General features: G+C 39.6%; 2 protein-coding genes and 2 long non-coding RNA genes across 7 annotated transcripts in view; all 4 read right to left on the bottom strand.

Moving 5' to 3' along the window:
• LOC118968104 (uncharacterized) overlaps nt 1-18262 on the bottom strand; it is a 35126-nt gene extending 16864 nt beyond the window's left edge. The window contains exon 1 of one of the 2 annotated variants that reach the window (XR_005055468.2): nt 17946-18262. This is a non-coding gene — a long non-coding RNA (uncharacterized lncRNA). Of the gene's footprint in view, nt 1-9801; nt 10054-17945 lie in introns of those variants that run through there. The other variant, XR_012129895.1, reaches the window with a different exon arrangement.
• Nucleotides 18263-18963: 701 nt separating this feature from the next.
• LOC140849194 (uncharacterized) lies at nt 18964-27019 on the bottom strand. Its single transcript, XR_012130859.1, has 3 exons — nt 26805-27019; nt 24879-24970; nt 18964-22215 (listed from the first exon to the last, which is right to left on the bottom strand). It is a non-coding gene; the product is annotated as an uncharacterized lncRNA (long non-coding RNA).
• A 9117-nt stretch (nt 27020-36136) lies between these two features.
• On the bottom strand, nt 36137-44541 carry KCNJ2 (potassium inwardly rectifying channel subfamily J member 2). Its single transcript, XM_017641653.3, has 2 exons — nt 44369-44541; nt 36137-39402 (listed from the first exon to the last, which is right to left on the bottom strand). The coding sequence occupies exon 2, from the start codon at nt 39179-39181 to the stop codon at nt 37898-37900; it is 1284 nt and encodes a 427-aa protein (XP_017497142.1). The 5' UTR covers nt 39182-39402; nt 44369-44541; the 3' UTR covers nt 36137-37897.
• Nucleotides 44542-58666: 14125 nt separating this feature from the next.
• Nucleotides 58667-119185, bottom strand: KCNJ16 (potassium inwardly rectifying channel subfamily J member 16). 3 transcript variants are annotated; one of them, XM_017641604.3, is made up of 3 exons: nt 118898-119185; nt 71050-72334; nt 58667-67223 (listed from the first exon to the last, which is right to left on the bottom strand). In XM_017641604.3, exons 2-3 carry the CDS (start codon nt 72239-72241, stop codon nt 67135-67137), a joined length of 1281 nt encoding a protein of 426 aa, XP_017497093.1. In that variant the 5' UTR covers nt 72242-72334; nt 118898-119185; the 3' UTR covers nt 58667-67134. The 3 variants fall into 3 exon arrangements, with proteins under 3 accessions (XP_017497093.1, XP_017497099.1, XP_017497117.1); XM_017641610.3 differs by lacking the exon at nt 118898-119185 and adding an exon at nt 91468-93495; XM_017641628.3 differs by lacking the exon at nt 58667-67223 and having other exon boundaries at nt 69472-72334; nt 118898-119176.
• Between the last annotated feature and the right edge of the window lie 24994 nt (nt 119186-144179).

Here is a 144179-nt window from a genome sequence, read left to right as displayed (position 1 = left end):
TGATTCTAAGAAATTAGAAAAAAAAAATGTCAAGTTCATTTCGAGGCAGGTAGTTGCATACCAGCAGAACAACTGGCTTTATTAGTTATCCTTGGCTGGTTTTAAAAGGCCAGCCCTCAAAACCACTAGCAAGAGAGCATCCCATGTAATCTAATTTAGATTTAGGGAATGGCAGGAAACCAGTGGGTTTTAGAAATGTGGGAATCTTAACAATTTTACCAAGGCTGATCTTAAATTATATAAGATTGTATTGCCATTGTAGTCAATGCCCACAGAAATTCAAAAACCACTAATTTACTCCATGAGATTCTGCTATGGTCAGTTAAGTGAGACCCAATTAGCAAATGAAATTGTGTATCTTATTTACAAATACATTTTGAACTTGGTTTTATAAATTGAATTAAACACTTGAATTGCTGTTAAGTTGCTCAGGTACATGGGTTTGGAAACTGCCAGAAGAGAGAGAGCAGAGAGGGGATGAACACTATGACACCAGACGCCAAGAATATACACGGATAATTTGATAACCAAGACTATAAGGGAGTATTCACAGATCTGGCCCCCCACCCATTCCCTCTTTGGTGAACCATAGAAGAGAGCAAATAGTGACCCTGTGTTTTATCTATAAATTACAGTGGCTTCAAGAAGCAAGTCTAGACAGTTCATGGAAGGGCCCTCAGATCTGGGGTCTCCTTGAATAACTCCACGACTGGCACTCAGAGATTCAGCAGAAACACTGCTGCATGTTTTCAAGAGAGTGTTCTAGAACTATCTCCTGAGGCCAAAGATTTAGACCTACCATGAAAATACCTCACGTAGTAATTAAAGCATGATTTTTGAGTCATCAGGTGCAGGTTCAAATATCAGCTCGACATGGCTTAAGAAGAACAACTTCAGTCAAGTCACCAGAACTTTCTGATCTTTCATTTGTATATTTGTTAAATGAAGAGAATCAGAAGACCTGGCTCATGGCATTATCATGAGGATGGAATGAGATGTGTAAAGCACGGAGCTCAAATAGTGTACACGCATTTGTCACTCTTACGATTCTTGCTCCCAAGTTGCCTGGGAGAGAAGGTGGCTGGTTCAAAAAAAAAAAAAAATAGGAAGGCCTAGTTCTGTGGAGTGGAAGAAAATGAGGTTTGGGTGCGCTATGACTCATTGACCGCCAGGGAATCATTTACAACTTATCTGTATGTCGGAAATGAGAATTATGTCAGTCCTCTCAACCCAAATAATTGCAGCTGGGATAAGCTGATGCAAAAGGAAAGATTGTTTCCTCTGGATAGAGTGTCTTCACACTATTTAGGGTAAGTCTGAGTAAGCAGATCTATTTAACAGTTTATTTTACCACTTAAATGCCAAGCTGTAAAAATAAATAAGTAACCCACAATAAATGTGTTTAATGTGTGGGCATTATCCTCATCATTTTTAATGTCACTTCCAGAATGTCACAGCCACAGTTGTCTTGTCAACCCAGGGAAAATCTAACTGATTTCACTTGCATTTACTCGGTTTGGTTATCCGTCCTTCACTTATTTATTTACTTTTTAACTCTGCTTGGTTAAAAATGGAAGTGCACACAACTCAAAAATGTCTGTGGGTTTATGGGAATGGGCATCCTTGGAATTATTTCCAAAGTGTGGGTTGAGATGGCCATCTGCTTAAAAAGGAGAGTGTGTGAGCTCCCAAGCGCTGTGCTTGCATAACAAACCCAAGTTCTGTGTTTCACTGGGAGCATATTTGTGAAATCCCTTCCCTGACTCTCAACATGATAAAGTGAGGCATGTGTCATACAAATGATCATGCTTTCCTGAGATTCTTGTTCCTAAGAAAACTGACTTAGCCTAATTTCTTTGTGAGAAGTATAAGGACTGAGATCAATACACAATTTTCTGTGGTACTTAAAGATTCTCTGTGAATTGAATTTTTTTTTTCAGATGCAAAGCATTTCTCTATCACGCACATAACTCTATAGGGATAAAGAAGAGATGGAGAAGATTTTCTCAGAAAATGGCAAGGATTGTGCAAAGTAAGAGGGCCAGGAATAAACTCCGGGGAGCTCCCCTCTGAAGAAGGGGAGCTGCACATTTATAGGAGAGGTTCATTTTGAAGTAAATAGTCTGACGTGGGCCATCAGTGTGAACAGAAAGAGACCAAACCAGAGTATATTTATGTAAAGATGTGGTACATTCTATGTACAGAGCATCTCCCAAAATACAATGAAACTCTTATCTGGGATGAAGATAAGCCCACACCAGCTTGGCTGTGACCTATACGCAGTAATCTGTGCTAAATTCCATAAATCCTTCACAGAATAATTACAGCACGCATGGTCCATTTGGTTTGATCATATCAAGTTAGAACTTTGATCTATGTTCAATAACATACTGTAACAATTATCTTTTTTACTCCAGCCGAGAGGTATATTTTCTAACTTACGTTTTAAAGGCAAGTAGGAAATATTTCTGTCATGGAAACACACGAGTGGAATACCCTTAGGTTTGGGGAAGACTAGTCATCCACTGTGCCACAGACGTACTTCCAAGGACCCCATTTGTCTCTGGTCTGAATGTGCTCCTCTTGTGAAGGAGTAAGAGATTAGCTCCCCTGGGAATTATGCTACCCTTCTAGACTATATCCGCTTCTAGACTATATTTCCAAATAAACTTGGCCTGCTTCCAGGCCAGTCTTCCTGAGGCCATCACCCGTATGGGTAATACTGGGTCCAAGGAATAGAGACACAGGGAGCCATTTGGCAGGACAGAAGATGTTGAGGACTGTGGTAGGATCTCACACCGCATGGCTGAATATCGACAGATATGCCTGCAAGTCTTTTCACGGTTTGGGGTCAGACCATGAGTAGTTGGAAACATACGGTGGTGGGCCTGCTCCCAGGTGTTTCCTTGGTCTTATGTGCCAATGAAGAACTCCAAAGAGTCTGAAAATTCTAAATTCAAACTTAGCTATCAAGTCATACAGAAGCTGTATTTTTCAAAATAGTTGAATAGAAAATATATTCAATAAGTTAATGGTTTTTAGCTTGGTTTGTAATTTAAATAGTGAGACATATGGTCCATGGCTCCCTGTTTTATTAACTCTTGCCCTGTATCCCACAGATGTAAGTGAACTGCCTCCTGCTGGCTTGCATTTGTCTCTCATCTAGGGTAAGTGGTCCTTGGGGCAGAGGAATGCTAGACCAGCCCAAAGGCTGAGAGGGACTAGGACAAGCAAAACGCCTGTGTTTCCTGAGGACCATCAGCCCCTATCTATATCTCTCAAGAATAAATGCAAGAAAAAGGAGAGTTTATCCTTTATGGATGCTTCTCTAGGCACTGGGGCAGCAGTATGGTCCTGTCCTATGTTTCCAGCTCAGGATATCTATAAATGTATCGTAAGGCTGTCTATAGAGAGTTGGAATTCAAATCAATTCACATATTGCCAATGTGACATATTTTTCATCTCATTCTTGAAAACCAGACACTGATATTTTTGTTCGTATAGCCTTCATTAACTTAGCGGTGGAGTTCATGAGAGCTAGTTTATGTGGGAGGTAGCTGAACATGCCTGAAAGAGTTTAGGGGATGTTTTCCCTGATTTTGAACATTATACCTAAACATTTCAAAGTGCTACTTATATCGGAGGTTGGACATTGACATGCCTTTCTCCCACAAGAGTCTTGAAATCCACTTGCGTGATGGTAATTTTCTTGATGTCACCTTTTGAAATGAAGCAATGGTGTCAAGGGACATGTTAGAACAATACCGATTAACGGTTTTTCCTCTAAGCACTGCCTCTCGTCCACATGTTTGCTCTGGTGGAGAAAGATTTCACTGGTTAGCTTACTTCTCTGGGAGTGTTTTTAGTTTGCAAGGGAAAGGAGTAGCCCATGAACTTGCTTTTGGTATCATGTTGTGAGTACACAGCACACCCCAGGTGGATGTTATTTCTGAGACGTGTGACTTGTCCTGCTGTCGCACAGTCCCTTTGGATAGTGAGCATCAGTTTTGCAGCATGAAGAACAGAATCAATACTAGCACTGAAAATCTTCCCGTCACTGTGCTTGCATTGGATGGAACAGGTAATTTGGTTGTTTATAAAGTTACAGTCCGTGCAGATCCTGCCTTGTGCAGCTCTGAGACTGAATGACAGAAGTGCCAATGAAGGGAGTGAATGATTCTCCAGCAACTGACATAATAATACTAACCCTTCAGATTCATTTTTGCCTCAAGAAACGAAAGTCTGAATGTCGTGCTTGTCAAGTTGTGAAAAGTGGGATATTCTCTTCTCCTTTGCCAAAACGGACGGAAGCTCTTCTCTCGATTCCTCTGTTTGCCCCAGAAAGATAGGCGAGTTTTGATAAATAGAGGTTCTGCCAAAATTCAGTCCCATGTGTGAGATTAATTGGAAAATTCTTTTCTCAGAAGTCTTGTTGAGGAGAATCATTAAAATATTTCAGGATTTTTTTTAAACAAGCAGAGTATAGATTAATGTATTTTTACTCTTTCTCTCTCAAGTAGACTTATAAGGGAAGTATTTACTTGTCTTTTACGTCTGAAACCTTGTAAATGCTTACTTAATATTTGTGGAATAAATTATTTAATCCTCAGCTGATCATTTATACCAGGTGCTGGCAAACATTTTCCTTAAATTTTTTTTTTTTGAAAAGGCACCCAACCTGAAAGTGGACAAAGTCTGATGCAAAAAGGAAGGTGTGATTTATTTTATCACTGTATCTATTTAATGATAATGAAGGGAGAAAGTTACAGACTAAGTGAAATTTCCAGTGTGGAAATTCATTGTCATATACAGGATCTTTTACTCAACTGTTTATCAAGAAGACAGACAGAAGGAAGGAAGGGAGGGAGGGAGAAAAAAAAATCCTATCAACAAAATCTATTTTGTTATAAATTTGTTTCTGTTTCTTAGGGATGTTTTGGACAGGTGAGCTAGAAGACAGAGAATACAGATAAGTAGCCCTTCGTACTTAAACCATTTTTTTAAAGCTATATTACAAAAGAAAATGTATTTGATAGTAGACCAGAATTATTTGCATCCAGATGCCACTGTGGAGCAACTTTTTCATATATGATATTTCTATCATCATGTAATGTATAATGTATAATGTCATTCATGGTAATAGAATATTACACGAAGCAATATAGGTGTGATACTAATGTGAAGACCTTACTTTTATTTAAAAAAAATAAGTACTGTGTCATTCTGAAGTAAGGGCAAACTGTTCAAAAATATTGAAAATGTAACCTAATACGTGTTATTCAATGGTTTGATACATCAAAAGAACAGTACCAATTGCTCAAAGGTGAACTAAACTGACTAGGTAGAGCAGATATAAATATTTCCCTGTAAATCATCCGTGTGTTCAGAACAATTGTTGTTTGAATGGCTTATGATCCTTGAATGTAAGAGATCTATGTGTATGTGTGTCGTCCAGGTCACATCTGTTTGCTGATGAAACACAAAGAGCTTTTCATACAGAAAAGCTTACTTAACTCCTTTTTGAATTTGAAAGGAAGAACAGCAATACAAAACTCCATTTTCTTTTTTAAATAACCTGCTAATAAGTAGGCTTCTTATCTTCAGATAAAAGTAGCTTTGCTAAAGAAATTTCTGGTTTGAGCATAATTAAGGGCCCAGGAACGTTTGAGTGCCGTGTGCTTAAGAAATGAAGCAGTTCATCGGTTGAAAAGGAAGTTAGGCAATGAAGGTAAGTTAAAAGGTAACCAACTAGCAGTGGCACTGACTTTAATGCAAAACAATGCATCGGAGTTAAGTATGCTGTCTTCTCTTCTAGAGTGAAACAAATCCGCATCATTCAGAAAAAGGGTGCTTATTACAATAAAACCTTTTCTCCAGTTATTTTTATGTGTCTCCTAGGCTTTATGCACTTAATCACAGTATGTATCTTCCAAGTATGAAAGAGTGATTTATCTTTAATCAAAGGAATACATTGATCTAACTGTGTCACATCTCGATATATGCCACAAATCTGAAAGCTGGATCTCAAGTTTGGTTAGATTTTTTTTTATTAATCAGTTATTTAGGTATAATGGGGACTCTGCTATCATTCTTCATTAACTTACTGACTTCAGTAAATCCTCTAATGAAGTTTGAACCTCATACAGGTTAGCTATTTACTGATACATGATTAATCACTTACAATAATTAATTAAGGAACTTATGTAGGTCTTGCCAAGTCAACAGGAAAGGCTGGGGAGCTGAGTAAGCATTTTTACCCCTTTACAGTTTTTGAAATAATGTTGCATTGTGACTGTCTTGATCACAATGGAAAAGTTAAGATACGCCAGCAGAGAGAGAGAGAGAGAGGGTGAGGTGGCCAGGCCAAAGCTCTTTCTTATTTCTTAGTTGGACTCTAATATCCACAAATCTTCCTGTCCCTTTTCTCATCTGAACTTTCAAGGCTGACCTTCCAGAGGTGGAGAATGACAGACAGCACCAGGGATCAAGAAATAAATTGGGTGGTGCCTTGGTGATGTGCGCACACTTAAAAGGAGCAGGTCACAATAGGAAGAAAATAAAGAGCTTTCTTATAGGCATTTCTATTTTAAAATACTGCCTCACTGCACAGTATGATGAAAAGATCTTCAGAGTACATAAAATCAGTCATAATGGAAACTCCTTTATGGAACTCCAGGCATGGAAAATGGCCCGGGGCTGCCATAGAAGAGACAAGGGTAATCACATGTTATCAGAACTGCATCATTGTCAGTTTATCTAAAATCCAGGACTCAGAGCTGACTTTAACTCTCATAAATTACATTTCAAAATATATTCAAGAATTAGCACAAATCATCTTATTGAAATAAAAATGGACTGACCACAACAATAAATCAAACACAGTAGTTACAATACAAAGGGGTTTCTTGTCATGTGCCTTTTAAGCCCTCAGCTCTTTAGGGGGATACTGAAAATGAATCCACACAAAATAAGCATATATAAATGTATTTCATAGAATATATGCAAACGTCAAGTAGTTGTGCTAGAGTGATGGAGATCTCAGCATTTTGAATTAACAACTGCCTGAGATTCAGAAATTTAAATAGCTTTTACACTTTTTAATGATGAACCCTTTTTGTCATATTTCTGTAAGTTCCAAAAGCCTGTTTAGCCAGGACTCTGTCTTACCCACGGTGAGGAACTACACATGCAAGCCATGAATCCCACTCAAAAATTTTATGTTTCCATTAAAAAAAAAGAGGAAAAAATTATTTCACACACACACACAACACATGCAAAGCCACGTCCACACACAAGCTAGAGCCTAAACAAAAATAACACAGAGCATTCAAATATACAATCTGAATAGAAATATATTATGCATGTTGAGAAGCTACTACGTCTTTGGAAAACTTGACATTACATAACCTTTATTACATTTATTATTTCAATAATCAAATATTGTAATTTATTGATTCATCCTGAAAACAAACTGCCTTGAGAGGACTATATATCCATCCTGAGGACAAATGAAAGCAGAGATTTGGCCCACCACGGCTGCTATACCGTACTGGTCCTAGAACTTCCTTATTTCAAATAGAATAAAGCAGAGCATCAAAGATGAGCAGCTGCTCTTCTTTGTCACTATGACAAGGAAGACTTGTAAAGGGAGTGTTCTGAAGATAAGCAGAGATGTATCTATTGGCTGCAATGCTGTGGAGTTTTCCAAAGTCTGTTGACTGTTGTGTGTGTGAGGGGGGCTCACAATAATCACGAAGGCATTTGAAGAAGTCTTCCAAAATTGCCAGCCCAGAAATTGTGACCTTTGTGTTTGATGGTCATAAAAATACGAAGCCAATGAATTCTAACCCAATAATTCACCAGTTGTTTGAATCCCACTGCATTCTTATTATCACAATGGCTTTAGCATCTGCTAGAGAGGTCACCAAATATTTATCCAGATGATTCAGTGGGTAATTCAGTAATAGATGAGTCACTACCATTCAGGGTAGCAGAGTATTTATGAGTTTAGTCTCTGGAGTGAGATACACCCCTACAGTGTAGCCTATCCCTACATCCAAGCTTATCTAACTGTCACACGTAAGACATTAAAAAAGGTTTAATATCACAATTTCCTCTTTGTAAAATGGGGATACCAAAAATAATTTGTTCCTGAAGTTACTGTCTGGATTAAATGTGACAATGCATGTAATACACTTGACAATGATCAATATGTGTTAACCATCATATTTGTTATGTTGTTTTCAATACCACTGTCCTCACCCTCACTACCATTCAATGGAAACAGTTTCATTCAGGTACATTTCTGCAAATAAATACCCTTATATTAAAATCTGGCTCCTTGCGATTTCTTCCCATTAGTTCTAATGTAGTTTCTTGTGGCATAAAAAGATAAATAAAGAAAGCCAGTCCTTTGGTTATAATCAGTTAATAATATGTCTCCAGGACATAGTCTCTGCTTCCACTCGGCCCCCAGCCACCCTCCAAACTCCCACATACAGAGAGAGAAAGGAAAAAAGAGGAGATAAAGACACGGGAAGGAGGGAGGGAGGGAGCCAGGGGAAGGCAAAGAGACCTTCTATTCTATTATTCTGTAACACTGGCTAAAAATATGCCCATATTTTTCAAATATTCTTTAATTGGTACAATACTTCCATGATTCTGTTTACTTTTTTCTGATGGTGCTGTAATTTTTCTGCATCTCTTTAAGCAGAGTTACCCTGTGTGGAAACAATATTTCCAGATATTTTATAGTATTTAAAAAATAATTATGGAAGGTGGCAAAGAGTCTAATAAGAAAGCTATCTATTGTAAACCTGGTCATTGTTTCCTGTCCAATTGTTGTTTACCACCTATTCTTTGTGTGTGTGTAACTTAAATTATTAAAGTTACTTGTCATGAAAATTTAATGGGAACTTATACATGGGTTTTGTTTGTTTATTTATTTGGGAATGGATTATTTTTAGTGTTGGAGGTTAGAGCTTTCAAGATAGAAATGTCCTGAAAGGCATATGCGGATAAGAAAACGGATAATGCCGATGAATCTTGTGAACTCCAAGTCTGATTGGTAGATTTGTATATGTGTTTAAAATGAAGAAGAATAACAAAGTTCCCATATAATTTATTGGCTCAATTCAGTGGTCAACAACAGTGCAAGAATGATAGAGAGGAAAATTAAAGAAATATTAACTTGGTTATTAAAAATGCAAAATTTCTAATGTCTAAAGTTGTTTTAATTTATTAGAATAGAGAACATTTTAGAGATACAAAATTAGGTGATATTAAACTACCATATTCCAATTTACAGAAGAAATTATATAATGTAATATTACATTACTTTGCACTGAATAATTATTGCTCAGTTAAAAAGCAAAGTTTAAAATAGTGCTTATAATATTGTTTATAATACAATCTAATTTTGCCTAAAGCAATTATATGACAAATGTATATGTGCATAAATATATCTTGTGTACTAATAATTAGAGGAATGTACCAGACTGTTAGTTATAGTTGTCTTTGAGAAGCTGTTTGTAGAGCTTTTTATATTCTATGCTGTTTTTCTGTAATATTTGAAGAGTAAGTATATAGTGAATGTATTGCTTTTGAAATGATTACTTTTGTAATCAGAAGGGAAAAAAAGAACTAAAGCATGAAATGCACAATTAGTCTAGATTTGTGAAATAAAAAATGATTCTTTTTTTCCATCTAACTTAGCATTTATCAAGGACTAGTAACCTAAATGCCGAAATATATTATTACTTACAGACCAAAGCTATTAACCATAAAGCTATATATACTCACCCAAAGTGGTTGACTGTGAAGTGGAATCATTTCATCAGGAAAGAAGCATCCAAAAAGATCATGAGTTATGTACAACCTACACATTTTGGAGCTTGTTCAACCATCTCCAAGCCAACTTGTCCAGGAAGGAAAACATCACCCTCCCAAGCCCTGGACTTTGAACTGTTGAACTCTGCCCCAGGAAATATCCTGGGCAACTGAAAGATATAAGCACACCTAGTCTCCAAGCAACTTGAGTTCCATTTAGCACGTAGCTTCATAAAGCTTAATGAGAACTGGCTATCTCCTCCACTTTGGGAGACAGTAGGTTCAGTGGGAACAGAATGTTCTGGGTTTTGCAGTGTGTGAATGAAGAGATTGCAAAGCTGAGAAGCTGCCTGAATCAAGCATTGCAGTTCAAGGGAAACTTTTGATTAGTGCACTCTGTGGCTACATGGTTGAATGAATAATGACACTGATACCCTACTGACTACTTTGAAGCAATCTCATTAGCCTGAAATTCTACCGATACACATGCTCTGACAACTGTCATTCACGAGAGGGATGTGGCAGAGTGCTGGTGCTGGCAAGACCATATAGCCTCAGGAATTAGACTGCCTTGCTGCAAACCCTGACTGTGTGCGACACTGAGTGAGTCTCTTAAGTTCTGTGTATCTATGTTTTCTCATCTGTTAAGTGACAATAGTAATCGTACCTATCTCATGAATTGCTATGAAATTTAAATGAGTTAATATTTGTCAACATCACAGAGCCTGAAACCTAAGAAGAATGGTCTAAGTATTTGTTAAATTAAAAAAAAAATCCCATCCTAACTGATTTAAGCATTGCTCTGGACCCTGGAAATTAAGGTCCATGCCTCCTTTTTCAAATAGCGCTACCTAAAAAATTCACACAAAATGCTGTGGGGGTGCAAATGAAGATGAAATGAACCCTGCTCAAGGAATGAAAGAAAATGATTTCAGGAGAGATAGCACTGGGTTTCAGAACCTGAGTGGGAGATGATTTGGCCCAGAAAAGTAAAGGAGGGGCATAACAGAGAGAATAATGAACATCTACGAACATGTACAAACACCACACACCTGCGGGGACAGGTGAGAAACACCCACTATGCTTTTAAACTGAAAACCTTGGAGCACAGACAACATGCAGATGGTTACAGCTGCTGGCCCTTGTGATAAGTTCGGGGACAACGGTTGCAATAGATTTTGTGGTAACTGAGCAGCATTCAAGTTTGTATTAAGTAGGAGAATGGCAGAAGCACATATGTATTAAAGAAAAGTAAATCTGGCAGCCACAAAATAATAAGTGCTTGTTGGGGGCCAGGGGGCAGGGACAGGAGGCAGGAAGGGGGCATGGAGGGTGTGCTGTTCGGGCGGCATGTGAGGGCCTATGCTTCATCATGGAAGGTGGGAGGGAGTGAAGTGACAAAGCTCTTGAGATAATTTGGAGGGGAAGCTGATGATATGTGGGGACTGAGTCTGAGGTAGAAGGAAGCATCCAGTATAAAATTCAATTTTCTAGCTTGGGCAATTGGGGAATGAGCAGTTCTTTAGGGAGGAGGGTAGGGGTGGGACAGAAGGGGAGGCAAGAGTCCCCTTCACTTTGCGGGTTGGAGTCACCTAGACAGCCTTATCTAGAGGAGATATCAAACAGAAAGGTGGAAAGGTAATCTGAAACTGGAGGAAAAGGCCAAGTTAGGAAATAGACCCGGGAGTCACTGCACACATGGAGGCCATAAGAAAGAATGAAATGAATCAGGGAAAAATGGGTAGACTCAGAAGAGAGATGACAGAACATTGAGGAAAATCATTTCAGGAGTGGGCAAAAACAGCAGCTAAGAAAAACTGCAGGAAAAGCTAGAGGTTAGCAGGAGACTCAGAATAAAGAGGGTTCCCGTTTGTTTATGTTTTCATTCATTCCATAAATATTGGCTGAACAACCATTATGTTCCAAGATACAGGAATGCAGGGAGTGGAAACACTATGTAAGGGAAATGGACCCTCTTCTTCTTAGCATGGAGTTTCAAGTCTATTATAAACGACTTGAAGACTATGACACATAAGTAGTACAAATAAATATATATTTGCAAATGTAAAAAACTTCCCTGTGAAGGAAAGTACCACGGCTCTGGAAACACAGGTGGGGAACTAGAGAGGCCTCCCAAGGGTGTGGAAGCTGAATGGAGATGTGAACAGGAGTCAGCCAGCTGGCATGGCTGGCATGGTGCTATGTTCCAGATGGGGCGAGCAGTGTGTGAGGCTGTACACTCTTCTGACTGCGAAGACATGACAGGAAATGGAAAGACAAGAATGCGATGTCCCTCGTTTCTTATGCCTCCCTCCAATTTCTGGGTCGTATGTAATTACAGGTCTGTATTTTAGTTCATGACAATACGGTCTCTACTAACGGGAGGAAGAATTCCAAATCAGACGGGTCATTATAAAGGACATGAACACTGTCCTCAGATCTCTCAGAGGAAATTCTGAAGGAAGGCCCTTGACATCGGTGTTCTCCCTTAAAAGCCCAGGGCTAGAATCCCGCGTCTCTGATTATTAACAGCCAAAGAGTGAGTGGCCTTCCTTGGGAAAGAAGACAGGCAGATCAGCGTTCAGAGCCTTGCCCAGGGGGGTCGCAGGAAATCACATCCTCTGCCTGATGAGTTTATCACCCTGGGGTTAGAAAGAGGCAGCCACTGACATCGCCATCTGGGAATGCTCTGCATTCAGGCAATGGGAAAGAGCAGCTTTGCCAATAGACGTGCAATCGTGTGCCCCTTGGAATCAGAGCTGTTTTTTCACACCCCAACAATTCTTTGCTTTGCAAGGGTAAGGAATTAAACCACTTGCCCTTTCCAGTGGAGTAAATAAAATTCTGAAATACAAAATTACAAAACATAAAATCCCAGATGATAGTTGATAAAATGCCCCCCTTCACAAACTCTAATTCTAGGCGTGGCAGGTCCAATACAGATTTTATGGCTCACCTGGTCAATACCAGGCCTTGGAAAAAGTCTAAGAAGTCTCGTTTTGAAGAAGAAGTCAAAGACTGTCAGAGAGTGACCATGAAGGACCGAAACTAAAATGAGCGAATGTTATCCTGGTAAATGAAATCACAGGGAGTCAGAAGCTGGCTAAATTCATCTCCACGGAACATCTCAATCTGCTTCTAATTCAGATTTTCTGTTCAAACCACAGCCCATCCTCAAGGGCATGTTCATATTTTCAGGTACCGCTTTCAAGTGACGAATGGGAGATGAACACCCTTTTTGCCAAAAACACATTTTTGCTCAGTGGCGGCAGCTCTTTTCAAAATCCTCTGTGTCCATCAGTTGCCCCCGCTTTGCTCTGTCTTTTCTCCATGTGGTACATCATCATAACTACATGGTTCTGCTGGTTGACTAGCAATCCACACCTCTGACAAATATCTTGGGGTTCTGATGATGAAATTAAGGGCCTCAGATAAAGGGTAAACGTTACCTGTATTTCACTAATGACTCCCAAGTCTTTGTTGTGTTCTGATAATGTTTACTTGTTACCCATTATAAAATAAGGCAAATACATCCAATTTTCATGATGAGCAAAAAGTATTCATAATCTTATCATGCAGAGAGGCACTGGAAACACTTAGGTATAGTTTGGAAAGAATTTCATACACATGTACGTACATATACTGTATTTGATATTTTAATTATAGCACTAACTCAGTTCCTTCTTCTCTTTTGCTTGTATGAAGCATTGTGAGGATGTGTGGATCGTATTTATGCACCAAACTACCGGGTCTAAAACCAGTCAAATCATTCCCTAAATGCAGTTGTTGTGTAAGAGGGCTGGAGTAGGTACCTGGATTGTAGCTCTGCCCTGTAGCTCTTCCTGAAGGCTGGGTCCTATGGTTTTAAATAATAAAAGAGGCCCAGAGTACTAGATAAATAAGCAATACAGACATTATCTCAGGAAGAACCGTGACTTCCAAAATGAGGTGCTAACAAATCACACTGTCTATACCACCATGTTTTGCAAGGTGAAAAATTCCATGACCGTTGTCTTGTCTACTAAAGATGCAGCTTTTTCTTATTGTATGTGACTTATTACAAAAGTCCAATGCAGCCAAACTGGTTTTAAATGTAGAAATGCAACTAATGCCTCATTCCATTAACTATTGAAAAACTGTAAACCTTTTCAGGATTTTAGTCATTAGAGCTTGAGATTCCCAGAGGAATGAAGCATAAAAATCAAGCTATGTCCCTGCCACAAATGGCTACAATATCTAGAATGCAAACATAATGTGCTGAAATAGGACAGCATTTTATGGAAGACAAGAGGAAAGTAGCAGATTCCTATAATTAAGACTAGCAATATGTTAGTCATTTTAATTCCCAGGATCTGCATATAGTTACAGTTGAATAAGAAAGTAAAAAGTAATTACTTCTGTTTTAAATTGAAAATGCTTGACTCTTAGAAAAATGGCGGTTCCTCTTTCTTTTATGCTAGCTTTCCCAAAGGCAAAATAAGATGTTAAGTTCATTTTTTATTTCAATAAATAGACAGTTACACTCAAAGTTCAAGGAGGATCTGTTTGCTACAAAATTAGATGCAGTTGTAGCTCTTGGTTCTCTAGGTTATCAGATTTGCTAGTTAAAAAAATGGTATGTGTAGCCCCAAGGAAAGAGCTGATACTCGAATATATATGTGTTCAAATCAATAGGTATTACCCCTTATTGAGTATCTCAGATATAAGTCATGTGAGCACATGATTGTGACCGCAACAGCAGCTGCATCCCAAGGGGTGTCAGGAGGACAGGGAAGGACACCAAGCCACACTCAGTCACCCTTTTGGTGGTTATTCCAAAGTCCTTCGAATGGGTCTTCTTTCTGAACATCTCTTCCATACAAGTAAAAAGGGTGCACAGGCGTTTTCCCACAGTACATCACAGGAGACAATATGGGGAAGTCTGAACTAGAAACTGTTACATTTACGCAACTAGATGAGACATTTCACAATAAGAGTTTTACATTTTCATGAACCTTTAAGTACTTCTTGTTTCCCGTAAGGAGAGACTGGCCTTTCTTGCTACACTTTGGCACTTCCAGTGAGAAAGAAAACCAGGAAATGTAATCAAATTGAATATGAAAGCAGAATAAGCTAGAAAGAGTCTGACAAACAAACAGAACTTCTAATCATTCGTGTGACTTCTACCAGGGCCCTAGGCTGATGTTTGAAAGAGTTCTGACTTTATGTGATCCCATGAATGCAATATCTGCCTTAGAATGCAAGTATTAAAATACTATGATATCCATAGATTATGTAACACCCAGAGGACCCTAATGTCCACTAGGGACTTCACGTGATGATAATGTATCCCTGATGGTTCATCCATTCTAACAGATGTACCACTCTGGTAGACTCTGTTGATAATAGGAGAGACTGTGCATGGGTGTATGGGAGGTGAGGGGGAGCTGCTGGGTGCATGTGGGATATTTCTGTACCTACCTCTCAATTTTGCTGTGAACTTAAAACTACTCTAAAAAAATGAACTCTTTAAAAAATACTTATGTCTAATGGAGATATTGTGTCTGGTGAAGATAGGCTCATATTCCATTTAAAGAAAATTTCTCCTCTAAGAAATTAAGCACTAATAATGTAGATACTGCTAGAAATACCTACAAGCTTTTTTTTACATTTACCCTTTGCAAATACAGTAATAATATGAAGATGCATGTTAGATAAAGCACATATGACCTAAAGACTGTTTTGACTGTTGGAGCCTATCACAGAATTAGGCAGCACACAGCTATTTAATTACTACAATTGTTATTCTGATAAGCAAGAGTTTGGTCTACACTAAAATTTCTTTCTTTCCTCCTCCCAACATATAACTTACACTTTCAGCGAAATATTTCCCATACAACTCCACTTTTCTTTCTTTGATGTTGCAAATTTTGGCTGAGAAGAATCAGACCCTGACACTACTGAGGAAAAAAAACTTGTGATAACCAAACCGTCCCTTGCCCAGGAACCCAAGAAAAGCCATTAAAGAAAGGCCCAAACCTACTTTACCTGAGCAGCATAGCTCTTAAGTAAAACTCTCTTCATATGGAACTTTCACCAGTATGTTGCAATCTTCCATTTTGTTAGGATATGATTACATTCAGGTCTACATGAAGTTAGGATAGACACGTTGCCACCAAAAATAAATTTGTGTTTCTATAACATCTGTTTATGGCGGTGTATATAAATAAGATGAGTTTCCACCCCAGGGTAGGACAAAGAAAAATACATATCTTTTTATGAGTTGGCTTTCTGAAAATGCAGCTAAATGTAAGAATGTGGGGGTGGAACCCAATATAAATGCAATGTCAGAACAAAAAAGAACCACCTACTAAAATCTTTCTTTAAAAAGCATCCATTTCTAAAGAAGAAGCCTTGCACGTAGGCTCACATGTAGATTTACTACCTACCCCAAGTAGCCTTCTGACAAGTGCTTCCTCGAGGGACAATCTTTAAACCTCGAGGTTAAAAAAGTAATTAAGCAAGCTGTAGAACTGAGATATCTGTTACTATTCTAAATATTTAACAGAAGTTGAGCGTGGCAGGGACTTGCAGTTCTATTCCTGAGAGTTACACCTTTGGAAAATGATTTGAAAATCAACATTCAGAGATAGACAAGATTAAGCCCTAACCAGCTCAGCTATTAAGAAGTGCATCAGTCATTCTATGTGTTGACTTATACTAATACTTGAGAAGGATATTGGTTTTTTTCTGCATATATATATAATTTATAATTTATATGTTATATAGGTAGGCAGATGTATGTATATTTTTAAATGCCTGGGAATGCAAATCAGATGGGCTGCTTTTTCATTGGCAGGCTCCCTAGCATGTTGCAAAAGTATAATAGACCTGGCTCCCTGACCTTAAATACTAGAAATATCCCCCAGTCATTGTGAAACACAAAAACACACATATACCCAAACCCCCACTGGAGAGTGGTACTGCCCAGGTCGAGAACTACTCCATGAACACAGGCTGATAGGCAAGTCACAGAGTCTTCCCTTTGGAGGTCTAGGTGACCTGGGGCCAGTGTTACTGGATACACAACCTAACTCTGCAGGGAGCTCCTCCCACTACCAGGAATAGGCTTGGCCAGAAACCTCCTTCCAACTTTCTCAACTTAGAACGTTTGCTTCACCAGCGCCTGAGGCTGATCTAGTGTTTGCGTCTCTGACATTGACAGGGGAAGGGAAGTATGGGAAATCAGAAAAAAAAAAAACAACTTTGAATTTTGTTCAAACTGTAAAGAGCAAACATATACTCTACCTTCACCCTTAAATGGATGACCCTTTATTTTCAGGTATTAATTTTTTAACGTGAATGATCTTTCTCAAACACCTTAGAAATGTTAGATTTTATTTATTTTATGACTTTCAAGTACTTTAATATGATTTTTTTTAAATGGTTCCAAAGTATTCTGGAAAATATAGACACCAAAAATATTCCTAAATTGACACAGAAAATATTATTAAATTACGTCCTGTCTAAAATGGGGGAAATCTGATCCCAACAAGGTACCAGGCACTATGCTAGATGTTTTGTATATATATATATTTTTATATCCTCATATCAGCCCTGCTTGGTAGATATATTATTATCACTATTTTATACATGAGAAAACTCAGCCAAAGAAAATTTAAGAAATTCTAAGAAGTATTCGGAAGACATACATCACTTTTAGAATGCATGGGTTTTAAAAACGAATATGTTTCTAACTTTGACACCGATACAAGTATTTATTCTGATGCCAATTAAAATGTAAGTACATATCCTTCTATCTCACCCTCATGGAATCCAAAGATAGCCTCATTGTTGAAACTAAATTAATTTCAGTTATTTTTAATGATTGCTCCAAGAAGTGTGAAGGAACAATGGTATCTGTTGATGATCCTAGGAGTTCTCAGGGGACACAGACTGCTCCTCTGTGTCCTGAGAGTTAAAGATGGACACAGTGTACCATCCCCGCCCGGATGTAGCTATAGACTCAGAATAAAATCACATGGTCTCTGAAATGTTTGGTAGAAAAGCAAAAAGAAACCAAGACTGCATCTGCCTGTGGCAAGGATGTAAACAAGGAAATAAAGGAAGGTACATACCTGCCACTTGCTCTCCACCGGCCTTCCATCCTTCTCTCTTCTTTCCTTTCTGTCACCCAAGGAGTATTTACTAAGGGCTTAACAGGTGCCCGGCTCTATGCTCCTGTTAATTTGCCCTTCTCCCAGAGGCATCTTACTCAGGACATTTTCTCACCTACTCGATTTCCCTCTGCTCTGGGAATATGTCCTTAGGTTTTCTGTTCTCACTCTGGGGTGACTCTCATAGTCTCTGTTTCACGCAGTCGTGGTGGTGGTTTTCTTTTCCCTCCTCTGGTTTGAAGATCAACACCTGTGGAGAGGATGACTACTTTTCTTCTCCTCCCCAGTTGGCCTCCTGCAAGACATTTCTCTAAATTGGCACATTAAATCTTGGAAAACGGAAATGTCTGTGTATCCCCACCCCACCCAGCCCTTGTTTTGTGGCTGGCACAGGGGGCCCTGAAAATTGGGTGCTTGTGTGATTTTTTTTCCCTGGGCCAGCTCATGCTACTACATTTTGCTTTTCCAAGAAAATGGTCATTGGTTGACCTTTTGGGGTTACCTTCAGAAAAAAAAATCAGCCACATTGCTTAAGACCTAGAGAAAGAGTTTCTCATAATGGTCCTTTTCAGAATGATGGAACTTTGACTGTGCTTAGCAGGTATTTATCATAGTTAGTGTTGCATTTGTGGTCATTTCTTCAATCTGCTGGGCAAGATATTTCTTATTTCTTTTCCTTTTCCTGTTTATTGTGTTGTTTTGGGTGTCTTTTGTGGAGGACTGCTGAATAAAAGTACTTTTATTCACCCATCCCTTTTAGAAGAACTGACTTAGGTGGATTAAATGGATGCATAATTAGTTATTGCACTTAAATATCATGCAGGGTAACCATTGCTCAGAGCTATTACCTGTAAAATAAATTTGATGGCTTAAATAGCCAATTTATTAACAATGCTATGCCAAACTGTATACAGCTATGAGAATTATGAGTCTCAATCAAAGGATGTTAGGACTTAAGTGAATATAGTTTTACCACGTATAGTTTTAATAAGCCTAGATTAAAGAGTACAGAAAAATAAGTCACTTCAACTGAAAATTTAAAATGTGTACAGAACATTTACTAAACATTGTTAGATTTTCAGCAATCAATATGGTAATTCTTTGTAACTTTAAAAATAAATATTAACTTCATCAGAACAGATACAATATTGGAATTGTCACACATTTGACATCCACTTAACCAGTGTTTGAAAAGCTCTTTTACATGTGTCCTTTGCATGTGTGATATTGTGTAATTCATTCATTCCTGAATACTTTCAAATTGACCTCTGAGGCATCTTAGTTACATTCACCGTGCCTCTTTTGATATAAACAAATGACTGACAGTTGTTTAACTCATAATATAACTTGTTGCCAATGCATAATATAACTTGTTGCCAAATACATGCACATATGGGAAGTAAGAGTTAACGGTACACAGATGGTAATGCAGAAATTTTTTTTACAGACTTACACCTTGCTGGACAAAGGAAACAATCAGAGCAGTGATTCACGACACAATGAAAAAGAATAAATATGGATCAATATCAATCCAGATTCATCTCAAGGGAATATCCTTCCCTCATTTAATGTAGTCACTCACACAGCTGTCCATCGAGCAGAACGTAATAGGGATTAGTACTGTTGATTGGAATTAAAAAGATCTGGGTTAAAATCCTGGCTCACCCAGTAACAATGTAATTTTAGGCAAGTTTCTTAAAATCTCTGATTCAGTTTCTTTACTAATAGAGTAATAGAGGTAATACCGACTTCAAAGGTTTTATTAAGGATTAAATGAGATCATGTTTTATGTCAAGTGCTCATAAGAGTATGTGGTACATAAGAACATTGCTCTTATTATCATTGTTGCTGTTATGTCAAAAAAAAGTTATTTGACTAAATACAGCAAAAGCAGAAGAAACAAATCTCATTCCAACTACAAACCACCTCAGTAAAAATATTTTGTTTTGTTTGTTTTGCTTAAATCTACATCCACCTGAGAGGTAACCTAAACTTTAACCAAAAATCACAAACTTACTGTTGTGGAAACAGGAGAAATAAAGGTAAAGCAGTTTATTAAATATCTATGAAAGCAATGATTTCTGATTCCTTTTTCATGACCTTCTTACAAATATCAAAATCACCGAGATTCAAGCAACTGTTAGGTTTGACATAGCTCACACATAACCTCACATTTAATTTCCAAAACACAGCTGTATCTTTACTCTGACATCAGTATATATTTTGTGTTCCTGTTTTTATAAAAATGACAAAATGATTCATTTCTCAGGGATTTTACTACTTAACAAAGAGAAAATGGTCAGAGATCCCTAAAATTCAGAAACACATATTCACCACACTTTTCTAGGACTGTGGTATGAAACCTTTGCAAAAGTGATGTTTGTATGAAGATTTTCACAAGTTTCAAAGGTTGTCCAGAATTATCCTGAACAATTTAAGCTTTCCTGTAATTCTTTAAAAGGAAGACCTAAAGTTAACAAGATTGCCAAATACCAGGTTGACAGCCTTGAGGACTAATTTTCCCTGCCATTCAAAACATTTAACTTTAGTTACTTATACTAACTCATTGTCTGATGAATACAGATGAAAGATATTTAGTTAACATATATTATCCTGAGATACCATAAATTGTGACACACCAGACAGTTTAGTTTCTGTTGGTTTAATTACAAGAGGCACGGTCTTTACTCATAGGGTCTTAATGAACCAAAAGACGGGTTTTTTCCCAAAGAGTTTCTGGATTAATATAGGTAGTTTAAGATTTGATTAAGTTCTTAGGGTAAATTGTTTACTAGTTATGTATCTGAAATTATACCAAACCAAGGTTTAGTAGAAACCTTAGGTAACTTCATTATGAAGTCGGAAAATCTCTTTTCCATGCAAAGGTGAAAGAATATGAGATAAGTGAGTGGAGCTTTTTCAGCTAAGATGGTCAAAGGGAAGAATGTGACACAGGAAGCTGTCTAAGATACAGTGGTAAATAATACAGATCTACGCTGAGCTGATTTTAGTGTATGTGTCGCTATGCAAATGCATCAAGTATGCGTATGGAGTAAAAAACTGTGAAGCCTCCGTGGTAATTCCCAGGAGCAGACCTCAGCTACCAGCTCAGCTCTAGTGGTCATTTTTGACACAGAAGAAACAGGAGTATTTACGGGATCAGGAAGACCACTGGAGATGCTCGACATCAATCTAAGAAGATAGTATTCATGTCAGACTTTCAACAGCATCTCTCTAAATTATATCATTGCTGAATCTTAGAGTCTGAAAATGATATTTCCTGAAAGATGTTCCAGATTTGGGCAAAACAAACAAGAGGGGAGAGAGATGATGACTGACTAGGTCCTACGTGGAAGAAAGAAGAATTTCTGGAGGTGTCTTCTCCTCTTCAGACCCCTAAGGAACTAATCTGTTACACGTACCATTCTGGAAGTCCCTTCCCGAGTCCCAGGGAGCCGTGGGTCTGCCTGCAAATCCAGTTCTGCATTCATGCATCTTAAACCTTTTCGACAAGGGATCGCGATCCTTTCCATAGCTTTTCAAGAATCCATATTTTCCAAGCTATTTTTTTCTTTTTCTTTTTAATCATCGCACTCTTCATTCTTTATGTTCTTCCAACATGGACTTTTTCAAACAAACTTCAACTTAAAATGAGTCAGAGAAACAGGACTCATTCTAGAGAACTGTGAAGTTGATGGAGATTGTTTTTTTGTCTTACTTTGAAGCCACACACTCTGATACATTCTATTTCAAAAATATTTGCTGATGATTAAAACCTCTGGGAATATCAAGAATACAGTCTGTACAGAAGAAAAGTAGAAGAGGTAAGGAAGGGAATTATGGTTGGCCAGCTAGGTAAAAATATCCAGAAGATAGATTCTCCATTGATAAGGAACAGATGTAGCCAGTACGATACAAGTTTCTCAGAATCCTGGATCAGTAAGCGTTTGATGTGCCCACTGGAAAAAGTGTCCATGCCAAACATGGCAGATCAATGATAGTGTCCAGTTTGCCTGCCTGGAAGTTGTTTCTTCTGTGGCATGTGAAAATAGCTTTTCCTTGCCCTTTCCCACTCCTAGGCAGGGTTTGACATAAAGGCAGTCTCTTGGCAGATTTCCCAGTAGATTACCCTTCTTGGTCAATTTGACTGTTGGACACGAAGATGGGCACCTCAGGGACCTTAGGTATCAAATCCAGCCGAGTCAACAAAATCCGTGCAATATATGTCCTCCTGCCAAAGATACAGCACTTTGACAAATCCGTTAACAGAAAGTTCATGAAGTTTTGCGATGCACCAGAGTGTACTTGCCTTACATCATATTTACTCTTTGTATCACAAACCCAGATTGCATGGCAAAAAACATGGTTGGAATACACAGGATACGTGGATTCTTGTACTACATGATTCTAGGGAACTGGAAGAATGAGGGAATCCTATGTGCCTTGCATAAGTCAGCAGGAATTGAACTGGCCAAGCTTCCTTTTAATGAATGTATCAAAATGCCTACTCCTGGCTGCTGTGTGTATCAGCTGTGGACAGTGATTAATTCCTGGCCTCCTCTACTTCCACTCATGCCATAAGAGGAGGAGGGGTAGCATCTTTGCCCACTGTAAAGTAAGACATATGAAACAAGGCTAACAAAGCACCTTGGGTCAAGTTGCAGCAGGAGTGATGGCAAATACATTGGAATGAGTCAATGCAGGATTAGAACAAAGAATGTAATTCATGGAAACCTCTCAAATGTACATGTCGGGATGTGCTAAACAGTTGACTTGAGTGGATTTGTAGCAGCATGTGAAGATGATTTACATAAATGTGAACTCATGCCCAGAAAACAAATGTGACTTGCAAATGTACAACCCTGAAATCATGGAAGATGTACACAGAAGCAGATACAACCTCTAGTAAGCAAAAACCATTACTCCACTTGACTGCTGTTACACATTTAGTGAACACCAATAATACCCTGCTAGGATGAGACTAGATGAGCAGGCCTATCTCTAGCTGGACTGCTGAAGGGCCAAGTCCATGCACACCCCTGTCACTATCCCCATCACCCCCATCCCACAACTGAGAATGAAAAAAATCTCATTGTTGCAAATGAGGATGGTAACTCGATTCAACTCAACTGGAAGAGTTTAGGAATGTAGACTGGAGTGTCACTTTGAATCTCCCTGCCTTCTAGCAGGTTACTTGATGTGACCCCCTATAAATGTCCTGCGTGCCTCAAAATCAATGTGCATTGAGTCCTCTGGTTCTTGCTTCAGCCATGCTGTGATCCATCTTTGACTTTCCAGCCACCTTCTCTTCTCCCACAATTTAAGCAGTTACCAAGTCAGGTACATTCCTTTGGAATGTCTTTGGAATTGATCACTTCCTTTCCAGCCTCAAGTTCAAGCACTTACTACCTCTGACCCGAAATATTGCCATTGGCTCTTAACTACTCTACCCAGCTCCTCTAATCAACTGTATGTATTTGACACTTCATCTTTCTAAAAGGCACTGTATTATATCATTACCTCACTCAGAAAACTTCAGTGGTTGCTCACAACCTTCTGTTTCAAATAAAATCATCTAAAGGCCTTCAGCTACTTTCCAGTCTTATTCCCCATCAATGTCCCAAAGTAGCTACACCCTAGACCAGGGTTTCTCAGCTTCAGCTCTGTTGACATATGGATTGACATATTGGAATGGATAATTCTTTATTAAGGGGACCTGTCCTGTGCACTGCAGAATGTTCCAGAGCATCTCTGCTCTCTACCCACTAAATGCCAGTAACACCCCCCTCTAAATTGTGACAACCAAAAATATGTCTAGACCTTGTCAAGACTTCCTGGGAAACAAAGGCCCTGTGCTAGACAAAAATGGGTGTCTTGTGGTTATCAAGATATGCCTCAGGTCTCCCTGCCTGTGTGTGTGGGTGCAGTCCTACCTCCCATCTCTGCCTCTTCAAATCATACCCATTATTTCACATTTATCTCAAAAGCTCCCCAGGACCAGTTTTCTCTCTATTTTATCCAGTTTCCCTGAATAGAAGTAATTTCCTTCACCTTACAGAGCACCATAGCAAGTTTATGTATTTCTTACACCATTTAACTTATTTTGACTGTTTTTCCTCTAATTCAGTTGCCAAAAATAGACAAAAAAGCAAAGTTTTGACCTATTAATTGAATGTATCAATGTTAATGGCATGATTTGCATATGCTACTCTCCATTCGGTTTGAACTTTACTTCCTTCACTTGTTTTGCCTCTCACACATCTCTTGGATCTTTCTGCATGAAATTTTTACTGATATAAATACTAAAAAGAATAATTTTGTGTAATTATCGCAGTCACACATCAATGCAATAATGTGATGTTCTATCTTATCAGATGTAATAGAAAATAGTCATAGCCTCTTTACTGAGAGGAAAAACAAAAACTAGACTCAGCGGGACCTCAGAAACCACTGGGTCCTCTGCTGCTCCTCTGCTTGAGGAAAGTGGAACCCTGGAAAGTGAATGTCTTTCCCAAGGTGGTATATGTGGTCTGCCACAGTCAAGGTGAGCACCCAGGGCTCTTTTTCAGAACTGATTGCACTAGAGTAGCTGTTCCTCACGTGGGGCCCTGAGGCCAGCATCTTGTGCCCCACTTGGGAACAGGTTAGAAATGCAAATTCTGGGGCCCCACCCTAAGCCAAGTGACTTAGAAGCTCTGGGGTGTGGCCCATCCATCAATGCTTGGTGAACTGCAGGAGTTCTCAGACTGCTATGCCTCAGAATGACTCAGAGGATCTGTTTAAATACAGAGTGGTCCTCTACCGTAGGCAATGTCGGGCGGCAAGTAAGCGGCTGCAGGTTCTCAAGACCAAAGTAAAAGGCAGCTGTGCTCGGTATCAACTTAACAACCGTACCTGTTTCTGGGAATTTACAACTCAATCCAGATTCCTCTGTTGATGCAGTAAAAATGTTTATTCCAGTTGAATCACTGTAGTGTCTGTTTCACCTTAATTAAGAGAGCATAATAAAGTTACATCACATTTAAAATAAAAATCCACTGACATTCATTCAGCTTTGATTTTTAATCGTGTGCTGTAGGATGGAGAAATTCCATGTACCGGGATGTGAGGGAAGGGAGAGAAGTGAGGGCAATGTGACGTTTCTGTCTTACTGCAAATATTGTTACAGAGGCAAACAAGTTCTAGACATTTTAGGGGTGATTTGTTTAAACTGTTAAACATAGGACAACCACTAACGTAAAAGAAATAGAATATATATCTGTAAGTCCGTGGAAGAAAAAGTAAAGACAAATCCGTCAACACGGTAAAGAACAGGAAAGAGAGAGACAAGGAGCAAGAAAAGCAGAAACATGAATATTCGTAATAATCGTAAAGACCCTCAACTTTGGTGTAAAGATAAGACATATAGAAAATTACATAGAAAGACAAAGAAGTGAAGAGAGGAAAAAGAAGATGTGCTGGGTAAATACCGAAAAAAAAAACCTAACACAGCATTGCCATATTAATGAGTGACAAAACAAGGCTATAAAGGGGATTATTTTATTTGATGACGTTACAATTTGCTAATAAGATTTAAAAATCATTAACATGAACACACCTAACACTGTGTCACTGAGATACACAGGAAGGAAGGACCATTAGAAATATGGGTAGAAAGGGACTGTACTGCGACCATTGTAGAGACTTAAACACACTTATTTTCATAGTTAAGACATTAAACAGATATAAAGTATTTAAAGGTATTGAACATTTGAATTACATAATGCTATAAAGAACAGGCTTATAGATGTATAGAATGTATACCTAACAAAGGACAGATAGACTTTCATTTCAAATAGTCACGGCATATTTACAAAAATTGGCCATTATGTTTTAAAGGAAATAATATATTACATATTTTCTGACCACAGTTCAATAAAATTAGAAAATAAAAATAGAAAAGGGTCTCCTCCCACAAAAGCAAATGCTATAAAAAAATAGGATAATATCCAACGGGACATTTTAAAAGACTATTTTTATAGTTTGGGGGCTATTCCAAACTACTAAGAACATTTTCAAAACACTGAGAATGTTGCATATCCTAAACCTACAGATCTTGGCAAAAGTGGTACTCGGATGATAGTTTGTCGCCTAATATATTTATCAGAAAACACAGAAAAAAAAAAACAGAAAAATGAACCACGCCTTCAACTCAATGATCTTGCAGAAGACTTAAAAAAGTGCCATACTTTCATTGTAAAAAATGTGAAATTTATAAATAAATTATAAAGAAAAAATGGGTATCCCTCACGATCCCACTATTATTACCCTTTTGTTTCCTGTAACTGGAACGCATAGAGTAACAATGAATAATTCAGGACAAATGCCCCAAATTATGTGATGTTTGTACAGTTTCTGGGCTTCCTTGCCCCTTTGACGTTACCAGTATTGCCAAGAAGACTTCTTAAAAGTGAGGACTCCGGGATCCATCACAACAGACCTTTAGTTTGATGTGTGTGCGCCTGTGTTGGGGCGTGAGTGACGGGCAAAATGAACATCCTTATAATTCTTTGTCAGGAATACAGTTTTCCTTTGAAGAGAATTTGTCAAAGGAAAATAAATGGTTCATTTTAGCAGATTTTCCAGGAAGAGTTCAGGGATATGACAATTTGGTGATCTGGCCTACAGAAGTAAGAAAACGGAGGGGAAATTTGTCTGTAAGGAAGTAATAGGGAAAGAATGAATCCCTTAAAGTCCAGTGGGCAAATCCCTTTGGACGCAGAAGTTTTCGAGGGAGGTCTTACAAAACCAGTCCTGATAGAAAATAGAAATACTACCCACCGTCTGTGAAAGAGCAGGTCCACTCTAGTTTGGCCAGAAGATCCAGGAAGAGCCAACCTCTCGTGCAGGGGAAGCAGTTGTGTTTTGGGCCAGTGAAACCATTTTGTTCAGCAAGAGGCACTGAGGTTGCTAACACCTTCTTGTTTGGGCACCAACCCTCCCAGGAGGTGTGCCAGAAGACTGCACTCTTTCTCTGGGAAAGAACTAGAAAAAGACATGACCAGCATGTCCTAACAAGCTGTGAAATCCTATCCCGCTTGCCCCCTGAATAGAGTCCAACGCCCCAAGATAAAGGAAATACACTCTGTAATCTGATAGGTTTGTTACTGAGCGTTTTGCCCGGAACAATGCCTTCCCTTCACGTAGTGCCCAGGTCCAGGTGCATAAATTCCAACCTGATAAACTCCAGGACAAAAAGAAAGAAAGAAAAGCTTGGCATTTAATGCAGGTAATGCTATGGATTTTCCCAGCAAGGGTGGAGAAAAGTGTGCCTGTATCAGCTGCACAGGCAGGGTACTGGAGGTAGTCTGGCTTGATTGGTAAGGTCAGAGCACAAACATAGATATCTAAAATTAGATTACTGTATGTAATTGTTTTTCTTATTCTCCCTCATTCTACTGCAAGCTCTTTGAAAAGAGTGTCTATGAATCTCCAACACCCATGATAGTTCTAGATGTTTGAGGCTTGGTGAATGTTCCCACAAGGAGAAGGGCCCATTTTTCTTTTGCTTTAGCTTTTGTTGGATGGGCATAAATGTTTTAAATTGGAATAAAGACTATCTATGTTAGAAAGTGAAAAATGGCTGCAAGTATAAAACTAATACATATATGTAGCACGTTGTAAGTTATGAAGCACCTTTACAAAAACTACCTGGTTTTAAATGTTGCAATATTCTGTCTTTACTCTTATTTTTCAATGAGCAAATCAGGGCTTCAGTCTTAAGTAAATTGTGAAAGGCAACATTTTGCAGCCATTTCTTTGCAGAAGATGACTCAGTTTTCAAAAAAGATTTCACTAACTGGGTTTAAGTGCATCTTATACAGTAAAAAAAACATAAAGGAGAAAAGGAGAAATCAAATCTGCATGAAACTTATGGAAGTTCTTTTGAGACTTCCTTATAATTACAGATTTCTTTAGGGAAAATATATGTATTGTTACCTATAATAAATCACATATATATACATGTTTTCAAAAGTTCTCCAACCAAAGATTTAGCAAAAAGAGTATTAGTGGGCCAGGAGCCTGGGCTGGGAGGTAGGCAGGGGGCTGGATAGGATTAACTTGCATTGAGCTACTTGCAAATCCCCTAGATCTTGAAAATCAGAGTAATATTTTCCTCTAAGAGTGAGAGGGTAAAATTAAGACAGGATGCCTCAAAGCAAAGATATGTAGGACATTTCAAGAAAGAATGGGGTCTCTAGAAAAGGAGAACTGGCAGTCTGCAGGTAAAAAAATGTGGCTGGGTCAGCTAGTGCCATGTGCAATACCAGAATGGCGATGTTGTTTAAATGCTCCCTGAAACCAGCGACACGCTCGCAAAAAATAAAAATAAAAAGGGAACCGAAAAACTTCCTTGAGTATCTAACATTGGACATTTTCACCTTAATGAATCTAGAATTCCTGGACCTTCAAACCTAGAGGTCTAGAGCAACTGCTCAGAGGAGGTGCCCCAAACACAGCTTTCAACTTCAGTTTTAAATATCTGCTTGGCTCTGAATTCAGATGGATTGTTTCTGGGGTGTTTGTGCTCATATTTTTGTTTTTATATATTCCCCACATCAACTCAACAAGAACTCAACACCTCTTTGAGCTTTTCCAAAATAATTTTAAAATCTATCGTTGAGCAAGGATGGCTTTACAGAAGAGGTTATAAGGGAGACTGAGAAGAATTTCTGAGCGCATACTTCATAAGAAACATCTATCAGATCAGGCAGGTCATATTTCCATGGGGATTTTTCTCTTGCCTTTCCCCACAAGTAATGCCCAGCCAAATATACTCATTACCTCCTGAACCATTACGATACTAAGCAAAATAAATGATCCTGGGACTAGCGAGACCCTCCCTGTTCGAAATGGGCAGATTTCTTTCCATTTTCCATAAAAAAAAAAACTGTGCCACAAGATGAACAGAGGAATAACCTCATCTGAGTGGTTGTTCCAGACCTCTAGGTTCGGTCTGCAAATCTGAGATTCGCTAAAGTAAAAATGTCCAACCTTAGATACTTAAAGTAGCTCTTCAATTCCTTTTTTTTTTTTTTTTTTTTTTTGTCTGCAAACATGTAGCTGGTTTCAGGAAGCATTTGAACAACATGGCCAGCCAGTTTAATGTTACAAGTGGCACCAGCTGACTGGGTCACACATTTTTACCTGTGGACGGCCAGCCTCCAGCAGGAGAACATCCTTTCATATTTTATTTATAGAAAGGGCTAATTTGCCTTGCAGAAAACCTCAGCATAGAGCTTTCACACGATATAAAATGGTGAGATAGTATAGATAGTCCTCCAAATCAGGAGAACAGACAGGGCATATTCACAGATAACAAATGGAGTTGCATTCTTGCTTATCACACACACCTTGTACCTTTGCATTTGCCGCTTTGAATAAATTGCATATTGCACACAACTTTATGCAAATCCCTAGCAGGAATCACCCTAAGCACTTTTCAAATCCTGCCAGTGTTGCCGGCTCAGGATTGCCTTGTTTCACTAAAGGATACTAGAAAGAAGAGGAGACTTTTCCTGCCAGCAAAATTAATGCATCCCATCAGATGGTGTAAAGAACAGGAGAAGACTCTCAAAATTTTGAACCCTTTCGCCCAGGTGAATATGGCGATGGACAGGACCATGCTAAGGTACGTGTCTCCCTCCCTTACCTCTCCATGGTGGATGAAGCTGTCTATTGCAAGTTGTGACAGGTTTTGTAAAAAAAGAATTTTGTTATCCTTCTGCACTAATTGCTTCTTTGGCATTCTCCTGTCCACTTCTTTTTATTATCCAACAAAAAGATCATAAACCTATAGCGTGTTTTAGACTCATGAATGCCTGAAGGCAGAGCAATTTCCATAGGCCCTGGTGAGCCCAGATGGCCCAGCACGAACGCACACTGGCAACGGACCTTGGTTTAAAAGACTCCATGTTCATATGTCAAGTATGAGCCGGGGAAAGTCAGGAATTCAGATGAAAGCCTCATTCCCTTATCTTGGCAAATCTGGGCCTCACTTCAATTAAACCTTAAATGAAGACTCCCACTTAAATAGTTCAAATGTTTTGAAATAGACAGGAGATGTGAGCTGGAGACTGAGGCTAAAGTACAGACTGTATTTATAATCCAACACACGGCTCTTTATATAATTCCAGCCTGATGCACTTTTTATTTTTGGTTCTTGAATAAAGTCACTCAGATGAAATTGAACAGCGTGCAGGAGAAGGTGCTTGATGCTTCTTTCCGTTTCTATGGCAACCCTGAGGCATCTTCTTCAGCTGCCTCGTTGACTGAGTGACCCAGTGACAAGGCTGCTACTTGGAGCTGAATCCTGGAGAGGCCAGGAGTTGCTGATCTTATGGCCACCGAGGACAGAGGGAAACCTCTGACATGTTGATGTGGTTTTCCCTCGCTTCTGTATGAATGGTTGCCACCGGAGAGTATGTTTGCCAAGAGCGTGTTGCTAGGGATGTGTACACACTTGCCTTTGATATTTCTCTGTTGGTAAATAATCTGTTTTTATGGGTCTGTGTCTTAGCACCTAATGCAGCTATTTATATAATCTAAAGGAAGTTCCTGAATGCTCTTCAGATGAAACACCCTCTTTGCCTGCAGGATCGATTAAAGAGTTGCTTCACTGGGGACTTTATATGTAGAAGGATAATAGCAAAAATTTGAAAACCAAAAGCTCAAGGAAACCATACAGCCTGAGACTGGATTCATTTGCTTGTCACGTGTAATGAATAATTGCACAGAAGGGGATCTCTCCAAAGAAGTGAAGATAGTTGGTTCGCAGGAGTGAGCCCACATCCCTGCCCTTTTCCCTCTCGGTCTGGACTGGGGAGGTGTGGAGGCAAAGATGATTCCACAGATGAATCTGAGCAGAGCCTGGGGTTAGATGGTCATTTAGCAGGCGGAAATAAAAGAACAGCCTCCATGGGAGCAAAGTTTTTACAAAAGCAACTTCAATGATTCCCAGTAAGATGTTACAAAAAAGTATTTAAATCCATGGTCGCATCCCAGAAAAATACTGAATCAAGTGAAGTTTTCTAAACATGGATGCAAGACCTGATCTTTGCACAGTGCCTACCACATCATAAATACTCAATAACTGACCACTATTGTTGATACAGAGGTTTTTTTATATCTAAAATGCAACTACTTTTCTCAGTTGTAAAATGAATATACAGCTGTACCACCCATTTTGCAAACCATCATCTATTGAAGACAAAGTCCATATAGAAGATCTTGAGTAACCATATAACAATTTCTCCATAAATTTTTGGTCAAATGGAATAGAATTTTCTAGAAGTCAAACCCCTGAACAGTGTCAACCTCTCAAAATATAATCTCAAACCTAAAATAAAAAAAGTTCTCTGAAAATGCCTGAAAACAGTCACCCTAAAACCACTACATTCAAGTCAGGTCTCTTGTGTCTCACCTGTACTTTTCCTGCCTGGCATTCTGATATTAGTCATATTATCCTTATAATGAATTATTTGATTTCCTCAACACAGCAGATCAAAATCAAAACCCCAAACGGTGCAAGATTTCTGGCAGTGGACAAAACAGCAGCTGTTGGTGTTTTGAGTAACATTTTCAAAGCACATCTCACCAGAAGAGCTGCACCTATTAGCCTGTGTCACACACACAAGGAAACATTAAATGATATATATCATTTTTTGAAGAAAGCAGAGAACTGTAAAAGACCATTCCTCCAAAACAATGCATACCCTTGAGGCACCATGTTTCAGTTATTTGGAGAGATCCACTTAAGTGTAATTATTCATAATTATTCTTACTAGTTCATAACACTCCTAGGCTGAATATGGCTCACCTTTCTAAAGCCTCCCCTTCCACATTCTTCTTACCTGCTCTTCTCCCCGCTTCCCCCAACCACTCCACTTCTCTAGCTTCCAAAGCAGAAGACTGACTCATCCTAGTATGCCCAGAACTTTCCTAGCTCCAGCACTGCCAAGTCCTGCATCCGAGGACATCCCTCTGTCCCAGGCAAGCCTGGTCACCCTATTCCAGAACCAGCTTTCCTGTACTCATGCCTTACAGGGATTACCCTACAATTATGTAATTTTTTTTTTCAAAAAAGTCATTATAACAACCCTCATACAGTGGCTAGGATCAGCAGGTCTCTAGGATTCTTGATCTGAACTATTTTGAAAAAATTAAAAAGGCTCTGGGGACTTGACAATGTCCATCATGGACCTGGTTCTGTGCTTCACTTGAAATGCATAGAGTTAGCCTTCGTTCATTTATGTGCTTACTTAAACCTAGAAAAGTGCATCTGACTGATTCCATCAGTGTTGCCAGCTCTAAAATAGAAATTTCTAGAGGGAAATTTGTTGTCTTCCTTGCGAATGCAGTCTGGGGACCTGTTGCCTTGAGAAGGCCAGAGTTTGGAGGACTTAATTGGGCAGTCCCTGAAAAGAAAGCCTACACAGAAGGGCTCTGAAATGCACCCCTGCCTTTTCTTTTTGTAAATATGTTTAATAAAAATGTCTAAAAAGTTGAGGTGAGGAGGCCCAGGTAGCATTCCACCTCCTGCCTGCAGTTACCATTCTATACCTTGCATAATGGGACCAGTCACCCAGAAGATCACATTACACATCTGGCTCCCTAGGGTAGGAAGAAGGCAGATGTCTATGAGATGGTAGGGTGCCTGCAGTTTGGTCTGTAACAGAATCTTGTGGTTTGCCTGGAAACAGGAGGAAGGAATTCCTAGCTACCTGAAATAGATCTGAAGTTTGAAATGTACCTGAATCCCAAAACTGGTGCTTAAAATTTCTAATTAGTTAATATTTTGCAAGTTTTTCCCCGTGTTCAAGAACTAGACGAGGAATGGTGGAGCAGGTCGTGAATGAGTGGGAGTTCTGCACTAATATGTCTTGTGCAGAGAAAAAAAAGAACGTATTTTTATCAGCAAAGAAAATAAAACATGAGAAGCACAAAGGCCTTCAATGCAATGAACCCTTTACCAAGAATTTCTCCAAAGGGAAGGCATAGAGTAATACTAAAAAGCACAGCCCAGCACTGAATGACTTCAGTTTAAATGTCAGTTCTACTACCTATTAGCTGTGTGTGTTTGCAAAAAGTGCTCAACCTCTCTGGGCCTGTTTCTTCATTTCTTAAATGGGGATAATAATAGTGCCTAGCCCATAGAATTGCTGCTAAGAATGAATTATTACTTATAAAGAACCTAGAATCACATTTGAAACATAGTGAGTGCCATATGAGGATTTGTTAAAGAAGAAGTATGACAGCATAAACCCTACTTTAGAATGCAGATTTTTCTCAGGGTTTCCAGTCATGAAAAACAGCTAAGTTATTCCAAATCTGCTGGAGGAAGTGGCATTTTCTCTGAAACCACATATCCTTGGTAACGTTGTGCCTTGAGACAGTATATAGCTTAGTGAATTAAAGGCAGATAAAACCTGAATTTGAATATCAACTCAGTTTCATCTACACAGAGGTCAACAAATTACAGGCCATGGCCAAATCTGGCCCACCACCTGTAGTTTTAAGTAAAGTTTTATTGTAACACAACCACACCATTTGTTTCCCTCTCATCTGTAATTGCCCTGGCATTCAAGGGCAGAGTTACAGAGTTGAAACAAAGACTTTCATTCTGCAAAGCCAAAAATATATACTATCTGGTCCTTTATGAAGCCCATTTGCTAACTGTTGACCAATGCCTAATAGGAGAAGAAACTGTTTTGTTTTTTGGGGGAATGAGCTAATATACAAGTCAGGACCCTACACATAGTCTACATTCCAAAGAGAGTAATTAATATCATGAAACAGAGAATCAAAATCTAAACCTTATACATATTTTTTGTTAGTATTGTTTTTTGCTTGGTTTTGGGTCTTTTCTACCCTCTCTCTACCTAGGCCATTCTGTCCAAAAACAAAACATGAGCTTGACTTCCTCTAACTTGGATTAAACTAATCTGCCACCTGCCTCTTCAGGCAATTTCTATGGCTCTATTCATCCACTACCAGGGTTTATGTCCTATTGTTTGGGAACACTTGCTTTATATCTCAACAATTCTATGGTAATCGTACAGGAAGCCCAAAGATTCTTGCACTGATTTGTTTTCAACTTTTTATTTTTTATTTAGAAATAATAAAATAAGACATAATATATAAAAATATGTACAATCCATGATTTGTGCAGTACAATAGGAAGACTTTAAGATACAAAAAGACGGCAAACGGGAAAAATAATAACTATCACGATTGTCCAAGGCCAGGATTGTTCAACTCACCGGAACCCAGAGCTGAAATCCAACATAACTAGAAAAGAGATCCTATTGGGGGAGGAAGGTGATTGCCCAACACTTTTTTTTCACCTTAACATTACTAGACAGAGTGAAAAAGAACTCACTCTACTTCTCAGAACAAGCCTTTCGCCTTTACTCAGTGGCATATTATAAAACACAAACTGTCATTTGTTATCTGCAAGGGTAATGTGATTTGGGGGACAGAGTTCATCGAAGAAACATCAGGGTGTGAGACGCGAGTTTATAGGGCGAAAAGGAGTACAGGGAAGAAATAATTGCGTTAGTAAAATAAAGTAAAAAAAAGGGAAAACAAACTTTCTCTAGGAATTTGGAAATGACTACAGTGCTATAACGACATCCTTAAAATGTCTGATTCAAGTATACTCTTAGAGGGATAGAAAACTATTCACTTCTCAATAATCAAAATAGAATTCACTTTGTCTGCCTTTTATTTAAAAATAGGATAACCAGAACTCTATGCCTTCTCCTCAAAAATATAATGCCCTTCCAGAGATGGGCAAAAACTCTTTAAAAGGGAATCATTTCTAAATAAATTCAAAGGGGATTAGCTTGCAATAGAAAAGCAACACGTACCCCGGAACAGACCCCAGATATTCACGGTGAGTCTCTTGAATCTTCACTCCAATGACATATGGGCACTAATTAAGGAGACCCAGTCATTAAGGACAAAGGTTTTGAAGGTAAAATGCAACAAAAAAATGTTGTGCATTTACGTGTGTCTTGGCTCTTGACAAAAAAAAAGGAAAGAAAGAAAGAAAATTGCCATTTAACGCTTGTAACTGTTAAAATACTAGTAACTAGAAAAAAGCTTTCAAATGAACAGTCCATGCTGAAATAAATAACAGAGGAACATAGCAGTACGAACCTTATAAGGCTGGTAAATATTTGCTAAAACCATGCTAACCGGTAGCATCTAGGTACTAGCTCTCAGAAATGGCTGCACTGAAATTACACTTTCTATGGCGATGTGTTTTTCCTTTACAGACGTCTATTTACATTTGGCTTTAAATATGAAAATATCTGATAAACTTTATAAAATGTACACTTTAAAAACATAGCTTCTGCAAAATTTTCTTGAAAAAAAAAACACAAAACAAACCTGTGCACCAGAAATGTTAGATTTTTTTTCTCTTTTTTCACAAAGGAGTTAAAAGAATTCTCTCCCTCCTTTTACCCATTTCCCCACCCCCTGTCAAAGAGCTCAAGTCTTTTTGAGTGGCAGCACTTGTGTTCGGGGTGAGGGAGAACCTTCTTTGTGGTCACCCCCCTTCTGCACTGTATCTTCATTTAATTTATATATCACTGAATACTCTTTGGTTTGATTATTTTCCTTTGCAAAATATCGTAATAGCAGCAGCTGAAGCCCTCGATACCCTCTCCCTGTCAACGGCCAAATTGTTACCTCTTCTGTCAGTTCCCTTGTCTCCTCAATCCCAGTTCCTCCAACGCTAAGCAACTTCCCAACCCTGCCTTTAAATGTGGATTTAAAATAGCATCCATCTTGACATCTCACCTTGGTTACAGTGAAAGCAATGCCACAGTTTCAAACCCACCAACTTTGAAGGCTGAGAACAGCAGAAACTGTCATCTTATTGCAGGCACTGCATTCAGATATGGCTGCTGAAGAACCAGAGACCATCACGAACACCAGTTTACGAAATACAGGATGCTAGAACAAGCTGTTTTTTAATGGCATACAGGGAAATAATACCATACGAGAGTTGATTTTGAGATTCCAATGAGAAAGGAAAAGTCAGCAATCCCAGAATTCACAGATAAGAACCTTCAAACCAAAAAAAAAGAGTTCCATTAGTGAACTAGGACAGAAAATACAAAAAAAAAAAAAAAAAAAAGCATGTTTCTAGCAAGGCAGGCAGCCAGGCAGGAGGAGAGATTTCTAGAAAGTAATGTGTCTTGAGCGATCTGCTCTCGGGCTCCGTAGGTGACAGGATCAGCTCAGATTCAATCAGGAGCATGCACACATAAAGGAGAAAACTCTTTTGGACCATTATTCCCTTTATGTGGGACTGTGTTATGTTTTTTATGGCTTTTGCTGACCCTGAAATACTGAGACGTTTTCATTCTTTCCCTCTACCATTAAAAAAAGAACTTTCCTCTCCCTCCTGAATACTTGAGCTGATGAGCTACATCAAAGCGACTAGTCCCGGTCTCACCACCTCCCCACTTCGGCATTTGCAGCCCTCCCAGATGCTGCGGGACTCACTCCAGACAGACTGATCAGAAGAACCAGCCTAGAGGCCAGGCGTGGCATCTTTTTGAAGGCAAAGTCAGGCTGGAAATGTCCTGACAGGGCAACAATTTCAGCCGCAAGGGTTTAAACCTATTTTATCTTTCATGTTGGATGGCTTGATTTTTAGGATGCCAACTAACTTCAACCTAGTTCTTAACCTATGGAATACATTTTGGAATGTGCAGAAAGGGAAAAATCCAGAAAAATCTAAGAGCACATCACCACTTCTCACCTTATATGTTACCCTGGCCAGCACTACCTCGCAGGAAAGAAAAGATGTGTATATATTTTTTATTTTTTTCTGTGTGTGTGTGTGTGTGTGTGTGAATTTTACTTTCCATTTCTCCTTTCTCCTATAACATGAAAGTTGTATGAAAGAACCAAGTTTTAAAAACCACTACATTTACTAGATTCTGTGTGCATGATGTTCAATTTTCTGAATAAGGTGCAAAAGCAGAGGGCAGTTCAAGGTCCTGCTGAGGTTCAAAGTTACTGTCTCTTGATTCCAAGGCAGCCATGGGGCTTTCCTCCCTTTTTACTATAAGCTCCACTGTGCAAAAATGTGCATTATCTTTGGTATTTATTTTAGGTAGTCTAAGTTAAAATTTTAGATAACCCATTAACATCATGGAGGAAAAGAAAAATAAATCCCAACCCAGAGGCTACCATTTGGCTAGTGTTACATAATGCCCTTATGTAACCAGGGAGAGAGAAAGAGAGGGGGGCGGGGAGGGACGGAGAGAGAGAAATCAATTCTAGCAAACAAATTACTGGCCTCAAAAAATCAGGCTCTCATTTTGGCAGCTAATAGCCAAATACTTGCCACTTTGAAGTGCATATCATGAGCTTTCAACAAAGTTCAACACTGACTTTTAAATTACACAGAGAAAAACTACACTACAACAAAAATATCATTTGTGTTCATGTAGTTAGCAGCTTTTCAAAAATTAAGGCAGAGTCTTGCCTTTGTTATGCCATTAAAAACATTCTTGTTCCCTAAAGAGAAGCATTCTGGATAAGTCAAATACCCAACCAAGGCTTGCCTGCAAGTTCAAGTTTTGTAAAAAACACAAAACAAAACATAAAAACCCCATAACTTATTCTACAACACGTATGTGCCATCGGGTCCCGGGGAGGCATGTTTAGTGCTTTATGTTCATCTTCGAGCTTACAGTCTTTCTTGGAAGCCATTGTGCTAGCCTCAGTCCCTTGTGGCCACTTGCCTTGACCGACCTCTTCACCAGTACCGTCGTCTGAATAACTGTTTTGGGCCTTTGACCAACAGACTGTTTTAAAGTAAATATTCCAGAGAAGGAATGAGTCAGTCATATCTCCGATTCTCGCCGTAAGGGCCTGGGCTCTAGAGGTACACTTGCCTGGTTGTGAAGATCCAGGCCAGGGGGTGTGTCCGTACTAGTGCTTTCTGGCACTCCATTTTCACTGTCATCTTCCTCTCTGCTGGTGAGGGCAACTTCATTTTCATAGCAAAATGAGTTTGCATTCGAGAGGATGTATTTCTTTTCTGCTAAGTCTCTGGCACTACAAATGGGTGTGTTGGGGACTTCGTAAGTCTTGTGGAACCTTGAATAGTCCACCTTATAGTAGTGCTTCTCTTCAAAGAGTACAGGCTCATAGCGGTGGCCCCAGAGAATTTCGTTTGCCAGATAGGAGCTGCGGCACTGCGTTGTCATGGCAGTAGCTTCCACCATGCCTTCCAGTATCACCACGATTTCAAAGTCTGCATTGTCAATGTCTTGTTTACTCAGATCGTATAAAGGACTGTCTTCATCTATCTCGTGGACGATCGTGATCGGGGACACCAGAAATATACGGTCGATTCCACTGTCAAAGCCGACATTGATGTCTATTTGATCCAGGGGGATGTATTCCCCTTCGGATGTGATTCTGGATTTGAGGAGCTGTGCTCGGACGTGAGCCTCCACCAAGTGGCTTTTCCGCAGGTTGCCCACGCGCCACATCAGACACAGCTTGCCATCTCTCATGGCGATCACAGCGTTGTGACTGAAGACAAGCGTCTCGTTCCTCTTCTTCGGCTTTGCCATCTTGGCCATGACCGCCCCGATGATGAAGGCGTCGATGATGCAGCCCACGATCGACTGGAACACCACCATGAAGACGGCGACGGGGCATTCGTCCGTGACGCACCTGAAGCCGTAGCCTATGGTGGTCTGGGTCTCAATGGAGAAGAGGAAGGCGGCCGTGAAACTGCTGACCTCAGACACACAAGCTTTGCTCTCTTTCGAGGCATCCAGATCCCCGTGGAGCAGAGCTATCAACCAAAACACGCAGCCAAAAAACAGCCACGAGAGCACGAAGGCCAGGCAGAAGATGACCAGCATCCACCTCCAACGGATGTCCACACACGTGGTGAAGATGTCTGCGAGGTACCGTTGTCCCTTCTCACCCACGTTGATGAACTGAACATTACAGTGGCCGTCTTTCTTCACGAAGCGGCTCCTGCACTGCTGTCGAGTGTGGACTTTACTCTTACCGTTCCCAAAGCCATTGGCAACCGCCATGGTGGCTAACTTCATGCCGTCCTCTTCCGAAGAGACGATGCTATAGCGGTTGGTCCGCACACTGCCCATCGCTTCTGCTGTGGACTCCAGTGCTTCTGCTTTGGAAAACAGTCTGAGTTTTTGCAAAACCCTTTGGAGAAACAGTTTTGAATGTTCAGTGAGGACACACACACAAAAAAATAATAATAACGAGAGATGTGGTCTCCGGGAGCCTTAAGGTTCTATCACAGTCCGTCTACTGACATGCAGAGTCACCTTAGTAACTCAGCTTGCCATCCAGAGAACACGTCCTGCAGAAAAAGAGACATCCTTCATTATGAAAGAAGTCATTATTAAAGGGTTCTACTTTCTAAGGCAACATTTCCTTGCAAGACACTGAGTCAGATATACATAAATATACTCTGCATTTAATTATAGGGTTTTTAATTTCTTTGTACCCTAAAAACATTTTTTATTTTATTTAAATGCATATAGTCATTAAACATAGACGAGTTAATTGTGACAGTCTTGGAACCAAAATTTTAGGCCCTTCCCACCCCCCCTTTTTTTTTTGCCAGCAATCTAGGAACTTCTACATCACAGACCTAGTCTCTCTTCTACTGTTTACTTTTACCTTCTCTACCTGCTAGGGTCCCAAGTTAATAAGCAAAAGAAAGATTTTCAAAATCCAAGACTTGTCACAAAGCTTCAAGAACTCAAGAATGTTCTAGAGAACATTTCATATGAATGCAGAGCATTAACATTGAGCTGCAGGTGCATTATGGGACAATAACAGAGCCCTTGATGACTAGGTTGAAATCAGAAGGCACAGACTACTTTGTCTAAATGCTAAAACTGAGTAGGACAGCCTTTCTAATCATCAGAAATGAATCCCAGTTTCTGGAGACTGGGCTTGCTCTATCACTTCACACACTTTAAGCAGCCACTGTGTAGAAATACCTAATAACATCTCTGTACGTGCAAGTGATTCTGACACGAAGGCACAGGTTTGCTCTGGGGATAGAGAGCGACTCTGTTGCTTAGCAATCGGAGTTCTGAAATTCTCTGGAGATGGGACTGCCATGTGTAATGACAGCCGAGGAAGTAAGAACCTTTGTGCCAAAGGACGAGGTCTTTAGCGGATTAAGATAAGGCAGGAACTCATTTCATGTGGGTCCAATTCTGTGTTTTCCCAAACAGAGACAACTTTGTCAGAGTAAATCATAAACGTCCGTCAGCTTAGTTTCATTTCCAGTGCTGTTGTTTGCTATGTTCCTATGGAGAAGGCGCTCACCTGTACTTAAGTTGAACAAATAGGAGTTTCCCATTTTCGCTTCTTGCCTCATCCTTCCCCAGGTAAAGGCTACCTATTTAACTTTCAATCTTTGCTCCAAATAAACCTTTTTTGTTTTGTTACTTGACTAACTAGCAAAAGCCTAAGGTAAGTCTCCGGTGTATCCTTTACTGTATATAAATTAACAAAAACTAACACAGCATAGAACTAAAAAGTAACAGTGATTCTCCACTTTGCAAACAACTGCCATCTATCTCCTGTAGTAAAGGGGGACAACAAAAAACAGATGGAGAGGATCAGAAATCTGTTGAAGCCCTGAGAAAATGACTCTACTTTTTTCTTTCTCCCCCCAAATTACATTAAGACTAAGCAGTGAACAGAACCAATTCCAGCCAAGCCAACTGCAAACAAATAAAGCAAATCATTTATCTTACTGTTGTGCACCCCTTTAAAGAGGCACGGTGCATTGTCTTTGAAAATGCCTTGTTACAGTCTTCTCACTTATCCCTCTTTATCCAAGTTATTATGCAAGAATGTGCCCCAACACATTTTTCCTGAGATTAGTCATCTGTGAAAATTGCAATGTGTGTTACATTTTGGCAGCGTTTGACACCTAAATGATGCCCGATTTAAAAGTGCCTTTGAATTACTTTATAAAAAGAAGTTACTGTGCCTTCCCAGCCTTCCACCTGCTTCAATGTTTTGTCTGCTTCCCTGTGAAGTTTGTACTTGGACAAAAGAAACAAGACTCATATTCCTCAGAGTTCTAGATCCTGGACACGGAAATAATTTTTTCTAACAGTGATTTCAGCTTATTGGGCTCATATGAAATTGCCAGGCATTTTCTACACAAAAACAGAAAGAGGTAGTAACAGAATACCAAATGCAGGTGTACTTTGCGAAAAAGGGTGGGGGGGCCTCATTTAAATTGTGCTTGTATCCTTGAGCTCTGATTGACTTCAGAATCTTTTATTATAAACTGACACCAAGAAGTTCCCTTTTCATGATTCAAAACAATCCCTTCATCTGTGTTACCATTAGGAACCATGGACAGTCTCAAATTTCTTCTGACTTATTTCTACACTCTTTCCAGATTAAAGCATAATAACCATATGAAATCTAAAGACTGAATTATGACTTTCCAAAAATCCTAACCCCAGGATGCTAGTTTGAATTCCACATAACATACAATACCAGCTTCCTACAAATAGCTTTCTGCATTTAGAACCTTGAAAATAGCCTGTTTTGAGTGACTATTATTGTCTTATTTCCATAGTTAATGAGAGAATTTGGTCCACGTGCAGAGCATCATTTAGAATTTTACAATTTCTACCTGGAAAGGGGGAAAAAAGATGATTTTGGCTAATGGAAACTTTTGTCACTTCAAATAGATATTTTTTCAAGAGATGTAGGTGTGTGTATGTGTATATACACATTATGTGCATTCAGACTACTGGGGAGCTGATTACATAGCAAAAATCTAGAACCTGACAGTTTGATAGGATAATTGTCTTAACATTTCACTGTGAAGAATGCCATTCCTGTTGACCTGCCCAGACGTCTGAATGGCTTTAGGCAAGCAGAATACTACTTGTCTACTCTTCTCTCACTGGAAATCACTAATTCATGAGCATCTGGGAAAAAGTTTCACTGGGAACAGGGCTTTCATGCAACTTTATTTTAGGCATAGATTCAAAATAATTCTTTGAGGAACATGAGATGAAGAGTACATGAGAATACTAAAGTGATTGGACTCCTTAAAGGGTACAATTCAGGAGATCTGATATTTGATTGATGAACAATGTGTAAATTCCCCTTTCAGCCAAAATATTTAAGGGACTGATGTAAATTTAAGAGACAAAATAATCATTTTACCCAGGCTAAAACCAATGAGGTAGAAAGTATTTCTGGGAAATTGAGAGGCTACATGTGGTGCTGTTCATGTTAAGACTATTTATAGGCTGAGCCAAAATTAAGCATAAGCAATGGAAAAAAATAGTTCAGTGTTTCAGTCTTAGGTAGATGTTAAAGGAGAGAGAGCTATGGATTATTACAAGGTCAAGGAGATAACATGGCAAAAAAAAATCAGTGAACCTAACTCATTTTTACCATATAGGAAACATTTCCAATAGAGATTATAAAAACACCAGAAAAATGTCATTATGAAGAATCCAGGAGAGTAAATGTGTCCCATAATATGGTCATGGTGTGCAGTGAATATTTCTACCTAAGGATTGGAAATAAGGATAGTGAAAGTGTGCTGGGCTGACAGAGCAGTCTGCTAATGAGTGTTTGGAGCAGCTATTCCCCAGCTGACGCCATATAGACCAGCCTGAGTGTGCTCTGGGCACATGTTGCTATGTGAGCACAAATGCTAGCAAAGCCATCTCTCAGAAGCTCAGTAAACAGAAGGGAGGGGGAAGGGAAGGAGAGCTGGGGTGGGATGCCCATTTAGCTCTGTGAGCACTGTAACATTTATACTCAACAGTGCTTGCAATGTCACTCAGCATTTGCAAATGCTGCAGAATATACACATTTGGTAAACAAAGATGCACATACACACAAGCTTTGAACAGTCAATCTGTTTAGGTAAAGATGCGGTCAATCTTCCGCGCTACTCAAAAGTCATCCAAGGACTCTACAGTTAACCAGATCTTCTACAGCTGGAGGGTCTCAGGGAAGTAGAAATACGGTGTATTCTTTTTTTAAAAAGGCCAAATTCACAAGAGGTTAGAATAAATATTCCCATGGATACCACTAACATAAAAGCGCCACTAAAACATGAAGGGGAGGGGCTGAAAGCAAGTGAAATGACCTTGACTTCAACTCTCACCCCTCCCGCCATACTTGAAGTGACCTCTCTTTCTCCTGAGCAAGAAGATTTTTCTGGATAATGGCAAAATATAAACAAAGTATCTGGCGTGAGGGTTTAAGTGAGCAGGAAAAAACTAGGCAGTGTACAGGTACTATAAAGCAGACAGAACAGTGGTGAGAAGAAATCTGACAGCCTAGCTACTACTAATGCAAAAAGAAAATAAGCAATAAAAGGCAATATGCAGTTTTGCATACCCAAAACACGTTTTCAAATAATGCCTTATTTCCTAGAAGGTAAATTCTGAGTTTATGAAAATCGCCGGGATTCACAGCAGTATCCTAGTTACCACGCTACTGAAAGGCTTACCCAGACAGACATTCAACTGTCCGTTTCCTATCTTTACTTTTTTTTTTGTCATGACGAGTCCATCTTATGATGCAATCTTTTTGCAGAATCAAGTCATTTTGACCGCTGTGCTTCCCTGAAACCATGCTGTCTTGAGCTTAGGTATTAATACAACTATTACTGAGAATAACAAGTTGCTAAGGGTAGAGTGACATAGGATGTGAAAGTTTTGCGGTCTTCCGCTTAAATCCGACTCGGGCTCGCGCTCTGTTCCCCAGCAAAGCAACTTTGAGACGCTCGCTCTGTTTGGAATTTGACCCTACTCTCGAAGCAATGACAAAGGGAAAAGAGAGAGAGAGAGACGCCAAGGATCAAGACTAGTGCTGAGTCCCAAGGTCTGCCAAGGCTGAGACCAGCGCTCTGGACACCCACTTCTGCCCACCCCACCCCACCCCGGTCTTTTCCCTTGGAGCCAGAATGGAACACAAGCTCCCTCGCCCTTGTCTCTAAACTCAGTATCTCGCTACAGCTGGTGCATTGGAAGTTATGAGCACAAACAGATGCTGCAGAAAAATCTGTTCCTATTGCTCAACTGTTCCAAGCATGTCTCAGTATTTTTAGCTCTGGGGATGTTCTGGTGCTCACACAAACTCTATAGGCATGATCTGGGACTCCGGAGCGTGGGTGAGTGCTCCAGCACCGTGACAGCTGGGCACCGCTGGAAGAGCGGGGCAGGGCAGAGTCGGGGATGGCAGCCCGAGTCCACTCCCCAGGACACACAGGCAGCGAGAGAGGAGGCAAGAAAACACACAGCAGCCCTTACCTGTTGCTGGCGCAGCAGCATGGGGACATGGAGTGGAAGTGGGGGCTACAGAGGCATGTAAAATCCAGCAGTTTGTGAAAGCCAGTGAGCCAAAACAAACCAGAATTCCCAAGACCCAGCTTGCCGGCGCCGGGGAAAGCTGCGCGCTGGCCAAGGCTCCAGTGCGCTCTGCAATATCCTGGGCTCTTTTTAGATCCTGGGCTCGAGATTACCGGCCCGCCTGGCTCCGCCCCGGGCCACCCCCGGCCAATCGCAGTGCGCCTGGCCGTGCGGCCAGCCCCGAGCCCCGCGGCGGGGAGGGGAGGATGCTACACCCGCCGCCCAGCGCGTTGCGCCGCCGGCGGGGAGAACCTGCCGCCGCCGCCGCCTCCCCCCTCCGCCCTGCGAGCGGGCGGCGGAGCCAGGCCGGGGCTGGGGAGGAGGAATTTGCGCCCCAGCTGGGACGGCAGCAGGTGGGAAGCTCCGCGGCCGGCCGCGCTTTTGCGGCTGCCTAATTGCAGCCTGGCCTTGGGCAGAGCTTCCTACACCTCTCCGAGCCCCACACTTTCCCTTTCCTGTCCTCGGCGCGGGCCGTGCTGCGTGCTCCTCCAGGGCCCCGCGAGGTGCCAGTGCCCGGGCGAAACGTTTGCAGCCGGGGAGGATTGCTTTTCAGCCCGGGCGCCTCTCCCTGTCTCCTCTCTCCTACCAGAGCCCCACGCCCCCCGAGTCCCCCGCAGCACTTTCGGTGAGCGGAGAAGCAGCGAAGTAAATGGGAGAAGGAACCGGGACCGACGCACGGAACCCAGCTGGACTCAGACGCTCCCAAATGTTGCAACTGCATAGCCGCTTGGCTCTTGCTTTTCCCGACTGTTGATGAACTACTTACAAAGAGCCTAGACTTCTCTGCAGAGTGAACGACTCGTTCCCTCTAGCATTGTCCGCCCTCAATCTCTTTCTCCACCACCGCCGGGCACGCTCTGCTGATCTAAAATCAGAGCAATTTATAGAGGGTAATGAATTCTCGGGAACAGCAACTCCTACAGACACCCAGCTCTGCCTTTCACGTCAGCGCCTCCCAGTCCTCATTCCCAGCAACCAGGCAAGAGCGTGTAGGACCCTTTAAAAACCTACATTAACTTCAGTGTTAACCGGGTCTGGATCCTGGAACTTTGCAGATGATCCCATGAGTGTGTGCGTGAGAGTGTGTGCAAATTAAGAGTAAATGCATGTATCTCGGAGTATTCTGGTGTCATAACGAAGCTTTGCTCTTAAAGGAAGCAATGTATTTCGGAGTCTTTGCACGGCGTTTGCAATCCGTGTGTGTGTGTGTGTGTGTGTGTGTGTGTGTGTGTGTGTGTGTGTGTGTGTGTGTGTGTTGGCTGTTTATTTCCTCAGGCGATCCAATGCGCCTCTCCTGCAGTTTATTTACATCTCTAAAAGGCCTCCTAGAGTCGCCAAACGACTTCAAAAATCTAGCTCGTATTCCGGGCGGCACAGCCCGGGTGGATTTGTGTGTGCGGGAGAGGCGGAATTGACCATCAAGGAAAGGGTCTGCGCCGGGTATCCACCTCCTAGCCTCATATCCGCACATGGCCCCTAGGAGGTGCTGGTGAAGTGTGCTTAGGTTTTAGATGCGCACTTAATCCAGCGTTAGCCAAGTGTGCCTTGTTTCCCAACGCTGAGCAAGATAACTGAAATTAAAAGGGTGTGGAATAGGTCGTGCATGCGGTGTGACTGCTCTGATAGCCAAACGCATTGCCGTCCCGTTGCTTTTACACAGCACTCCAAGCCCTGCTACCAAGTGTCTCCCCTTTGAAAGCCTTGTACGCGAGGATAATGCCTCACACAGGGGATCTCCTATAACATTGATTAGATCATGTGTTATTTATAAACAGCCTGACTTAACTCGGCAAAATGGATGGATGTACAGGAACCTAGGCTGTAGCCTGAAGCGAAGCGAACCTGTCGATAGCAAGCTGACTCTAGATATCGAAAGGATAGAGAATGAGTACCCGCTGGCTGCCCTGCAAAGGGCTTCCTCCGAAATGTGTTTCCTCAAGGATTATTCCTAAGAAACAGACCAGTGAAGTCGAATTAATCCCTTCAAACATATGAAGCCTAGATGGAAAGAGGAAAAGAATCACTTCTATGTGATCTTTTTATTATCATGATTCAATCTGTGCAGCTGTACATGGCAAAGCATTTTCCAAACCACGTGAATTCAGAGGCAACACTTTTATTTCCCAGTAAAAGCTCCTTTTAAAAATCGGCCGCCCAGAAAGAGGTGCCGTTTCTCTGGAACGGGAACTGAAATTGTTTTGCTTTAATATTACACTCTAAATAAACTGAATGCACACAGGCCACGAGAACTTCATATCATGGGAAAATCTTTAAAGAAATGGACACAGTGTTATAAGATTACAGTTTGTTGCCTATGCTTAGTTGTGGGGAGGGGCAAACAAATTGATGTATCCTCGTCTTTCTCCTCAAATCGCTCTCAACCCCATGGACTGATATGCCGTTAAGACATTTCTTGAAGTGAAAGCTATAGAAAAGTGCATTATTTTAATAAACATCTTCCCAGTCTGAATAGATTTGTTTAGCTAAATATGTACCTAATATCTAGCTAAATACTTATTTAATTATCTAGTGAAATAAGGAAACGAAGGGTTAAATTTTGTAACAAAACTTTGAAAATGCATGATAGCATTGATTAACTCCATTGCTTCATCTAATAAAGGAAAAAATGTAAATATGTATTTTAATCAATGAGTGACTTTTCACCGTGTCCCTATTAGGAAAATTTTAGTATTCTAAGGCATTCAGTGCTTGAGTAAATACATTTTTTGAAGCAATGCGTGATTTCTCTAGTCAGAATATCTTTTTTGGCTAAATCAGTCCTTATTTAGAAAAAACTCCCCATTAGTTTTGGACACCAGTGCTGTTGGGTGTTGGGATCCATCTGTGTATTAAATTTTTCCAAGGAAATGACAATCACCTCTTACTGAGTCCCTCCACAGTAACCACCTATAATATCAGAGCCAAATATTAGTCACAATCTAGATCTGCAGTCAGATTATGAATGGATGTGTCACACAGAGGGTGATTGTTCCATTAGGAACACAAATCTTTCCTTTGCATTTATATAAAGATCTCCAGAAACTAGATATATTTTCAGACTTCCTTTCACCATATATGCAGTCCAATTTTACAGTGATAAGCAATGAAAAACTCATTTGCATCTATTAGGTGTTAAGAACCACTTGCTAATCTGCACAGTAACAATTTATAGTAATACATAATAATTAAATGCCAGATTGACTTGAAATGTAAACAGGACAACTAGCAACCGCTGCAATAGGACAAGCCATCTACTGCAGTATTTTAAGGCATTGGGTGTAATCTAATCTATTGGAAAACAGTTTTGCCAATTTCACCTGCTGCACTGGTAAGATTTAACCTTCATATTAAATTCAATAAATGTTTTTGTTGAGTAGCTACTTTGTACTTTAGCTTTATGGTAGATGATATGGGAGACATAAGAGCCCCAGGTGAAACAGATCCTTTAGTCTAAGAATTCACAATCTCTAATGAAGAAGACAAATGATAAACAAGTAAAATCAAATGACTAAGTGACACTAAAAGCAGCCTATGATTAAGGGTTTAAATGGGTTGTCACCCCCCCCACCCCAAATCTGGAGAGTTTCTGAGGAGTGGTATGATATGGAGCAGAATTTATGGGGAAGTCTTTAGAATGGAATTTAATGTGTATGACATATTACCATGCACGGTTGTGTTAATGCTGAGAACATCCTAGAAGACAGAATTGCTTCCTCATTCAGTTCATGTCCAAAATTGTCTGCTATGCCCCCAGGTCTGTCTATATACATGTAATCACATATAAATGACAAGCCACTCCTAAGAACGGCATGGTCTTGCTGCATGCCGCTCCCCGCATAAACCCTATTTACTGTTCCCTCTAAAGCAATGAGATTTATTCCACAATATTTGCCATTTGTCACCACTTTAACAACAGTGATGATACCTTACGTATCTGGCCTACTTGGAATGCAGCATATTATGTAAAGGCTTTTCTAAATGATTGTAGTTTGCTTGGGTGGGAAGGATTTTCTCTGCTATATTATATGGATCCTCAAACTCTCCGACTGTCCCTGTAACACTCTGTACATATTTCTAATATAGCATATTTTGTGCCTCTCCTGCTATGACAAATATTTTCCCCCATACCTGTTTCCACCTACCAGTGGTGAGCTTTACAAAACCCACTGCCATTTCTTGTAGATTTTCCTACCCTCATAGCCTTGCATATGGCTGAGTAAATCAGTCTCAACAAATGTCAGTTGAAGGGTGAAATCAATGCAAGTAACAATATTTTTTAGTATCATATGACTTTTGAATGATGACTCAATACTATTGTAATAAACATAAAGCTATCAGGGCCTACTGGGGTACAGTAAGAGCAATGTCCTCTACATTAAATGACCCTAGATGAAGCTTATTTAAGTTTTCTGCTTGTTTTTCCTTCTCCATCCATGACAGCCTTCACTTCTCATTTTTGCTTCTGCGAATGTGCCTTGAAATTATCAGGCTGTCACCATGCTTTGTCTAATTTGTTGATTCTAATCTGCACTGGGCTGAGAAATTATGTAACATAGGATGTTTAAAAGTGTATGCAAAGTGAAAGCAAATAGGGCCTAAAGGGCTTAAAATGGATGTATGTTTTTGAAATAGTATGAGTGAATGCTAAATTTGGAGTTAACCCTGTTTTGGTAAGTTTCCTTTTGGAGTAAAAAGGTTTAAGATATGGATTTCTGACATCTGTTTTAGCTTCTCAGAGCACTTACATACTTTAGTCCTGTGTTTGCTATACTACAAATAGTTGAGGAAGACCTCTGGATAAGTGAGGTACCTGTGCATTTGTATAAGTGGATGAATGACAAAATCACACACTCATGGACTGAAAAATAATTTGAGTGCTTTCTGTGTTCATTAATACGATCTGTATTTTCCAACAAATATGTGAAAACCAGCAACAATAAGTGGAACTGTCCTTTAAGAAGCTCACACTTCCAGAAAAGCCAGGTTACTATTTAGTAAATGACTCTTCTGTCATGCTCTGCAAGACTTCATTTATCTCACTGGGTGAAACAATTACACTGTAAAATAACCGTATTCCCCTAGGGCCAGACCCTGCATTACTATGGTTCTTAACACAGTGATTACCGTGATCATTTATGTGTGTTGTCTGGGACTCCCGTAAAGGTAATGAGCCTAGACACTCATTTTTGTTGTTGACACAGGATGGCAGCTCCTTAGGCCAAGTAACCCTGCCATAAAATGCATGCAACTTGGCTTTTTTCAGAACTAACAAGAATGAAAAAACCCACCAACTTCAGACAAAGTTAGTCACTATTGTAGACATTTAAGGAATATACCACAAGCTACAGAGAAAATGCACAACATATTTTGAGTAATGGCAACAATACAGGAATGATACTTTTGAAAGAAAAGGTACATACCTGAATGTCTAGGTTTTAGGTGATGGGCTTTAACAGTTTGTGTGTGTGGTTTTTTAAGTGTATGAATGTATTTAGGTCTTTTTTAAAAAATGTCCATTGTGGAAAATGTGCAAGATAAACATTAAAAATATAGAAGAATGTAGGGAAATGTAGAAAATAAAATATATCTATATTCCCACCATTATAAATACTTTAGTATATCTTTTCTTCATTTTCCTGTATTTTGGTTTCTTATTTTATATCTTTATATGTGTATTTATAATTTTAAGATCGATTATGTCATATTTTTTGATATACAAATATCATACTTATGCCTGTTAAGCATTTGCCATGCAATAGTTATATGAAAGTATATATTTTAATGGCTGCATATGTTTTATCTCCATAATATGTATGAACCATAGTATAATTAATCATTACTTACCTCTATACCTTTATGTTCATTTTCATTTTATACTCTTACAAAGATGCATGAATGTCCTTGTAGATTAATGTTTATCTTCATCTCTTACTGTTTTCTTAGACTTGGTTTCCAAATGTGGAATTACCAGGTAAAAGGGTATGATCTCTTAAAACTCTTTTTTTTATTGCATTTCTTTCAAATCAAATACCGATGCTTTGCATTGCAAGGATGTTCCAAATTATGGGACCTTGACAATGGTGATAGCTTTGCATAACGGAGAGCACTTAGGCTTCGGGGTCAGCCTGATGTGGGGTCAACGTGTGTGCAACATTGACCTGGGCAGCTGTGAAGGATGGTTCCAGGGATTAGAAATAATGTGTATAAAGTGCCTGACACACAGTGACCACTTAGGAATGTAATTATTTATATCACCACCACAGCTACTGCTATACTAATGATGATGTAAATTATAAGATTAATAAATAAAGTAGTTTAGCTGGGGGAATAGAATATTTTAAAGAGCCATTTTTATATGATAAGCCATTAATAACATAACAATCCATTATAGTGCCTGATTAAGTGGTAAAATCATAAATGAAGAGGGGAGGATCTGGGATGTTTGGGAAGTACCATAGTTCTATCTGAAAGTATAGGTTGGAGTTAGACAAAAGAAGGGAAGTAAAATGGACTTGCTAACTGACGGTCAGCCTTTGAATAAAAATTCATGAATAGAGGGATATTAGGATTGAGCATTAAATTGGGGCTGGATTTTAGCCCCTTAAGGCACGCATGAGAGTTGACGCAGTATGCTCTCCACAGGGAGGCACCTACAGATTGAGTGAGCAGAAAAGAGACGTGAGCAGGACTGCTGGCATGTGAACCTGGCTGCCCTTTCTTAATCTGTTGTCTCTGGCTCCAGCCCTGCTGGGTGATCTTTTATTTTCTGCTGCCTGTGATTTCCCTCATCCCAGTTTTAATTAGTAAGGAAATAGAGATCAAGAAGTTATGCTCCAGGGAAGCTCCATGTGAGTGGAAGACATGGATGCTAAGCCTGCTGCTTTCAAATCCACTGTTTCTTCCTCTGCTTTCTGCAGAATATAACTTTTTATAGCATCATACAATAGGACTTAATGTTTCTCCAAGCCACTTCCTAATTCCCTCAAAATGACTTCTACCCTGACTATAATATATAAAGTTTAGCCTCTTATTCCTTACCCAGGACCTAATTCTAAACTTTTAGCTCAATTTTCATGCTTTTCTGTGGGAGAGTTTCTACATTTTAAAAATAAATATAATCAGTTCCCTGAAGATTTGATTGAATCTTTTCCTCTTTCACTGACCCGTTTGGGTTCTGCATGCACATATCCTGAACTGATATTTAATTCCAGACTTTTGATAAATTTGTTTTACTATTCCAACCCCTTATAAATGTCACAAGTAAAATAATTTGTATTATAACTCCACAAAAATAAAATGCTATACCCTACTGTCAGAAATAATATTAGTGACTAATGATAACAGAATAAATAACATTAATAACATTACATGATTATTAAGAGCAAACCCAAATTATATCACTGCTCATTTGATAGACGCTTACATAAATGTCTTCATGTACTAATTAGGATCAAATGCAAATATTTTTTCTCCTATGACTGGATTTGAGCTGTATGTAGCCCTTTTCAAATGTTAAAGAAATTCATATAAATTTTCACTGTAAACAAGTGTTTCAGGAAATTGTTTCTATGGTTAGAGAAATTCTGAATTTATAACACAGACTTTAATTCTGTCAGCAGTGTTTCAGCTTCTGATTTTCTTATCAACAAAGAAACATTTCAAAACTTGTTCTTATACCAAAATCTGTTCTTTTGTATGGTTTTCCTAATTGAGTCACCAAGTTTTGACACAATAAATAATGCTTTTTGGTAATCTAATCGTCATTTCCCTGCATGTATCCTGAAATACGTGAAAACTCATACTGTACCTGTTAAGTCAACTTGAGGGGGAAAAAATCAATTAGTAAAGTTAGCTTTCCCGTCTACTGAGATTAATTCTCTTCTATGTGTTAATACATGCACTAGGGCTTTCAAAAATATCTTGAAAAATAACTATGTATTTCCCACTTGGGCGAAGATCAAACACCAGAGCTATTTTTAATGTCTATTATTTTTATATAAAAATTGAGTGTCTCCTTAGTACAGGATTCAGTGAAAGAAGGAATGTACTTAATAAATTAGTTGGCAGAAAGCAAATTCAAAGTGTATATAAACATGCACAAACACACCAACGCACACACACACAGAGTTTTATCTATTGACCTAATTATGACACATCTGAAAACCTCAAAGAGGCTGAAGACGGCTAAGTTTTGATTTACAGTTACTTAGTTCTGACAGCAGAGCTGTCGTCAGCACTGAGACTCCATTTCTCAGTAACTTGCTTTCGTGATTCTGATTTTATGCTATTTAGAGTTCAGTTATATTTCACAACTTGCATTTTTTTAAAAATCACCTCCTCACCTATCACACACATATTTCTTATGCATTAAAATATGAAAAATTCAAGGTAGACAGTGGCAACTCTCAAAAAATAATTTCTAAAAGAATTATCTATAAGGCTCTGAAGCTAAACTGCGTATTTCTGTAGAACACTTGCCAAGCACGCGTAACATAAGCAGTTCCCTTAGAGTAGAAGACAAAGAAAATATTACTTGTACTTCCTTGGTGAGCTGATCTGGACATCTACCTGGTCAAAGCATGACTTAGCACAGAAGAGGTGGTCACTAATGCCACATCCATGGCTTCAGAATCCAGGCAGTGTCATGGAAATTTGTGCCAATCTCCTTAATGCTGGACTCAGAATGAATCGATGCTCTTCCTTAAGTGAATTAAACAGAGACCAGTTTACTCTTCTCTACATTCTGTCTTCTTGCCTCCTGTATTCCTTGCCTTGGGTCATTTTTCCTCCCCGGGGTCCATGTTTTTTCAAATCCTACAGAAAGGGGATTGGGACTCAGACATAACCTGCAATTCAGGCAGAACACTCAGAATTATTCCTGGCATAATTAATTAGTGCCGATCTAACTTTTGCTCCAGCTCTCCATCCAGAACATCATGTATCAAAGCAACACGCGGGAGAAGCACCCAGCACACTTGGAAATATAAAAGCAGCCTGTACCCTGCAGGTGCCACGGCCCAGTCAGCAAACAATCAAGCAAAAGGACACACCAAAAAGTCAATTTTGAAATGACTTCTCCATGAGGGAAAGCAAAATTCTCTGCGAACCGACTCACAGGCCATGACATAAACCCAAAAAAGAAAGACCCGCCCCCCAGGCACTGACGGATGTTCTGTTCTTTCTCCTGACTCCTGCACCCCCTTCGGAGTCTCCTTCAGCAGGCAGCCTGACCTGCAGCCCCTTTCAAGCGCCATAGGACCTGGAGCTCTCTCCTGCAAAAGGTTCCAGCCCTGACTCCACGCAAGACCCCCTCAGACCGAGAAGAATTTTTCTCACAGGAGAGTTTGAGAGAGTCTATGAGTTCATTCTAAAAGTGAATTTCATAATTTCCTTTCTGTGCAAATACCAGGGTATTTATTTCTCTTACGTAATTTCCAGCGAGTCCGTTACTTGACCCAACTTCTATTCTGTCGGTCTACTGCAGAGCCTTACCCATTGGTCACCCCTGGTGAGAATGTACCCGAGGACTGATACATGACTGCAAAGGAACTTAACAATTCCTGGAAGGAAAAGGGTTAAGAGCCAGTAAAAACAGCATAAATTTACACATGACCTAGTAAGATTACACTTCTATTCTCTTCCTTGCAAGGAACAACAGTCACAACCCCCACAACTAATGCTTCTGGTCAAAAAAAACCTCCTCCCTAAAGGAGATGTTTTCACCCACTGCAAATGATACCAACAACCTTCTGCTGGGACAGGATCTCTAGACAGAGAGATGTTCTTGCTGGTGAGTTTTCTTTTAAAAGGATCGAAAAGGTTCATGACATCACGGAAAAATAATCTCAACTACCGGGCTGATGGGAGCAGCCTTTGACTGGTTTGTGATGGTTTGATTCTGGCTGTCAAGTTCTAGAAATATTACTGCTGTGTCCCAATCTTGCTTGGAAAGGGGATGGCTTGAATAGCCAGAGGACATGGCTTCTGCGAGAATCACGAGCAGATAAAAGCCATGGCACTGGCTTAAAAAAGAAAAAGAAAAAAGAACTGGTCCCCACACCATTGCCTTTCATCAAGCTTTGGGCTCTGACTTCTTTCCACAAAATACAGGAAGAGGATTGTCTAAGCAAGGGAAAAGGAGTTGGGGAAAACAGAGGATGTGCATTTGTTATCCTGTATATTTGAAATCAAATGCTCCAAAGCATGAATGAGGCTATATTCAGTCCTCTCTGTCCTAACCCAGCAATGGAAGTCCCCAGATGGGCAAGCTAGCAGCAAACTGAGCTCTCAGTACGGGCCACTTGGGCCAGTAGAAAGTGTGCAGAGCTAGACTGCATCCCTGCTCCCATCCTCACTCAGACCCCTCAGCTGCCCTAGAGGCCCCTTTCCTCTTCCTCTTTTCTCTGTCTCTAGGAATTTTCCATCACTTGCAGAGCATGGACATCAGCTGTCACACTGACGGGAGAAACTTCTCTTTTGACCGCGGCTATGGATGCATGTAGGTGGCTGGGCTCTGCCTGTAGAGCCCATGATGCTCAAGGGGCCCGCCCCAGCTGCTCCGGCAATGGCCCGCTGCTGTTGCTCTGTTCTCCTCCCCCCTCCTGGCTCTCCACACACAAATCCCTCTGAGATGCTTCCTGGCAATGGAGTTCAAATATCTAGATCTGCAAATATCTAGAGGAGCTGGTCTTGGGGACTTTGAAATACTGCTGATGATTAGCAGTACAGATCAAGAATGACATTAAAATGAAAAAAGTAGCAATCCAAGAAAAAAAATGAACATTTACAGCAAGCATCATTGTGAGATTGTTTTTTTCTTTAAAAATCAATTTCCTAAAAACTCAGTTCTTTTGCGTGAAATAACTTCCCAGGCACCAGAGAGGACCAAGTCTGAAATGAGTGCTCCCAAACACATCCTCTTTCTTCTGTTCATGAAAAAACAATACTCATGAAAAAATTCAGCAATTTTTATAGGAAAGTGTCTGCATCAAGAAAATGACCCAGAGCAGAGACCTGTGCTTTCTAGGTCAATATCCTTAGATTATCAGACCCATAGAAAATAAAGCCTTTTTCTCAAACCTGGGCCTTTCTAATATTTTAGATCAAGGGCACCACACTTTCCATGGTTCTAGAACAGTGGTCTTTCTATAGTCTATGAGCTAAGAATGTTTTCATATTTTTTAATTATAGGGAAAAAATCAAAGAAGATTAATATTGTGTGACCCTTGAATATTTTATAAAATTCAAATTTCTCTGTTCATGAACAATGTTTTATTGGAACACAGCCCTGTTCCTTTGCTTACAGATTGTCTCTGATTGCTCTTGTGCTACAAGGGAAGAATTGAGTGGTGGTGACAGAGATCCTATGTGGCCCACAAAACCTAAAATATCTACTGTCTGGCCCTTCACAGAAAAAGCTGGCTGACTCCTGGCCCAGAATCATCCTATCGAGTACAAGGCCATGTCGATTAAGAAGAGTGCCGAAGCTAGCCCTCATCTATGATTCTGGTAGACTGAAAAATTGTAATTGTAGGATTTAACTGTGGATGCCTCTTTGTTAACATGGAGATAATATGCTCATAGATTAGTATTAGGATTAACTACATAATGTCTGTAAAACAAGTATGCAAACCATAATTCTTTTCTATTCAAACTGTAGTTGACATACTTTGATGAAATTCACCTACATGTTAAAATTCAGTGGCTTCCAAGTGAGTTCATAAGATAGAATTAAGGTTACTATGAACATCAATCCTTAAAAAATCATTGAATGTCAAAACTGATTCCATAGAAACTGATTTTTGAAAGTCTATAGCTAGACTGTTCAGTTTGATGAACCATAGAGAAATCTGAGAGTCTATGAAACTGTCAGCCAAGTAGTTTACATTGGGTATCTTCACTCAACAAATCTTGAATTAGATCTCATTAGCGATCATTAAGTGTCGCATTTAAGAGTGTTTAGTGACAGAAAAAGAACATCAAAAACAACAAATAATTGAACAAATAGGATTATTTTGCAGCAGAAGAATTATGTCCTGCAAAAATGTTTAAGAATTTCTTTAAACTTTGAATGCAGATTATATCATATGATTCCATTTCTTTGAGGAAAAAAAAATCTTAATCTGTTTATATCGATTTCTAGATCTGCACTTCTTTCTACATTTGTCTTCAGGGCTAGGGTTGTGATGTAAGGCGCCACACACCTCAAGTGTGAACTTTAAGAGGCAATGAAAACACCCCAGTAATCAAGATAAGTGGTAGTTTAATGCACTATTTTTTAAAATAAGAAAAATGCAAAGCAATCTGTGATAATTGTAACTGGTTGTACACACACATACATATATATGTATAAACTAGGATTCATTGGGGTTCCTATAATAGAAAAATTCAGAATGTCAATATATCAACTGACATACACCTGTTTCTCTCTCCTAGAAAAACATCTGGAGATAGGTACGTTACAGAGTAGAGTGGTGGCCCCATGGCATTTTTTGATGGGTTGGGCTCCGATATCTCAACTCTGACATCATGTCTATGTTATATAACATCATATGATATGATATGACATGATATAATGATTTATATTTTTTATATATACTATAGAATAATTTAACAATGACCTAATGTGATTTATTTTTATTTTCTTACATTTGTTTATTGGCATTTTCTTCTTTTTCTCTAAATATTTATTTCATAGTAAAGAACAAAACCTAATATACTATATAACTTTAAGACTACAAAGAAGATACCATTCTGTTTTGATGAACAATTTGTCTTCTTTATTAGGGCTGAGGTGGAATTCTGATCTTTCATTTGCTGAGGGCTACAGAGACTGGGTAAATGCCTTTCCAGTGCAGGCAGACTTTGCAATCCCATTTCTCTACTCATTAGGGGAACAATCACTTACTTGTCTAGAAACACCAACTAAATCATTCGGGTAATACTTTGTATTTTAGTGGTTAAATGAGTGAATACAGAATAGTTTTAAACCATTATACATTCACTGGTGGAAGAGGCTGAGGGAAATTCTCTCACTGCGTGTAACAACAACAAAGAAATAGAAAGTAGAATGCACATTTGCACCATCTTTCACTGAGCAGCTTTTACCGCTACGCCTCATAGAGCGCAAATCATGGTAAATTTCCTCTAGAAAGTGTAGTGCAAAATTATGTGTATTCATGTGCAAAATTAAAGTGCATTAATGACTTGTTCCTTCTAGGAATTTCTTAGATTTAATAAGAATGTGGTCTTTTCTCCCAGAGCCCATTAAATGTACCTAAAAACCTAATTTAATCCTACTCTGCAAGAGTTAAGTTCCCAGTTTATTTTAATATCAAAAGCTTGGTATTAACTAAATAAGGCTTTTGGACCTCTTCTTATTTGAATTCTTTCTTTAAAAGGAAGGGAACTGAGAGGCCACCCAACATGAACTCCTCTGCTTCTAGTTGGTCTTTATTAATAATATAAAATCCTGAACACACAGGCAGACCCTGAAAACCAGATTGTAACTTATGAAAATTATCCTGCAAGTACTCATTTTCAGCAAGCTTGTTTCTGATAGGTTTGTTACCCAACATTAATTTTTTTTCTAAACAGAATTAGTAGCCTAATGGCTGTGCCTCCATAGAGAATAATTGGCCATTCAAATCGTGTGGCATATATAGGTAAACATTTCAGAACTGCCTCTAGGAGTCTTTTAAAGAGGAACACAACCCAGGGGAGAGGGTAGGGATCAAATATGAAGATGGATGGGATTTTAAAAACAATAAATTATTGCATTTTACCAGAAATTGTAAGAAAAAATTCATCAAACATTTAAAAGAAATAAAGCTAGTCAACTCATTTCAATGGAATTTTGAGTTCCAGAATCTGATGAAAGGGAATGTCTTACAGGAATATGGATTTCTTTCCCAGGCTCCTGGGAAAACTAAATAGAGGGGAGCTATCCTGGCAAATAATCAAAAAATAAGATGGTGCATTTGATATTTTCAAGAATGTTTCCTTTGTAAATATTTGTAAACAAGCATACCAACAAGTTTTTGTGAGCTTCCCATTTGTTAGTCAAAAAAATCAAAGATTTACTGCAGCAACCTGATAAACAGCAACTTTGCTATAAACTAATTATGAACACAGCCTCATTCAAATTCACAACTGAACTTTTAATGACAACCACAAAATATACATTACAGTTTTGTTTACATCATAAATGCCTATTTTTTAATATTTCTAAGTATACATATATTTGACCATGTCTCATGAGTCAATACAGTAATGCATGCCTAATCCACAGCCAAACACAGCTTGACAAATACTTACTTTATTCACTTAAAAACCCATTATCAGACTTGAATCCACCACTCTCTTTACAACATTTTCAATGACAAGCAAACTTCTCAAGTTTCGATGTTCTCTTGACTGATTGAAAATAGCCCTGTTAAATTTTAGCATTACTTAGCTATCTGCTCCATAATAGTGGTTTTAAAAGCATGAAGAAGTAGTTTTAAAAAACTTTGTGCTTCTATTTACAATAGCCAAGAATTGGAAACAACCTAAATGTCCATCAGTAGATGAATGTATAAAGAAGATGTGGTACATATACACGCACAATGGAATACTATTCAGCCATAAGAAGAAAACAAATCCTACCATTTGCAACAACATGGGTGGGGCTAGAGGGTATTATGCTCAGTGAAATAAGCCAGGTGGAGAAAGACAAATACCAAATGATTTCACTTATATGTGGAGTTTAAGAACAAAGAAAAACTGAAGGAACAAAACAGCAGCAGAATCACAGAACCCAAGAAGGGACTAACAGTTACCAAAGGGAAAGGGACTGGGGAGGATGGGTGGAAAGGGAGGGATAAGCGGGGGGCGGGAAGAAAGGGGGCATTAGGATTAGCATGTCTAATGTTGAGGGGGGAGCATGGGGAGGGCTGTGCAACACTGGAGAGGAAGTCAAGAGCAATAGAGGGTACATGCATGAGCATGGGGTTGGCTTTAATGAAAGGACCAGTTTTGATTCAGACAAATGTGCAAGAAAAAAATCAAATCCCATGATGGAAAAAAATTATTACTTAAACTCTCACAAGAACAAACGTTTGGCTGAAAATTGATTGCCACTGAGGTTCAGCATCAACTCACAGTGGCCAGGTGGCCACTGTTCTACAACCATTTCCGTGTAAAACAGACTCCTGGTTCTTTAGCTCCTGTAGTCAGCACTTGGCCCTGTTTACTATGCTTTAATATGATATACTGAAAAGCTTGTGAAATAGAATACAGACCCATGGGCTAGGATAGAGTCCCAACACACTTTACACATTTCCTTTCAACAGTTGGTTGTAATATGTGAACAAATGGGGGGGAGAAACAGAGAGCCAGCCCACTGCAGACTCAGAAGTTTTTCCTCTCTGGTATACTTAAGTGATTAAGATGTTCCTCCTGAGCAATGGTGACCTAGCCACTTATTTCTGGATCTTCACAATGTGTCAGTGGCAGATAAAATCAGTTACCTCTTTGATTGTGTGAGTGTGTGCACCACTCACACAAATGAAACATGGTAATTTGGAAAGCTGGATTTTCTTTTAACTGGCCAATTCTAGAGAACTAAGTTTATGATAAATGTCAAAGATAAAGAAAAAGACGTGGCTGTGGTGGTGGCTGTTACTTTTAATGTCTGATCACAAAGCTTAAAGGGGACATGGGACCGCCTGGTAATCCTATTTGTTTTCCTAGTCCATTCACTCCCCTAGCCTCTGAGGTGAGTATTTTAACCTTTTCTATCTCTTCTCAGATCTCTGATACCTTCACGCTCAGCTGATTGCCTTGCTTCTCATTTACACTGAAAGAGGAGAAGCTGGGAGGAAAGAGTGTCTTCAAACTCTGGTCCTTACATGAACTCCACCTGCGTGTGCTCTTTGTCCTTCTGTATCTGAGGCTAAGATGTCACCCCCTCCCCTGGTAGACTAGATGCCTTCCCTTCTCATCTATTCAAGGACTCCACTTCTTCTTTTACCCCCTCTCTCCTACATTGTCTATTATTTCCTTTCTATGGGATCATTCCCATCTGTTCATAAGCATGCTGAATTCCCTCCCACTAACAAAAGAAAGAAAAACATGAGAGCTTCCCTTGACCCGATATCTCCCTCCAGCTATTACTTCATTTATCTTCTTGCCTTCATAACAAAATGTTCCCCAGATCACCCCTACTTTCTCCCTGCTCATTGTCCCTTGAATCTCCTTGAGTCTGGCCATGACCCCAGGCATTCTTTCCAAAGTCTTTGGTGGTCTCACACATGGTCGCTCAGCAGCCTTTGATAGTCAATCACTTGATCACGTTTTTGATTCAAGCACTTGATCACGTTTTTTACTTGGCTGTTAAATGACCACACCTTCCAGAGCGTTCCTTCTCACCTTCCTTTAAATGAGTTTCTCATTTGTCTTACCTGCACCATGTTCCATGTCTCTGGCTCTAGTATCATGTCGTCCCGTGTCCATTCAATTCCTGGAAGATCTAGTGCGAGCCTACCCCTTTCAGCCCACATCTATGGAGAGGGCTTCCAAATTTACATCCTCAGGTCAAGCCTGCTCCCAGCACTCCAGACTCATAAATTCAGCCCCCTCCTTGGGTGTCAAATAGGCACCTGAAACTTATCATGGACAAAACTGAACTCAGGGTTTGCTGCTCCCCAAGACTCACAAACTTGTTTCTATTTCAAGGTCTTTGTGCTGGTTTAGAACTCTACTTCCCCGAGTATCCACATAGTTTACTCTCACTATTCTAGGTTTCTGAGCAAATGTTGCCTCCACTAAGAGGCCTTCCCTGACTACCTAAAACACCCAAAATGGCACCCATCATGCTGTGCATGGGTACACTTGTTTCTTTCTTTCCATGGCATTTAACTGTGCCTGGTATTAAGTTACGTATTTGTTCCTTTAATTTCTGACTCTCCTACTAGATTGTAAGTTCCAAGATGGCAATATCACTTTTCTGTTTAGTACATTATTGCCTTCACAACGCCTGTGAATGACCAGACACAAGGTAGGTGCTCAATATATAAATGCATGACTTAATGCACTTTAGAAAAATCAGGTACTGCAACAGAAAATTCTTATCTCGCTGACAGCATTCATTCTAGTCCTGGCAAATAGACAGATAGAGTGATGATAGATAAGAGAGGGAGGAAGAAGGAAGGAAAACTAGTTAAAAAATAAAGTCATGGTTCAAGTAATGACTCTATATCATCTTACTACGCTGATACCGACTGCAATGCGGGGGGAGGTGAGGACTTGATAATATGGGTGAATGTTGAGACCACAATGTTGTTCATAAGATTGTATATCAATAACGCTTTAATAAAAAAATAAATAAAGTCGTGGTTTAGAATGAGAATTATTCTTCATTACAAGAACTCTGGGTAAGGATGTACAAGCAGAAGATACGAATTCATGTATGGGTTCTGCTACTTGATGGTAGGCAAGATGTTTTATGATTCTTAATGTTTCATTAATAAAGTTATTAGAAGAGGTACATGAGAGACTTTTCTGTTTTAAAAATTCTATGAGAAACATCTCTAATTTATACTTCAAAATGAGTTAGTGTTGGGACATCTTTTCATGACAGGGGTTTGAGTATTACGAATGGGTACATTCTTCAGACAATAAGAATAGAGATGCGCACCACCTATTGGCCATTAACTCTGTGCTAAGTATTGTCTTAAGTGCTTTTACATGCAATGTGGCATTTAATACTCAAACCAAGTTTGAGTATGAGTCGTTTGCCCAAGGGGCACCCTGCTTGTAATCCACAGAGCTAGCTAGGATTCACACCTACAGCAGTTGACCAACTAGATTTCAGTCTTAATTAAATGAGAGTGTTAACAGAAACACAGAGGAAGAGTGAGACAGAGAGTCTAAGATACGGAGAATGAAATAAGAGATAAAAACAGGCAGAGAAATGGATAGACTTAAAGACAAAAAGAGACAAGAGGCAGAAACAGAGACCTAAGCCAAAGGCAGCACGGCAAAACATGTGAGACTTGATTGAACTCTTTCTCTCTCTCACTCTCTACACACACACACACGCACACACACACACACACACACACACTACTAATAATGCAAGAATTGTTGAAGCCTCATGTATTTCTAATACTTTCATCCTTGATAAAACTATAGCCTTGATCAAACAAGCACCAATAATATAAAACAGTGGCCATTCAATTTCTGAATTTGTTACAAAATATACTATTTAGTCCCTAGCAGACTGTACTCAGTGGGAAGGTGGCCAATCTTAACTTTCTCTGTGCTTCACATCTGGATGCTGACATAAGTAGAATTTAGAAAAAAAAAATCCTTCCAACAAATACCATAACTGTTTGAAAGGCATAAAAAGTATGAGATTGTAACACATATATTTACAAAGCAACTCTTTACTCATTATTAAACCTGTTTATGAAGCTGTTTCTATATATGCATTAATGTGATTATTCTTGTACAGTATTATAATTTATACCTAAATTCTGGCTGCTTGCTCTTACTAAAAATAGATTGTTGAATTATGCATTAGATTCTCAATGGACATGGCCCAGACTTTGATATCTGTATTGGCAACCTAAATGAGCTCCAATTTCATCTTCCGATTTATATATGATCCATGTTGAGGGAGCCGAGGAAAAATCTAGTCCATGGGATCCATAGGCAGACCAGTGCCCTGTATTGCTTTTCAGAGTGGGCTGTTCTCTGACTTGAGTGGTGCTTGATGTATTTTGTTTAGAGGCCTTATTGGCAACGCGCTTCCTAACTTATTCTTCCAAATATGATCCCGTGGAATCAGCGGGGTGGAAAATAAAACTGAATGATTTATTTCATGGAAAAAAAAAATGTGTTCTCTTGTAACCACAAGGTGGCACAATGGTGACCAAGAATATTCAGCAGCCTCCTAATAGAATCGCACTTACCAGAGGCTTTTACATAATTGCTATTATTAATAACCTGTCGCTATTATTATCATTAGGATATTTCAGAAGACCAACATATCACCCTAGCCTTTGCTGAATACATGTTTTATTTTTTTTATGTTTTTCCTTCTGCCCTCAAAATCATTCATATTTTGCTCTCCCCCAACCCCTAGTCCCAGAAAGGACAATCAGGTGTGCAGCTCTTTCATCTTATTTATTGTCCAAAGCTCTTTAAAACAAAGAGCAATTAAGTTGCCTAACTGGAGAAGGATAAATGAAACTTTACATTGCTCTGCAAATAGGATGTTCTCAATTCAGTTTTCGTTACTCCATGACTACCTAAATATTCATTCATAGTATACAAGAATACAAAAGCCATTCTGGAAGCTTTGGTTTGCAGTAAAAGATCAGATTTGATATTTTCAAATTGCTATTTCTGTGGGTCCCACACCAGACATGAGATTGGGAAGGGCAGCCAGGATATTCCAATGTGCTGTCCATTTATTTTATGGATGTTTGGTATTGGGATTAGACCATCTGTCCCCATGCTCAAGGGACTAGGAGACCAATGGTGTCTGGGAATCTAGGTGCTGCCATCACAGACTTACACTTATTGGAAGGGGATAAAAAAAGCAGCCACTTCCTCTTAAATGGAGATCAAACACAGGCTGGCAAGGTACAGTTGTTCAGCCAGTCGTTCGTTGCCTCAGTCAGCAATCTGAAGAAGCGCCTCTTGACCTTAACACAACGTATAGCGTACATTAGAGAAAAAGAGGGCGGCTCTCCCCATCCCAGATGGGTTCTACGCTTTCTATTCTGGCACGTGAATGTGGCTCTCAGCCATCTGGGTGCTTTGCGCATTCATGGGGCCGGCCAGCACGTAGTGGGGCAGCAAGTCTTCCCATGTTCAATCAGCAGCAGCTTATTTGGGCTGTGAGTGCTCATTTTTTGGATAATAAGCCTGCTCTTCCCAGGACCCTGTTAATTTGCTAGAACATGTTGAGAAGTATGAATATAATACATAGTATTACGACATAAAGTAGTTTAATGCTTATTCAAACAGTTTAAATGTAATGCCCATGAGATAGTTTACATAGGGGGATATCCTGCAGTCTAATTTCTTCCTGGTTGGGTACCATTCACTAAGCCATGTATCTGAGAAGAGTATTTTCATTCTCAAAGCACCGTTTTAGTGAATCCCGATGCCTCATGCAACAGAGAGGAAGTGTGGTTTACCTAATCCAAAGTGGTTTTGGTAAGACAGAACACAAATCCTTTACATTCGGGTGGAAATAATTTATATTCCATCCACCAGATAATCACTCGTTTTAATTTTTTTTTTTTGTTTTGGCTTAAGCCAATGTTAAAAGTTAAGGAATGTAAGCTAACTGATAATACTGACATGGACAGAGTTTGCTGCTGCTGATAAATAATAGCTCCCACTTTATTAGCACCTATTATGTACCCAGCCTGCTCTAACACCTTACAAATATTATCTTGCTTCATCCTTACAATTGTGAGGTGGGTACTGTTATTTTCCTCACTTCGCAGTTGAGAAAACTGGGGCACAAAAAAAGTAACTAAATTGCCCCAAGTCACACAGCAAAAACTAAGATCCAGAAGTAGGCAGTCCAGCTCTAAGTCTGCCTTCTCAGTACATCAAAAAGAACTATAGGGAGGGGAATTAAGAATCACAAATGTCAATTAAGTTGCTCCAAGTTGCATGATTAATCAGATGAGCAGCTGTTGTCAGCCCAGATCTACGCACCTGTCCCTGGTGGGCTCCTTTCCTTGTAGGGGTCCTGCCTCAAAAATGACCCCATCAGTTTCCTGGAAGAAAAACCCCACTACTCATTGTGTTTGTTTATTCCCTACGGCCGGCCCTGCCAGAGGGCTAAATGTTCCTGCTTCCAAGGGGAAAGGTTTGGTGATGGTAACCAGTACACAGAGGCGAACCCCACAATGCGTTAGCATTGCCCCAGTGAGCCATTTTTTAAAAATGGCATCATTTTTGTTACACTTGGAAAAAATTTACCAACATTCATCATTGCACTCACCAGCCATCTCTTGCATTTCTTTCCTTGCCCACACTCCAGCTTCTCTAAATAATCACTGATGAACAAACAGTTCAGTTCAGAAGCACTTCTAGAAAAAAAACGTGCTTCTATTTAAGCCTTGAAGTGGTCACTTCTCCCATTTAATGGTTACAGAAGAAAAATATCTCCACCTGCAGCAGCGTCGGGACTGCTAATGTATTGCCTGTGGGGATTCCTAAGAAGCCTGGTCACTGGTAGCTGTGTTTTCTTCCTCTGCCATCCCTCCGGGGCAGATCACTTCTCTAAGTTGGGGGTTTCCTCATAGGTAAAATGGAATCTGATTCAATGAGCTGATATCCCTCTGACGTCCTCAAAATCTTTGGTTCTGGAATTGGCAGCTGGCAGAGGTTAGCTCTGTCCATAGCTCAGCCCCTGTGGCTCGCCGCCCTTCCCCAGGCAAGCCAGTATCAGAAACAACAGGCAGCCTAATAAATAATTGATCTCCAGCATGTGCTTCTAATTCAAATACAGAGCCTTTACCCACACTATGCAGCGCATGTGACTGAAGTATTTTATGTGGAAATCTGAAAGTTTCTGACAAGTTTCTGTAAAGAAGTTTTCACAGGGTCTAAACCTCTTGGGGCTCTTTCTGTCTCAAGTTCAAGTTCCTTAGACAGTGATTAAGGATGTTTTATAGGCCCCCGTGGTAAATGATAGCATAGAGAAAGAGCATTCTTTGCCTATGTAATTTAGCAAGACTTGATCTGTTTGGGTTTTCATCTGCTGGGCCTGCTGAAAACTCTCTGTGATGAACCTGTTTCTCTGCAGCCCGTGGAGGCTCCAAAGTTTGCATCGAAGGCCCGAGTTCAGTGATTGCCCAGCTCAGGTTGCCTTGTTTATTGAGAAGACTCTCCATCTCAGGCCAGCTACTTTTTCTTGAGATGACAGACTGACTCAAGACCCAGGATTCTTTTACTCTGCAGTATTTATACAATAGCAGACATCAATCAGCCCAAACAGCAAAAGGCAACGGTTTATTTAATTCAATTCATTTACAGATTTTCCCCACTAGGTATTCAGCAACCAAGAGTCTATTGAACTTCAAAACATTTAGCCATGTCGATTTAAGTCTCCAAACTGCACAAAAGATCGGCAACCCCAGGCATGGACATTCCCTAAAGAAGAGAGCTCTGGGGCACAGGAGAAGGAAAGATGCCACTTGACCCCCGCCACATCTCATGACCCAGGCACACACTCTTAAGAGGCTGTGTTAAGTTGCTTTCATAAACTCTGAGCCATGAAGGAGGAACTAGGGGATTCACTTGGATGTCAGGTTTTCCTCCCTGAGGAAAAGCTCCAAAACAATGCAGATCCGGGGCTGGTTCGCCAGCAACACTAAGATTTGGCCTCTTTGGTAAAATGACCCACAGGAGCCCTTCCTTCTCTCTGCCCACACATTTATCTGAACTGAGTCCCAGCTACTAGCTTTCATTTTCAAAGACCTCCTAGCCAGGAGAACTGCGGCAGAGAATTTGCCAAACGCCTCTCCTGCTGTGTATGCTGTCCCTTGTGTCTCTGCTATCGGACTTGGATTCTGTGCGTGAAGCCCAGAGCTGCCGTCTCTGGAGAACGGGTCCTTTAAAAGCGAAAGGGAGAGAGAGAGGCCACACCAGATTTAGAACTGAGGCTGGGCTCTGGGATGGATGGAGTCCCAAGGGTATAAGTAGTAGGACTGGTTTCTTGAGGTCCACAGGCCAGGCGTACCTAAAAAAAAAAAAAAACACGGGGGCTTTCTGCAAGCCCTTTATATGCCATGAATGCTTGTAATGGATGGAACTAATAAAACATTGTAAACCGAGTAGAATTTGGTGCCCAATTATTTCAATAGGAGTGGTCTAGAGAATCCACTTTGCACATAGCCTGGCCAGCTCAGAAGTAATGAAATACAAATAAAGTAAGATCTAGGTGCCTTGGAATACCCTGGGGGGTCTGAAACACATGAGTAGCAGTTTTACTTTTTTGCCAAGCTGTACAGTACTTGGTGGCTTGCCTGAGCCCTGGTGAAAGTCCCATGCATGTAATTCTTTGGGAGGAAAGGAAAGGAAGAAGATAAAGGGCCTGGTCAATCCTCTTATTAAGGTCACTCAGCCATCAATGTCTCAGAGGGATTTCCAAGCCAATAGTAATTCTCTGTGTTTGTTTTACAATAATAGTGGCATTTCCTCAACTCCCCAGAAGATATGTGCTTTCCGCAGAGAGCAGCCCCATCAAATGTCCTGCACAAGTGGGACCTAACCTCTACATCCTTTTCTCCTTTCCAGCCTTCGTTTCCTGGATAATTCCCTTCAGAAATATTGCTCATTGGGTCAGGTAGAAATCACATTTCTTTCCACTTATGCAGGAGAAGTGTGGAGATATGTAATCAAAGGCTGCATTCTTTTCTACTTAGCCAATTTCCCTTGTAAGTGGTGTTCTTGATAACTCATGCTCACGAAATGGCTGCAGGGGCTACAGCCACCTCATCTGAGGTTCAGGGGAGGAGAAGGTGAATGCAGAGAATACAAGGGTATATGCCAGCGAAGCCCACCCCAGTAAAAGAGCTTTCTTAAAGGTCATATCCAAAGAGTTCTGCTGATATCTCATGGACCAGATCATGCCACACAAGGGCACTCCACACCCCACCCTCAGTGGCAAGGAAGACTGGAAAGCATAGCTGTTAATTTTTTTTAACTTGGATACACTGTTGTCCTAAATGGGAATATGTTAGTCAGGAAGAATTAAAGAATAAGATACTCAATGACATGGCAATTAAAAATATCCACCCCATTGTTCTGCTGCTGGGACTAAGCATATCTGTGCAAAACCCCTAAGAGAGCTTGATGGACAGATGGCACATGAATATAGCACTCCCTTATCTCTCCCTGTGCTCATTGATACTTCAAGGGCTGTACGCACCACACAGTGGAGCAAGACCTTGATGCCACAACTTGTTTTCCATCTAATTAAATCACTGAATAATTTCATCTCTAGGGGGAAAATAAGTGCCGTAAGAAAAAATACTTGACTGACTTCTCATCGACAGAGCATCGAAACTAGAAATGGTGCCATTTTGCACACAGCCTTCTTGAAATGCTTACAGAAGCACTTAATTGTTAATTCAGATATAGCTGTTCTACAAGCTGTTAGAAGCCCGTAAACATGGTTTACAATTCTGCCTCTGTTTGAATTCTGGTGTGCTGTACCTGGTGCTGACCACCTCCAAGTTCAGTTTACATTAACTAGAATATTGGCACATGCACACACACTTTTTCTATTAAGATCTTTAGTATTAAGTAACTCCTTGGAGTGCCAAAGTATGTTATAAACCAAAACAGAAAATTAGATGGAAATAATACATGGGAATGATGACTTTTATATTCTACGCTGTTAAGAGGATTTGACAGTGGAGGCACATTACACAACAGAATATATTTATTAGACATTAATGTTTCTATTCTAATACCAACAAAGCAAGATTATGGATCAGCATTGTCCAGGAGGTAAAGCAAAGGGAAATGAAACTAGATGTGAGACAGAAACAAGCTAAAAAAAAAAAAAAGGGTCAGGGGAAGGTATCTCTCTCTGTTCATGGGGGTGGTGGTTGTTTCTAGGTAGTAGATCTAACACTCTAATGTAGCTGAGTAATTGCTGCTACAAAATTCAAATTTACATTGTGTATGCAATTTTTAAAATGGGTTTTGCATTCCTGAAACAAGACAGAAAGAAAAGCATTACTGAGATCTCCGGTAATAAACTTCAGGACAGTTTTACAACTTGTGACCTGAACAAATACTATACCTATAAAAAGTAGGAATAAAAGATTTGCACATGTGCATTTAAAAAGTGACTTTATTGCTCATAAGCAAAAGAAACAAAGAGGGGAAAAAAAGCAAGAAGGGAGGGAAAGAGGACGGGGAGAAAGAGAAGGGAAGGAGAAAGAAAAAAGAAGAAAAAATAAGAAAAACACCTTACATACCTACATATTTTACTTTTATTGGTAATCTTGGACTATGTGATTCAGTACAACTTATTTGTGTGCTTTAATTTAAATGGAGAGAGAATTTTTCCAGAAAAAGCGAAAACTATATGTATAATATACATTTAAATAAAATACACAAATTAAAAAACCATGACATATACTTATTGCCAACTCAGCAATAATGTAAAAAAGAAAAAACAGATATGTCTGAATGCAGCTAATAACTTCTCTTCATTCACAGATGATTGGCTTTGTGCTTAAAATAATTATGATTAACATTTTTAAATATGGAAATAGAATTAATCCCTTGTCCTAAAATGTAAGCCATTCTATAGCACTCAGCCTATCTTGTTAATATGCATTAAAATCACCTTAATTATGTTTCACAAAACCTTCACTTTGAATGATTGTTCCACATTCAGTGGAAAAGTTTCTTAAAATCCACTATTCAAGTCATTTATGTCTTATAAAGTGTCCAAGACAAGAAGCAGACATAACTGCTTCTGGGACACCTTGCTCTCCTCCTGGCCCCCCTCAAAAAAAGTGTCCGTCTTTTCTGTAGCCAGACAAAGCTGCAGTCTTACAGGACACAAATAGAACTTTTCTATCAAATGGATATCACTGCTATCTACTCCTCAGCCCGTCTCTATGGACCTGTTCCTTCGTGTTGTCCTTGGGAGGTGGGCATAGGAAGCCCCCTTGTCAGAGAATCTAGAAAGGTCACGTTTGCCTTATTTCTGCTCCTCTACATAAAGCTGTTTGTTGGAGTCAACCAGGGCAGGTAAGAGAGAAATACTACTCCGGTTAATGATGTCAACTTTTCTTCTGTCTTACGGATTAGAGAAAAAAAAGCTCCCAGCACTCATTGTTCATTACCAGGGCAAGTGAAATATAACTATCTGACTGGGTGGCATTGCCTATTTCTTACAGCCACGACCTCCGCCTGCTGATACCAAGACACTATGAGGGGCAAACAGCAAACCTGCCAGTTGATTCCACAATGTTAGTGATCTCAACATTACAATCTACTGACTGCATATCTTGGTTAGACGACATGTTATTCTTATAGGAAACCACTCATTATACTATCGATTTTGATATATTTAAAATGTTGTTATTCATGCTAACTGCCTGTCTTCCTATTTTTATTGATTCCAGTATCCTCCCTTTGTTCCCCATTACTGAATAGTATACCTCCAGTTGAAGACACATGCATATGGGATAATAAAAGGAGATGAAATTTATGTTAATCAATTAGGCTCTTAATAGCAACCCTAACACAAAATTTGCTAGCACACACACACACACAAATGTTTCAATGATTGGATACTATTCTTTCTAGATTATCTTTTTGATTAACAAGTTCAACCTACTCTTCTTATCCCCCATCACCATCAAACAGCTATAACATTCTGTAAAAGCCCTGTTTATAACTACTTGTCTCAAGGTGACTGGCTAAAGAGTAAAATGATTGAGTGGTAGCCCTTGCAATTACAATTTAGGACTACATTTGAGATTCTACAGAAATTCTATTTAAATTCAGGAGAGCTTTCTGATAAGGTACTTCCTTACACTCATCCATGGCAGAGGTGGTGGTCTCCTCCGGGTTTTCGCAGCTGCTGACAATGGCAACTGCACTAAATGAACTTCTTCTGACCTTGGGGTCTGTGGTGCCAGATCCCCGGATTGGCGGGGCTTTTTCCATGTTGTGGAGCTGCTGGTCTTTCCAGTCTAATTGTTTGGCACTGCAAAAGGGAGCATATACTTCAACACTTCCCTCAAACTGTAAGCAGTTCACTTTGTAATACTTTCTCTTAACTTCCAAGACATCATTAAACCTATGGCCCCAGAGAATTTCTCGGGGAACATAGGAACTTCTGGATTGGTGGGATGTTCCCGTGGAATCGCCAGTATAGATAAATGTCACCAAAATCTCAAAGTTATCTTTGGCTACTGCTTTTCGGTCAAGGGCATACAGAGGACTCTCCTGGTCAATTTCATGAACAATAGTTACTGGGGTGACAAGGATGATCTGGTCATTGACTAATTTTAGGTCTTTAAATGCCATTGTCATCCGCCCCTCGCTATCTTCTGTGTAGCGGAGAAGCTGGGCCCTCACTGTGCCTTCTACCACGTGGTTTGGTCGGAAATCACCAATGCGCCACATGAGGCAAAGCTTCCCATCCCTCATGCCTATGAGTGCAAAATAGCTAAACCGAATGGTTTGGGCTCTCTTTCGAGCGGTTGCCATTTTGGCCAAGGCAGCTCCGATAATGAAGGTATTTATGATGCAGCTTAAGATGGACTGAAGGATCACCGTGAGCACTGCCACAGAGCATTCTTCGGTGACACAGCGGTAACCATAACCGATGGTGGTTTGGGTCTCAAGAGAGAATAAAAACGCTCCTGTAAAAGAATGGACGTTGTCAACACAAGGCGTGATGTCTGGATCACTTAACAGATCTCCATGATGAAAGGCTATTAGCCAAAAGATGGTGCCAAATGTCAACCAGGAGAGAATATAAGACAGAGAAAAGATCACAAACATATGGCGCCACTTGGTGTCCACAAGGGTGGTGAAAATGTCGACCACGTAGCTCCCCCATTCTCCAAAAATGTGCTTGAAGTACACGTTACAGCTGCCGTCTTTGAGGAGCAGACGTCTTTCTGCTCTTCTCTTCTCAGCTATAATATGCTCTGGGGGATAGCCTGGCTTTTTGGGGTCCACGTTTACAATGGGATAGCTGCTGCCGTAATAGCTCATTCTTCCCTATGCTCTTCGAGCATCCAGTTGAGCTTCGTAGTAGCAATAGTTTTAGATGCTTGCTACTGATTGGTTTGGGTGTTCACTTAAAACCTGTAAAAAAAAATTAAACACACTTTAGCTTTGAATTTCCATCTTCATAGCAATGTACCAAATTGGAAGCAATTTTATGCCATCTGAAATAGCTAAGACTTCATTTGGCCGACAGAGACATTCAGTATTGATTAGTCATTTCAGTTTAGAATTCAACTCAGTCATTTCAGTCACTATGGGAACAAAATATGCAATTAGACAAAATAACATTTTTATATATGCATCTTTATAGAGTAGACACTCTGATTAACCTCAAAGAAGTCTCACTACCTTTTCTGACCTGACATGAAACATTCTTCTAATTTTTGTAATCTCTGGGCATGAAGGCATTTAGAAAACAAAATAATTTGTAAAATAAATGGACAAAATGTAACGCAGTTATTTGTCTAGCAGTCTTATAAGTTTTCTGCTTAAGTTAGATGCTTTCCCTTCTACAGAAGAAGGATGCAGTTAAGAGTTTCTACCTTCCTGTTGAATGTACCTTACATACCGGTTGCTATGATAGGTAGACCCCGCCTTCAGTACCTGCCGCTTCCTCTCTCTTCCACAGAGGATTTCTTCCTTGTGTACTTCCCAGGACAGAACAGAACTGACAGGGACACAATTTCAGATTCAACTCTTTCCCCCTAGCTCCACCTTTAGTCTTGAGAGGGAAAAAAACCTTAACCCCAGAGGAGTTAAAACCACTCCCAGGTAAGCTTTCAATAAGGTCTAAAATTGTTTCTGCATTTGTCTAGTACCATCCATTCTTTTTTTGACACTGGAAACTCTTCTCTTTCAGTCTGAATAGAAGTCAAAAAGCTGCCAAAGTCACTAATCTTGTTTGCCTCTTAAAGGGAGCATACTTGCAACCCGACCCTTCTCTCAGGCTCTTCAGTGTGTCCCTGATGTTGTCACAACCACCCCAGGCGAAAATCACTTCTCTCCCTCCAAATTCAGTCTTTAAAAAGACCAAAGCAGAACATACAGTTCTTATTGCTCTTAGCAATAAGGTATATAGGTATAGGCTAAGGGTTTCCCAGCTCAAGTCTGAATTAAATTTTAAATATTCAAAAATAGTCAATGTTAAATGGTCTTTAGTTACTTCTATGCAAAAAGAAAGAGTCACTGCAGCCCAGTCTTAATGGTTTAGTAATTATGAGAATGTTTTCTTTATAGTCTTCCTGTGCTAGACGGGCGCAGGAGCACATGGGGGAGGGGAGGCTTCAGACTAGAAGACCTCGCCCCTCCACTGCATAGAAAATCCAGGTGGAGTAACTACTATTCCTGACACCGAGACTCACCCCACTTTGACACCAACCAAGGAAATTAATCACTAAGTACCTATTCAGCACCTTCCAGGCTATAAAAGGAAGGAAAGAGTTAATGTCCCTCTGGTCAATAGGAATCACTTTTCTTCTTCTCCAGGGATCAGGTCCACTTTACAATAAACACTTTGTCTGATGGGCCACTGTGAAGCCAGACTCTGCTTGACACCCAAAATCCCACAAGGCATGTCCACGTTTCCCTCTGTCCATCTGCCCGTCCCTGCCCACTTCACCCACCCGCCCTCAGATCTGCATGGAGGGGTTACATGCCCTCCTTTGCCAGCTCTTCAGCCATGTTTTGGGGAGATAGTTGTATAATTTCAGGATATGACCCAGGGCAGACAAAATGCTTACTGGAAAATGGAATATAAAATGTTTCCACACATTTTATTATTTAACATTCATTGTAGGTTCCCATCTGATTTGTCATGGACACTTCACAAACAGAAGCAGCTGTTCAAGGATTCTGTCTCCACAGTCTCACCTGATCATTCCAGGCATGAGAATGGGGCTGGTTATAATCAAAGACCCATGTGATTTCTAATTAAAAAGCACATTTGGAGATAGGGTTGTTTTCTTGTTTAATGCTTCCAACCCAGACCCTTAAAGGGAACTGCACGCACTGTGGGAGCCTGAGAATAAGAAAGCAGAGTTCATAAATCAGAGCTACTGTGTGACTTTGCTCTTTTCTCTCGCCAAAAGGAAAAAGAAAGGTTATTTGAAATGGCATTCAGTTGGCATCATTTTGAATTCCAGTGGTGCCAACAACTGCTCTAAACAACCCATTTCAAAAACACCTTCAAAAGTATGCTAATTGGTGAATGAAGTTTCAATTAATACAAGCTACAAGCGAGCAAATTTGAGTATGTGGAAAATTTATATCTGAACAATGTAACAATTTCAGGGATACAAGTTACAGCTCTGAGAATTCTGTCCCAAACGCACCAAATTTCTGTTGTGGTTCATTATTATGATCATTCAACTTATTCAGAAAAGGGCTTTCAGATTCTGAGTACATACACTTTATTCATTTATTCTTTGATTCTCCAACCATGTGGATACATTTTGTAAAAGGCAATTGTCTTTCAGTTAAATGATAGATTAAGAACAAACTAATTTTATTTAGTCTTAACCTCATCTTACCCTACTCAGCGAACAAGAAATTTATGGAGGCTGTTTTTGTCAAAATGGATAGACAAAATAAATATTTATTCATCCCTTATTTCATATATTATAATTTCATCACTTTTCCAATTGCTGGACATTTGATGACATAGCATAAGACTTGTTGATTGGACATTCTGTATTTAGTATCTTGCGTCTTAGGATTAAAAACAGCTTTAAAAGTACATTAATGCTTTCATAATCATCTTGTTACCATCAATGCCATCAAAAAAAAAATGTTCCTACTTCTGTGTTTCTTTTTGATGTTGTGTTCCCTGCTCTCTAGAAACTGATGGTGACAATTTCATAGGTTGCAAAATTCCCTTTTTTTTAGTGACAATGGAAATTTGATCTCTGCGATTACAAAACTGGAATAGGGTACAAAAGTACATGCTGACTCTAAGGTCCCCCTACAACCAGTTTCGAACTGTTTTGTCAAGTGTTTAATGACAAAGGTAGGAAAAGGGCTGCAATTTCTTTGCCATGACCTGGAATTGTTTTGCAGATGTGGCTAGAATAAGAGGCTAGAATACCCAGTGAGGATGGTGGCTCGTTTCCTGAGAACGCCATCCAAGCTTATAACAATTGGCAAACACACTTAGAAGGCATTGCAAGGCTCCCACAGTCACTCCATCCCACAGAGATACCTGGGAGGGAACTCAGAGGGGTCAGAGTCAGAAGACCCAGACCTCACTGTGACTTTCCTCCAACTTCGAGCATTGTATTAAATTCAGATTTTTTTAAATGTTTTCAATGGAATAGTATTCAGCTATAAAAAGAAAAGAAATCCTGCCATTTACAGCAACATAGATGGATCTAAAGGATATTATGCCCAATGAAATAAGCCAGGCAGAGAAAGACACATACCATATGATTTCACTTATTTGTGTAGTATAAAAATAAAGCAAAACAGAAGGAAAAAAATAGCAGTGGACTCATAGGTCCTGAGACGTGACTTGTGGTTACCAAGAGGGAGGGATTGGGATATGTTGGGGGGGAAATGTGAGGGGGATAAAGGGGCACAATAATTAGCAGTCACAGTAGAAGCTGGTAACGGGGATGTAATACAACATGGAGAATATAACCAATGATTCCGAAGCATCTTATTACATTGATAGTGACCACACTAGAGCGGGTGAGGATTTAATAATATGGATAACTATTATTGTTGATCCACTATGTTGTAATTTGAAACCAACATAAGATTGCATATCAATGATACTTCAATAAAAAAAAGTTTTCTAATCTACTTTGATGAGGGGAATCTGATTCTCATCCTTGGTTTTCTAGATCTTTGTATGAGTCCAAGGAGAAACCTTCCTGACTGAGTGTATTTCAAATGGGCTATCCACCTGCTAGAGAGCATTTTCAACAGAACAACTAAGCATCATGCATGTCTGTCCCCACTTCTTGATACAAAAAAGTGCCTCAGTCAGACTCACCAATTTTTAAGCAATTCCTCTGCCATTCTGCAGTATTTCAAATTCAGCTATTTACTAAGCAGACTATTCTTGTAGGTAATTCTTCAAACTTAATCTTTTCATCAGCATAGTGAGCGTACGACATAGTGGTTAAGACTTTACAATCCTGGTGTGATAATAAAATTCAGTCTTGCACCTAGCATCTACTTAATATAAATAAATATTTTAATAGTAATACTAATTGCCTTTGTAGAATTTGAGATATACCACAAATAATGGCTGAAACTATCTTTGCTGAAATTCAGTAGTTATTGCCCATTGGCCTTTGAGATTAGCAAGTGCCTTCTTTAGCGTGTAAATGATTTACATGAAGTCATCAGTTGATCAAGTCACTTTTCTGGCAACTACTAGGTGAGATAAATTTTAGTGGACCTGTGAGAGCCATAGGGTAGAAAGTAGAAAAGATGGTCTTAATTCCATGTGCAGATCATTGTCTTTGAAGACTGGCTTTAGGTGGAGCTCTTTGGTCTGCAGAAGGGGAGGAGGTTGGCAGGAGGGTCCACAAGACAAGGTATAGTCAGAGGGCACATGTGGGTGGGAGCTGTTTGCTGAGGAAGAAAGAGAGGTGTTGATGAGCTAGGGCAGAGCCCAGCAAATTAGGTTATTTTGCTCAAAACCAGTCGCACAACTTGGTGCCTTGGCATTATGCCTGAGCCGTATCTTGCCCTGGGATCCTCATAAGACAGTCGGACAGACTGGGGTGGAGCTCTTCATTCAGCCATTGAACACCTGCTTCACTCACCACCTGCTAGATGCCATCCAGACCTCTCCAAACGCTCCCTGTCTCTTTAATTTCAAACATGTTCTCCTTCGTTAACAATTCCAAGGCATTCTCATGTTTCCTTCTCAGCGGCTGTCACCCCCAGATCAGCCTTGGTTTGACCTATAGCCTTTGTTCTCTCCCAACCCTACCTCAGCCCTCACCCAACTTCTCAGTGACCATGGATTTTGCCTCTTTCCTGATACAGCTCCACAATTTCTCCTGAATCAATTTAAGAAAGTTTTGTGACCATTTATGACAGGATAAGGGTTATGAGCAAACAGCTATGGCTACACTGAAAGCTGGCCTGAGAAGGAGAAGCAGAAATACGGCACAATAACATTGCTGGCAACTTTATCCGGGGGTTCTCTTTCTAGCCCAGTTTTCCCTTAAGAGTATCTACATCCTAAGCCATAAACCCTGCCCCACCCCAAATGATGCTGTGTTTCATAAAGAAGTAGACGAATTTGGACTCTGGGATTCTGTTTTTCCATTTTTCTGGATGACAAGATCACACCAATAAGAATTATAATTCCAGATTATTCTGGCTTAAAAAATCTAATTACCTTAATAAGAAATAGTCTGAAATAAGATGTTTTTTGGTGTCATAGAGAAAATATGAAATGGAAAGCAGACTCCAGGTTCAGTTCCTTGAGTGGCTTGTGTCAGTAACTCTTCCCTGAACCTCAGTGTCCTATGTCACCAAGTAACTGTGAGACTTGAATGAGATCGTGAAAGGGAAGCGACCTTTCACCGTGCCAGGCTCCTAGCAGATATTCAGTAACCACTGCTTGCACCTGAATCCTCTGAGGACTCAGTTTCCCCCTCTGTTATATCAGAGCACCTGCTCTAACCCTGTCAAACAGCTTTCTACTTGCATGACAGCAGGGCAGACAATATCTGGTTCCCAGCAGAAATATCTGTGTAAATTCAGGGATGGCACCATTGCTTCCTGTCATGTAACCACCTAGACCACTTCTCTGTTCTGCTATGAGTTTCCTAAACATCCAGGGACTGGGTTGTTTTCCCTCTTTTCATAACTGTCACCAAATGGGAGTTCCCCTATTCCTTTTTCTCAACACACACACACACACACACACACACACACACACACACACACACACACACACACACTTCCTAATCAGTTTAAGCATTTTATTGCTATTTACTGTGAGCCATCAAGCTAAAACAAGCAAGATGGATAAGCCTGGCAAAATGAACAGATTAAAGAAATTCACAAGGTCATTATCATGTTTTTCTTTGTCTTAAGTGGTATGTACACATTTTCCTAAGATGATTCTCAAAGTTTCTCTTGTTCTTATTGAAAATCAGTCCGCCCATCCCTGCCTTGGTTGGGTGTCAGCTTGAGTTGCTTAGAATTTACCTTGAACTGGATTCACACTGGCGCCCAAGTTGGGGAGCGTGGGATGTTCTATCCTTTTAAAAGACCACTTACAATACAAAAAAAAAAAAAAAAAGACCACAGTGCGATGTCCCTGCGTTCTCTAAAGAAAGCACATTGCCAAAGGCCCCTGAAACTCTCCAGTGCAGATCTTGTTACTGATTGTCTTCATTCTTGTTCTGTTTGTTTTCTCTTCTTTTTTCTCTAGTTGAGCTCCTACCCTGTGTCAGACCCACCCACTTTTAGGAATTAATGAAAAATCCCACCTTTGGGGAATCTGCATTTCAAAAACATGAAAACAATGGCATGGGATAATCGCTGGTAGTAGAAAGTACCAAGAAGGAAGCAAAATACAGTAGTGATAGGGAGCATGGCCTGAGCCCGGGTGATCAGAGAGCGTCCGGCCCAGGACCTGACATTCAAGCTGAGAGCTCTTCACCTGTGGCTCTGCTTTAGGTAAAAATGTCCTCATCTCAGGCTTTGTTCTCTGTCCTATTTTGCTTGAAGCATAGTCACTATCTAGTTGTTCAGCCATCACTATTTCTAGGTGTAGTTTGGCTGCTGTATCCTTTGCTCTAAGCTCATTTTAAGGCCTGGTTCTCACAAAACACCTATCATTACAGGAACTCATCTGTACATGATCACTGAATCCAGGCTCTCCGATCAGGTAAAAACCTGGTTTTACTTGGTTTGCATAATAGCCTTTTCACTTATCTCTTGCCAGTTTCATTCAGAGTGGTTTTTCTAACTTGAAATGTAAATACCCTTTCTCCTGCTACGGGGGCGCACAGTCCAAGCTTCAAGATAATGTAGCTTAAGGAGATCAAAGACTTGGATTCTAGTGGTGGTTATACATGATATCAGCATTTTACTCATGTCTTTAAGCTTCCTTGATTCCTTGTGTTTATTTAAAACATAAGGACAATAGTTGACTCATCTCAAAATATTTTTGTGACAAATAATTGATATAATATAAAAGAGTACAATGGCTAGCACCTGGGAAACCATCCTTATTTACAGTCTTTTCTTGAACCCTTGACTTGAATGAATATTTCTCTTCTGTCTCTTGAATAAATAGCTTATCACACTGGGTCCTTATCTAGTCTGGGAGGAATGGATGTCTGAGCCACAAACTGAAAAATGGCTACAAGGTAAGTAAGTGAGAAGAAAGAGAAAAAGAACTTCCCAGGCAGAGAAACACCATTTGCAAAGGCTCTCTGACTCAGAGATGCACACAGGCCATGTTTTTCAAAGAACTGAATTTGAGGCAGGGGTGGGGGTTGGGGGCAGTTGATGCTGGAAAGAGGGACAGAGACAGAGCATAAAGACCTAGTGGGTAGCATTAAAGATTTGCATCTTTCTCCCAATAGCGGTGAAAGTGATTTAAGCATTTTAATCAAGGGCACAGCATGATAAGGCTTGCATTTTAAAAAGATTGAACTGGCTATCTAGTGGAAAATTGGTTGGAGAAAATTAAAAGGCATGGGGAGGTTAATCAGGAAGGTATTTCAATGATCACATTGGAGATGATGGCAGCCATGATTAGAATGATGCCAGCACAGGTGGCAGAAGCCACTTCTCACTATGATGTTTCTTCATTCTGCACCTGGAGCAGGGTTGCATGACCTTGGAGTGGCCAATCAGAATAAGACTTTGTATCTTGAGGAAGTGACACAAGGGTACTGAATCCTATTACAGGAGACAACTATTAGGAGTCCAGAGGTCAGTGGTGTGGTGGAGCATCTAAGTCTCCCCTGGGAAGGACACAAGTCACAGCTGCTAACGGTGACAGTCCTTAAAACAAGGCTTTCACTTTTTCCTTGCCTCTTGCTTCTGCTCAGATCAGGTTCTCTCTCTCCACACTTCCTTTGTTGTTATAAACTATCTGATGCCTTTTCTTTAATATATTTTTCTGCTTGTGTTAACCAATGATTAGGTTGATGATATCATGTCTTTATTGCTCTCAAAGAGAGAAAATTCACTGAAAATTCAGTTTAATTCACATTTTAAAAAATATTCTCTGAATGCAAGAGTCTAATCACTCTCTTTTTTCCCAGCATGTTAAACTAGTGGCAAGTCCTGTTGGTTCACCTGCAAAGTACATTTTAAATCTAATCCCATCTCATTATAGTCCAAACCACCATGTCTTCAATGGCCGACAACAGGATCCTAAAAGATCTTCTCCTTCTGCCCTTGTCATACTTTAATCTACTCTTTTTAAAAGCAAAATCAAAATACCTCACTCCCCTACTTAAAACTCTCCAGTGTCCTCCTATTGCAATTAGAGTTAATCTGCATAACCTGTACTATATTCAGCCTGTATATACATCTGACCTCTGCTAGTCCCTGGCAATTACCTCCAACTATCTTCCTCACTCATTACTGTATCTCCCTTTTTTCACTAACACAGAGGTTAGAAAACTATAATCTAAAGGCCAAATCTAGCTCACTGGTTGTCTTTGCAGTCAATACTCTGCCCCTGAACTACACCCCCCCTCACTGGTTGTCTTTGTAATAAAGTTTTATTGGAACACATTTAGATCATTGCTTATATATTGTCTATGGCTACCTAGTGTCATGCTGCCCCTGCAGACTTGAGTAGCTGCAACAGAGACCACGAGGTCCAGAAGGCCAAAAGTATTTACTACCTGGATCTTTACAGAAAAGTTTGCTAAATTCCACTCAAACACACAAGCTTGTTCCTGCCCCAGGGCCTTTGAACTTCCTTTTCTGCCTATGTGGCTTCTTATCATTACTAAAGCCTCATCTTTAGTGTCATCTTTTCAGAGAGGCCTTGGCCAATGAGGATGTAAACTTAAACCCTCCCCCCCACACACACACCAATATTTTCTATCTTATTAATGTGATTCATTAATTTCAAAACAATTACCACACTGATTGACCTACTTATTTGTTGTCTTCGTTACCACTGTATCGGAGCAGCTAGAGCAATACGTGAGATATAGGCACTCACTAATTATACTTTCATGGAATAATTAATAAATAATTGCACAATACAAATTGAACAATACAATACCCTTGGGGAGATTTCAGTCTTAGTAAGAGAATCGGCTTTCCCAGAACTGTGGAAACATCAATGCTGACAGGTCTCCAAACACTTCCATTTACCCTGTCTCTTCCTTTGTCATAACTGCCAGCTCATATATAGTTAAAAAAAAAAGAGTCATACTGTTTACTTTTGCTGAGCAGCTTCCCTAGAAGTGTAGATTTCAGTATGATAACCACAGGTAACTATGCTTCAGAACCTTCTGGAAATCTGGAGTTGGAAATAAATTGTGCCTCACACTAAAAAATATTTAATACAATCTGTTAAAGCAGTGATTGAATTATTAGAAACATGGTTCTCCTAACACTAATGAATGTTATTATGTCATTTTCAAGAAATAGTAAAATACTATGTGTTTATGACATTTGAAATATTTCTGGAGGTAAGTTGAGTATATGTGACAATAATCTATGAATTTGGTACAGCCTCTGATTCCGTCAATTCCACTTGTAGCAGTTGAACTGAAGAAATTGTCATGGGTGTGAATAGAGACATGGTTAATTTTTAGGGCTATTTGCAGTAGCAAATTTTAGCTATGGCCTGGCCGTCTAATAAATGTGGGATTGTTTCATTGGAAATGGTACAGTCATATTATTTCTAATTACTTTTAATGTAGCCATTAAAAGTGATGGACTAGAAGAATGAGAGGAAAAATGTGAAACACATTGTTTAGTGGAAAAAAAACAGGACTGCAAAACAGCTTGTATAATATACATTTTTTAAGTTTAAATATATTCAAACATGGAGAAAAGACAGAATGATATACAATGAAATGTTAATTGTGGCTCTCTCTGGTATGATTAATTTTTCCTGATTCATTTCCTTCTATTTGCTTATTTGCATTTTCTAAAATTTTCAGTGAACATGCATAACTTTTGCAAGAAAGAACAGGTATTTTCAACTGGTACTTTGAAGTGTACCAATTCTGAGGGTCCACAAAGAGAAAGAAAACCAATTGTAATCTAAAAGCATTTATTACAGTCTTTAAAAGGCAACTATAAATAGCCCCGAGAGGCAGACAGTCCTACAGACGTTTAAAGTCAGACGTTGATGCTGTAATTTTTGCTGGAACAATTCACAGAAACAAATATAGTGACATTTAATTCATCTAAGTAAAACCAGATCTCATTTAAAACAAGGAAAGGGGGGGATGAGGGAGTTGGGTCAGATTTGGCCACTGGAGACCAATTGGAGAAATCCTGAAAGCAGCTGGTAACAAATCAGGGATACCTAAAGCAGAGTTCAAGGTAAACAGGCATCAAATGGAATTCCCCCTCTTTCAATGTCTCCTTTTCTCCCTTCCCCATTCCAAAATATATTCAGCTGCTAATACCTTCATTTCTTGGCGTGGTATACCAAAGTCTGTTTTAGCAATGTTTCTTTTATCTTAATCTTTTCAATAACTTTGGAAAGAAGAAGTTTAAAAATTATGCTCTTTTGCAACGTTACCACTCTAAGGTCTATGGTTAATAGACTTTTGAGACAAGGAAATGGTTCTTTGAAATGGATGACTTTGAGGAGGGCAGTTAGATATTTATGACGTAGATTTGCCTAAAAAGCTGGCCCTACTAAGTTCTTAGGAATTCATACTCATGAACTTTAAAACCTCATAACCCCTACAAGCAGTACAGTACGGCAGTGTTGATGAAAGTGCAGTGTGCTAACAGCCTACTTTGAGATCCTGGGGGAGTAGTTTACATCTGTATATTTTTGGGTTCCACCCCAACATTCGGATTGTCTTGCCCACTCACAGTTGATCTATTTCCTCAGAGTTTCAGGAATTGAGATGTTAGTTCTGACAGACATAAGATGGAGTTCAGATGCCGGCTTGAACACTGTTAAGACAAACTGCATTTCCGCATAAATTACTGAGCCTCTTCAAGCCTCTGTTTGCCCTTTTGCAAAGTGCAAATCTTAGGACTGCTATGAGATTAAACGAAGCTGTGTTTCTAAACTTCCTTTCACAGTGCCTAGTATTTAATAAGAATTTAATTTCAATGGTTGTAGCTATAACGACAGTTCATTCAAGTATAGATCTGAATGAGGAGAGATCATTTTTTTCACCATAAATTATTAGATTGGCAAATTCCCAGACTTGGTTGAAAGTTCCTTTCTAGCATCTAACCATTTTGACATAACCTTCAGGGAGACAGGACAGAGCTGCCCAGAAAAGCCACAGGTCTCATTAGGAATAGAAGTCATTTTGTACTAGTCATCCACTTTGCTTTCTAAATGCCAGGTTACCTATGACTGACCTTTAATAGCTCCCACATAGTATGGGTTTGGGAGCTGCTTTGGTTGAACCTAACTGTTCATTCTAAAACAATGTAATTTATAGGAAACATATGTGCCATGACTTTTGACCTTCTCTATATTTTCCATTTATGGTATTCCAACAGAAACTAAGTCCTATCTCTCTGCTGTTATTTTCCCATTTTGTAAGAACTGCCTGCAAATTGTCTTCTTTGGCAATTTACAGAGAGTCTATTTATTAATCTGCTCCATCCGCTGAAAAATCACTGCACACAGATGTGATTTGCTAGTAGACCAGGAACTCCCTGGATAGTGTCTACAACTTCTTTGACCTTTAAATGATTGAGTTTCTGTTTTCAGCTGTCAAAATGAGAACTCAGGACATCTTCATTGGGGAGGAAAATAAAGCAACTGTTATTGGCTGTTATCTCAATTCCCATTTTCTCTTGTGGATATAGATAAATTGAGAAGGCCTGAAAGACGAGACACAAGGTGTCACTAGGATGATCCAGACTGATAGCCTATTGAGACAGTACCTTAAGCAGTATGCTGCCTGTCACATGAGATTAGCTTTCTATTAGCCTGCGCCTTCTCAAGGGCCCTTGGCTGTAAAGCATTGCCACTTACCATCGATAAAAGGAAATTCAGGGAGCTGGCAGAATTTAGTGCCTTTGACAGACTCTTGAATTTCCATGCATTTCATTTTCTACCCTTTCTCCACCAGTTATATTTCTGTGTTCACTGTAGTGCTACAGAAAAAGAATGAGCCAGCCTACCCAGAATTGGAAGCTTTGATTTGATTATCTATGCATGCCCATGCAAACAGATGGGACCTAAGTTAGTAATTATTCTCTTAAAAAGAGAAGTGATACCATGCCCAGCATTTCTTAGGTTAGAATATTCATTGTGATGGACATGGAGGAGTCAGTGTGGGGCAGATTGGGGGGCACTTTCCCCTTAAACCTTATGGTAAGATGTTAAACTTCCACTGTAAGAGGCTATATCATTTAGCTAAGTACACCAAGGCTTGTAATAAGCCAGAAAGGATCGTGGAAACAGCCTTTGTGTAGTCTTCAATCAACATTTAACTGTATTTGAGGACTATTACTGAGGACAATGAGGACTCTTACTGCCTGTTGGGGACTGCAACCTTGCCAAGTATTTGAGACCTTCTGTCAAGACCACCCACCAAGAATGGAGGCTTCTCTGGTAGAATAACACCGAAGTGGCATGACAATACAGATTCAACATGAAAGTGGTTGGGTTTGAGGCCTCTCCCAGTACCAAAGACACAAAGGTTTTTTTTCCCCCAGCATTCTACTGTTGTGGTCATTTCTTGATTTTTTAAGCTCCTGAAGGAAGACAGTGCCAAAGATAAGCCATAAAAGGAACATAGTGAGAAATCGATTTGCATTTGGCTTGAAATAAATTATATGCTTTGGAAAGAATGCTCCATTTCTATACATTGCAGATTATTAAAATGCTTTTCTGGTCCCTGAATTCCAGCTATCAGATTGGCAGGAGGTAATCAATGGGAACATTCTGGGTGGTTGAGCAAAAGGCAGGTTAGGAGTTTTTACTTTTCATTCATCGAGCTAATTTATCCAGCTAATTATCTGCCTGCAGAAATCTGAGCGAAATTGGCTTGAACAAATAGATGTCCTACATCTGAATCAAAATTCGTTCTTAGCCAAGAAAATGTATACAGTGTAGCTCTATGGAGAAAGATTTCCAATATATTTTGAAAATTCAACACTTTTTAGCTACTGATTTTATTAAAATTTATTCATAACAATTATAACTGTAGCCAGCATAGCCTCCCTTTATTTGAGGCTTATTGGTAGAGGGGATGAAAAGGAATGTTTTCTCTGGTAATAAAATTACTTTTTGCTTCAACTTAATCCAAATGCCACTTTGCACCCATGTAGGGTAGATAACATTTATGAAAACTGCCTTCAACTGATGAGCCTTGGCAATACTGCAGAAGCTTAAAAACTTAATGGAAAGAATATGCCATGAACTAAAATAGCTTTTTCCATTCACAGAGTTTAGGATCAGAGTAAGAAAGATTGGCTTTTTAACTCAGAAATGTAAACATCATTGGCAGTTGAACTCCCGATTCTCACGTAACTTTCCTGTAGAAATACAGATTAGATGTCCTCATTGAAAAAAAACTAGGAACTGATCCTCGTAGAGATTTTCAACAACTTGTGAATATGCCAGTGCCAGCTTGCATATCCACAAACATTTAAGAGAGGGGGGATAATAGGCTGAGGGAATATTTGCCCTGTTAGTCATTCATATTTGGTTAAATGGCACTAAAATCTTGGGAAAACCAAAGAAGTGTAAGATCCTACCCCACAGTCCCCAGCATCACAAGCCAGAATCTCCCTTTGGTCCTCAGGTTCTCGATCCCAGGGTTAGAAACACAACATCTATGCCTGTGTCATCAAGCAAAGCTGAATTCCACTGCCTCTCCCCAGCAGGACCATTCGTGACCTCTAACCTTCTATGGAAGCAACACACAGGATTTGTGACCTTGCCCACCTGTGGGCATATTCCCTCTGTCCCCTTCCCCAAACTCTGCCCAAGGAGACTGTACTGTCAGTTCACTAGTAGGAAACGAATCAAAATCGCAGCTATCTAAACAGGTGGCCAGAACATCAGAAACCACCACCAAGAGTTCAGTGTGGTGCATCCTTGAAGGTCCCTCCCCTGGGCAGTTTGAAAGTTAATCAGGGTTTCTCTCTGTGCTCCTAGATCTTTTTTAGTGACCTCTGCTCCTGAGTCCAGCTGGGTCTCTTCTTTCAAGGTCTCCGTGCTCTTCCACTACCCCCCACCAATCCTAATAGTCCTGAAAAGCAGTGTGCATTATAATGTTCAGAAAATGAACACACTAAGGCTTAGAGAAATGAAGTCGTTCACTACACAGCGTCGAGTTGGAAAGTGACGGAGCTAGGACTGCGACCCAGGTCTCAGTAACTAGATAATCAATGGCACATAATGGTCCATGCCGTGCTCCGAGATGTGTCTATCTCTTGCATATAAGGCTCCAACCAGGTTTTCTAAAATTAAGGAGATCATATGCTATTCCTATAACTCTGGATGCCAGGGCTGCAGGGAAATATTTCAGCCTCTGTGGTTGTTTTCAGGCTTTCCTGGGATATAGCTACCTACTCTGCAGATTAGATCAGCCCTTGATGAGCACACCCAGCAGACACAGCTACGAGTAAATGTCAACCGGCAAAACCCCACGTGGTTGAACCATCGGGAATCTAAAAACGTGTCATTAAGGAAAGAGGCCCAGGGAAGCTGAACGTGGGTGAGGGGCAGGGGAATGCTGTCAGTGAGCTCTCACTGGGCAATGCCTTTTCATGGAGAAGAATGTTTCCAGTTGTGAGATTGCACCACCAAGAAGCAGGCAGGACAGAAGGCTTGTTGACTCCGGACTCCCTTTGGAGTTAAGCCAACATGTTAGAACATAAAGGGAAAAACAATCCAGTGTACATGATGTCACAGAGTATCCTGAGGAAGGTGGCAAGGATAAAGCTTCCTATCGCTTGGATCCGAAGAACACAGCCTGGAGTGGGGCTTTTGCTGTGCTTGGAGGCAGGTCCAGCCATAGATGTGGAGGCAGAGTTTAGCCAAGCTGCTGGAGAAAAGAATGTCAGGGCTTCAGGTGACCTGCTGAACAGCCTCCAACGCAAGACCACGGGGCATGAAGGATGGGGAAACCCAGGGCTGGGGGGTGCATGAGAAGTGAGAGGGACAGCATGTAGATGTCCAGGCAGGCAAGCATTCCACCTCAAAGGGGCACAGCCAAAAGTGAGTGGGCCCTCACTGTGGAGCTGGGGTTCAGGATCTGGGCACCAGACTGCGAGGATAAGGGTCAGATACAGATCTCAGCCTGAAAAGAAACACTTCTTAAGGGCCAGGTATTTTACATGTATGAATTTGTTTAATTTTCCCCCAAACCCTGAAAAACCAGGTTTCAGTATCATCCCCACTTTAAGGATGAAGAATTGAAACTTCACTAGTTTGGTAGATTTATCCAGGGTTAGACAGATAGCAAGCATTGAGGGAAAAGGACTATAAGAAAATCACTGCATTCCATAACTAAAGTTTTAAGCCTTAATGAGAAGAGAAGCACTCGGAAGCAGAATCAGGATGAAAGGTCCGTCTTTGGATCGGATCTCAGGAAAAAAGAGGAAACTCAAACATTAGGACTGGGCCACAAGTTCAGAGTGGAATGAACTGCGAAAGATACTGGCCCAGTGCCCCAGAGATGTGTTTTAGAGCCAATTATGTGCTCAATGAATTTACCCATCTCTAAACTGGGGGCAGAAGGGCCTACATGGGGGTTGGGGTTGGGGGGCAAATACCCTTAGCTCTAAGGATTGAAGAAATTCACAGCAAGGAAACTTAAACCCATGATGACACTGAAAGCTGATGGACCCCAAGCTCAGAAGGGCAGCAAAGATAGGCAGCGAAAAGGAAGAATTGATAAACGAGTTTATGAATTTCTATTTTTCCCGAAAATCAAGGCAAAGATTCAACAGAAATAGTTTTTCATCCACACAGAATTCCCAGTGGAAGTAATAAACGTTTGTTTAATTGGAGATATTTCACTTCAGACACGTAACGTTCAATTCTGTGTATCCTGTTTTTGGAAAGCAGTCCCTGTAATGGGGACAAAAAAAAAACACAGGACAGCAGATAAGGAAGAGCTGAAGGAGAAGAAAACAGTAAAGAAGACAGACACTCGTGTGTTCAAAGCCTTTATCGAACATCAACTATATTCCCTGTACTGTGAATGAGATGTGCTGAGATCAAACACGCCCCCTGCTCCAAGTAGTTCACACCCTCGAATGCAGAATGAACAGTAGAGATAGTGACCCCACTGCACGATGATGCTGCGGAAGGTGGGTCTAGGGTCTGCGTATGAAATTTAGAGCGAAGTAGATTGAATATCTGATTCGGTATCGAGAAGAACAGTTTCATTGCCGGCATCTCTAGCAATCTAGCAAAGGTCGGAGCTCTCTACTCGGAATTTGGATGATGGATTTGGAGAATATATAAAAGAGTTTCCTAAATTTGTTAGAACCTGAACTACGTAACTCTGAAGGTCACTTTTCATGCAACGATGTAAAGGTTTTATGTTGTTATTTTTCATGAACCTTTTCTCCATTTTAATGAGATGAACAACGGGAATGGCGGTCCCAGAGGATTAAATATGAACACCATCAGAAAGACCTCATCTTCTCATTAAAGTAAAAACACTTGGGTCAAGAGAACTGAGAGCCTATCTTCCCTCATGAGAAGTAAGTGGATAATACTGAAATTGAAAAATAAAGAAATAGCATCAGAAGCATATATTTATAAACATACAGACAGATATCAGAAGAAACCAATTTAAGACTTTTAATCTCCTTAAGAGAATTGCTGTTGGGATGAGCACAGAAGTGGGATAAGAAACCACTGTTTTTCAGTAGAAACTCTTACTAGAACTGCATGACCCCTTATGAACTAAGTATTTATTACTTTGATAAAAATAAAACTCATAAAATTGTCATTATCGTCATCAGCAACTACATAGGAAAAGAATCAAGACTTGTAGACGTGTTCATTGTTTATTGTGCCGCTTGTTATAACTTGCTTGTTTAATGATTGGAGATAAAATGAGACAGAAATCCGAAATAAAAACAAAACAAAAAAACACTTGGGTCTTCTAATTTTTTAAAAAGCAATTATGAGTCATATTGCCATGTCAATAGAAAAGGCATACTGACCCAAATTTTGGTAGTATTTGTGCCCTTCTTCATTGCATTGACTTTTATTTTAGCTTATCTGTACATGTCCTCAACTTAAAAAAACTCAGCCTGAAGCATGGATATTCTTAAAGAACAATGAGGAAAAACCCAGGATAAAGACTGACAGAGAAGTTTCCCAGTTGAGGAGACGTTTCTAGACCAGCTGCACTTGTGTCCAGGTGCCTCTAAGTCCCATGGTGACATTGGACATACCATCTCTTGAAAGCCAACCAAATTCAAGATTTTATGGTCTGGGCCCCAGAAGGGCTTTATCAGGTTCCTACCACACTCTGTCATTCCAGGTACATTATTTATGTAGTATAAACAAAATAGGGCCTTTACCTTAGTCATTTGGATTTGATTTTTGGAGTCCCACTAATTTCTGTTTGAATCTCATCTCTATCACTTACCTATATGAATGGAGACCAGTTATTTTACCTCTTTCATCCATATCCCCTTAAAAAAAGGTAATTATGAGAATTAAATTAGATAGCATTATAATATCATAGGTGTTCCATACATGTCAGTTGTTTTCACCTGTTGTTTATCACTTGGATAAAACAGGAGCTTTGCCTTGGGGGATCTGAAGCACCCACTGGGACAATGACAGAGGCAGATGGTTTGATGTTACAAGACCAAAATGTGAAATGACTGATTCATCTTCATTAAACTATGTATACACAAAAGAATGTCCCTGGCCCTGATTCTTTTCTTGACCCTCATGACCCCTCATGTCAACACATCCTAACACATTTTCCTGGGCCTCAGCCGAACCGCTGGCTGCAGCGATTGGTTTCCTCAGACAGACAAGGCCCAGGGATGGAATGTGGATGTCTCAAAACTGAAAGTGGAATATTGCTGGTCAGGAAACCATGTCAGAAGCAAGTCAAGGCTGCTGTAAATTGCCAGAACTACTAATAAGTAGCCAGCTTGGGCAATACTTTCAAAATTATGGGCTTTCAGAATCTCTGGGGATCTTGCCCCTAACTCCCTCGGAGTTCTCTGAATTATTTCAAAGCTCACAGGAAATGAAGCAAGGGTGGGGGAGGGCTTTTAAAAAGAAAACCCTAAAGAGTTTCATAAATAAGACATTTTTATGGTTAAACCCATGGCCATACATTTATGCAGCCTTGGAATTTCCAGGTAAGCAAGCTACATTATCACAATCTCTGCTCTTCCACCACTGAAATGGAACCTGAAGGCCCAAATGTAACAGATGTTATTTACTCCGCAGCAGCAGTCCAGATTGCAAATTGAAAGACAATAATGCAATACAAAAAAAAAAAGAAAATTAAAAAGCCCAGTGCTTTTATACTTAGATTTCAATGCTTGAGGCTCTCGCTTTATTTATTAAAGTTACCTTTTAGCAGTTTTTTTTTTCCCAGCGAGTCTTCACAGTATTTCTGTGCATATTTTTAGTTGTAAGGATGTAATTAATTACAGATCCATGACAGCATATTTTATCCCACAGTTTCAAACTCTCAATGCCATTTTGTCGCTTTGGAACAGGGAAGGGGTGACACGGAGGCTTTGTATGAATGACTGTTTCCACAGGAAATTAAAGACGCGTCCTTTTCCACATTGTCCCACGTCAGTAAGTAATGCTCTGCTGGCTAAGTCTCTTTATGCTTTTCGTCTCTTGCTCTCTGAATGTTGCTTCCCTGAACTGATCTATAAATGGCACTTGAATTCTTAATCTGTTCGCTTCAGAACTCCGCAGAGAGCCTATGAAATAAAGAAAGCCTTCCCAGCCATGGTCCGGGCAGCAATAAAGGATGACTCCTGAGCCCAATTTTAGCTGGTAGGTGCCTGAAAAAGAATGCGCTTAAGAGAGCAGGCTAGCGATTAGTTGAGGCTTGGATCACTTCGTAACCCACAAATGGTCTTACCTTAGTTACAGATAATGAAGTTCAGATCAAAACCCCGTGTCCTTTTCACCTTATAAGAGCACTGCAGCTAGACATCTTGGACTCTTTCCTCTTTGCCCCTTCATGTTCTCTCTGAGGCTGTCAGCACCTACCGCCATGGAGATGAGAAACCCCATCGGGGAATCTCACCGTTTTTTGCCTTTCCGGACCCATTCACTGCACACAAAGGCCACTGAGCGCTCAGCTTCCCTCTCGTGAATCAACACTTTCTCTAGCTGGTTCCCATGCCTACACATTGCAGAAAGTCCTGCCAGTGGTGGCTTTCCGAAAACAAGAATCCAGAAGAAATAGCCTTCACCCCTGCCCATCTACAACACTGTCTTCTGATCAAACCTTTGTGAACTTATTTGACAAAGAGGATCTCCTCAAAGCATACAATGGATAAAAGTTCTCCCTGTCCCAGAAGGCTGCATTTTTTTCTCTTACTAACACCTCCGGGACTTGTACCACTTCTTCCCCATGTGATCTTCAGTGTGGGTGCTCCATCAATTGTAAAGATTTCTCTGGGCAAACGCACACCCTGTCTGACTGTAATCCTACACCCAAGGCAAACAGTCTCTTGCCCAACACCATCTCATTTCGATTCCACAGAAGTGTGTGCCCTTATAGGAAACCACTGGCAACTGCAGTAGTGGTTCCACGGACAAAGCTTAAATATTCTTTTTCTGAGAAACTGGTTTGGTTTTCTGGCTTGTTTGTTAGCATCTTCTAAGTTTGGGATAAGGGAGGGAAGAAGGTTCTTCCTTGCTGTCCATTTGTCACTGTTGGGAAGCCTTCTAATTTGGAATACATTAGTCATGAAAAAATGAAGATTTATAGGAAATAGAGGGAACATTTACTAGGGGGATGGAACAGAGGGAGAAGGAAGGCAGAAGTGGGAAATTGGGTAGCTGAGGTTTTGCAGTCATTAACTATGCTCTCTGATACCCAAAGGAAGATGTCAGGTAGTCAGTGTATTACTCTGGAGTTGAGGGGAGAGGTCCGGAATGGAGGTATATGATTGCAAGTCATCACTACATGCACATATGGCAATTAAAGCCATGAACATAGATGAGACCACACAGAAGTGAGCATGGTTAGAGAGAAGGATGCCCATGGATTTGCCACCCAATATGAAGTTGGGAAGATAAGGATATCCAACAAAGGAGAGGTGAGAAAGGGGAAAGGAGAGCGGGAAGGAGAATCGTGTGAAGTAGAAGGAAAATTGTGAGATGTGATATAAAGTGACAAGGAAAAGGGGGTGATCGCCTGTTTCAGAGATGAATGGTAGGTGAGGACAAGGACTAAGAATTGGCCATTGGATTTGGCAACGTGAGCTCACTGGTGACCAAGGAAAGATGTCCTGGTAGAGTTGTGCAGTCACATGCCTCACTGATGAGACTGGGAACAAGTGGGAGCAGGGGCAGAGGAAGGGAAGATGATATGTATCCCATGTGGAGGGGCTTCTGCTGTCAAATGAACAGAAAAATGTGATGATTGTTGGAAAGGAATATGGGGCTCAAGAGGGGTTTATTTTCTAGGAAGACAGTTTTTTGTTTTGTTTTAATATGGGAGATTTTTCACATAAGATATCACCAACTTATCATTTTTTTAATTAAGTAAATGTCCTGCAATCACTCCTGAGTGTGATTTCTGTTAAAAATAAGTACTGTTGAGAGACTTGAAGGAGGTGTCCTGTTCGGTCTCATGGTTTTATTACAAAATCCTGGGGAGAGCACGGAATACTGTTATTGGGCCAACAACTGTATCTGCTTTGTGTATATTACCGTATGAACCACCAACTATTTGGGTGAAAAGGGTATCATTTAATTAACTATATTCTTTCAGTCTTTTTCTCCCCTATCTTTCCCCTCACATTATATAGAATACTTCACTTGATTTCATCTTAAATAAAACATTGTTTTTACAATTGCAGAGAGCAATATAAATAAACTATAGAATATATACAACCCATATGAATAACTTTTCCATAAACATCAACCAAAATAATCCTAACATTAATCTACAAATGAATATTAACCTGCTCCTAAACTACTTGTTCACGTAGAACATTGTTTGGTATACAGTTCATGCTGAATACTTCTTTCCTGAAAAAAATGAACGCATGAATGAGTGAGTAACACAACACAAAAGAGACCTGTTGTTATAATCATTTTTCCTTAAGGGTTCTGTTTGTTTTGAGACTAGGCTCTGAATCCAAGTCTGAATGCAAACTTCTGAGAAGAGAAAACAAAATAAGACATTTAAATTGCGGCTACTTAATCTGACAGTCTGATGTATTAATGATGATGGATAGATTACTATTACAGACATACAGTTCTTATATAACTTTTACAGTACTGTGGAGAAGGTGCATAAATTGTCCTCAACAGAATCCTTTTAATATGAACAGGATATTTGAGTCCTAGGTTTCTCAGCCTTGATAGACATTTTAGGCCAGATAATTCTTTGTTGTGGGTGAATGTTGTATGCTTATAGTGTGTTTAGCAACACCCCTAAACTCTTCTCACTAGACATCTATATGACCCCAACCCTCAGTATGACAAGCCAAAAGTTTGTCCAGACATAGTCAAATGTCCCCTGGGGGACAAGGTCACCCCCAGTTGAGAACCACTGCCCTTGACGCAAAGAACCAAGTAAATGAGTCTTATTCTTGGTTAGTGGAATCTGCAATAGAATATGGAGTCACAAAATATGTAAGTGTGATTTCTTTCATAAAATGCAATAAATATGGATTCTTTAAGGAGAACATATGCATATATGTAAAGTGTGCATGAAAGAATGCAGTGTTTGTAACATCAACCTTAATACGGCCTATGGCAAAACTTGTGAAAATATATATTCATGAGAAGAAAGCTGCACTTCAGCAAGATATGCAGGGATAAAGCACATTTCAATGGAGGGATAAATACAAACACTGATTTTTCAGAGAATCATGTTCAGATTGGCTCAATATCTTATCTTTAAAGTGAGAGACAGCACAGTGATTAAGAGCCGAGATGGAAAACACTCCGTCGATTAGAATCTTGTCTCTCCTTTATTTAGCCAGACTGTGCCTTAATCCCCTCATCTGTAAAAGAAAGATATAAAAATACCTATTTTATATAGCTCTCCACAGAAGGAAAGGAATTAATATCTATAAAGCACTTAGAAAGTATCAAGGCAATAATATTTGCTATCTCCGCATTGGTCAGTAATAGCCTGACTGGTAGAATTTGAAGAGAGATGCATATGAGCTGGTGGATGAGACTCCAGGTTTCTGGGTGGTGAAAAGTCAAACAGAAGGCGGAAAGCTTGGCTGGAGGAAAGGGCAGATTATATACATACAGTTCTTGTATAACTTTTATACGCAACCCAGTGTTGGGTGAGATTAATGGCATGCAAATGAAAGGCAAATGGTCTTGGAGAAAAACCATACAAACTATGCTGTATGCTAGCGAAACTGCCCAGATCAGTAATGTGATGTGAAAAAGGAATCAAACATCTGACTTTAGGGAATGGAAAGAATTATTTATTCGAACTTGATTTTCTGCACCCAGTGAAATATTTCAGTTGTTTCCTACAGCCTCAGCGCCCGATGAAACTGTGCCTTCAGAGAGACTCAAACAACTTCACAGGTGCCATTTCTGCTGGCCTGAGGTCTTCCTGTTTTTCTCACCGCCCGGCTACTGTAGGATACAGAGGAAGTGGCTGCCGTGCTCATTGCTAAACAGTGTGTTCCTCTCCCACCACTTAGAATCCTGAAGTTTTTTAAAACTGGCCGATTTATTTTCTTCTCTGGCCAAACTGTGCTCAAGTGGAGTAAATTATCCTAATAGATTTCAAAATCTAGAATCAGAAATAAATCAGTAGTTAAGTTGGTAAGTTGGACTTCCTGTCAAATTAATGAGAATTATTTAATTTTAAAATTGAACAACTTATAAGAGGCTTAATAAGTGTTTCTGTTTGGGTCTTCTTTTCTTCTTTCTGAATTTGCAGGAATTATTTTTCTGGCTGGTTGTTGCTCTAACTCCCAAACACACATATTAACAAGCAAGCATCCTGTGCCAATTGCCAAAATGTCTGAGTCCGGCACTGTCAGGGGAGGATTCAACTCAAACTATGACTCCTCAGAAGGTCATTAACACAAACAACCATGGCCGGAGCCCCTCTTCCATGCCCCTCGAGGGGCTCTCAGGCTCTGAGTGAGCCTTTTCATTGACAAGGACCTCACTGACCCACCACGTGCTCTGTTCCCATTTTATGATGACTCAGCTCCACGAATAAGGAAGTCCTTCCGTCAATGCAGATAAGAACGTGTCTCCCCGCAGCTTTCGTAAAACTTTCCTGTCCTGGTGCTGTCCCTCTGCAAAACAAGTCTCATACTACTTCCGACAGCCAGTTCTGCAGACAAAAAAAGCTTACAGTTGCTTCTTAGCTCCTAACTCGGCCTTCACTTCTTCCAGTGAAAAATTTCCAAAGCCTCCTATTATCCCTGATGTACATGGTGATTATTGAACTTGTCGCTTTTGAGAGTGAAAAGGGTAGGGACAGAAGCTAAAAGGATGACAACAGTGTCAAAAAGGACCGCAGGGACAATCCCTCAACTTGGGTACGGGCAGTGGTGGGATGGCAAATTTTAATAATGGGTTCTCTGAGGACAAATAGGATGGATTGATAAAGTTTGCCAAATGCTGTGGTGCAAATACTGTAACTGTGGCAGATTTCAAGTTACAGGTGTGATGTCTCAGTGTGTGGAGTGGGTGAGAGGTGTGCATGACTGGGCCCTGAGAGCTGGTACTAACTTGCTGCAGAAAAGTGCTGTGTGAAAGGCCATGTTTTATTCTTTGCTCAATGTCCCGGTTGTTTTTCCTGAATGTTTCTTGTAATATATGATATGCTTCCATTTATAATGGCTGAGGTGTCTGGCCAGCCCAGAATCAGTCCAGCTTCCACTCAGAATTCCATGTCAAAGCTTCTAAGAATCAGGAGGCCGTATATGCCATGTCACAAAGAAAGCTTCTAGCTTCTAATATTTGGGTGAGAAAAAATAATTAGTCTTTAGTGTCTCTACTGGAAATAAAATTAAATGCTGAAAATCAAATTGAAGAGAAAATCAATTACAAAGCTAATATATTAGGGTAGTCTCATTAAATTATGTATACCACTACACAATTATTATATACCACTAAGCCTTAATTAAAGTTGTGGTTTTTCTGGTTTTGTTTTACTTTAAATTGCCGGCTTGTTAAGAGGGATACTGCAAAAAAATGATTTAAGGTTTTAAATATTTCCATATAATTAAGTGTTTATTACGTCCTTACCATGCATTAAGAAACCCTACATTCAAACTTAAAACTCTACTAATGAATTAACCTGGTTTCATGGTTAGCCTTTTTCACGCTTGGATAGGCTCCGACTTTGTTCAAAGCCATGGATACGCTTGTTTTTGTTCTTCAGTGAATCCATTCTGCAGGAGTTAACTTGTGAGTCACATTGCCCCAAGGGTGTAATTTACACCTTCACTTTATTCATACTGAATGCAACTGGTTGACACAAACTGTGTTACCACCGAAGAGGAGTTAGCAGGAAAAATAACAGTGTTTATTTGGCTTGATCGTGGGATCTCGGATGGGGAGAAGTATGAGATAGAGCTGGGGTGATGAGCAGCACCTGGTAAATCAGGTTAAAGAATTTAGATTATTCTAAGGCAGCATTAACGGGCTTTGATGAAGGGAGTAAGACAATCTGATGGGCATTCGCTGGACTGTATTCTGGCGGTGGTGGTGAGAAAGAGTTGGCCAGACAACAAAGAGGGAGGGCAATAACAACGGTATTCTATAACCTTGGGGAATAAAGTAAAGGGAATGATTCAAGAGTTACTTGAGGATCTGAATTCACGATACTCAGAAGCCCATCAGGGAGGGAGTGGGGAAGGGAAAGGAGGGGGTGCATAGTGGAGGGATGGGGAAGAGCACGGATGATTCCAAAAATGGGCACAGCTGCCATCAAGTCTACACATTGGGGGACAAGATGTTTGTGATTTATTTCCTGGTTAAATAAGGGGATGGTGGATAGAAGTGACAAGATGGGAGATTTAAAGAGAACGGAAAACATCTGAAGTAGTCACTGTAGGGAAGTTGAAAAACATGTTACGTGGGGCCACATGGAGTGCCCATACTTGGCAACATTTCCTCAAGAACCTAATAGCATATGCGTATTTCAAAAAAGTGTTCCAGATGCTCCCGACAGGTCTTCCCACTTCCCTATAATTTCCAATGAAACCCACCAAACATAACAAAAACGTTTGTTGATTTAAGAATTTTAACAAGGTAACTTATTCCGCTCTTGGTTTCCGGATTGACCACTAAATGGCCTTTGTGACAAAAACAGTGACATTCCCACAGATACTTGGTCTGAAAACATTTGCTAGAGGCCTCCCCCGCCCCCCAAAATATCCCTGACATCAGTGAGGTAACAGGAGCGTTCAGGCAGCACAATCGACGCTGTCCTAGTGTAGAAGTCCGAGATTCAGTCAAGGAACAAACCCCAGTGAGGTCATGTCTCGTTTGGGATTAAATGGCTAACTCTGATTCTATGATCATATTAAGAAAAATGCACATAAAATGCCCAGGAATTTTTCCTTTGTTTGATTCAGAAATTAAACATGCATACGTCACATCTGCAAAATGAGCATTTCACCATGTCTGATGCTTTCGTTGATTGTAATAGGATGTAAAAGAGACTAGAGAACATTCTGCCTTCTTCAGCTGGCCGTGTCATGTACCTCACTGCACCTCTGGAGTCACATGTTTTAAAGGCAGATTCACATTCTACAAAAGGAAAGTTTTGTTTCCTGTCTACACTCTACAAAAGGAAAGTTTACTACCTAAAACCTTAACCAAGTTACTAGCTGTAATATGCTTGTGGGAATTTAGATATAAAGTATAAAAATCATATGTATAATCGTATCTGACTTGATTGTTTGTTTATAGTTAATGATTCGTAGTCAAGACAGAAACAGTAGCCAAGATAGAAACAGTTTCTGTGATACGAGTGCTCATGTATTATTCACGTGAGGACTTGTTTGTTATGTTTCAGAAGGCTGGAAACTGTTGAGAGTTGGACTTGATTAATGATTGTGCATGGAGACCCCTATACAGAATCGTATTGTGGTTAACAACCATTTAATCAATAAATATGAGAGATGTCTTCTCGGCACCACTCTTGCACTGTCACGCCTTGAGTCCCCTGGCTGGTCCTTTCAGGTCTTCGACGACCAATCACGTCTCTTCCCTCATCTGCGGGTCAGAGACAGGGAAGGGACCTGACAAAGCTCCACCAGTAGAGGCCATTGAGAGTTAGAACATAGTCTTGATTGCCTCATATGGATCATCTGAGTTCTGGCAGGCTTGGTGTTAAGTAGAACAGAAGGTAAATATCACCTTCTGCATTGGGAGGACAACTGCCTTCATTCCCCTTAGGATGTAATGCATACATTGTCTCCAGCAGTGTTTATCTGATACCTAATACAATATGAAAAATTATTAAATTACCAGCAATTTCCAAATCCTTCCAGCTCCAAAACTTTTGTGTTGTCACATCAGGAATAAAAAAGACTGTTCATTTGGAAATATGAGCATCTGTTTTGATGTCATAATAATAGCTATTACTTATTGAATACATAATAGATAATAGGAATTTAGTAACTGTTTTACAGAAATTTTTTAAATTCTTAAGCAGCCTCCTAAGGTAGGTACTAATGTCACTAGCAATTTTTAATAAGTGCATTGAGACTTAAATGTGTTAATAGACTCTCCCCAAAGTCACATGATAAATTAAAGTTATCAGCAGGTCTAGATTTGAAAGCTTCTAATATCAAAGACCACACATACTTCAGTTAAAAAGGGCAAAACAGAACTTCTCAAAGGAAGAGAAGCATAGGGAAATGTCTCATTACACCTCAGTAATTCCTCAAAAAAAACACAAAAAACCACCCAATCTAGACTATGCAGGTGACTCACAAGCAGTGAGACCTTTACTGCAATGACTTGGAAGGAGGACTGGTAATACAAATGCCAAATTTTCACAGATCTGACCTGGGTCAAAGGACTCGTGACCCAAGACTGAGACAATTCTAACAGTTTTTCTGGTCTTCAAAATTACTAGCACTGTGCTTAATATCTAATGGCCATAAATAATTTTCTAAGCTTGGACAGGGCTCATCTTGCCACTTAAAAAGTTTCTGTATAGAAATTATTATAAGGGAGTCAGCCTTCATCACTTGTGTTTAGCTGAGACTCAAACTTGTGTTTGGCAAGAGACTCCACTTTTACCAGAAGAGTGGGAAAGCTTTATAATGAAAAAATGAAGGCTTCAGGTATGGTTTGATCAGAGACTATTTGCTGGGGAAGCCTGACTCAGGTGACCTAGAAACACATCCTCTGTGATAGGTTTCGGAAGCATTTTTGTTTTCTCTGGCTGGTTCTAAATTAGAAGCAAGGAAAAATATTAGAGAATTTGAAAGTCAGTGAGCAAGTCTTGACCATTTGGGGTCCACTGCTACAAAGGTTGTGGTTTGTCTCCCCAGATGTTTGCTATAGAGGTTGTGGGTCAGAGTTGTAGTGTTATACATGGTCTTGGCCATTGTCTATACATTCAGCCTCCCCAAATAAACAATGTAATATGATAGTACATGAAATATGGAAGAGCAACTTTAACAAACGTGCTTCATGAACCTATAGACTCCACATCCATAGTATAAATTGGATCGTATGTGAATAAAATCCCCGAAACAAAGCATTCAGACTCTTTTGCTATGTGAGTCAAAAAATGCATTTAATCACTGTTTTTCAAGGCAACTTGGGTTTCTTAGAAATCTAATTATTTATCAGCCAATAGAGTAGCTGGCTTTGATTTAACTGTAATTGAATCTCTCTGATCTTAATGAAAACTATTGGAAAAAATGTGCAATGGTAACGGTTTTCCTGTGGAGAAATTTCCTTGTAGTGTAGGATCTTGAGAACAACAGTTCCTGCCATCTCCCCGGATTGGTAAACTCAGTGAGCTTGATGTATCATACACTTGGAAGCACACTTTGCATTTACTTTCAAGGGTGACTCTATTTTAACCATCCAAAATTATAGTCGACCCTTGAACAACAGAGAGATTAGAGGTGTCAACCCTGCAGCGTCAAAATTCCATTTACAACTTTTGAGTCCCCTAAAACTTGACTGTAATAGGCTACATAAACAATTGATTAACACGTATTTGTGTGTTATATGGATTATAGCTGTATTTTTACAACAAAGTAAGCTAGACAAAAAAAAATTATGAAGAAAACCATGAGGAAGAGAAAATACATTTACAGTACCATTCAGTATGTACCGAAACACATCTGCATATAAGTGAACCCACACAGTTCAAATCCGTGTTGTTCAAGGGTTAACTGTATTTTAAACCTTGGGTGGGATAGTGTATAATACATTGGTAGCCTTGTCAAAACCACCCATCCAAATTTGTTTTAGCAAACAAAAGTAAAGTATACTGTATTTAACCTTCTTTCCCACTTTTTCTGCCATTTGTATTTCTCTGCCTTATTAGCTCTGGGTTGTTATTGACCCCTCTGGCTAGTAAAGTGCAGTGGATGGGTGTGGTAATTTAAATATTTCGCCAGCCCATTCTTTAAATCTAAATGGTGTACACAATACATATTTTCACAAATTGTTAACAGCTCGAGGTTTTTCACTGTTCTGCAACTTTCTCAAAGCCACAAACACAACACTGACTAATCAATAGTGTCTTCAGCATGTGAATATTTTCTTTCATAGAAAGACTCACTTGATATTCTCACCCTTCCACCCTCCTCCATCCCCCACTGCTTGAAAACATGGTGATGACTGCCATGGAAAGGACCAAAAAGAGCCTCGGCCAAAAGAGCTGACTCAATTATTCCACGCAGGGTCCCCTGAAAGGTTACTTTTATTTTCACTTTGCTCTTTTCCAAAGCCTTAAGTAAATGCAAATGTTACTATTGTTATTTCTCTTTAGGCTCCAAAGTGTGGAAAATACAGAGGAAGCCTCAGAACACGCGGCTGTCTGGGGCACAAGAAAAGTTAGGGGAGAAAATCTGAGTCATGAGCCGTTGCGTCAATACCAAGGCCCTATTTTCTCCATGTTTATAGGGTAACTATTTCTGAGAATACTTCATGTCTTTCACCTTTCCTCAATCTAGCTAATTATTCCTTTTATTTTCCCTTTTTACATGGTCTTTCCCTTCCTCTTTGTGAAAAATGTCCTTCCATTTGTTGATGATCAGCATTAAAGTTGCCTGCTTACCGACAATTGGTCAAACTCCAATAGTTCTGGCAAATTACTTAAGACCCGTCAGGCTGCGTCTCTTCGAAGGGATAAAGGTTCCAAACAGTAAGTGGAAAAATAAATGCTTGCATCTAGTATTATCTTATCAGTCCGCAATGGCCAACATAAACCAGAAGCACAAGAGCGGAAAGAATTATTCAGAAAAGGAATCTTTTTCTTCCTTTTATTGTAATTTCTACTCTTTTCTGAGGAAAGTGTGCAGTCCCGCATTTCTTTGCCATCATCATTGGTTATGGGTTGAATTGTGTCCTCCAAAAAAGATATTTTGAAATCCTAACCCCCTGGTACCTGTGAATGGGACCTTATTTGGAAATAGGGTCTTTAAAGATGTATTCAAGTTACAGTGTGGGTACTGGCCCTAATCCACTATGGCCAGTGTCCTTACAATGAGAAGGAATGTAGATACACAGAGAAGAATACCCCGTGATAAAGGCAGGGATTGGAGTGAAGCTGTCACACACTAAGGAACATCTGGGGCCACCAGAAGCTGGACGAGGCACGAAAGGATCCCCCGCTAGAGGCCTTGACAGGAAGGCAGCCTTGATTTCAGACTGCCAGCCTCCCAAATGGTGAGAGAAAACATTTCTGTTTTAAGCCACCCAGTCATGGCAGCCTTAGGAAACTAACGCAACATTCATAGTTGCATTTGAAAGGTTATTTTACATCTTTTACAATTTTCTTCCTCTCTGACGAATCTTCTACTACCTTTCGGGCCTTTGCAAATTGAGACGCTAAGAAGAGTTCAATGATTTCCGACCAGAAAACCAGCTGTCTGACACAAGTCAGGTTCTGACTTGGTGTTCCAGAAATGCCCTTCTAGATAGTAAGCTTGCTTTTAGGTGGTGACATATCACATTATCAACAGGTTATAGAAAAGCACTGCTCTGCATTTTATGTGGTATCTATAGATCCCTAGATACCTATTTCCTGAACGGTAAATCTGTATATATAATTTATTCCATTATTCTGAATAGACAAGCTAAACGGCAGCCTTCAGCCATCTTTGGAAGATGTTTCAGTTATTTTAATCCCACATAGAGACAGACTCAAAAAACAATAAAAACTAAAAAAAAAAAAAAAAATTAAAAGTCTGCTATGGTTCTTCCAAATATGCTTTTAAATAGGTATTTTAGGATTCCATTATTTGTGATGCAGTCTAAATTTTAGACTTTTCGGTATTGTATAACACCTGTTTTCCTGGCCTGTTTATGAGTCTCTGTCTAAAATGTGTAAGTAACCACCCCTTCCACCTGCCCCAAATTAATCCACCTCCCCACCCCTGAAAGGCCATCATAGTACTTGACATATAAGCATTATTCACTGTAGGTCTGTGCACCCAAGAGTCTCAAATTAAATGTAAATATCACATGAGAAGGTAAAATGAAAGAGAAGTGACTCTTCATAGGAGCCGGGGGTGAGGATGGTTCAAGGGTACAGGCTAAAAGCAAACAAAGTGGTCCCCAAGTGTCTCATGAAGCAATTGTTAGAGGATCTTTGTAACATGTGCTTTTGGGGAACTGGATACAACAACCAGCCAGAAAAACAATTCCTTCAGATTCAGGAAAGAAAAAAAAAAAAAAAAAAAAAGACCCAAACAGAAACTCTTATGAAGCCTCTTGTAAGTTGTTCAACTTAAAAATTAAATAATTGTTAATTTGACAGGAAGTCCAGCTAACCAACTTATTACTGATTTATTTCTGATGCCAGATTTTGAAATTAGGACAATCTACTCCACTTCAACGTGTGTGTGTGTGTGTGTGTGTGTGTGTACTGGGGGACAGAGTTGGGGACTAAGGGGGAGGAGGGCCCCAAATAAATACTGCATATTTTTGCTTGCTGACAGCATATCCCACCAAAGTGCACATCCTATTACACATCATTTGTAAGCCTAAGTTTTGATTCTTTGCCTCAAAGAAACAAATGCTATTTAGTAGGTCTTCCCCTGCTGACTGTGCAAAGGGGGTAATAGATGGTTTGCAAATTTATGATCCGTAGGACACAGTGCTGGTCCACAGTCAATCTGTAAACTATTTAGAAGGCAAGATACAACTAACAGGAAATTATCATTTATATCGTATTTTTATTTCAGTTTTATTTTGGTTAACAGAGAGGGAAATGGTCATATGGTTGATGGTCAAGTAAATATAAGGGGAAATAGAAACCATGAATGAATTCAAAGGAAAGGAGGCCATGCTCTTTGTTGGTTTCACTCATCTGAAAAGGTGGTGTGTAAGGTGGTTTTGGCTATCACTTTGAGAAATGTGCCTAGAAGGATGGATGAGTCAAGTGAGAGAGGACTTCTGTTCTCCAGGTGGGAGGAAAGTACACAGCATTTTTATAAAGCAGGAAAGCAGGATTCATGTGATGACAGAGAAGGCCAAAACATTAAGTTGGGCACAGAATGGCAAAGTTTTTACCTGCCTACCTAAGGCCTTAGAATCTTTCTTTAGTAGCCATGTATCTTCTAAAGAATCTTTCTGGACAAGGCTTGGGTTACATCTCTGGCAATCAAGGCAAACAAAAATGACAGCAAGATTATATACTACTTTATACATTCCTGGTCACCTAAGTAGATAAATCATAGATTACTGAAGAGAACATATAGAATTTGATCACTCAAAATGAAAGCTATGTACTTCTAAGTGTTTATAGCATATGATTATGCAAAGCGCACTCAATGAATTAAACTCAGTCTGTGATTAGGGCTATATGCCTTAATTAGGTCCATAACTCAGCACAGAAAAGAAAAGTACCTGGGGAAAGAAGTCCTAGTGTTTTCATTGACCTCAATTACTGATATAATGTGTGCAATTTTACCCAGCAAAGTGTAACAAAGATGATCTCTTTTCTACAGGCTGAAGGTTTGTGAGAAGGCACACAGTGTTTATAGGCAGACTTCTCCCCTTATCTGAGAGCTCTCAAGTCTGCAGAATTTTCTTTTATGGGAAAAACAAAAACGCTGAAACAATGATCCCATTCAATTATAAAATCACTGTGATCAGCCTTTCTACCACTGACCTTTCGGACAGAAGCAGAAAGAGCAGGTTCTGCCTAGATCGAGTTGCCCTGTTTTACCAGCACAAATACTTTGGCAGGAAGATAAGCAAGTGATTAAATCAAAGGTGGAGCCTAAAAAAATAAATGCTTGAGCAAATGATTGAACCGCTTTCCTGTGGTGCAATGAGATGGCTGAGGCTGAACTGAAGTGGATTCCACCGGTTTCCCTGTCAGTATGTCCTTGCTTAAAGCCCCAGAGCATCCTTGCTAGACCCAAGGTGAAGTTTCTGAAGTGTTAGTGTATCACCTTCGGCCTTTATCTTGGGTGTTAAGGAGCCAGAGATCCTAAACGGAGTTAGTCAGAGCCCTGTGGTCTCTGTAAACACTGAAGTAGTAACTTTCAATCTTTTTATCTGCATATAGATTTGGTAAACAGAGATATGGTAAACTTTCAAAACAAAAATGTTACATGCGGTTGCAAGTCTAGCTTACAGCTAAATATTTTCGCTTCTTCCTAGTGAGTTAAGCTAATTTACTTGTGAGCCCTCTGATTATGGACTACCGTAATGATGGAAACCCGGTAATTTTACACTTCAGTAACATAAGGCTTTTTTCTTTTTTTCTTTTTTTCTCACTGTCTTCCCCAGGTCAGGAATCCTACCTTTGGGAACCGCTGAGACAAAAAACACAAAACATGACTTTGGGGGGGGTTGTTTCTGTCCAAACTTTAGGAATCTGAGCGTGCTGACAGTTAAAAGAAAGCTGGCATACCGCTGTTCTCTGGGTAGTTAAAACTCGTGTACAAATTATGCAAGACTTCTTAACTCTGTCTAAAACCCAAAGCTTAGGTGGCCCACTGACGTGGGTTAAATTCTCCAATTCCTGCTACAGGACCACTTCCCATTTCCATCCCCCCAATAAAAAAAGCCAAATAAGTGAGGAAGGGGGATCCAGAGCATAAGGCATGTGCGTGGCATGCAGCAAGATTTTAACAAGTGTCCCTTATCTTTGCAGGTCCAGGGAGAGGAGCAACAGGGGGCTCAGAAAGGAACTGTCTGGATTTGCTTGTTCCGATCTTTGTACTCCACATAGCTACCTAAGACCAGCTTCCACATACTTTAGTGGACACAGGCTGAAAAACTTTTCTCATTAAATTTTTAAACTGAATGTGTAGATTTTTTTTTTTTAAACTGAGGGGTTTTAGATCACTGAGCCCTAGTTAGGTATACAAATTTAAGTAATTCCAGCCATGGGACTAAAACCGGCTGTTGGACGAAGGCGTTATGTCACAGCTACCAGACTCACATAAAGAACAAATAAAATAGTGGTGACACAGACAGCGGTCATGCCCCTTCTCTGATTTTGCACTGAAGTTCCTAGATAGAGAAAAAAATCGTTGGCTTCATCTGATTGCTTTCCAAAGGCAGCCACTAACCACTTCGACTACAGCCAACGCATACCATTCAGTTTGCCCATACATTATTAGCACCGATCCTCTCTTCCAGGTTTAAAAATAGTGCTGCCTTCAAGAAAGGCGAGCACTTCTGCTCTGACAGAGAACCCAGTTGCTTTAAGTTTCCTTTAAAAAACTGCAATTAAATGCTATCCCCTGGGAATGCGTTTTCTAAAGAGCGAATCTACTACGTGTTCGTTTCCACACTCATTGCCCCAAATCTCTGAAGAGCTCTGCACCATAGCTGTCACTGAGCCAACTGACAGAGAAAACGCAACGGTGACAGTGGCGAAGGGCTTGCCTCTAGACCGCTGGTTTTCAAGCCTTATTGGCTGGATGGTTGGTTAGACACTGTGTAATTAAGGGAAACCTCACTGACCTGGTGTTGGAGGTTGGCAGGGGGAGCGCTCATGCTCACGCCCACCACTCCTCGTAAATCTCAGACCCTAGCATACGAGGTGGTCACCACACTATTTTAGCTACTGGATGAGCAGGAATTAAAAAGACTCCCACCTCCACCGCCCCTCAACTGCCAAGGAGAGACTGCCACAGCTCAGCCAATGAGAAGCCGCCACACGTGGGACTCCCAATTTTCTCCAGCGGATGGTTTGCTTAGAACAGCCCTCCAACTTTGCCCCTTCTGCTATAAAAAGAGCTTTCCTCTCTTCTGTCCTCCAGCCACCCCTATGGTTCTGCTGCGGCTTGCGTTCCTATTCCTGAATAGACCTGTTTTTGCTGGTAAAATAACTGACTTTTATTTTAATAAAATAGGTAGGAGGGATTCCCATCCCAAGAGTTGGCTTATTCAGTAGGTCTCAGGTGGAGCCTGAGAATGTGCATTTTTTCCCAAGTTCCCACGTGGTTCTTAATGCTGTTTGTCCTGGGCCATAGTTTGAGAACCACTAGCCTAAATCATGTAAGTCATTCATGGCAGAGCCTATATTAAAACCGAGGTGTGTCTGATTCTGAAATACAAATGATGGCACACTGAGAAGACACTTGTCACCCTCAAGATTTCTGTACCGCGGCGACGGAAGAGGAAAGGAGGCACTCACACAGCAGGGGCTGCCTGCCGTGTGAAAGAGGAACGGGTCTGGAGTCCAAACCCTGTCTGCCGTGTCGCAGCATATCACTTAATTTACCTGATCCTTAGTATTTCCAACACTTATAATAAAAATTCTTCTACGATTACTCTCACCACTCTCACGGAGTTGTTTTGAAGATAAAATGTGATAATAGCCATAAAGGAATTTTCTAAGCTTTGAAATACTACCACAAATGTCGTTTGTTCTTTTCATTAGGGATCCCATCAGAAAAAGAGTTCAGACAAACTAAACAAGTACAACAAAAATATGCCTGTGAACGATCTGGTCCTTAGTTTAAAAGCTAAGACTACGTAAAAGGAAATGCCAAACGCAACAGCGAAGTTTATTGGACTAAGGAGCTGGTGATCTTTAAAATGAATGCACTAACAGTCTTAAGGGTAGGGTGACTGCCAATTTTTTTCCAAAAGCTTTTTTTTTTTTAACTTAAAAAATACACATCCTGTTTTCTTTTTTCAAGAGACATTCTTTTAATGAATACTGACAGATAATTAAGAAACAATTATTTGGATGTAGTTATTTTTGAAGAGTAAAAATGTAATGCTAACAGCTTTCTTAGGTAGTGTACTTTTCTTTCACAGAATAGTGGAACTATTTTATTTTTAGAAATACAATTTTATCATACTGATCATTGCCTTTTTTTGTCCGATACTCTTTCTGAACATGTTAGTTTGACTTCACTTGTAATACATGGCTGAACCAATGAAATACAGGGTTTGCTATGCAACAAATGGTAAATACAGGTGACTTTCGATTGCTGTTAATATTCATTAGGCAATTTTAATACAATAAAAACTAAGGCTGCTTCTACTTTCTCCATGAAAATGCTCATTATAAATATTTGCATATCAAGAGCAGTATTTTCTAATTAAGTTGATAATCCCTGGAACAAAGAAGGGGGCTATTTTGTATTGGCTTAATTAACGAGAGACATTTTCCTAAGACATCTGTCAAGGCCCACTGAGCTCTACTTTCAGCTACATTTTCCCCTCAAACAAATAGCTTATTTGGTATCAGTTCATTGTTTGGTATTAAAGCCAACAGACTTCCATGTCATTAGGACTATAAAGAGCAATGCCCATTGTATATTATACTTGCTCCATGAAGTGAAATCCTTATTGTTAAAGTTCTGTTTGTGCTTATCAGCTTTTGATGAAAATGACAAATCCCCATGTTGGTGTAGCTGGGCTTCTACCCATTAAATAAAGAGCGGATATCTTCTTTTTGTTTATGATTTGCTTGTTTTCTTTAAATGCCTTGATAGAGAAGGTGCAATTTAATGGCTGGTATGCAAAATAGAATACTTCAAAGACATCAGTAATCAGAGAGCAGAGGGCAGGATTCAGGTGGTGGGGTTTGATTCCATGTTATCATTTCAATGCCTGAGCACTTCTCAGCCTTTCCCTGTGAGCTGTGTACAATGATTCCTTGAATGCTGGGTGTATAATCCAAATTATGTGTTAATATAATTTAACATCCCTAATAACCACACTGATATTAATTGAAGGGGAATTGAGGTTCTTTAGAGGGCATGGATTAGTGGTTAAAAAGCACATACAGTTGAGGAAGATTGCCTGGTCCAAAATCAGCTATGCCATTTACTAGCTGTGTGACCTTGGGAACAGTCTCTGTGCCTCTTGTTTCCTGATCCATAAACATGAACTTCATCATGGAATGGAAGGCTTGATATTTTGTAAAGCAGTTAGAATGATGCACAGCATGTAGTTATTAAATAAGTGTTGATCAGTATATTGAAAATATTATTCTGGCTGTTCCTTTGCTGTTGGGTGGGTGAATGGTCTCATTAGTTTCTCCATGTAGTCTTGTATCATTCATTGAAGGTTCAGCAGAAATACCTTCTCCCTATGACTTTGGTAACAGAACATTTGGGATGTGGAGTCAAACCCTTCAATGAAAGGATGAGGCTACCTATCATTGTGACACTATCCTCACAATACAGAGAAAAAACATGAAGTCTTTGAAAAATCTCCCCAACTGGACAACATCCGAAGAGGAGAAACTGAGGCAATGATTAAAAGTGAAAGAGTTAGTCAACCATAATGTAATAAAGAAATAGTAGGGAAAATCTTTGGAGACAGTGCTGATAAAAAAGAGCTTTCAGAATGCAGTGTTGGCATCACATTTTGAGGCTTTTTAAAAATTAGTAGCCAAGGAATTTTGCTCCCAGTTTTTAATGTGTCTCTTACTTTTCATAGCTTAAAAGGTGGATAAATACTAACACAGAAAAAAACAATATCTCTGTGGACACATGGTTGGTGACTTAAATAAGCAGCCATAATTACATGAATGAAAGGATCTGGGTGAAGGCACGATTTGGTTGCTATCCATTCAGCACCACCACTCTACCAAGTGAAATGGCAAAAACCAGGGGATCTAAACTTATTAAAATATCTAGAATGAATTTATTCCCAGTATTTACTTTTTAAAATAGAGGTAATCTAATGTTAAATAGCCAAAGTAAGAATCTGAAAATCCACTAAAAATTAAAGACTCCCAAAGCTCGCTCACATGTATTGATCTCACTTTATACTTGTAAAAGAGATGAAGTAGTTCTATTATTACACATATCAGAGTGCATTAAGACTCTCTCCCACCATACAGTTAACTATTTGGAGGCAGGAACTATGTCTCAGTCATTTGTTTTATATTCTCAATGGCAGGTTGCCAGAGAGGGTAGATTTGGATTGTATTTAATTTAGCTAAGCCAATAGTACATGTCCCAAAATTCCAGTCCCTTCATAGTTCCAGGTTAGCCTGGACCATAGGAGATCTTTTATGTGACATTTGTAAGGCAGAAGGTAACCAGTAGCCATATTCTTTTTACATCAAGATGTCAGCATAGGGCACAAGGCACTGTGACAACTCAGGTTGTCACTGATGCTCTGGCTCATGTTGGCCCAGGGCAGCAAGTGAGACCATCCAGGTGACATGAAAGGGGCATTAGCTTCTCCTGCTGGCAACCCTCATTATGTAAGTGGAGGCTGAAAGGCTGTGATAATATATGTATTTAATAGGCTCACCAGAACCACTAGGAAAATTCATACTTATTTCATAGGAGACATAACTGATGTTGGAGACCTACTTACTGTCAAATAATAATAAAGGTGTAATGATAGTAAGACTGAAGACTTCCCATATTGAGCCCAGAGTTCTTTCCATCAGAAGGTCTCTTAGTCTATCTTCTCACCCTTGGTAAATACAGAGGAACTGAATTTCTGTAGGTGAATTCCTAATGCCTCCTTAAGCGCTCCATTCAAGTGTGAAAAGATATTCTGACCACTCTCTCCATTAACAGAGTGGCATCCAGATAACATCTGTGCAGTTTAGGACCAAAAAGCAGAGGGACTGGACAACTTCTAAAGAAATTAGGACCCTAGTAAGAAATTATCAAATTCTTTATGTTAGAGATAGTTCTATTTATTTGAAAAACCTACCTCACATCAGAACCAAAGAATCCTGTACCAAGTAAGAATACATGACTAATCAGCTTCTATTCCTTCTCTGTTCTCCAGATTTCGTCTTAAATCCTCCTGCCTTCCCAGAATCAGTCCTAGATAATGGGGAACTTGTTCAGTCTTAGAACTATATAGTCTACTGCCCAATGGAATGGGTATAGTACACCTGCTTAGAAGAATGGATGTGCCATTTATTTAATTTATAAAACCAAAGTATAAAAGTTGACACCATTCTGTCTATTGAATGGCAATGGGGTTACCAAATACTATTGTTCTGATGACTAAAATAATCAGGTCCACCATACTGTACTAATATATAGTGATTACTATGCTGTTACTTTGTACATAATTAATGCAGTCATTTTCATGCAAAAACAGGCATGGGTGTCATGTAAAGCTAAAGTCTACAGGACACAATTTTGGATTTCTCCTCCCCTCCTCGATCTGCTCGCTCTACCTCTGTGCTTCCGCCACACAAACTGCTCCAACAGATCATAACCAAATTCCACGCACAACTGGAGGGATGGTGTCCACTCTTTATACCAGCAAAGCACAGGAATGACTTGACACAGTTGTGCTGGAGGAGCACGCAAAAATATTCTGCCTATAGCAATATAATGCTTGGGAACACTGTCCTCATTTACACTGTACTTAACTCCTGGGAGTGTAAAGCACAATATTTTGCTTCTGTTTGGTTTTGTTTGGGTGTTTGTGATTTTGCTGTGTTCATTTTTATTTCTCTGAATGTTTCTTTCACTTTTAAATTCTTAATGCAAATGGTGTAATCTTATCTTCAGCTCATTATTGTTATCTCATACAGCTGAATAAGTTTTAGTCATAAGGAAGTGAAACCGCCTTCTGTTCCCACAAAGTCTAAATTTAAATATGTGCAATTCATAAGCCTTAGATAATTTGCTCAAATTAGCCACACTACTTTCTCCTTGAATCTTATCTAACCACATCCAAGTTGATGCAAATCTGACCCAAACAAAAGGCAGGCTAAACCTACAAAAGGAACAGGCTCTTGACGTGTCCAGCTCATAGTCGCTAATATTCTGGCCCTTTCTCAAATTTTAGTGGCAAGTCTGGGGAAAGAGTTTTCTGTGCATCTATAAATAGAACTCAATAGTTCAATTAATAGCCTAATAGCTCATCAGGGATGGCTCAGTGTGTCTTTCCATTAAGAGCTAGTTGGTAAGGGCTCTTAAGCTCTTGTTCAGCAAACTCAGTGTGCTGGTTTCTGTACAGGAGAACCCTTGAATCAGGGATCTACTGAACAATTTTTGTGGTCCAGCCATTATGCCAGGTGCCTTGTTTTGTGAGGTTACTTTGGATTATTTTCCTAAAGTAGAGACAGAATGTCCTGAATTACCCATTGTTTGGAACAGTCTCACATGAGATGAGTACATAGTTGGGAAAAGACCGGCCAAGTTTGTGGGTGAGTAGATATTTTTCTGGGTCTAAGCCAACTAACTAATCAAGTAGTAACCTAACCCAAGAATTTGGTCTCATGAAAATCATCCTTTAATAGCGCTTCTCAAAATTTTCCATTAAAAAAGCTCTGAAAAAAAACAGAAGAGGAATGAATATATTTCCCTTATTCCTACCCAAAGCCCTAGGGGATCTGAGAATATAACACAAATGACTGGGCCCAAGCTCAAAATAATTCAGGACATATATATATAAACTGAAGCTTCAAATTTATGATGCCTAATAACTGATAGCAAAATACAGTCAGGGTGAAAAATGCCCTAAGTTACTTAACAGTTAATTTTAATATCAACTGGGCTAGGCTACAGTTTGCAGTTTTTTGTAAAACAGTATTCTGGATGTTATTGTGAAGATACTTTTTAGATGTGATTAACATTTACAATATGTAGATTTTGGGTAAAGCAGATGACTCTCCATAATGTGGATGGGCCTCATCCAATCAGTTGAAGGTATTAAGAGCAAAGACAAGTTTTTCAAAGAAGCAAGAAAAAGCAATTCTGTCTCAAGATTGCAACACAGAAACTCGGCCTGAATCTCCTGCCTGCTGGCCTGACCTTTAGATTTTGGGCTCAAGACTGCAATGTTGATTCTTACCTTTAATTTTGACCTGCCAGCTTACCCTATAGATTTCAGATTTGCCAGCTCCCGATTACATGACCCACTCCTTAGAGTAAATCTCTCTCTCTCTGCTTCTCTGTATGTCATATTGGTTCTGTTTCTCTGGAGAATGCTGACTAATACAGTTACTAAACTTTAGGGGGATGGAGACAATTGTGAGGTAACTGTCAGACTCAACCTCTGGCAATGGAAAATCTTGTAAAAGAGTTCACAGTGAAAACAATATTTCTGTGTCTAAAAGTACTGACTTCCAAAAGCACACCCAAGACAACACCAGCATGCCAAAAATTTGGCTAACACCCTATTGCTTTCCTAAAAAAAAAGTGTTCAATTGGTTGGTGAGCTAATCATGTTTTATGTTATCATGGTATTAGGCCATTAAATTGCCCTTCGTTATTTACAGATCTTTCTTTTTCTACCAGATTGGGGGCAGGAACCAGGTCTTCATCATCTTCGCAGCCAGACTCAATAAATAATTATTGCATGGGAACATGGTTCTAATTTAAAATGGAATATAATGAAATATTAAAATTCACCATAATGAAATATGATTTGGATCAAGTTTTATTACAACATATTTCCTTCCTTTTTATAAAAAAAGGAAGAAATAACTGAATGTTTGTTTATAAGGTTAAAGAGCAAATCTTATGGAATATAACCTAAATCCATGCAACCGTTTTAAGTCTTTAAAACTATACTCATAGAAGTAAGAATACATTAGGAATAGAGGTGATAGCTCTGGAGCATGTTATGGTAAAAACCACCTTCTTTATGGAATTGTTGAGTAAATCTAATTTGGGGCTGTTTCTTAGTTAGATGATTGACTTTTTCAATTTTCTTTTGCCCATGTGGACAGTTTCAGGTCTACTTTTGGGAAAGCGTAAACATGGAGAGAAGGTGATTCAAAAAGGCCGTATTTGAAAGTGAAAAGCCTCTTTAATAAGAGGCTACATACTCTTTGCATCTGAACTCTTGATTTTAGAGTAGAAAACCCTGGAGAGACAGGAGAAAAAAATTGATCCCATTTTTTCACTCAAGATCAGCTATAAAAAATAAATAAATAAAGTCAAGCATGCTTTAAATCTAACTACAAAGTCTAGGGTACATATGGCTTAAAGAATGATGATAAAAAATAATTCTCCTCCAAGTCTGCTGAAACTGGCCAGCTTAGAAAGCAGGATGCAACTATCCCCGCATAGGAATCCCTCAGTAATGCATTTCAGAGTGCAGATAAGCCGTTTTTACCCCCAAAGCTGAGTTCTTGGGCTTAGAAACTTAAACCAAAAACAGACTGAATTTATTTTAATATTAATCGATGCTAGGGATTGAATGTTTGTGAAGGCTTCTTCTCTCTGTGTCCTCATGTGGCAGAAGAAGTGAGAATGTCCTCTGGGGTCCCTTTTATAAAGGCACTAATCCCATTCATGAAGGCTGCACCCTCATGACCTCATCACATCCTAAATGTTTGGGAATCCTTTAAGAACCAAGAACTGGGCTCTCAGCAGATACTGAATGTGCTGGAACCTTGATCTTGGACTTCCAGCCTCCAGAACTGTGAGAAATAACTGTTTGTTGTTTAAGCCACCGAGTCAATGGCATTTTGGTACAACGATGGGAATAGACTAAGACAATATGCATCTCAGAACTATTTGTTCAGATCCCTTATTCCCATGGTCTCCAACAAAGGGACCTTTTGCAGATGGAAGACCAGTGGGTGGCTTGCTGATTATTATTTGCTAAAATCTGAGAGAAGACAGGCGTTTGGAGAACTTCTAACACTATTTACTGCTGGAGGAATCTATTTTTGCTTTGTTGTTCCCTCTCTGTTGGAAACAGCTGGATGAGCCAGAGGGCCTGGTTTTTGTGTTGATGAGATGTGTGTGTTCATTATGACTCTCATTTGGTGAGCAGGTCATTAGCCTCAGCACAGTCATGGTATTAAGACACTTCTTCATTATTCCATCGGTCAAGCTAGAGGAGATAGGTCTTCATTTGCTCACAACCCCACCTCTGTATTTCGTTCATCCACATCGCTCTCCTGTCATCTGTAATACTCATCCACCTATTCCAATCTACACCTCCTTCTGTTCTTTTATAACATCTCAAAAAAAAAAAAGTCTCTAACACATCTGGCTTGCTGAATCTTTTCTGTCTTGGAAAAATTTCTGGCACATCTACACAACCTCACCTACTACTACTGCACTTTCCTCTGCAACTTCCCTTTTGCTTCAGCCACACTGGTCTCCTGGCTATTACTAGAACATTCCAGGCATGCTCAGAGCCTTTCACAGCTGCTCCAGTCCCTGAACTGCTCTTCTCCAAGGTAGCCACATTGCTCACTTCCTCACCACCTCCAGGTCTTTGACCAAATACCACCTTCTTAGAGAAGCTCTCTGACAATCCTACTAAAAAGTGTAAACCATTTAAAAAATGTAGGCAGCTTTAAAGATGGCTTCTGTGATCCCTGCCTCCTGTGTTCATGCTCTTGTGCAATCCCCTCCCCTTGAGTGTTGGCTGGAATAAGTGACTTGCTTCTAATGAATAGAATACGGCCAAAGTGAGAGGATGTCACTTTCAAGATTAGGTTAGAAAAAGACCCCGTCTTCAGTCTTGCCTACTTGCTTATTTGCTCTACTGGAAACCAGCTGCCATGTTCTAAGATCTATTATGGAAAGGCCCTCATGGCAAGGCACTGAGGGAGGACCCCAGCCACTAGTGGAGAAGAGAGTTCCACCCGCTCAACTGCTCCAAAGGAAGCAAATTCTCCCAAGTACTGTGCAACTGAGCTTAGAAGAGAATCCTTCCCCAGGCAAGGCTTGAGATGACTGTGGTCCTAGTGGACACTTGACTGCAGCATGTCAGAGACCCAGATAAACTGGATTCCTGACCCACAAAAACTGTGAGATAACAAATGTTTCTTGTTCTATGCAACAATTTTGGGGTTATTTGTTACACAGAAATAGGTAACTAATACAATGCTCTTGCTCCGCCATACCCCCAATGTATATCCTTCCCTCACTGCATTCTTCTCCACACTACTTATCACCATCAAATGGTATTTATTTCACTTATTTATAGTCTACTTCAACATCTACTAACTAAAATGTATGATTCATAAAGGCAGGAGTTTTTGTCTTTTTCTTTTCATCAATATATCCTTAATGTCTAATCAATGCCTTGGACAGAGTCATCAATCAATAAATATTTGTTGAATCCATGATATTATATTACACAATGGCAAATTATCTGTTTTAACTCCTTCACTAGTCTTAAATTCTTAAAGAAAATGGTTTTATTATAATAATCTCCCATTCAACCCTCAGGCTTTAGGACTTTTTTGTCATTTAAGAAATATTTGCTGACAGGATCAATCAATAGATAAATCAGAGGAAAATGTCTCTTGCTAAGTGCAGTGCCCATCAAATCAAACAAGCGACTAGATGATCCAATATCTCAACTGTCAGTATCTTACAGAGGTCAAGGACTTGAGACTATGATGACTCCAAAAAAAGAAAAGAAAGAAGAATAAAATTCTAGATTTTATTTTTTCACAAACTGTAGGTCATTGCCCTCCTAAGAAAATTAACTTATTTCTTTCTCATTATTCAAAAAATGATACTAGCAGGAAACACATTCAACAGAATTTCCTCCATTCTGGAAGAACTGCTTTTATCAATGTGACATAATAATTATATTGGCCTAGAAAAGAAGACCTGCGGCAGTCATAAGTTTATAAAAGGAATCAGGGTAGATTCTTGAGGGTGAAGCCTTCAGCCATGTAGAGTGATAGAACTATGACAGACAGCCGGTTGGATTGTTGAAACCAGTAACCATGGAGAAAATGTCACTCCTAGATTCATAGGAAGAGGGTATTTGTAACATATCTGCATTCTCAGCCACACCCACATGAGAGATATCTTGGGGGCATTTTCTCTTTGCCCTTTGTAGCAAGCCCAGTAACTCTCAGTAGTACCATGTTAGAAAAGGTATCATGTGATAATTGGAAGCACACACAGTTTGAAATGGAGACAAGAGTGAGTTCGATTTCGGACTCAAAGAGTTACATGGCTTTCCCAAGATTACACAGCCAGAAAGTAGAAAATCTAAGCTTCATCTGTAAATTTCAAAGTTGAAGTGAAGATCCAATGAACATAGTATTTAATCACTCAGGACATAGCAAGCACTGAAATGACTATCTCCCCACACTACCATAGAAATATTTATAGTTCCAGTGTTGCTTGAATCAATGAGATTTTTGATCCGCTATTCCTAAAATTAGATTTGGGGCCACCTTTCCTAGAATGAGGAAGTGACAGAGAATACTCAAGGATAAACTCATCTGGGATAAAAGCTGAACAATTTCTTCAAGTGATGGGTTTTACAAAATCAAAAAAGGGAAAGTTCAACTAAGTATGTAGGTTGCTTTAGTACCAAACATTTACTCTAACTACCCCTTACATATCTAACATTTTCCCCCAAACTACACTTTTTGCCAATTCCTAATTTCCAACTAATTTTTATCCAAGTCTTAACTCAGACTCACCACTAATATGTATAATGAAAACCCTTGTTCTCTTGCAAGTCAAAAATACACTTATTTAGGAAAATAAATTAAAATAATGTATTGAAGTGCCCCTCCTACTCAAGTCTTGCCTTCCAGTTTCAAATGTTGTCATGGCCTTATTTTGTATGAGACAAATGTCTTGGATTTATCACAACTCTCATGTTCTAAAAACAGAGAATGACATCTCTCAGTTACTCTAATTCCCTCACTGGCTGTTTCTGTCTCTGTGACTCCCTTTCTCCCTCTTTCTCTCGCTCTCTGCTGATTTGAATTGAACTATGGACCTTGTTCACTTTTAAACTTCTTTTTGGCTTAATTTCAGGAACTCCTTAAATGGTATTGTACAAAATACTGTGGTTTAGGCACTTGATGTCACTCTATTGATTAAAATCTGACATAAAGAGTAATTGGCCAATGTCTTCCAAATTTAAGTGCAAATATACATTAACACACTCTTTCTTCCTAAAGATCTGACTCTTGCCCAGCTATAACGGTCATATTCAGCAGAAATACTCCAGTCCTAGTTTCCTAAGGACTTTTCCATTCATATAACTACCTGAAGGTATAATGTACATGATCAAAATCCATCTGGCTTATAGAAAAATTCTTATTTACTATGTATGTCCACTGACAAGGGAAACAGTTCAATTATATATGTTAGAGAATTCATAGTATCCAGAGAGTAAAGATTGACAAGTCCATACTTTCCTGAGTAAATACTAAAGGACAAAATTTCCAAGATTTTAATGGTCAAGAAAAAAGCCTTAGAGGGAAAGGTGAACTCAATAGGGGAAATTCTCTACTTCTCATTTATGTTAAAGTAAGCCTAAACATGGCATGTTTTTATTTCCCCTCATATCATTATATACAATTCTCAGAAAAATTAATCTATTTTTCTTGAAGTTTTTATAGGGATATGTAAATGCACATTTCAATGCTTAGAGCTATACATTCATAAATCTGTGTATATATACACATATGGGGTGCAATAATTTGCTTCTGAAAGGAATTATAGAACTCTATCTGGTAGTCAATATAAAATATGATGAAGCCACTCTTAGACATCTACTTATATAGAGGCATGTAAGAGCTATTTAATAAACTCTGTAAAGACCAGTTTGAGACTCTTTTGACCAAAGCTTCAGAAGAACTCACGGGATATGCTCACTGACTCCTTATAGCACTTGGATAAGATATTAACTTAATTACATTTAATTCAACATTGATATCTACTGGACACACGGCACTGCTGCTCCCTAAACAAAAGCCTACACAAGACAAAACATAGGCTGGATGACTTTGCATAATGAAAAAATAGAGCAATGCTTACCTTTATTCACTCTCCCCATAGAAGACCTAAGAGCTGGGCGCTCACAGCCAGGCCATGGTAAAAATGTTCTTTAGTTAATAATAAAGGAGAGAAAAGCCCCAGACACCAAGTACCTGAGTTAACCATTGACACATTTGTTCCTACAGGTCCACCTGGGAATCTACATAGGTAGCCCTTGGCGTCTTATAAAGCAGGCGATAGCCAGTCAGCCGAGACTGAGGTTACCTCACCGCTTCTCTGCCTCCAGAGGAGGCTCAGTGTGAAGGTCATTGTAGCACACCCCGACTACACTCTCACTCGGTCAGGGATACAAAGGAGGAAGATTTCCCGGGCCAGAAACACGCTCAACGATGCCAGCAAGGTACTCAAATATTTACAAACAGGGTTGTCAAGAGCTAACCCATGGAAACACTCCTTGGCTTTCAGACTTTGAGCAATGCAAAGAAACCCTTTTTACCAGAATTCTCTGCCTACACCTTAGCAGGTAAGGGTGGAGATTACATGCCAATGAAAACTGAGACAAGGCAGCTAGAAATAGCTAAGCATCCACCCACTCCTTTATTCAACATGCGATTAATGATTATATACCCGAGGCAGCGCATTCCAAAGATCTACATCCACAGCTGAATAAGCCCTGATAAGAGGAAGATGGAAATTGAGGCAGGATCCTCCATCCTCTAGCCCCCAAAATCAGAGCTTAAGATAATGATAATAATAAAATACAAGCTGTGGGCCAGATCCAGAATGCATTCAAATAGTTTCTCTGTCCCATCAAGAGGTCCCCAGGGGCTAAACGAAATGTCAAAGTGGACATGAGGTTAAGCTGGCTGAAGAGAAGTCAGAAAATTGAATGATAAGTGAAGGAGGGGGCTTTAAAATGGTAAAGCCAAGGGAAAGTGCCAGAAAATGTGAAAGGCAGCCACAAGACATGAGAGAAGTAACCGTCCCATGAAAGGCAGCCACAAGACATGAGAGAAGTAACCGTCCCAAGCTCTTCAGAACACAAGGGAGCTGCATCTAGGAGAGCTCAAAGGGAATCTTGTGCTGGCAAGCTAAGAGATTCCTTTACTCCGAAGAGCGTCAGGAGCCAGGGATATAGGTGGCCCCATCTGGCTTTGTTGACCCCCCAGAGTTAAGGGGCCATTTCTAATTCCCACCACAGTTGCTATTTGGGGGTGTTTGGTTTTTGTTTCCATTTTTAAAAGCATGCATACTTGAGGAAGCAAGATTGGATTTCAATGTTGGTGCTGTCACCTACTAGCTTTGTAACACTGGGAGCTACTTAACCTCTCTGCACCCCGGTTTCCTCATCTGTAAGATGGGAATAATAAGCAGAAAACAACTCCTACCTCAGGCTGATAATTAGTGTCCCAAACCTGTCAGCTCTCATCAAGGCTTGGACATTCTGACAGAAGCACACGATTTGCGGTCTGTTACACAGTGACGGGTAGGGGAGGCTGCACCCTTCCAGGGACCTATCTTTTCAATCATATTTCCAAAGTAAATGTGAAGGAAGCAGCGGACCCAAAGTTTGGCTTTTATGTGTAGAAATTTGAAGACTAGAGAAATGTCTACATTTCCCTGCGAACAAGGCAATTTTTGTTGCGGTTTATCGGTAGTAAGTCTGACTTGGTAGTTCAGTGAGTAATGATCACTTGCTCCGCTTGCTTACCGCCTGTTTGAAAGCTGAGCTCCCTTTAGTAGTGTTCCACGTCAAAGGACTTTTCAAAACACACAATGACACACATACCTCCCTGTGCTCTGCAAGGACAATTTCAGGAAAGATGGTTTTGGGTGAATGTTTGGACTGGTCTGAAAATATCAGACACCTACACCAAGCTTTCAAATCCCACAAAGAAGAGCAGGACAGGAGGCAGGATGGTGAAACTGGATGGCTTCCCAACTCCAGCGGAGTCAGATCATCACAGCGTGGCTTCATTCCTTTGTTTGAAGTAAATTCCCAGAACACCAGACACACCCATACTGACATGTAAGTAGAAAAACACTTTCTAAAGCCAAATAAAAATGATATCTGGATTGGCTTTTCTCTTGCGTGCCTATGCCTCCTAAATCTACCTTAAGAAAACTAACTTTATTGAAGTTCAGCCGTGGTGAACTGTACTCCTCCCTGAAACAGAGAGAGAAACTGCAGTTGAAGGGCAAAGAGAAAGGGCAAGCCTGTTTGAAGATTTGTCACATTACAAGATGGTGAAAGAATTCATTAATAAAATGTAGAAACACTAAGTGATACATAATTTGCTGTTTCAATAGCGTGTACTTTCTTGCTGTTTAATGATTTTAGTACTGGTCTATAAAAGAGACTACAAAGGGACCACCTATGATATAGAAGTGAGGAATTACTACTGTGGCTCTGTCCCTGGCAAACTGGTTTTGCAAGGCCCCTGAGCAAAGAATTTTAAATGGTGGGGAAAATTTTAAAAAGAAGAATATTTTTGTGACATTGGAAAATTATATGAAATTCAAACTGCAGTGTCCGTAAATAAAGTCTGATCAGGGGACCGGCTACATTCCCTCATTTAGATATTGTCAATGGCTGTTTTCATCCTACAGCAGCAGAGGTCAGTGGACTTCTCAGTCTCCCCAGAGACCATGTGGCTCTGCAGAGCCTAAAATATAGAGAATCTGGCCTTTTACAGAAAAAAATGTTTGCCAATCCTCGAGCTAGCTAAACCATACAATTCATTCTTCAAAGACAATGTTCCTCTTTTCGGATTAATGATTCACACATAGTTAACTCCAAGTCAACTGCATTTCTGCAATTTAAAATGCTATCTTTCTATGCCGTGATCCAGCAAGCACATCCCTTGTTCTTTACCCAAAAGAGTTAAAAATGTATGTCCACACAGAAACCTGCACATGGGGATTTAGAACAACTGTAGGCATAATTGCTGAAACCTGGATGCAACCAAGATGTTTTTTGGTTGGTAAATGAATTAAGTAAACTGTGGTCCACCTAGACAATGGGATCACTGCTAAAAGGAGATGAGTTGTCAAGCCACAAAAAGACACGTGGGAACCTTAAATGCATGCTACTAACTAAGTGAAAGAAGACAGTCTGAAAAGCCTGGCTATATATTGTATCATTCCAACTCTATGACATTCTGGAAAAGGCAAAACTATGGAGAGAGTGAAAAGACTGGAGGGAGGGATTGGATGGGAGGGTGGTGAGTGGGATAAGCAGAGCACAGGGGACTTTTAGGGCAGTGAAAATACTCCGCATAATATTATCATGATGGATAGGTGTCATTGTGCATTTGTTCAAACCCACAGAATGTACAACACCAAGAGTGAACCCCTAGGGAGACTATGGACTGTGGTGTTTATGATGTGCCCATGTATATTCATGCTTGGTTAAAAAAAAAATGCCCCACTCCGGTGAGTGATATTGGTAATGGGGGAGGCTATGCCTATGGATGGGCAGGGGCTCTACAGACATCTGTGTACCTTCCCTCAAATTCACTGTAAACCTAAAACTGCTCTAAAAAAAATAGTCTTGAAAAAAAATCCCATCTTTCCTTCAAGGTTCCTTTGGCTAACTCCTTCCTTGCCCACCATAAACAACAATGCAGAGCTTATTTTAAAAATAATACTTAAAAGAACAAACTTTTCTAAGGCACCATCCCTTTCAATCTATATATTCTGATTCTTTGTGGCATGTTTCATTTCCTTCGCCAAATTTTAAATACTAGTGGGTAAGGACTGGCTGAATCTTGTCCATCTTGGAATCCAACGCAGTATCTAGTGATGCTAAGATATGAGTCTTCGTCATTAAGTAAGCATACGTTCCTTAGGGCGGAAACACTTCTTTTAAATGCTCCTGGACTCTTGAGTCCGCTGTCTCAATGAGCCGCCTACCATTCCTTGTCCATCCCCCACCTCTCTTTTGCTCCCAGATGCTCCACCCAACATCCTAATTACCTGGGCTTTTCTTCTCTTCATCATCCCAGCTCTCAAAAGTTTCCTTCACTGTGTCTCATTTTCTCTTGAAGGACTTGTGTGATTTACTGTGTTCTAAGCCCTCTGGAATATACCTGAGAAGGAGCAGAGGAAAAAGGGAAAGACTTAACTTGAATTTGTTTCCTTAAGGAGCAATCCAGTTCAGTGTTTTCTCAGAGGATACGACGTATTTCAACAAATGATGAAATAAAAATGATGATGTGGACTGTATCATTCAGAAAACCTTGATACACTGAATCATGCCAACGGGTTAAAACCCGCATGATCCCTTCCAGAGGGAAGAAAGTGGGATGAATACCTTTAAAAATCAGTCCTGGGTGTTAAAGGCACATATGTTCATGGGAGAAAATATGAGTAAGTGTACCAAGAAGACCTCAGTGACAAGCCTCAATTTCCTTTGGTAAAATTATTTTCAATCTACCCCCCTATTTTAAGATAAAATTGAGATTCAGTAATAACAATTTTGAATCTTGCTTTTTAGCCTCCGCCAAGGAGCTCTTGTCTGAATGCAAAAAAAATGCATGACTAACGTGGAATTCCCAATCTCCGGGAGCTGCAAGTCAGCCAGGGGGTTCGGGGCATGGGAGCCGGTTTCCTAGTACTCCCCAGCCAGCCGCATTGACCAGTATGTGGGCATTAACTGAAATGGGGCCTTGAGAGAGCTTTGTAAACTTTGTAAACAAGCCGCAGATGTGATGTAACATTGCAAGGTGTACCCAAACATGAGGTCAGTCCTAATCCGGTAATCCTTCTCCGCAAGAAGTGCTTGTGAATTGAAAAGTTGGCACTCTCCTCAGGGAGGCATGCCTTTTAAGGGAATGGGAAAGGCATCAGAGGTGACCGAGTAGATTTCAAAAGATGTGCTCATTTTAAAAACTATGTTGCTTTTATTAATTCTGGTCTTTGCCCAAGGGAAGATCTGAGATACTTACCAGAATACTTCCAGCCCCAAGCCCCTAACTTCATTACCACACTGATTACTTCATGAGGAGACAGTTGAGGGCTCTTAACTTTTGTAACTACCTCAATTATTCCCTTTTCATGTGGAGGCATCATCCTCTCCTTCCCTCCTTTCATCCTTCTTGTATTCTCACGAACTTCAGGAATCAATTTAAAAAAGGTCCTTGTTGCCCCACCCCCTTCCAAGATATTCTTCTCTAATGCTTTCCTTCCCCACAAAATAAGAATTAAAAGCGCTATTTCTTTTGACAGCTGGTAACTAATTCCACCTTAGCAGGAAGGAGAACAGGAAGCCAGCAAAGGAATTTTCCATGCCTATGTCTCTTGTAATTTTTTTCCACATCAGGTACTTTTCAAAATCAAGACATTTCCAGTGAGTCTGCCTATCTTCTTATTTTGTCTACCAGAGTCACGTGTTCACCTTCTCCTGTGCTGTAGAGAAACCTGACTGAGCTGATATTTCAGTGTGGAGGAGGGTGAACTTGAGAGCTCCTGAACTCTCCAGGGGGAATATAACTGGCATGTGATGACTTTGCTTAGGCAAACGGGATTTTTTCCTTTTGTAAAAGATAAAGTTCACACAGCTAGTCTCTCAAACCGCAAATCAAAATACCTCACATTTTAATGAGAACTAGAACCTTCCTGCTGAAAATGAATTCTCTGTTTTGCTTGCCAGACTGCCTGCCTCTGTCCTTCTTTCCCTTCCTCCCTCTCTTCCTTTATTTCTTCCTTTCTTTTCTGTTTAAATGCTAAAGGAATCTATGTATTTTTTAGTATGTTCCAAGCCTTCCAGAATATATATGATAAGCAGAAGAAAAAGAAAAAAAAGTCAATTGAACTTGTTTCCTCGAGGAGCAATCCATTTCAGCCTATCATAAGATAATGCACAATATTTCAATGAATGATTTTTCTTAATGATGAAATTATAGTTTCTTGAAGCTGCTGGTTTGTACAAAATCTGAAGGATATGTGTTTGTGTAAGCTGGAGTCATTTCAAATGAAATAATTAAGATGATGTCTACTGAAACATGTTAAATTCTGTGGAAGTAGCCAAAAGCATTGCTCTAAAACTGAAGACTTTTTTCAAAAATTTGCAACTGCATACTTTGCAACTATGGCAGTAATGATTAGAATCTAATTATTTTGACACCAGAGAAACTATAGTCACACTTCTATAAGTCTTATAATCTTAAAAAGTCATTTGCTATTGCTCACATGTGAATGTTTCCAGCAATTATCAGTCTTCAAAATGGAAGATTTCTATACATTTTCATATACCTCTTCTTCCCACTGTCATCTCTGTAGATTGTTAATACTGCACAATATAAAATGCATAGATCTCAGGTTGAAATAGAAAGAGCAATGTGAGATTTCACAGGCTTAGAAATCTTGTCCTTGGTCGTGGATTTGTATAGTGCTATTGGAAGATAAACTATACCTTTAATTTTTTTTCCTGCAATAAATTGGCTGACTATATTGATAATGCTTTATTTCAACACCTTGTAAACGACGGTCCAGTTTAGAAAGCAACACATTTCACATTTCAACTATTGCTTTGATTCATACATAAGGGCAAAGAAGAGAAACGAGTCAAAATTTAGTAGAACCATATAGACAAACCTCTGCATATTCTAGAGTTTATTTTGCATTCACATTTTCTCTTATCTTGATCTATGCATTTCAAAAACAAATTGCTAAGTGCTAATATAGTCTCCCCCTAACACACACACACACACACATTACCAAATATCTGAATATTTAGGAATGTGTAAAAGAAATAGCTGGATGATAGATTGTTTACTTCTAATAAAGATATTTGTTAATGGGCTATATACTATCTCATCCCAATGATAACCTGCTACCATTTTTCCTTCTTTAAAAATTAATAACCTAATGAATTGGATATGAAAAAAGTTAGACTGTGTTAATAGATTAAAATGATAGTAACCTAAGAAAAAATAGTACCTTCGTAAGAGAAAAAACACCTTCTCAGATTATACTTAATATTATTCCAAGTAAATACAGTATATTAGTTTCAATAATTATTAATGACAGAGTAAATTTTTATAGTAAATTTTACTCACATGAAAGGTGAAATTACATGGTTATCTACAAATTATTTGAAGAGTTTCAGTGTTAGAGATCATTATATTCCTAACAGTGAATATAGAATGGGGTTTAAATGAATCCATTTTCCCCCCTTATGTAAATTGATATGTCTGTGGAATTGAGTTTGATGGAAGAAAGAAATACCACGTGTGTGTATGTGTGTGCCCACTTTAATGAAAAGCTAAGAAGTTAATGAAAGAAATAGAATGTTCTTGAGCATGTGGGAAGGCTGGGTTCCCTTGAAAGTGGGGAAAAGGAATATTAGCACATTTCCGATTACTGAACTCATCTATTTTATTTCGCCTGCCCACAGAGCAGAAAGGCATACATTGTTCTAGCAGGACAGAAAATGCAAAATGACCTTCTCCTTCCCCTTGCAGCAAATTTTCACAAAATAGAACCCAGTGAAAGAAAACACAAGGATCCCCAAATGCATATTGAAAAGTAATCCATTTTTCACTCATCAGATAACAACACTTAATGGCTTGGGTAACCCAGCTTGGCTTTCCTATGGCCTTAATGAAAAGGCCAGTTCATCCCATCAGGAAATCAATGGGATGAATTGTAATGACAAACTGTTACTCTTTGCCAAGATTTAGCAAAGGCCGTGAATAGCCCAGCTTAAAAGTTGCACTTCTTGTTTTCCTTCCTGTGTGGCTCTCTTTAAAAAGGCAAGAAAATGGCCCATTTGGTCTTTGGAAAATGCATTTCAGAACATGAGGCACTGCCAGCTGGTTTGATTCATCCTGGGTAAGTGAAGCTATGGGGGCATTAGGAACAAAATGACCGGAGGACAGATGAGAAAAATGAAGACAAAGTAACACATTTAGATTTTCTTGCAAATGGGAAAGTGGTGAAGAGATGTTTTTCCTGGGAAATTGCACCTCCAGGGCACAGAGTCCTGGCACATTGAAGCATTTAATGCCACCATTCCTATTGCTCTTGAGTTTTCCCCTGTAGTGTAATAGTATAACATTACACTTTTACAAATACACATTACAATTCTGCCATAGAAAAATCACCATGCATGATCCATAAAAGGAAAAAAAAAGTAGGGTTTTTGAAGGGAAAGTAGGGTTACAACATGACACTCAAAAATGTTACCAGAGTATGTTAAAAGAATAAAATGAAAGATGGGACCCTGATAAAAAGGGTGGCACAGTGTTCCACATGGCCAACGTTAAGGCATGCATCAATACCACAAGGCTAAGGCACTTTGCCTTGGAATAGACCTGAGCTTTACTGTGGAAGTGGGCATGGGAAGGAAGGATCACAGCTTGTGAGTTATTGTGAAGTGGTGGAAAGAGGATTATCTGAGATTAGCTGGAGAGTTCCATCATCAGGTGCAGCTGGAGGTGCTCAGAACACACCCAGGGGACAGAGAGGGCTGGTAGATGTCTGAGGATTGGGTCTGTGTGTTTTGTGTATTCCCACGCAGCTCATCCGAATTCGGTGCAGTTGTTTTTCATTCACCTTGTGTTTCCTGAGGACAAAAACACCTATGGGCAAACGCGAAGCATGCTTAAATTGCAGGTTACGCTCAAACAAATGTGTGTTATGTTCAAATTGTTCCTTTAGCAAATGCACTGGAACTAATTTGCATTTTCAAAATAAGTGTGATAACAGCCCTGACTTGTGTTCTCAGGTTATATTTATGTAATACCTCGATGGTCAACTGAAGCGTCAAACTTTTTCTTAACACTGTGGAGATGCTCAATGTTGTGTTGACATATTAAATCATTCTATGTCTATTTTTCACCTGTCTGCAGTAGCACCATCTACCTATTCATACTACAGTGAATAGGGTAGATGAAGAAATCAGTCGAGGGGTTTATTTCTTGCACGATGGAGTGCCTCCTTGATGAGATGATGTTATCTTTTCACTTTCCATCTTTTATCCTAGCTCTGTTTTTTTTTATCTCTTCAGTTTGTGCCAGATCTTAATCACAGGGTTCTACAGCGTATCCATTTACTACTGTTACATTCTGAAAACTTCTCCAGCAATTTATTACCCTTGAAGTGTTTTCTTGTTTCATTTCAAGTTAGATTGTTATTGTTCTGTGTTTTCCCCAGTTCTATGACACTAGTTCACTTCCATAAAATATCTGAAACAAATGCTTTTCAATGTATCTCATCTGGATTTTCAATAATGTGCAGAGTTCAGAATCCTCTCTGTCTAGGAATTTTACTCTTTGGGAAGGATTTTACAAGGATTCAGTGTAAATATAAAACAATGGAACACCCACACCATACTTGGCCTCCTTTTCATTATGTTTTTAACATTAATCCTAGAAAACAATCTATAAAACACGCACACACATATGTACATTGCAGATCTTCTTGTAAACATCCCTTCTGTGATTAAATTGATTCCTGAGGAATTGGCTAAGACAACCAGTACCAAAGGTCACTTTCAAAACTTCCTGTGCCCCTGGGAATGTTTTGTGTTAATAATATGCATTAGTTTTACAACCATTTAAGAGAACCTCTTTTATGTCACACCAGAAACAGAGAGCAAAGATTAAAGCAAGAAGAAAATCCCACTACTCCGCCAGAATCAAATGAAGGCAGACTTCTGGAAATCAAATAAAAATGAATTTGGGGAGAGCCACTAAAAGTCTCAATCTCTTGATATTTTATCCCAAGGCCTACAAACAGAAAGCTGTGCCTTCCAGGGACAGAGGCCAAGTATTGATCCGGACAGGATGATGGATGAAGCACAAGGGGAAGAGCCAGGCTGAGGGGGACACTTAAAAAACAAAAACAAAGCAAAACAGAGGAAATGGAGTCTTAACGCTCGTCAACTTGCTGAACAGGATTTCTTTGCTAGTTTTAAGAGAGGAAAATAATAGAAGCTTTAGAGAATTTTTTAAACATTTTTACATTTAGGCAAGTGCATTTCTTAATTTTCTTGAATATAAGTAAATAGCTATCAATCAATGAATCCCAGGCCCTTCCTGGGGAACTTTGCTTGAATCACCAAGATCTCAAATGCTATGTGAGGATATTTGTTTTCTAGAGTTAAAAGGAAATCAGCAGCTGTTTCATATGGGGAACATGGTTTCTTCAAAGGTATTAAATCCTCTTATTTCTATTGCTTTGAAGACAAATATTTCCATTTCCTTTATGGAACCAATACATACTGTTGTCTTAGAGTCACACAGCACAATTCCATAAACCATACATGGTTGGTGAGTCACTTTTCCTTCTTTTATTTTCCTAGAGATCAGAATTGACCAAAGCCTGGCTTTTGGATGTTATGCAACTATCCTAATTTCGAATGTTGCTCACGAGATTTCTGAAGTACACAGCAGAGAAAGGAAACACATTAAAAAAATTTTTTTTTGGATTCTTTTTGAAGTAGGAACTCAAATTACCAATGTCTTGCCCTCACTGGGTTACTGTTATCATATTCTACATGGGTAACTTCTCTCATATGATTGTAATTACCAATATGCTCCCCTTATTAGAGTACCGCATCAGGGCCTGCCTATAATAGTGCCTAAAGTGATTTGTTTTAAAAAAGAAAGAGCACCATAGATGAATGAACCTACAGATTCGAGAGGCAGACACTGAATTGTGCAGTGTATTCGATCTGGCAGCAGAGTCTCAAGTTCACTCATTTGACCCAGCTCAGGTATCCGTAACTGGAGGAGAGCAGAGAACAATCATCAGTTGAAAATTCTCCTGTCTGATCAGTTCTAAACTCGTGACAGGTGACATGCTCTATAGGCCCTTGGGGGAGAGGAGGCAAGAAATCAGAGAATCCAGCAGTGGGAAATAGCCAAACGTCAGTGTAGGTCATGTGAGTACACAGGAAAAAAGGAAAAGAAACGGCACACAACTGTGGAAGCTACATATTCCAGATACATATATCTCATCATTTCTACTTTGGTAGATTTTTCTTTGTTTAACTAGGCAAGCATGTTGTTGTTACTTGTTAATTTCCCCACTCATACACAGAGTCAGGTACTGATGCCTCTACTAGGCAAGCTCTCCTATACTCTGCCTTGGATACTATGATCGTGAATGATTTTGGCTTGTTCCCACCAGCGGAACCACGTCCCATCTACCAGCTGGTCTCCTGAAACTTTAACACGCGTCCAGACTGAGGGTGAACTTTCTATTCTTTTTTGGTTCATGTATTTTGGGTCAGTGCCTATATTTCAGACAGGCTTGTCAATGGCTGTGTTAATTCCTCAATGCAAGCCCAGTCCATTATTGGTTTTCTATACTTCCAGGTGGACCTAGGAAAAGGAAAATCCCAGCATGGCTGGGAAGCACAGGTTGGGTGCCTGATGCATCGCTGGCACTCTAAATAAATCAGTAGAGCGCTGTATTAATGAATTGATTTGACAAAGCCAAACTGTTGAGTCATCTGAACATCCGGAAATAGACTGTGCTGTGCCAGCACCAATCTCCATGCATCATGACATAATAGGAAGCAAATTGCTCCTATTTCCCTTAAATTAGTCAGGAATGGACAAAACAGCTTCCACTGATTACCATTTCCCTGGCAAACCTCTGTGAAGAAGAAAGTGCATAGAGGGAACCAGCCATTTCTCCTCTGGGGTACGTGATGATATTCTGATTCATTGATTCATTCAGCTTAATACATGGACTGCGCTTTCCCATCATCCACTCAGTTTTCAGAGGAAAAAAAAAATTAAAATACTATGTGTTTTTTGTAAAATCTTGCAAAATAATTTCAGAAATAAAAGATAAGTTCTGGATAATTTCATTGTATCTCATCAACTAGTCAACACTTCTGTGTTTATGAGGGTGTCCATAAAATGGCAGGAACTAACCTGGTGTGAGAAAATAGTGGATGCTTATTCAGTAAAATAAACCTGAATTGCATAATGTTGGGGAGAAGACACAAGTTGATTACATGTTTTGAAAAAGACTGGTCTTAAAATTGAGAGATCTAGCTTGTGGGCTCAACTTTGCCACTTATTCATCTGTGACCTTGAGATGTCATTTACCATCCCTTAGTCTCAATTTTTCATCTGTAAAATTACGATAAGTAAAGCCAAACCTAAGATTCCTTCCATCCTAGAAATTCCATCATTTTTGCAGAAGTCTTTGTTATATTCCTATCATTTACATGTAATTTATTTCTCTACAAGATTAAGCTAGCATTTTAAGTAGGTATCTCCTTGTCCTTTGCTGTCTTTTAAACACACAACCCAGTTAGCAAATGTTTTTTGATTTGATGGATGTGAATTTACACAAGCCAAATTATTTCGCCTTAAGGTGACTGTATACTATGTAATTCTGATATTATTGGCCTGTGATATGCTGATCAGTCCTGGCTCTGAAAATGGAGCTATAGAAATGTATATTGTAATTCAGTCATAAGATTTTTTTTTTCTCCAACAAATAATATGGTCTCTTGATGAAGTGACTTAGAAATGTTTAAGGTTTGAGAACAAATAGTTCAGACTCTATGATCTATCCATGGAGCCTGCCCCCTTAGGGCATCTCATGTGATGGTGATGGTAGTACTAAGAGCTTATGGAAAAATGTGTGCTCTTTTAAAAATGAAGCAGGTTCTGTTATAGAAACACATTCACTCTGGCACCTGGATCCTGGTAATTTTTGTTCCTGAACCTTTACTATTTGTTGGGTTGGTCAGCAGACAAAGGGAAGTTGTTCTGAAACAACCACATGGAAAAATCATAAGCCCAGTGAAACCTGAGAATTGTTTAAGTGCCACATGTGGCAAGACAACAGGTCGAAAATCAGATTGGAATTCTTCAGATCACCCAAGTGTCATCTATGTGTTACAGGGGGGTTAAAATATGCATAGTATTAATTGTCATCCATCCAACTTGCAAAAAGCAGCACCTGCTCTGTATGTATAAGGAATTAGTACCTCTTCAAGCCAACCTCAGTAGGCAGCAAAGATTAATAGAATTGAGTCACTCAACTGCAGAGTCACAGAAAGCACCATCTGTATCTCTCTATTGGTAAAGGAGGGCACCCACTCTCCAGGGGTCAGAGTTCTCCAGAGCTAATTCAAACAATTATACAAACTCTATGCTAATGAGACTAACTCTAAGACAGAGAATGTACCATTAAGCCTAGTAAACCAAGGGAAACAATAACACATCCTGTCAGGGTTCTTCTGGTCTTTACCTTAGTTAGATAACCATTCACAAATAATGAACACTCTCATAATGCATTTGAGCTGCCCTTTTTCTAAGCATTTTCTGAGGAAAACCTTATATCATAACAAAGGACCAGCAACTAGGTTTGTTCTGCCAGAGAGAGGAAATCCCAGGGCAAAATAGCTCTAAAAACCGAAATCAGTCAAAGGGAGAAATAAAGTTTAAAATCCATTGATTGCTTACAAACTGCAGTCCGGGGCATTCCCTCTTTCCTGCTCCAGCAGAAGCAAAACCAGTGCCCCCCACACCTCACCTCTCAGGTACAGATCAGCCCTCCTGTCGCCCAGGTAATTACCCACTGATATGGAGAAGAACTTCTCTCCACCTCTGAGGAATGGTGCAAATGCACTAAAGCCATACTTCTCTCCACCCTTGAGTGCCTGTTGATATGCATATATACTAAAGCCAGGCGAGATATTCTGGAAATGTTACAATTTTACGCACATCTGTATGTCCTTATTTTTCCCCAAAATAGATACAAACACATTACTGCCTTCTAGGTACAGAAAAATCAGTTCAGGGGAAAAAAAATCCACAAGGAAACAACCCTCTTGAGCTATTAACAGCAGCTGTAGAAGCAACTGCTGAAGGTCAAGCAGCATGTTAATCGCCTTAAGTGTGTTATCTTATTTAATCCTTCTAACCTCATGCATGAGTCAACACAAAATTATCATTCCCGTTTTACAAATAAAAATATGAGCCTTGAACAAGTTGACTTCAATGTCACATAACTAGTAAGGGTCACAGTTTCTCTTCATCGCTGGCCTTGCTCCCGTTCATGGGCTTTTTGCTTATGGTACTTGGGCAGACTGGAAACGAACTTGGCAGTCTCCTAAAGCTAAATGAGAAATTCCCTGTTCAGTTAAAACCAATTTCTTCTAAGTACTCTACAAGGAGGAAAATGCACATTGGCAAATCCCAGCTAGTGACTGAACATTAATTATCCTCGGATGTTGCAATTATTTTGTAAGTAAATAGTACTTGGCATTGCCAAACATTTTTTCAGGCACCTTCACCATGAGCAGCCCGATATATTGTGTTCATCACTTTTCTTCCTTGAATTCTCGCATTACATTAAAAGCATTTCTTTCCCTCCAGGTATTTGTACAGGATCTACTATCACACAAGTGAGTTTCAAGGTCATCGTGAGAAAACGCCAAGCAGTCTAGAACCAGCCATGCTTTCCAGAGGTCAGATGGGGCACTGCATTCATTTCCTGAAATTACTCTGAGTCCTGGAAACCGAGACTCATCTAGACATTCCTGGATGTTCTAAACACCCGAACCACGATGTGATTTGGAAAGAAAAAGTCATAACCTGGTTTAATGTGATAACCCTAATAATATTTTCTTTTGATAGTATAATAAGCAAGTTGAAATTCAGGAGCCTGACAAGATCTCAGCAAAGAAAAAGAATTATAAATTATAAAGCTGGAAAGGACATGATCATCCTCACTTCAGAATCTATAGGAGTTACCCGGCTTCATTCATTCCTTAACTGTATTTTTATGTTCAACAATCCTTTCTGGTGATTCTCCCAGAGGCTCACTTCCATTCCAACAACATTCACACTACATTTTAAATCTCACCAGAATGTTTCCTTTAACATTCTATGTAAAATGATGCCACTTTATGTTACTGAAATCCTGGGTAAAAATGATCAAATTTTGAGGGAAAAAAAAAAAGTTAGAATATATGATCTGGCAGAATGTTTCTGTTTTGTGAGAATATTTCCAAATAAACAAAATTTGATTATTCTTTTAATGAATTGCCTTTATTGGAAGGCATATGAAGGTACAGAGGCAGACGGCCATAGGAAACCTGATTTGTGTGGTCATGGGAAATCTTTTCTAATCATTAAACAAAAATAATAGTTACCATTACGAAAAACCTTACAGACTTTACAATGTCAATATAACAATAGCAAAAAAAAAAAAAAAAAAACAACTTATCATCACCTTGAAATTAAGGAACTCATTTAACATTTACATTATAAGCCCAAGTAATTTTTTGAGTTAAGTAAGATGTGATAGTATTTTTTTATTGAAGTGTAGTTCATTTACATTATATTGGTTTCAAGTATATAACACAGTGATTCAGCGGGTACACACATTATTAAATCCTCACCCCAACCAGTGCCATTACCAACTGTCAACATAGAAAGATGTTACAGAACCATTGACTATATTCTCCATGCTGTACTACCATCCCTGTGACCAACTTATATTACGATTGAGATTTTTGTACCTCTTTATCCTCCTCACCCACTGCACACACCCATCCCATGTTGCCCACCCACTGGTAACCACTAGACACTTCTCAGTGTCTATGAGTCTACTGCTGTTTTATTTTGTTTTTTGACTCCACATACAAGTGAAATCATGTGGTATTTGTCTTTATCCACCTAGTTCACTGAGCATAATACCTGCTAAGTCCATCCATTTTGTCATGAATGGCAGGATTTCTTTCTTTTTTATGGCTGAATAATATTCCATTGTGTGTATGTACCACATTTTCTTATCCACTCATCAATTGATGGACACTTTGATTGCTTCCATATCTTGGTTATTGTAAATAATGTGATGATAAACATAGGGGTGCATATGTCTTTTAGAATCAGGGATTTTGTTTTCAATTCCTTGGAGTGAAGTTATGAGGTCATATGGTATCTCTATTTTTTGTTTTTTGAGGAATTTCCATACTGCTTTCCATAATGGCAAGATGTGATAGCATTTTTGTCATTAGTTATTAGTGATAATACATTGAAATCCATACATAGAAAGGACTCTCATATATTAAATCATAAAAGCACACAAGAGCCACTCAGAAATTAATTTGTTTTTTTTCCTGCAAATTCTATCTGTACACGCTATTAATATTATTCAGGATCACCAGAGTAGAATGTCAGAAAACCAAAGACAGAATGTAATCTGGTTTACTCCAGATGCCTTTCAATTTTGTTTTCTCCTTCTTTGTAGTACTTTGACCAATGGCATTACAGGAAGATGTATTCCACAAATCATCAGGAGCAATAAAAATATGAGGAGGGAGGAAGAGTATGGAGGTGTTGGCGAGGAAGAAATTTCCTCTAAGAATCAAACTGACATGATGCAGATTAACAGGAGGAAAAATAGGTTTTGATACACAAACATACATACAGGGAAGCCACAGGCAAGGGTTCCAAAGATAGTCAAGGGCAATGACGTATAACTGCCACCATGCACCAAGGAGGAAACAGTGGGGGTCTGAGATGTCAAAGGAAAGGGAAGTAATTCACAGGAGTATTAAAGGTCATTGGCTCCACACCACCTACTGCTCCCTGTTCTTACATTTGCAATCTTAGCTGTTCCACCCTACCCCTGACTTAATGAAAGGACCATTCCTATGGAATAGAACACACCTAGAGTATGAAAATGGATTAGTTTATTTGTCAAACGGAGAATGTTTAAAGTCCAGAAGAGCTAGGTATACTGCACCAGTGACTTTCTAGACGTCCAAGCATCCGCAATAAACCCTCCCTTCTTCCCAGGGAAAATGTGTGCTTCCATCACCCATTGTTCAAGGCTCTATTATCACACCTGTAATTACAAAGTATGATCATTTATATGCATAGCTCCCTTCTCCATCATTTTATGAACTTCTCAAGGCCCTGTCTCCACCAGTTTGGAACCCACTACCCTGCATTCTCTGTCCCTCTAACCCTTCATGTAACTGAAAGATAGTAGTCATTCCATATGGCTTTTTAAATGAATATAAAAATGAATGAATAAACAACCTTTGGTTGTCCTTCATAAGAATTAATGCCTTGTCCCTAAGGAGCAATACGGCATATGCTATTTTGCAACTCCTTGCACAGAGAGTAGGTTGGCACCATGAGATCTGAAGTACTTCCACAGTCTGATCTTATATATTCTTTCTCTATACTATGAAGGAAAGGCTTCCTGCTTGCTGAAAGCTAATCTGCTTGTCTTTGCTTGCATTCTGTAGCCTGCCCTCAGTTTCTTGATGCGTCTGTTCACACAGAAATGCAGCTTTGTACTTTGGCATAGCTACATTGGCAGGAGAGAATCCACATTTTCTAGCCTGCTAAAAATGACCTTTATTGCTTCCCAACACTACTCAAAAGTAATGTACTTTGAAGACAAGTGAAGTTGATCTTGGGATTTGGAAAAATAGAATGACATTGACATCAACAGTTGTTTGTGGTGATTAAATACCTTCTGAGAATTTTTTTTAAATTCAATGAATTTTCTTTAGAAACTAGGCTGATATATCTTAAATGATACTTCCTATTTCAGCCATGGTTTGTACTAGAATTAACATGATTAAATTGGATGGTCTAGATTTCCAGAGTCAACCTCCCATTTTTTTTCTGCAGGAATTCCCAGGAAAGAAAAAAGCATCAGAGGTCAGAGGACCCATGGGAAGATGGAAAAGGCACAGATCCGATTTCAAAGACTCCCCCCACGAGTGTGATATCCAGCAACAAGGGATTTGCCTCTGGAGAAGAAACAGGCTCCTGGAGAATCAGCTGGGAGAGAGAAACAAGACCCCAAAATGAAACTGCCTTTACATCCTTGAGGCTTAAGTAATAATTTAATGTTTTTAAGTCTGATAATATTGGGTGGAGGAATATTATGAAGCTCCATTTAAATTTTTTTCCAATTGCAAAAGAAAACTTAATTGCTGAATTGTAAGTAGAGACTATAATACTGCCAAAAGGCTGTGATGATAATATAAAGAGGATTTATTTACCTTCTGCACATGCATGGCCCAACCACTCTAGATTGAAAATTTAGAACACAAGAGTAAATCTCCTAATAATTGAAGAAATATTTACCTTACCTCTGGCAAGGCAAAGCAATGCCAGACTGATACACTGTCTCTTACTGATGTGTTACATTTATAAAAAAAGTTTCAATTATTTCCCTTAGGTTAGTCCCTCAGACTGAGAGAGAGCCATGAATCTCAAGGCTCATAACTCCAGAAATATTTTGCAAAGTATGAAATACTTCTAGAGGTTTAAGATGTGAACTACTTGAGCTTTTTCACCACCAGTAAATCACCAGGTCTTCTGCAATATTAGGATGAAAATATATCAGAACAAAAGATATTATGATCAGAGAGACTTTGGAGAAATGATGGATTCCATCATCTGGAGGCTAGTAAATTCACCAAAAACAACCAACCAAGTAGCTCTACAGGCCTCACTTGGACTGGTGTGTTATTCTCTGATTCCTTAAATGCTATTCCATTAATTTCCCTTTAATCCCTCTTGTAAAACTCATCTGCAATAGACAGGATTAGAATGTAATACTGCAAGCATTCCACATTCATGGTAAAAATTGAGGGTTGACACATGCCTAGAAATTTATCAAAAATCATAGCAAGGGTCTCTTGAAAAGATAGACTTCCTTTTTTTTTTGATGTTTTATTATTTTATTTATTTATTTATTTTATGTATTTTTACTTTTTTGAAGAACAGTATGTTTACTAGGCTCTCCCGTACCCCAAGTTCCCCCGACAAACCCCATTACAGTCACCGTCCATCAGCGTAGTAAGATGCTGTAGAATCACTACTTGTCTTCTCTGTGTTGCACAGCCCTCCCCTTTCCCCCACCCCCCACATTATACATGCTAATCATAATACCCCCTTTCTTCTTCCCCGCCCTTATCCCTTCCTACCCTCCCATTCTCCCCAGTCCCTTTCCCTTTGGTAACTGTTAGTCCCTTCTTGGGTTCTGTGATTCTGCTGCTGTTTTGTTCCTTCAGTTTTTCTTTTGTTCTTATGCTCCACAGATGAGTGAAATCATTTGGTATTTGTCTTTCTCCGCTTGGCTTATTTCACTGAGCATAATACCCTCTAGCTCCATCCATGTTGTTGCAAATGGTAGGATTTGTTTTCTTCTTATGGCTGAATAATATTCCATTGTGTATATGACCACATCTTCTTTATCCATTCATCTACTGATGGACACTTAGGTTGCTTCCATTTCTTGGCTATTGTAAATAGTGCTGTGATAAACATAGGGGTGCATATGTCTTTTTCAAACTGGAGTGCTGCATCCTTAGGGTAAATTCCTAGAAGTGGAATTCCTGGGTCAAATGGTATTTCTATTTTGAGTTTTTTGAGGAACCTCCAAACTGCTTTCCACAATGGTTGAACTAATTTACATTCCCACCAGCAGTGTAGGAGGGTTCCCCTTTCTCCACAGCCTCGCCAACATTTGTTGTTGTTTGTCTTTTGGATGGTAGCCATCCTTACTGGTGTGAGGTGATATCTCATTGTGGTTTTAATTTGCATTTCTCTGATAAGTAGCGATGTGGAGCATCTTTTCATGTGCCTGTTGGCCATCTGGATTTCTTTGGAGAACCGTCTGTTCAGCTCCTCTGCCCATTTTTTAATTGGATTATTTGCTTTTTGTTTGTTGAGGTATGTGAGCTCTTTATATATTTTGGATGTCAACCCTTTATCAGATCTGTCATTTACAAATATATTCTCCCATACTGTAGGGTACCTTTTTGTTCTATTGATGGTGTCTTTTGCTGTACAGAAGCTTTTCAGCTTAATATAGTCCCACTTGTTCAGTTTTGCTTTTGTTTTCCTTGCCCGGGGAGATATGTTCAAGAAGAAGTGACTCATGTTTATGTCTAAGAGATTTTTAACTATGTTTTTTTCTAAGTTTTATGGTTTCATGACTTACATTCAGGTGTTTGATCCATTTCGAATTTACTTTTGTGTATGGGGTTAGACAATGGTCCAGTTTCATTCTCTTACATGTAGCTGTCCAGTTTTGCCAGCACCATCTGTTGAAGAGACTGCCATTTCGCCATTGTATGTCCATGGCTCCTTTATCGAATATTAATTGACCATATATGTTTGGGTTAATGTCTGGAGTCTCTAATCTGTTCCACTGGTCTGTGGCTCTGTTCTTGTGCCAGTACCAAATTGTCTTGATTACTGTGGCTGTGTAGTAGAGCTTGAAGTTGGGGAGTGAGATCCCCGCCACTTTATTCTTCTTTCTCAGGGTTGCTTTGACTATTCGGGGTCTTTGGTGTTTCCATATGAATTTTTGAACTATTTGTTCCAGTTCGTTGAAGAATGTTGTTGGTAATTTGATAGGGATTGCATCAAATCTGTATATTGCTTTGGGCAGGATGGCCATTTTGACAATATTAATTCTTCCTAGCCAAGAGCATGGGATGAGTTTCCATTTGTTAGTGTCCCCTTTAACTTCTCTTAAGAGTGTCTTATAGTTTTCAGGGTATAGGTCTTTCACTTCTTTGGTTAGGTTTATTCCTAGGTATTTTATTCTTTTTGATGTAGTTGTGAATGGAATTGTTTTCCTGATTTCTCTTTCTATTGGCTCATTGTTAGTGTATAGGAAATCCACAGATTTCTGTGTGTTAATTTTGTATCCTGCAACTTTGCTGAATTCCGATATCAGTTCTAGTAGTTTCACTCTAGACTCCAGTCTAGAGTGGAGTCTTTAGGGTTTTTTATGTACAATATCATGTCATCTGCAAATAGTGACAGTTTAACTTCTTTACCAATCTGGATTCCTTGTATTTCTTTGTTTTGTCTAATTGCCATGACTAGGACCTCCAGTACTATGTTAATAGCAGTGGGGAGAGTGGGCATCCCTGTCTTGTTCCCGATCTCAGAGGAAAAGCTTTCAGCTTCTCGCTGTTAAATATGATGTTAGCTGTGGGTTTATCATATATGGCCATTATTATGTTGAGGTACTTGCCCTCTATGCCCATTTTGCTGAGAGTTTTTATCATGAATGGATGTTGAATTTTGTTGAATGCTTTTTCAGCATCTATGGAGTTTTTGTCTTTCTTTTTGTTGATGTGGTGGATGATGTTGATGGATTTTCAAATGTTGTACCATCCTTGCATCCCTGGGATGAAACCCAGTTGGTCATGGTGTATGATCCTTTTGATATATTTTTGAATTTGTTTTGCTAATATTTTGTTGAGTGTTTTTGCATCTATGTTCATCAGGGATATTGGTCTGTAATTTTCTTTTTTGGTGGGGTCTGTGCCTGGTTTTGGTATTAGGATGATGTTGGCTTCATAGAATGAGTTTGGGAGTATTCCCTCCTCTTCTATTTTTTGGAAAACTTTAAGGAGAATGGGAATTATACCTTCTCTGTATGTCTGATAAAATTCCGAGGTAAATCCATCTGGCCCAGGGGTTTTTTTCTTGGGTAGTTTTTTGATTACCGCTTCAATTTATTTTCTGGTAAGTGGTTTGTTTAGATTTTGTGTTTCTTCCTTGGTCAGTCTTGGAAGGTTGTATTTTTCTAGGAAGTTGTCCATTTCTTCTAGGTTTTCTAGCTTCTTAGCATATAGGTTTTCATAGTAGTCTCTAATAATTCTTTGTATTTCTGTTGGGTCCATAATGATGTTTCCTTTCTAATTTCTGATTCTGTTGATGTGTGTTGATTCTCTTTTTCTCTTAATAAGTCTGGCTAGAGGCTTATCTATTTTATTTATTTTCTCAAAGAACCAGCTCTTGGTTTCATTGATTTTTTCTATTGTTCTATTCTTCTCAATTTTTCTTTATTTCTTCTCTGCTCTTTATTATGTCCCTCCTTCTGCTGACCTTAGGCCTCATTTATTCTTCTTTTTCCAATTTTCATAACTGTGACATTAGACTATTCATTTGGGTTTGTTCTTCCTTCTTTAAATATGCCTGTGTTGCTATATACTTTCCTCTTAAGACTGCTTTTGCTGCGTCCCACAGTAGTTGGGGCTTTGTGTTATTGTTGTCACTTATTTTCATATATTGCTGGATCTCCATTTTAATTTGGTCATTGATCCATTGACTATTTGGAAGGGTGTTGTTAAGCCTCCATGTGTTTGTGAGCCTTTTTGCTTTCTTGGTACAATTTATTTCTAGTTTTATACCTTTGTGGTCTGAAAAGTTGGTTGGTAGGATTTCAATCTTTTTGAATTTACAGAGGCTCTTTTTGTGGCCTAGTATGTGGTCTATTCTGGAGAATGTTCCATGTGCACTTGAGAAGAATGTGTATCCTGTTGCTTTTGGATGTAGAGTTCTATAGATGTCTATTAGGTCCATCTGTTCTAGTGTGTTGTTCAGTGCCTCTGTGTCCTTACTTATTTTCTGTCTGGTGAATCTGTCCTTTGGAGTGAGTGGTGTGTTGAAGTCTCCTGAAATGAATGTATTGCATTCTATTTCCTCCTTTAGTTCTGTTAGTATTTGTTTCACATATTCTGGTGCTCCTGTGTTGGGTGCATATATATTTATAATGGTTATATCCTCTTGTTGGACTGAGCCCTTTATCATTATGTAATGTCCTTCTTTATCTCTTGTTACTTTCTTTGTTTTGAAGTCTATTTTGTCTGATACTCGTACTGCAACATCTGCTTTTTTCTCCCTATTATTTGCATGAAATATCTTTTTCCATCCCTTGACTTTTAGTCTGTGCATGTCTTTGGGTTTGAGGTGAGTCTCTTGTAAGCAGCATATAGATGGGTCTTGTTTTTTTATCCATTCAGTGACTCTATGTCTTCTGATTGGTACATTCAGTCCATTTACATTTAGGGTGATTATCGATAGGTATGCACTTATTGCCATTTCAGGCTTTAGATTCGTGGTTACCAAGTGTTCCAGGTTACTTTCCTTACTATCTAAGAGTCTAACTTAACTCACTTAGTATGCTGTTACAAACACAATCTAAAGTTTCTTTTCTATTTCTCCTCCTTTTTCTTCCTCCTTCATTCTTTATATATTAGGTATCATATTCTATACTTTTTCTCTATCCCTTGATTGACTTTGGGGATAGTCAATTTAATTTTGCATTTGCCTCGCAATCAGCTGCTCCACCCTCCCTACCATGATTTTACTACCTCTGGTGTCAGCTATCCAACCCTAGAAACACTTCCATCTATAGCAGTCCCTCCAAAACAGACTGCAGAGATGGTTTGTGGGAGGTAAACTCTCTCAGCTTTTGCTTATATGGAAATTGTTTAATCCCCCCTTCAAATTTAAATGATAATCTCACCAGATAAAGTAATCTTGGTTCCAGGCCCTTCTGCTTCATGGCATTAAATACATCATGTCACTCCCTTCTGGCCTGTAAGGTTTCTGCTGAGAAGTCTGATGTTAGCCTGATGGGCTTTCCTTTGTATGTGATCTTATTTCTGCCTCTGGATGCTTTTAACAGTCTGTCCTTATCCTTGATCTTTCCCATTGTAATTACCAGGTGTCTTGGTGTTGTCTTCCTTGGGTCCCTTGTGTAGGGGGATCTGTGGATCTCTATGGCCTGAGAGACTATCTCCTTCCCCAGATTGGGGAAATTTTCAGCAACTACCTCCTCAAAGACACTTTCTATCCCTTTATCTCTCCTCTTCTTCTGGTATCCCTATAATGCAAATATTGTTCCGCTTGGATTGGTCACACATTCTCTCAATATTCTTTCATTTTTAGAGATCCTTTTTTCTCTCTGTGCCTCAGCTTCTTTGTATTTCTCTTCTCTAGTTTCTATTTCATTTATTGTCTCCTCCACCGTATCCAACCTGCTTTTAATACCCTCCATCGTGCTCTTCAACGATTGGATCTCTGACCTGAATTCATTCCTGAGTTCTTGGATGTATTTCTGTACCTCCATTTGCATGTTGATTATTTTTATTTTGAACTCCCTTTCAGGAAGAGTCACGAGGTCCATATCATTTAAATCTTTCTCAGGAGTTGTATTAACAATTTTACTCTGGACAAGGTTCCTTTGGCGTTTCATGTTTGTATATGGCACCCTCTAGTGTACAGAAGCTCTATTCTGGAGCTGCTGAGCCCCTGAAGCAATGTCAGGGGTCACAGGGGAGTGGTACTGGGGGTAGGAAAGAGCTGTTCCCCACCTCCTGGCTCCTGTGCCGGTCTCCACTGCCTGAGCCAATGCGCCGAGCACACAGGAACAAGTTTTTGTCCCAGAGCAGCCAGATATGGATCCCTGCTTTCCACAAGCAGCCAGAATCCTAGTCTCCCCAGGAACTCTGCCTGTATTAACTTTCCAACCCGGTAGTCATGCGAGTCTCATGAAAGCACCGTGAAATGTAGGTTTGTGCTCCCAGCACAGATCTCCGGAGCTGGGTATTCAGCAGTCCCAAGCCTTCCACTCCCTCCCTGCCCCGTGTCTCTTCCTCCCACCGGTGATCTGGGGTGGGGTGGGGGCTCGGGTCCCGTGGAGCCACGGCTCCAGTACGTTACCCCGGTCGCTGAGGTCTGCTCTTTTCTCCAGGTGTGTGCAGTCTGACCGTTCTCTTTCCTGTTGCTCTCTCAGGATTAGTTGCGCCAATTAAATTTTCTAATTGTATCCAGTTTTAGGAGGAAGCCTCTGTCTCTCCTCTCATGCCGCCATCTTTAATCCAATCAAGAGATAGACTTTCAAAATTAATTCAAATAAAGTTAGGTTGCACATTAAAAATGAATTGAATTTGCCTTAGAGTTGTTAAGTAGACTATTCAGGCTCTGTGTCAACAGACCTAAGAAATTACCTAGAAACTCTTCCAAATGAACTTTTTTCCTCCTGGACCTTTAGTCATTATCTTTAGGAATCAACCACTTAAAATTATCTACTCTGCATAGATGTATAGGAACCTAGCTGTATTTATATGATTAATTAAATTATTTATTATATGATAATGTATTATTAATCAGGGAATGAGCTCCAAACTCCAGCAATTTAAAAATATTATTAGGCATGTACTATATGTAATAGCCTGGTATTTCTAGAAAGATGTACCTCTCCTTTTAAATATAATGAAATTAAAAAAAAAAACCTAATAGGTCTGGTCTGGCACATCAGAAGGCTAGAAGTTGTTATACCATCCTAACAACAAATACAAAAGTAAACAAGAACTCCTCTTACATTCGTCAGAAAAGTGAAGTCACAGGACAAATCACTGCTTCCAAAATTGGAGATATGAGCAGGGGAAGACAGAGAATTACAATTTGCCAAAGCAGAAACCTGCCAGGAAACTAGTGCTATGGTAGGGAAATCTGAACTGCTACTGACAGTTATTGGAGGCTCTGTGTGG

Source organism: Manis javanica, chromosome 4, assembly GCF_040802235.1.
Source record: "Manis javanica isolate MJ-LG chromosome 4, MJ_LKY, whole genome shotgun sequence".
Taxonomy (NCBI): domain Eukaryota; kingdom Metazoa; phylum Chordata; class Mammalia; order Pholidota; family Manidae; genus Manis; species Manis javanica.
This window is presented reverse-complemented; position numbering and strand designations above follow the sequence as displayed.

Coding starts and splice junctions, on each gene's coding strand:
- KCNJ2 (XM_017641653.3), bottom strand. CDS start 39,181: ATGGGCAGTGTGCGGACCAACCGCTATAGCATCGTCTCTTCGGAAGAG.
- KCNJ16 (XM_017641604.3), bottom strand. CDS start 72,241: ATGAGCTATTACGGCAGCAGCTATCCCATTGTAAACGTGGACCCCAAA. Junction 67,224..71,049: donor CACCTCTGCCATGGATGAGT/GTAAGGAAGTAC, acceptor TTTTTTTTTTAG/GTACGCCTGGCCTGTGGACC.